Source organism: Dama dama, chromosome 26 (genome assembly GCF_033118175.1).
Source record: "Dama dama isolate Ldn47 chromosome 26, ASM3311817v1, whole genome shotgun sequence".
Classification (NCBI taxonomy): domain Eukaryota; kingdom Metazoa; phylum Chordata; class Mammalia; order Artiodactyla; family Cervidae; genus Dama; species Dama dama.
The window spans coordinates 20782793-20926971 of record NC_083706.1 but is presented as its reverse complement, the minus strand read 5'-3'; the positions used below and the strand labels follow the sequence as shown (position 1 = coordinate 20926971).

Below are 144179 nucleotides of genomic sequence, written 5' to 3'. Positions count from 1 at the left end.
GTAATGCCTGTTATGCTTTTCCAATGTGTATGTCTAATAACATCAAGAAGAATATCTAGTACATAGTGTGTATTTGATAAATATTTCTGTTTTAATTATCCTTTCTCTAGTATTTAACATCACATATTTTAGAACTATCTTTTGTTTGACTGATAGTTTATGAATATAGGTTGTAACAGTTTAGAAAACCTTCAGTTACACATCATAGAAGAGTACATTAATGGAATTCTAAACTGTAAGGATATTTACTGTCTTCTTCCAAAATTTCATCAACAACCCATAAACATCTTTCTGCACTTTGGTTTCACCATTCTCAGCCTGTTGGATTTTCATCTATGTACTTTTTACCTCACCATCACAAAACTGGGGCTTCCTAGGTGGTGTAGTAATAAAGGACCCACCTGCCAATGCAGGAGACGTAAGAGACACAAGTTCAGTTCTTGGATCAGGAAGATCCCCTGGAGGAGGGCATTGCAACCCACTCCAGTATTCTTGCCTGGAGACTCCCATGGACAGAAGAGCCTGACGGGCTACAGTCTATAGGGTCGCAAAGAGTCAGACACGACTGAAGCCACTTTGCAGGAGCATGCACAAGCCCATCTGCCTGGCATGCTGCAGTCCATGAGGTCACAAAGTCAGACACAACTGGGCGACTGAATTGAATTGATATGGATTCCTGCAAAAGGTCAGAAACCAAACTACAAATTTTGAAAATTTTGTTGTTGTTGTTGTTACTTTCTGTTTGGTATAAACATTATGTGCCTAGCCAAGCTGGGAGTCCTTTAATTATTTTTTCAGGAAGACTTGTTGACAGTGTAGATCCTAAAGCAACCACCCGGAGCAGTCTCCTGTTAGCCCATGCTCTAGAACGCGAGTCCACTCGAAATAACAATTCCCTCCTGAACACATTATTGTATTTACCTGAATGCAAGGTAATTAACATCTCCAGCAAGTCAAATTTCTGATTGCATCATATGGTCTCAGCAACTCTCAGGCCACTCACCCATCTGGTTGCAGCACTGTAGCCATTTGCCAGCATGTGGGTTTGTGTGTGCAGGAGCCAGGACCGTTGGGTGTTTGGAGTAACACGTTACCACATGTGCATAGACAGGATTGTAACGTGTCCCCAGTCACTGCATGCCTCTGCTTAAGTCAGAAAGGGACAGCTGCTCCTGGTCACACCACTCTTGAATTTAAATCCTGAAACATTCCCTGCTCACTGTCTCTGGAGAATATCACAGCATGGAAAAGATAAAGGTTTTACAGTTAACTGGATGAGAAGCTATAGCCTTAGCTGTGAAAGGAAAAGCCTACAAGTCAAGAAAATAGCAGCAGTTCTAGATAAAAGCCACACTGAATTTTTGAGCCATTGAAGAGAATGATATAGAATGAAAAGAAAAGTGATTGCTAAGTCAATTTAGTCTACTTATGTCTTCTTAAATTATGCATATGCAGATTAATTTGAAGGCACTATACAAAGGCACTGGAGTGGAGAATGAAAAATTCCAAATATTACCAAATGAATTGGTTGTATGACATTCCACACACAGTTGTTTTGGATCCGAAGTCTTACTTTTCTTTCACCTGTCTTGAAAGCACATAAATGCAATAAACAAATCTATGCAGGTGTAAGGACAACTGGCCCAATGTATACAATAGTTAGTAGCAATACTAAGAAATATTCAACCCAGGTGTTTGGATTGTCTGAAGTTTCTGGTCTTTGGCTATCGTGAGAAGTCATTGAATAAACATAGCTGGCATAGCTTATGTGTTACTGAAGCTCATGAATGGCTACTTGGTAGATGTACTGAAACGAAATAAAAGAAATAAAATGGGCTGTGGATATTCCATACAAGCTAAACATAGCACTTGCAACAAATATCACCTGTGGCCAGATGGTGTTGCAAGTTTCATCCACATTATTTCAAGACATATTTCTGTTTAGTTTTGTTTTCTACAGAGACAGAAGGCCAGCCCACCTGAAATGAGCACTTGATATGCTCCCCTCATAGCGGCTACAGTGATCTTGCCTTGATGTTAACAGTTACTGCTCCCACGCTCAGGTGGGAGATATGGGTGATTGTCAAGAGCAGAAATGACCAAAGTGGCCTCTATCCCACAGTGTCTGTGATTGCTTCTTGGTACTGCTGGCTCTGACTCACACTCTAACATCAATTCAGCCCATGCTGATGTTCCCATGAACAGAGGCAGAGCGCATTAGAATTGTCCGTGTAGTGGGTAGGGTGGAGGTTCTAGATGGAACCTCGACTCTGTGAGGTTTTAATTTGGGCAAACTGCTCAACTTTTCTAAATCTGTGTCCTTTGTGTGTGTGTGTAGATTGAAGATAATGAATTTAATTATTTCATAGGATTATGGGCAGATTGAATCAAATAATCACATGTGTTGTTTAGCCCATGATAAGCTCTAAAAATGTTAACTCATTATTATTACTTTAGTTACATTGGTGATAAAAGGGAAGAGTGTAGGAGACTTCCCTGGTAGTCAGTGACTAAGACTGTGCTTCCAGTGCTGGCGGCCCAGGTTTGATATCTGATAACTAGATTCCACATGCCATGTGGCAAGGACAAAAAAACATTTAGAAAAAAGAGAAAGGGGCCTTTTAAAACCTATTTGAGACATCGTTCATTCACTCATTACTTCATTCTAAAGAAACCTCTTGATTTTCATACTGGGTACCCGCTATAATGGGGTAGACATAATGGCATTGGACACAAAATCTCAACTAAGTGAAATTTGTTTCTCAAATTCCTTTCGTCTCAGCTGCCTGCTCCACAGTTGTCTCCTCCCACTGCCCTGGTTGTTCAAAACTGCACCCTGAAGACCACCTTAGCAGGGCGAACTGTCCCCTCACTCATTCCCCACCAAGGTCCCAGGTCCCCAGGTGTTTTCTTTGGTGACTGACTTAATTCACTAAGATGTTACATTTAATGCAGTTATTAACTATTACATTTAATATAATTATTAACTATCTCCTAGATAATAAGCCTGCAGTTCGACAGTAGAGTCATAGTGCCTTACACATGAGAGTCCTGCTCGTGTGGGATTTCAGAGCTCAGAGCAGGTCCATGGGGTGAAGACCTTGGAACAAGTAAGACGTTCAGCATCTCTCAGATCAGTTCACACAGAAAGTTCTGTGTAGGTACAAGGTTGGCTTGGTGAAGGATAACAAAGTCTTATCCTGATCTGATAGAGCGTGCAGTTCAGTTGGCAATAAGGAGATAAGAAGTGTATCAATTAGAAAGCAATAGAATGAAGTCCAATGCATAATATTGTTAGATAATAACCATTAGATAATTCTGTTCTGAGGATACATAAAACGCCTAAAGTTATCTAGTAATAATAACTAATGTTTATGGAATGCTTACTATGCAAAAACAAATTTTAATGTGGTAAAATACATGTAGTATAAAATGTATCATTAGTAACATTTTAATATTCACAATGTTGTACAACCATCCCCCCATTTAGTCCCAGAACATTTTCATCACCCCAAAAGGAAACCCCATATCCATTATACTTCTCAGCCTCCCCTCCTACCAGTCCCTGGCACCTACTAATGTGTCTCTATGGATTTGCTTATTCTGAGTGCTTCATATAAATTGATTCATTTAATAAGCAGTTTTTTAGATCTAACTTCTTTTCCTGAGTGTATTATTTTTAAGATTTCATCCGTGTTGCAGCATGCGTAAGCACTTTGTTCCTTTTCCTGGGTAAGTAATATTCCACTGTTTGGATGTACCACTTTTGTTTATCCATTCATCAAGTGATGGACGTTTGGGTTGTTTCTATGTTTTGTCTATTGGAAATAGTGGTGCTCTGAATATTCATGTTCAAATTTTTGTTTGGGCACTTTTTTTTCAGTTCTTTTGAGTATGTATTCTAGTGTGGAATTACTGGGTCATATAGTCATTCTATGCTTAACTTATTGAGAAACTTCCAGACTATTTTTCAGAGTTTCCAGTTTTCATTACCACCGGCCATATACAAGGGTTCTAGTTTCTCCACATCATCACCAACATTTACTGCTTTTCCTTTTTTTTAATTCTAGCTTTCCTAGAAGGTGTGAAGTGATGTCTTGCTATAGCTTTTGGTTTGCATCTCCCTTATAATTAATGACATAGAGCATCTTTTCATGTGCTTTTTGGCCATCTGTATGTCTTTGTGATAGCATTTTAAACACATGTTTCAGTTGACATACCCTAAACCTGAGGAGTATTTTACAGATAGGTAAACTGAGGCTTTGTAAGTGATTTCAATAAATTGTCCAAAGTCATGGCAAAATCAGGTTCAAATTGATTTTGATGTTCTGGATCTAGGGGACACAAACCTGGCAAATGATGGTCTTGGGTAATTGAAGAGTGTCTGGACCTCCCAAGTTAGGACAAACTTCCAAGGATAGTGCAGTTAATGATCAAGTCACAGTGAAGCGGCTCTCCTATGAAGCAGGTCAGTTCTGGAGGAAAACCACACATATGGGTCCCTGGGCCACTGGCTCATGTGTGGCTTGAGGCATTCAGTTTTCACAAGGGGAGTTTGGGGAAGCCTCTGTAGGCCACTGGAAACTTTCGTTTCCATTATGTTTCTCATTATTAAAAAGAAAAAGAAGCTGCCTGTCATAATTGCACCAAGATCTAATTTCTTTCACAAATGCTCTTTTATTTAATTAACTAGAACACTGAAGTCAGAAGGTACAAGATGAAGAAGTTAGACTTACATAACCCAATAGGAACAGAATCTAGACTGTATTCCAAAGAGCTTCTGATAACTCAGGATATTCAAAGGGTTTTGGAACAGGCCAGGTGAGTAAGGAAACATGTGCTCCTTTAACCCTCAGACTGACTCGACCACTCCAGAGAAGAGTGTCTGCATTGACATGCTGCACGGAGCATGTGTGTGGATGTGCCACAGGCTTCCAGGGGCCACCAGCAGCTGGTTAGACTTTATATGCTTCTTGGTTACCTACCCCACCTCCTCTTTAGATTATTCTGGAATTGATTAAGTAATTTGGAAGTTAAATAATGCACATATAGAATGAGAGTTCTTACAGAGTGCCTTTGATATAGTAGTTTCTAGTAAGAAATTTCCTTTTGGACATGTGGGTTGTTTCTATATTTTGCCTGTTGGAAATAGTGGTGCTCTGAATATTCATGTTCAAATTTTTGTTTGGGCACTTTTTTCGGTTCTTTTGAGTATATATTCTGGTGTGGAATTACTGGGTCATATGGCCTTGAGTTTCTCTTACTGGTCCTAATGTCCATTTGACTCTCTCTGCTTCTGTTCTACAATGTCATGCCATACTTTAACACCCTCTCACAGAACGTGAAAGATTATTCAGTATTTAGGATAAAATAGACTATAACTTAAAATTCTGTATTTGAAAGAGCTTTATTTCACATTGTTTTCTGGAGCGGCTGAGTCAGTCCAAGAGTTAAAACAGCACACATTCCTTATTCACCTGGCCTATTCTAAAGTCCTTTGAATATCATGAGTGATCAGAAGCCCTTTGAAATACAGTCTGGATTCTGTTCCTATTGGGTTATGTAAGTCTAACTTCTTCATCTTGTACCTTCTGACTTCAGTGTTCTGGTTAATCAAATAAAAGTGCATATGATCAATAAATACCTAAAATACATGGAAATTAAGCCAAATGAAGGAGAATTTTAAGTTACAGTCTGTTTTATCCTAAATACTGAATAATTTTTCACTCTCTGTGAGAGGGTATTAAAGTATGGCATGACATTGTAAGACAGAAGTAGAGAGAGTCAAATAGACACTAGGACTAGTTAGAGAAACTCAAGTTTGAACACTGGTGCCTTTAAAGTATCAACAAACGACATGAACGGGACAAAGCCTGCTTCCTACACTATGTGGAACACGGTCTTTTCCCAGGTACTTGTGTGAGTAACACTTGCCAGTCACACGCCACGTGGGCCATGTGGAGTGTTTTCATTAACACAGAGACTGGTCTCCAGCCAAACCAGTACTTTCTGTTTTCTTTAAAGGAAGTGCAAAGTATAGATGTTTACCAAATCTGGACTAGACTGCTTAGTCTCCAAAGAGTTTGGTTGTGGTTTCTGTGATGTCTTAAATGTGTTTCAATATGGAAGAGAGCAATTTTGGACAGAAAAGAGTGAGATTCACTGAATACTTTTTCTCCTGTGATCTGGACCTTCCAAGGAAAGATGAGGAAATTAGCAGGAATATTCTTATCAAGGATGGAGACTATATAATGTCACCCGTATAACGTATATAGATCATGTTTTTAAGAAATACCTTTAAAGGTTAGTCATTAAAACAAATTTTTCCCCAAGAATTTTCTATGCTTGTATTAAAAAAAGAAAGTGTGTGTGTTAGTCTTTCAGTCAGCCCCAACTCTTTGCGACCCCACGGACTGTAGCCTGCCAGGCTCCTCTGTCCATGGAATTCTCCAGGGAAGAACACTGAAGTGGGTTGTCATACCCTCTTCTAAGGGATCTTCCCATCTCAGGGATTGAACTCGACTCTCCTGCATTACAGGCAGCCAGTTTAGCCTGAGCCACTAGGAAAGCTCCCCCCAAAAAAGAAAACCTCTCAGCAAAGGTTTACCTAAAGATGAGGCATTGGTGAGGCAACTGGGGAGGGAGCATTTGCTGCTGCTGGGCTGATATCTGGAGCATTTGTTTCCTGGAGAGTGTGATAAGATAAAGTGGGCTCTTTAATCCTCTGCATCCAAAATATAGATGCCTTAAATCCTGTTGCAATGCAGAGCTTAATCAGAGTTGGAGTTTGACTGTGAAACTACAGATCCTTTGTAACAAGGTCTTTATGTGTTTGGCTGTACAGAGTGAGTACAACCCAGCCAAACTGATTTGAGTTCCCTGAATGTTGTAAAAATACTTAAGGACCTTTCAAAGCAGTTATATGTTTATTTGAACCATACAATTCCAAATTCATAAAACCAATATATTTGACATTAAAAACTTATGGAGGATAATTGCTTTACAAGATTGTGTTGGTTTCTGCCATATATCAACATGAATCAGCCTTAGGTTATGTGTAAAAAATAAAAAACAACACATATAAGGCATGGCTATGTCCCTTCACTGTTCACCTGAAGCTGTTACAACATTGTTTGTTAATCAGTTATGCCCCAGTACAAAGAAAGTTTATGCTTTCAGAAAATTGTGGTGCTGGAGAAGACTCTTGAGAATCCCTGGGACAGCAAGGAGTTAAAACAGTCTATCTTAAAAGAAATCAACCCTGAATATTCACTGGAAGGACTGATGCTGAAGCTGAAGGTCCAATATTTTGGCCACATGATGCAAAGAGTCGACTCATTGGAAAAGACCCTGATGCTGGCAAAGATTGATGACAGGAGGAGAAGGGGGTAACAGAGGACGAGATGGTTGGATGGCATCACCAACTCAATGGACATGAATCTGAGCAAATCCTAGGAGACAGTGAAGGACAGGGAAGCCTGGCGTGCTATAGTCTGGGTGTGCATGCTTAGTCACTTCAGTCATGTCTGACTCTTTGCAACCCTATGGATTGTAGCCTGCCAGCCTTCTCTGTCCATGGGATCTTCCAGGCAAGAATACTGGAGTGGCTTGCCATGCCCTCTGCCAGGGGATCTCCCTGACCCAGGGATCAAACCTGCATCTCCTGCATTGCAGGAGGCTTCTTTACTTCTGAGCCACTGGGAAAGCCTGTGCTGTAGTCCATGGGGTCACAAAGAGTTGGACATGACTTGGCAACTAAACAAAGTGCAAAATAATCAGTCACTACTCTTGAAAAAAATGCCAAGGTCATAAAAGACAAAAAGACTAAGGGACTGTTACAGGTTAAAGGGGACTAAGGAAGCATACAATCTAAAATCAGTATATAATCCTGGATTGGATCCTTGATAGGGAAAAAGAAAAACAGGAATAAAAGGCATTATTAGGGTAATTGGTTATATTTGAATATTTACTGGGGATTAGATAATAGTCACAGTATCAAGGTAGAATACCCTGGTTTTGTTAATTGTGCTGGTTATTAAAGAAACTGTCCTTGATTAGAAGATATGCACACTAAAGTGTTTAGGAGTAAAGAGGTGTAATGGCTGCAACTTGAGAAAAATGACTGTGTGTGTGTGTGTATATACATACAGAGAGAGAGAGAGAGAGAAAGACTCAAAGAGCAAAATGGTTAACAACTGGTGAACTTGGGTAAACAGCATCCAGAGGCCCTGGCAACCTTTCCATAAGTTCAAGATGATACAATATTAAAAACTATAAAAGATATACTCTGGTTAAAAGATTCCCTTCAAGATATAATCTTGTTTCAGGTGTCATTCGATGATTAAGGGTAATCCCAGTAGGCCAATTTATCCTGTCTCGTCTGTCCAAACTTAGAGAAATTTGCTTTCTAATCATACCTAATGCTATGATCAAAGGCATGATAGCTCCAGACTCCCAGAGCCCACTGAATCTATAAGTATGAAGTAGTGTGCATGCGTACTAAGTCACTTCAGTTGTATCCGACTCTGTGTGACCCCATGGACTGTTGCCCACCAGGCTCCTCTTGCCCACAGGATTCTCCAGGCAAGAATACTGGCATGGGTTGTCACGCCCTTCTCCAGCAGATCTTCCCAACCCAGGGACTGAACCCTCATCTCTTACATCTCGTGCATTGACAAGTGGATTCTTTACCACCAGCATCACCTGGGAAGTCCCAAGTATGAAGTAGAGAATCAACTAATTTATGGATTATTCTTCTGATAAAATTTCTTGCAGGTAGTTTTACATAATAACTGCTATAGAACAGTGTGGCAGAGGCTGCTAGTTGCTATCTCAATATTCATTATTCCTTGGTAAAAATATCCCTGATTTTTAGGAAGGGAAAGGGCTGCTCCCAATAAAGACTTTATTTCCCAATTCTCCTTACAGCTAGGTGTGGCTATTTGGCTAAATTCTGACCAAAGAAAATAAAAAGGAAAGTTATATGGTAACTTCCAAAACACCTTCTTAAAAGAATCAGTCATAAGTCCTTTTACCCTTCTTCTTTGTCTCTTCTCCCATAATACCTGGAGTGTAGATGTGAGGCCTGGATCTCTAGCAGCTATCTTGGGCAACAAAGGCAAGGTCCATACCGTTGGAGCGGTAGGACAGACAGAAGGAAACTCTGTGGGTCCCTGATTAAAAATAGCTGTCATACCAACCTTAGAATGTCTACTCATTAAACTATATTTACTTTACAGGAGAAATAGGAACTTTAATTTTGTTTGTCATTGCTAATTTGAGATTCTATTATGTATCATAAAAAAAAATGGTACTTTTTAAAAAATATAAGGGGCTAAAGTCTGACTTAGACTCATAGTTTCTATAAAGTTTTCAGGTGATAATTCACTCCTTGAGGGTGGATCCCATTGATATATCTTCCTAGAGTCTAGCAGAGTCTTCACATAGTTTTAATAGATGAATATTTTTAGAATGAATGAAAACTATTTTAATAAAAACAACTCGAAAATGCTGCCTACATAATTAGAAATTCACCCCAATTTGGCATTGCTTTTTGATCACTATGATTTGTTAAATCTATTTCTTTCCCTATAAACCTTTGGTCAAAAGCAAAATAACCCTTATCTAGACTTCTAGCTTGTTAAAATTATAGGGAGAATTTTATGATTATAGTGTTTGCTTCTATGGCATTCTTTATTAACAGATCAAAAGGTAAAATGAATCAGGAGGCACAGACTGGGTCATATCAGGAACAAACAACTCCAAAATCTCACTAGTTTAAAACCACAAAGTTTGCTTCTGGTTGGTGGGAGTTCCTCCATATCTTCCTTATTCTGACTGCTGCAATCTCCTCCATCCAGACTAGGAGGAAAGGAACATGACAACTGCCCATTGGTTCTTAAGGCTTCCACTCAGAAATGAGACATATCACTTCCACCATATATCACAAGGCCACACCTGACTTCAAGTGACAGGCAGGAAGTGCACCCTGCCATGTACCTAAGATGAGCATCCCAGAATTCCTGGATGACGACCAGATATTCCTAGTGACGACCAGATAAAGCATTTCACAACAGATTCTGAGCTCACGGCTTCTCATCTTAGTCTTCTCCTGAATTTTCTTTCAATAATTTTTAAAGATAAGGCAGATTTGGCTGGTTAACAGATGAGTCATTTATCATGATTATAGAGTGAAATTTTCCTGAAGGCAGAGAACTGGCTCTAATTCTTCTAATTTTTGCCAGTATTTGCTTGTGACTACCTGATGATGGAAAATGAAATAATATGGACCCTTCAAGTCTTGTCGGTGTGGTCTGACCATGTTAGATTAGTGGGTCATGAAGTATGCAGGACTTCTATGGAATCTCTAGAATGCATGCAAGTGTTAAAAAAAAATGCTTTCTTTTCCAAACATACTTGTTTGAGACCAGATTTCCTTCATGTACTTCGACCAGGATGACATACTGCAATAGATTGAATGCAGAGCAGACAAGAGATCCAATCATTTTCTATAAAGTTAAATATTAAAGAGATTTGCAAAAGAAATTAGCTTAGAAAAAAGTTATGTTTATAAAATACATATTTTATATTAATATGCAACAGGATATTGTTATTCTAAAGGAATAAATATACATAGCTTGAAATGTTCTCACTTTTAATTTTTGATACAGTAACTATTGACAGGTATAATCCACATTAAGTAAAGGTCCTTGGGGCTCTTAACTTTTCATTTTGAAATCAGTTCAGTTCAGTCACTCAGTCATGTCCAACTCTTTGCGACCCCATGGACTGCAACACGCCAGGCTTTCCTGTCCATCACCCACTCCCGGAGCTTACTCAAACTCATGACCATCACGTCAGTGATGCCATCCAACCATCTCATCCTCTGTCATCCCCTTCTCCCCCTGCCTTCAATCTTTCCCAGCATCAGGGTCTTTTCCAAAGAGTCGGTTCTTCGCATCAGGTGGCCAAAGTACTGGAGTTTCAGTTTCAGCATTCAGTCCTTCTGAATATTCAGAACTGATTTCCTTTAGGATTGACCGGTTGGATCTCCTTGCAGTCCAAGGGACTCTCAAGAGTCTTCTCCAACACCACAGTTCAAATAATTATTCTCAATAATTTTCAGGAGTTTAAAAGGGTCCTGAGACTAAAAGTATTAAGAACCACCTTAGATAATATCTTGCTTGGTAAATTTCAATTTAATCTTTCAAAAGAGAGAACTACTAAAAAACATTTTCTCTACCAAAAAGATTTTAAGGATCAGTGAGATAAGGATGACAATTTGAATATACCTATATGGGCTTCCCTGGTGGCCCAGATGGTAAAGCGTCTGCCTGCAATGCAGGAGACCAGGGTTTGATCCCTGGGTCGGGAAGACCCCCTGGAGAAGAAAATGGCAACCTACTCCAGTACTCTTGCCTGGACAATCCCATGGACAGAGGAGCCTGGTAGGCTACAGTCCATGCGGTCGCAAAGAGTCGGACATGACTGAGCGACTTTACTTACTTATATAAGGAGCAGGCTTCCCCAGTGTCTCATTAGTAAAGAATCCACCTGCAATGCAGGAGCCACAGGAGACGTGGGTTCAATCCCTGAACCATGAAGAGCCCCTGGAGGAGGAAATGGCAACAGTATTCTTGCCTGGGAAAGTTCCAAGGACAGAGGAGCCTAGTGGGCTACAGTCCATGGGGTCACAAACAGTTGGACACAACTGAGCACACACACATACATACAGCATTGCCTGGTGAACACCCATCCCATTGCTGAGAAGAGTAGTTTGACCTTATCTATATGAAATATGAAGTCAATTGTATATCTAGATTATAAAAGAATATATTCAGTTAATCTGCTAAATACTACCTGAGACTAGAACTAGTCCCTGAATGAAGATACACACTGCTGCAGATAACTAAAACTCATCTAAAAGAGGCTAAAATTGAAATAATAAAATTACCATTTTCATATAAGGAATCCATATGTTGGGTATTTCCACTGAAGATTATTTGATAACCTCAGTTGCATTAAAATGTTCCCAGGATCCTTATATCCTTCTAACTTGTTAGTTTCTGGATCCTGTCTCATATGCATTCTTACCAGCCCCAAATATTGACACCAAAAGTAAATATAAGATCAAGAGATAGAACATAGATGAGTGGCATATTTTTTCCCATGTGTTTCTTTTAGACAGCAAGAAGGATTTTTCCTGAAATCACCCTGCCACCATAACACTGACTTGTTTTCAAGTATCTTGTGTCAGAAGTGGATCACCAATCCCCAGCCAGTGGAGAAGCTCAAACCAGTCCTGGGACAGTGGAATGGAGGTTACCATGATTGACTGAGATCAATCATGATTCTCTTTGTGGTTGAAGAAGGACATAGCTATTCCAAAAACATCTGACTTCTTGATATTGGCACAAAATTGTGGTTCTTTCAGTAAAAATGAGGGTGGGAATGGGGAATAGCTATGGACTAGGGAACCAGTAGGTTCCTGCATAATCATGACAACTGAAATGTCTCATTGTAGTATCCAAGACTGTTGTGGAATAATATTGGGTTTGCCAAAAAGTCCATTTGGGTTTTCTGTACTGCCCCCAAATGAACTTTTTGGCCAGCACAAAAGATAAAATTCGGAGACATTTTAGGCTTCCTGGGTAGCCCAATGGTTAAGAATCTGCACTTCCACTTCAGGGGGCAAGGGTTTCATCCTTAGTTGGGGAACTAACATCCTAGATGACACATGGCTCAGTCAAAAAAAAAAATTCAGAGATGTTTTATAAACATCATATTTGTCTATTTTCCTTCTTTTAATTAGTCAGTTGTCATAGAGTGCCTAATGAATGCTTAGGTGCATTAAAGATACACAAAGTCTCATTTAAATTTTTATTGATAGCTCATTCTTAGCTTGTAATATGTAATTTATTCAATAATAACAAAAAGCTAATTCTACTTAATCTGCTACTACTACATTTTTGTTTCCTTAAATTATTCTGCACGTGTCACTGCTGATACATTATAGCATCATACCTTTTACACTTAATGCTTTCAGTTAAAATTTGACTCCCCATTAAACTGGAAACATTTATGTATTTGAAGAATATAAATTTCATTTTATAATCCAAGTAATTCTCTAAGTAATTAATGAAAGTCCAAAACAAATACAGAAAAATACTATTCAGGCGTCTGCTTCCCGCCAGCACCAGCGCCTCTGCAGGGCCAGGACCCAGGGCGCTGCAAACAAAAGGGCGAACAGCTCTGTTTCTGAATCAGCAAAGGTCACTCAGCGTCACACACACACAAAAAAATAAAAATACCATTCAGTATGTTCTTCCTTTTCTAGAACAACCCACACAACAGCTGTCTGGTCTCTCACTAACACTATGAGCCACAAGAGCAGGTACATATTTTCTGCTATGATCCTGTATGGTCTGGTTATAGCAGGAATGATTTATAGATCATTCAAGAAATAATCCTTTGCCATTTTTCCTTCAAGGCTCAGCTCATATGTCATCTCTTCAGAGGCCTTTCCTGACCACCCTGTTTAAAAGAGGCTTTCTCCGATTACTTTATATTAAATAACTCTTCTAATTCCATCTATAGCACTCTTGCAAATCTGTAACTTCTTGTGCATGCATTTGTTTATTTCCTGTTTCCCAACTAGAATATAAGCACTATGAGAGCTGGAAAACATGTTGGCCTTATTTCAAACTGTGTACTCAAAGTTTAATACAGTGTCTGACACATAGTGGCTGATCAACAGATTTAGTTGAGAAAGAAAACTATTTCATGTTATATTCTGAAAGTAAAATTTAAGCTTGAATCTTGGTGTTTATCATATTTTGGTCATTGACATGTAATAATATAGGACATTGTAACTATACAATTAATGGATATTTCACATAAGGTGTCAGATGTGGTAAAACACTGTAAAACACAGATAAATCTATCTCTTTTTACGTCAAATGGATACTTTTTTTACATATTGTATTTTCATTTCAGATAATTTATTAGGTATGAGAAATTAACCTAACTATTTAATCTGGGGCTTACACTGTTTAGAAGTGTCAAGAAACAAGCCTGGCAAAAACTTACAATATTTTATTTGTCCAAATCTAAACTTCACCAGATATTTTGTATCTTCAATATACTTTGAATGAGAACCATCTCTCATGAACTCTCATGGTGATTATAATAATATACATCCAAATGTAATTATAAAACAAAGCATGGAATATTTTAGGCCATTAAACATTTTTTAAAGGGTTTTTTTTTTTTTTTTTAATGTGGACCATTTTTAAAGTCTTAATTAAGTTTGTTAAAATATTGCTTCTGTTTTAGGTTTTGGGTTTTTGGCCTCGAGGCATGTGGGATCTTAGCTCCCCAACCAAGGATGACCCCACAGCCCCTGCACTGGAAGCTGAAGTCTTAACCATTGGATGGCCAGGGAGGTCCCTAGGCCATTAAATATTATACTTTATTGTTATTAACAAAGTAAGCAAGTTACTGAAAGGGTGACTTGGAGTCTGTCTGTTTTCAGTGGAGATATTCCCATGTACGGGTGTGATTAGCACAGAGTTGCTAAATCTCTCTCTGAGCCATCTGTGAGCACCTTCTTGGTTTAAAACAACACAGATTCGATCTGCTCAGTTTTTAGTTTTTTTGCCACAACTGTTATCTTTATCTTAAGCCTGGGAAGTTTCTCAAATGCCTCAAGTTTGGAAATGCCACCTTTCACAAAGAATCTGATCCTCAGATTGAAAAAAAGACCTCTATTAAGTCAACTACCTCAAACAAAATTTTATTGTCATAAAATGTTGATCACAGAAGTGCCAATTCAACTGTAAGGGAAAAAAGAGAATTTTAGCTTCCTATTGAGTTTAGAACACATTCATGTGTTTGACTTTCTAATAATGCAAAATAAAATTCCTAGCTACTTGAGCACACTGGCTTGGTCTTTGGATCTATCTCAAGTAAGGGTGATTCAAAAGCTCCTTTTATAATGGCCTCAGTGTGAGGTCTTAGGTTCTGGCAAATCAGCAGTAGTGGAGACCTTGCTGACAAAGACCTCTCAGATACTTTGTTATTGCACTTGATGCTTTGGAGGCCGATGGCCTTACTGAAGACCCAGCACAATCTTCTCTAAATAACTTGCTCTGATTGCCAAGGATGATCCATTCATGTGGAACCTCAAGGAGACCACTGCAATAAAAATACCTAGAACTGTCCAGAGACTGGTATAAATAAAATGTCTGCTTTAAAATAAATTCTAGAGTGATCACAGCCATCCTAACAATCACTTTTTCTACCAAAGATGCATGTTTTTAAAAGCCAGCCTATCAGAAACATCTAAATAGGCTTGAGGACTTCACTGGTGAGGACTTCACCATCACTGGTGGTCCAGTGATCAGGGTTCTGTGCTTCTACTGCAGGGGGCACAGGTTTGAATCCTGGTCAGGGAAGTTCCACCTGCCATGTGGTGCAGCCAAAAAAAATAGATTAAGAAAAAGGCTTGATTCTGACTGCAGTGTTTAGTTCCTCAAGTCTAGACTAAGTATGATTAGGAAGCCATTCTTTAGTGCACTTCCATCATAAAGTATACTGCTTCATACCATAATGTATATTGCTTCATATCCATAATGCATATTGCTTCATACCCATCCCAACAGTAAGGGATAAATCTTTTTTGTGTTACTAAGATTATGAATACAAAATTTAACTTTAGAAAATATATACTACTATTAACAGTTTTGGGGCTTCCACAGTGGCTCAGTGGTAAAGAATCCACCTGCAATGCAGGAGATTTGGGTTTGATCTCCGGGTGGGGAAGATCCCCTGGAGAAGGAACCCACTCCAGTATTCTTACCTATGAAATCCTATGTACAGAAGAGCCTGGCAGGCTACAGTCCATGGGATCAGAAAAGAGTCAGATACGACTAACTGACTAAACAACAACAACGTTAACTGTTTATTATCATATATAATTCAGAGTGGGATGAAACAATTTTCTACAAAGAATAACCTTTCTTTTAGATCTTTAAAGCTATTGATACCATCATATTTCATAAACCATAAATAAAGTAAATGAATTGAAAAAATTAACATTTCTTCAGAAAGATCTCTCATTCATATTATGTTAAGGTTTTTTTAAATTAATTTATTTTTTATTGAAGGATCATTGCTTTACAGAATTTCACTGTTTTCTGTCAAACCTCAACACGAATCCACCATAGGTATACATATATCCCCTCCCTTTCGAAATTCCCTCCCCTCTCCCTCCTGTTCAGGGTTTTATACTGCCTTTTTCACAGATTTTATGTATGAAAACATAATTATATCACTGAAGTAAAAATACCAAAAATGTTAACAAATTTGATTCTGTTGGCATTCACACACAAATGAATCCTTTTCCCAGAAAGGAGCATTTTGTATGTACAACCTTTTACAAAAGAGTCTAGCTAAGCAGAGAGATAATATAATTTTAAAAAGTAATATTCATAAGATCATGGGTAAGAGGGGATGTGTAGGCACTGCTATATTTAAAATGGATAATCAGCAAGGACTTACTGTATAGCACAGGGAACACTGCTCAATGTTATATGGCAGCCTGGATGGGTGGGGAATTCAGGGGTGAATGGATACATGTGTACGTGTATGGCTGAGTTCCTCTGCCGTCCACCTGAAACTATCACATTGTTAACCGTCTACACTCTGATATAAAATAAGAAGTTAAAAAAATTTTAAAAGAGAGGATATATAAGAACTGAGACTGGCCCTGCTTTTGAACAAGCAAACAGGTCTCACTCAGGAGGCACGTGGTGGCACCAGCGGCTGTGAGCCCCTATCTTCCCTGGATCCCTGCTTCTCATGGAGCATCTCATGGCAGCTTCTCACCCCAGTCTCTAAGTGGAGAGTAAGTCTTGCCCACGTTGAGGTCATCCTGTCCATCAAAAAGAGCAGGGAAACATCAGGTCACATTCAAAATGGGAAATTACCTCAAGGTCTAATTTTTATTTTTGTTGGTTATTATTTTCTGGATAAGACAGAAGCCCTTGTCCGTTTTTTTTAATGTGGTCTCGATTTTTTCCATACTTCTTACTCAGGGACTCTCACCTAGCATCCTTTCTCCAGGACATGCCTGCTTTCTTTCATCCTGTAGTCATTCGTAAATCCAAAGATTTTTTTTAAAAAGCATATTGGGTCCACACGTATCATGTGTAAGGTGAATTTATAGTATGTTTTTAAGGTAAAATATAAAAGCTGGTGGCTTAGATGTCTGTTAGAGTATAAGCTCCTTGAAGGCAGGGAATTTTGTCTGTTTTGTCCACTGACATCTCCCAAGCTGCCAGAACAGTGTCTGGCACACAGTGGGTGTTCAATAAATATTTGTTGAAGGAATTAACGTTTCTATATTTTTAATCCTAACTTTAATTCTCATTGATGTGTTATGGAAAGCATATCTAGACTTCATGTTCATGTCCACCCACATTCCGGATTCAGGTAGTTCTTTAGATTCTGTTTCCAAGTATCCCTCAAATATTTTCTTTTATTTCCATCCTTAGTATATATCTTCTCATTATCTGTTGCCTGAACTATTTCAGTGAGTTTGTAAATGATTTCCTTGTCTCTAGTATCAGGCTTCCCTAAATCCACATGGCTGTCAGAGTAACTTTATAACACAAACTTGGATTATTCCATTCTCCTGTTAAAATCACTCACCAGTGCTTACACAGTAAAGCTGAAATGCTTTGTCACGGTATATTAGACTCAATATTCCAAGCCTTTTCGCTCTCCTCAACCACATCTCTGCTCCAGCAACACCTAATCCCTTGAACCATTGGTCCTTCCACTCTTGCATCACACACACACACACACACACAGAGTGTGTGTGGTCCTTCCACTCTTGCATCACACACACACACACATACACACAAAGTGTGTGTCCTCAACGGATCCTTCTAGAAATCCCAATTTTGGTTTCTGTTACTTTAAGAAGGTTTTTCTGGTTTTGACACACATCACTTCTCTCCCTGGACTACTTCTTTGCTTAAAATGTGCTTTTGCTATTGAGTGTGGCAATTTTTAAAAACCTTTGCTCATATAGCCACTGTGATGGCCATAGATGGCCATGGTTGTGATCCTCTTGAGAATAGGGAGATATCTTACTGCAATTATATATGGAAAGCACAGAACTTAGCACATTACAGACACCCTAAAAGATGTTTACAAAATGGAAATGATAAGCCATTTCCTCAGATAGCTTAGCATCTGCTAAGGGTTACATTTTTTATATAACTTAAAATTTATTGAGAGCTTACTGTGTGTCAGGCACTATATCAGCTATTCTGTAAGTTTTATTTTATTTAGCCTAACAGTAATTCTAGGGCACTGAAACATGTATTAGATACCTATCCTTACTGATTTCATTATCTGAAGCAAAGCCTATTTCATCTTTCTGACAGGTAGGTCATTATAGGTTCTTGGGTATTAATTGGATGGATTTCTTTCCTACACAGTAATTGAATGAATAGCAGAAACATCACAGCTTACATCTGGGGGTTTTCTCTATACTTTCAAGAGGAAGTTCAGCCATTTTGTTTATCTATTTTTATTTATTGGTTTGGCTGCATTGGGTCTTAGGTGCAGCATGTGCAGGACAGCTCAGTAGCTCCAAGGCCTGTGGGATCTTACTTCCCCGCCCAGGGATCAAATTTGCAACCCCTGAATTGCAAGGCAGATTCTTAACCACTGGACCACCAGGGAAGTCCCAGTTCAGCTATTTGGAACAAAAATTATGACCTTGCTATATCATCTTTTCTTTGGAGCATAACATTTGTTACCAAGTTTCATGGACCTCTATGATAAGAAGTAACTTAAATAAGAGATACAGGCACAGAGGGGTTGATTAACTGGTTCTACATCGTAACTTTTCAAGATTTCATTATTATTCTACACACAGCCATCACCCACAAAAGAATTTGCTAATTATCCCTGAGTGGCAAAATTCCAAGAGTGACAGAATTGTATAGATGACACTCAAGACTTAAGAGGACACTGATAAGACGTTGGAGAGCTCTAGGCCCGAATCCCATGACTCCTCTCTCTGGTCCTCCAGGCTGGAACGTTGCCTTTTATAATTCAGCTCTTGCAAATCTTTCATCTTCAAATAATAATAGGCAGATGTAGGAACCTAGTCTGTCTATATATTGAGAAACAAACAAGGGACTTCCCTGTTACTCCAATGGCTGCAAAGCCAGGCTCCCAATACAAGGGGACCCTGCTCCATCCCTGATCTGGAGACTAGATCCCACACGCCGGAACTACCACCTGGTGCAGCCAAACAAATGATTTTAAAATATATTTTTTAAAAAAGAAACAAGAAACAAACAAACAAAAAAAAAAAAACAATATTCCTTTCCTAAGGAGTCCAGAACCAGTGGCCTTTGCCGAAGGCCAAAAGCCGTGGGACAGTGCAGCGATGACCTGCCACTTGGCCTTTTTTGCAGAAATACCCAGAACGTGTAGAATAGCTTAGGTTTAACCCCTCCTAGCCTCATCACTTGGAAACCGGATGCTCTGAGGAATGTTGTACCCCACCCCACCCCCGCAGCCCAGGGTGGAAGAGTGATTAACACTCGCCTGACAAAACAGCGTCCCCGGCCATTTGGGAGTTGCACGCGTTCGTCCCCGGGGTTCGGGCCGCTGGGCCTTCACGCGCAGCCTTTTTGTTTACTCGGCCAGCAGGGGAGAGAGGGAGCGAGCGCGTAAAGATGCTGCGGGCCCCGGGGGCTATATAAAGCTTTGGGTTCGGGCCAGGTGGGTGCCAGGGGCCAGCCTGTCCATGGAGATCGGTGAACGTACCGAGAGCCGGAGCGGCCAGCGCGCGCACCTCGGTCGCCCGCCGCCAGCTCCCGACCTGGCGGTGCGGCACAGGGGCGCGGGCTCGGGGTCCAGCGCCTTGGCCCCGCCTCGCGCTTACCCGGCTCCAGCCCTCCCGCCTGCGCCTCCCCGGCTCCTCCCCTCGGCCCTCCCAGCCCCACACCCTCCCCGCCCCGGCTCCGCGGCGGTCTGGTCTCCTGGGTCTAGGTTCGCATCTTCTCTGCGCGCCTTGTGCTCCCCACCTCGCCGATCCGCAGGCTTCTGGAGACCGTGGACTGAAGACGGAGGAGAGAAGGAGCAGGAGGCGCCGCGCCACGCCGTGGAGGCGGTGAGTGAGCCGCGCGTGGCGGGCCGCGCCTCCCGGGGGCGCCGCCGATCGACCCGCGCAGGGTACGCCGGCCACCGGGGAGACAAGCGCCTGGCCTGCCCCCGGCGTAACATCGCTCCCGCAGGTGGCCCTGCCGGTGGCCTCGTCTGTGCCGTGCGCTGAGTGCGTCCGCCGCTCCCGGGACGCGAGCATCCAGCCGGGAGCGAGACTTCTGAGCCCCCGGGGTCACGTTCCCTGCAGACGGGAGGAACGCCAGGTCGCCCGGGTTTGCAGTTTTTTTTAGAAAAGGGAGAGTGATAACTGCGATCCGTTTCCTTACACCCCCTCAGATGCCAGATGGCCCCGGAATAACGGACGCCTCAGGAAAGCTTTCCCAATACAGACACCCAGTCAGGTGAGTGACAGGCCTCATCGAAGGGCGCCGGCAGCTCCTGGGAAGGGCCTCGCGCAGCCCTGCTCAGCAGCTGATCCCGAAGTTTTTCTCTCTTGGAAAAATCTACCTTCAAGGTTTATCTTCCTCGTCCCAGAGGTCCTTTGCTCATGGAGTTGAAAAATGTAGGAGTTGACGCTCTCACCTGAAAGAACGGTTAATCAGTGCCCACTCAGTAAGCGCTTTAAAATACCTATTATGAAGAGGGAACGCGGGTAGCATTAGTAAAAGTAGAAGGATGACGTCTTGTGCCTGCGAAACAATTTCTTTTTAATGCCAAAGGGTTTGCGTGAAACTGGCTTCACACCAGGCTGAGTGGAAATATTCTTACTCTCTTGCAAACCAGAATCAAGAAAGGTGTTCGCAGTTGCGGTTTACAGCAAACCGAACAAATCAACAAATGGAACTTGAGACGGAAGAGAAAATGGAAACGTAATGAAAATCCCGAAGATTACTAAGGACCGTAAAAGGGATCGAAAGTCATTTGATCTAACAATTAAGAGCTAGTTTGCTGTTCCTAGTCACAGGAAGTCAGTCTTACTGCAAGATGGTTAGTAGCTTTTAATCAAGGGAAAGCTTAAGTCTTCATTGCCTGTTTTAGAGAGCTGTTAAATGGAGAGCTGTATGAAGTTTGCAGAATGTGCGTGTGTTGATAATAGCACGTAGTCGTCAATAAGTGTTAGTCACTCAGTTGTGTCCGACTGTTTGCAATCCCATAGACTGTAGCCTGCCAGACTCCTCTGTCTGTGGAATTCTCCAGGCAAGAATACTGGAGTGGGTAGCCATTCCCTTTTCCAGGGGATCTTCCTGACCCAGGAATCCAACTGGGTGTCCTGCTTTGCAGGCAGATTCTTTCCCATCTGAGCCACCGGGTAAGACCATAGTAGTCAATTAGTGTTGATTAATTTCCTACCCTTTGCTAGCACTAGTGAAGAACACAGGAAAAAATAATCACAGCCCTTTGGAAGTATTACAATGGTTTACTTTGGTCAGTTTTATGACTAACTCTGTCAGAAGCGGGGAGGTGGGAAAGGGTCAGAGAAGTGTGTATCATAGATGTGATTACCTGGCTGAGCCTTGAGGTTAACCCAGTGGAGAACCTGAGGGGTGGGGCAGAAGACATTGAGAGGAAAGAGAATAGCACAGTCCCTTCTGGGAGCATCAGGGAAGTGGCATTTGAGTGTGTGGAGCTGTGGTCACTCCATCAGGGAAGCCAGAGCCAGATCTTGTACACCTTGGTGCAAGACTTTTGTCCTGATCCTGTGTATGGCAATGGGAACTTATGGACTTTATTCCGTAGGTGGTATTGGGGGTTACTCAAAAGATTTTAATTAAAATATTAATGTGATCAGATTTATGCTTCAGAAAAATCAGTAAGGAAATCGTATATAGCCTTAGTTAGAACATCAAAAGTGAACCTGGAAGTTACTGCAATTAAGGCATTGATGGAACTGGGTGAATTTGGGGAATGCTTAGTTGTCAGAGTAGAATAGGCTTAGGCTTATGATGTATTGGATATGGTAGGTAAATAGAAGTACAAAGACAGAATGGTTCCCAGGTTGGTGCCTGATGACCAGCTGAATGCTATACTAATGAAATGGAAATTAAGACTTAAAAGATAACTTGGGAACAAGATTAGCGTGTCAGATTTCCCATTTGTCATGCTTCATGTGCATATGGGGCCTCCGAATAGATCTGTCCAGTAAAGAGCTGCATATACAGGTCAGTGGTCCAGAGTCCAGTTCTTAAGTGGAAATACAGACTTGGAAGGCTTTGGTAAATAAACAGTTAGGGGAATCATGGCAGTGGGTCAGGTCATCTGGAGTGAAAGAGGAGAGATGATCATTCCTGATAAAATGTTGGGGGAAGGCCAGCATCTAACCTGTCTACAGAAAAAGAGAGGTGCACAAACATGACTGAGAACAATCACTCAGAACAGGGAAGAAGTCAGCAAAGTGTCAAGTCCCTGTAAGAAAATGGCCAGTGAGAGATTCTGGGGAGACAGAGTGTGATAGTAATTAAACAACATTCTTTGGGTTTGACAGTTTTACACATTAGAAAATCAATTGCATTTTTTAGGAGCAATTTCCTTTCTGAACTACTGTAGCAGTTTCTTTGTATTTCTCTTTAAATTCTGTCTTGTATAGTATTATGTGTTTCTGATTCTTTTTACTCAATTATCAACTTCTTGAAGATAGGGATCATGATTTATCTATCTTTGAATTATGAGTTATGTTTGGCATAAGAGATTACTAAAATATTTATAGAATGACGGGATTACTGATGTTGCTTATTTAGGCACCCAATTTATAAACTTAACTGTTTGACTAGAAACATTTATCAACTACGTTGTCTATGTTTTTGCTTTTTAAAAGGGAACATACTGAACATAATGAGACTTTCTCTTTGTTAGAATCAATCTGATTTGGGCACATGAGGCTATTTATTGTACACTAAAATACCATGCACTCTAGTTGGTGGTGCAACCTTGTCCTTTTATTTCCCTTGAATGAAAAATAATAGAAGATCGGATGGTAAGGTTAATATTTGTTGTAAATTTGAAATTCTAAGGTAATCACATTTACATGCTAATTATTTGTACAAAATCAGTATTATTTTCAATATCTCAATATAGTGTTCCCAAATTTAGTTGGGTGGGGAAAAGGGAGAGAGATGGGATCAAGGTTGGGGTCAGAGATAGCCTTTTGAAAAAGTTGCTTTTTGTGTGTTTCTAAACTTGCTTCGGTTCCATCTGTTTCTAAGAACTAAGTCTGAGTGTCAAACAAGATGCTGGGTAATTTCTGCCTTTGTATAAGGTGCATAATATGTCATCTTTATAAAGTTGTTGTCCCAATATTTAATATCATGGTAGGATTCATTTTTTCCCCAAAGGAATTTGGAAACTGGAAGATAAACTTTCTTCTGTATTTTGTAAGAATAAGTATATCCATAATGCCTGAAGTAAGCTATCTAAATATTGGCCTTAAGCTCATGGAGGGTTTAATGTGAATTTGATCCAACTTATAACTTGGATAAAGATTTAAAACAATGAATCAATTATTGATACTTTATCAAATAGACTCCATGAAAGCTGTAATAGCAGCATTTTAAACTCTATTTAAATGCATAAATCAGTTGATAAATATATGGAGCTCTTGAAATTTGAGCATTTCATGAGAACAAAGATTCTGAATGTGAAAAAAACATAAAGCATATTATGTTGTCTGCTTCTTTCAGACTATTTTGGCCAAAATCAAAGTGTTATGATTACTTATATCAAGAAGCAGAAGCTCTTCTGAAAAATTTTCCAATTCAAGCCACAATTTCATTTTATGAAGATTCTGATAGTGAAGATGAAACTGAGGAGCTGATCTGTGAAAATTAACCTGATTACTTTTGATGACATTCAAAGCTTGTAGGTACAAATTAGTGTACAAATGTATCATAATCCTTTTTAAATTATTTGTATATAAATTACTAATAAAATGAAATACTTAGTAATTACTATGGTAGTTTGGCCTTTTTAATCCCTACACTATAATTCAGTGTTGGAATTTAAAAACAGGTTCTGTTTACAAGTGTCTTGATTGTATTGTAAACATTTGGAGCTTACAAAAGATAATTTCAATCGCTTCATCAAATTACAAATTTATCTGTTTATAATTTTGAAAACATTTATGTATGACTTTTCAAAGAATAACAATATTTAATTTTCAAGACTAAATTTGTAACATCTGGTATTTCCTACTGATCCCCATTAGATGTTGTAGTTACAGATGAGTATTATTAGGTAATGAGGAAAATCACCTTATGTTATCAGTCACATGTTACTATTATGTGTTAGCTAGCAGATGGTGAAAAAGATAGTAAATCATTGTCTATAATTAAGATTGGGAATCAATGTTAGGACTATTAAACTTTAGCAATTTTAATGAATGGTGAGTCAAGTTATTCTCACTTTAATACTCTTCTGCTGCCCTTAAATTCAGCAGTAAAATAGCATGGGCGTTTAGTACTTACAGCACCACACTGAGGGATCTCCATAGTTCAAACAAAACTTCTAACTTAAATGGAGTCTAAAAAGGGGGAGACAAAATGCCAGAATTTGATAATCATTTTTTCGTTTCAGTCCACAAGGGAGCTAAGAAACTTGGCAGATAGGAAACATTCTCCAATAATATCACCTTCCATTGCTCTGGTTCCCAGGTCCTATATTCTCATTTAAAAAATTTTCTCCTGGGAAATGAAATAAGAAATTCTTAGTGATTAGCTTTAAAAAAAAAGATTTATAGAAGAATACATCCTTTTTTAATGAAAGAGAAAACAGGATCACTTTGCATGTTAGAGGTAACATAGTAATTATGATCATGAAAGTCTTTTAGCTCAAATACAATCTTTTCAATTACAAGTAGCTGAAATACTAGCATTTCCATTGCTTAGCTAAGAAATGCCCCTTACTTGAATGGCTACATGCATTCACACACTTCCTCTTCTAATTGGAAAGAGACTACAGACATTGATTTACGGGCACTTTAAGAACAAAGCAATTGAAATAGAACAAGTTCAAACCGTGTTTCATAGTCAGGAAAAATTAGTTACAGAAAGAGGGTAGAGAGAGTTACTTAGAACTATATTTCTTCTCTTGAAAACTTTCCTTTCACTGGATTCTACTCTCAGGATATACGTGTTCCTCAAGAGACATGCAAAACCCCACCAGATCATACATCCAACATAGACCTTGAGCATTAGAGACTGGTGTTTGCCTGCACAGTATTTGTGCTGCTGTTATTAATATGTTGGAATAGTATTAAGAGCCACAGTCACATTTATTGAGTGCCTACCATTAGCCAGACATCTCACTTAATCCTTACTAAGACCTAAACTCATTAGGTAAATGGAAAATGAGGCATTGAGATATTGCTCATTTATTAACCCCAGGGATGGCATCCAAACTAAACCTATCTGATTCTTAAACTTGGCTAACTGTGCAACACAACATTCGGGGGTGAGCTGCATTAGTCACATTTCGCCGTATCTTTCAAGAAAGAGAGGAAGTTAAATGAGGAGGAAGACCTAGTGAGTGGGTGAATGGAGCAGAGTGAGAATTTACTAACCTCTTCAACTCGTTCACTAGTCATTAGCGAGAGTTCTTAAAGGTTAAGTGTTCTCTGCACCTCACAGGAGTGCCTGTTTGCATTTGACATCTCAGCTCTTAAAAGTTCTCTTTTCTGTACAGATTGGTGCCTTAAAAGAGAGTTTCTGGCAAATCAAAATGCCTTAATAGTGTTATTTTATTCCATATTTCAAGCAGTGTGATGGCAGTGCTTTAACAATGGACAGACAGTTGTGTTCTGGGCTCACAGGCATCTCTAAAAATTTATTCTCAGATTCGGTCAGCACCAAGGCTTAGCAACAGTTTCACTCTTTAATCTTTCCACGGAATAGCTGTCACCTCCTTGCAGTGCTGAAATTCTGGGTGCAGGACGAATGGGGCATGCGTAGTTTGCACTGGTTCCGCCCCTGCCCGCTCTCCGTTCGCCTCGTGGGCTCCGCCCCACGGCCTCGACGTGCTGCGTCATGGCGCGCCTCACCCCGGGCGACCCCGGAAGTGGGTAGGGGGCTTGGCCTCTGCCCGGCCTCGGAGCCGGAGCGGGAGGTGTTACTCCACAGGCGTTGAGCTGAGCTGTCGAGTCGGGCGGCGGACCCCGGGCAAGGCCCGGGCCAGGGGTCCAGGATGCTGAACGTCCCTTCCCAGTCTTTCCCGGGCCCCAGCTCGCAGCAGCGCGTCGCCTCCGGGGGGCGTAGCAAGGTAAGCGCGCTGCAGTCCTCTCTTCTCGCCGGCATCTCAGCCTCCGGCACAGTCCGTTCTCTCCTTAGGTACGCTTTCCCACCTCCTGTCCCCACCTCCGGTTTTCATTCCCTCCCACCCTTGCTGGCGATCTCTTTCAGATCCCTTGGTTCTCCAGTCCTGGAACTCTTAACCTTCATCTCTTACCAACTGGCCCCTTTTCTTATCCATCCCTTTATCCCGTTCTGTCAGTTCCCTTCTTCCAACTCTTTTTCCCATTAATCAAATTCAGATATAAGGTAATGCCAGGCTCTGTGCTTCCCATATTGTAGGTACTCTGTATCGGCTTCCTTCCTTCAACATAACCTGCTCTCCGTTCCTTTGTTCACTTTCCGAAGGAGTTGTGAGCGATCTGGGTTCCCTAGAAGAGGGGAAAGGCTGGGCAACAGCAAGAGTGACCAGTATTTATCCTGCCAAGGGTGGGGACTCCAGGACCTAGGGAAGATTGGAGAAGAGAGAACAAATTTCTATATACAAACCTCCGGTTAGGTTTAGGGACACTTCTTCAAGTCACACTGCCTTTGCCTCTTCCTCTGATTCTTGATTGTTTTATCACTGTCTTTTCTACTGATATCTCTTGCTAATTTTGAAGCTAATAATCTCTTTAAGACTTTGTTGAACATACTGTTACCAACAGGTGGGATGCAAATGTGTTTTATATTTGCAGAATTTAATGAAATTGTCTCCCATGTTCATTGCAATATGAATGTTGCTTGCTCCTGTTGTTTGTTAGTTCCTCATTCAATAACCACATCTTCATGTTTTGTTTTCAAGACTACCATCTGATCGGGCCATTCCTTTCTTCATTTCTGGACTCTTGAGTCTTTAGCATTAACATCATTTGGGAACTTCATCAACTTTACTTTCTCCACATGGACCTGGAGTTTGACCCTAGGTCAGAATTATGGGTTCAGAGATCTGTAGCTTTCATTAGCTTTTTCAGAAGTCTGTAATCCCAACTATAATAATGTAACTGAGATTGATTAAATGCTCACTGACAGCGTGAGTGCGTTACATGTATTAGCTTGTGTAGTCTTTCCAGTGACCCTGTGAAATGGTTGCTTTTGTTATCGCCATTTCACAGCAAAGGAAACTGAGGTTAAGAAATGCTGCCTTGAAAGAGGCTTCATATGGTGTGACTCTGATGGTGACTTTTCTTTTATTGCTCCATATATCGGCCAACCATCCAATCACTTGTCCTCTCCTTGGGGTTTGACCTGTTTCTCTCCTTAAATGCTTGGCTAAATAGTAGAAACTTTGCAAAGAAAGAACCTCTGAATTAGAATATGAGAGTAGCTGCCCTTCTTCTTTAAAGCTATCAGCCATGTTCTCAGTATCGTTTAAAGGAAATGGTAGTGATGTCACAGGTGAGTGTTTGGGCCCAGAAAGTGAATAAAATAAGATTAGTGTGCAATTCACACTCAGACTGATTTTTTTTTCCCCCCTTTGTGAAATTGTTGCTGAACTGAACTTGGGTTCACTTGCCTGACATGCAGCAAAGCCAATCCACTGACACTGGGTTGTGATGGAGGAAAGTACAGCTTTTATTTGCAGGGCATCAAGCAGGCAAAGGAGAAGAGAGTGACAGAGGATGAGGTGGTTGGATGGCATCACTGTTGGAATGGATGTGAACTTGGGCAAACTCTGGGAGATGGTGAGCGACAGGGAGGCCTGGTGTGCTGCAGTCCATGGGGTCTCAAAGAGTTAGACACGACTTGGTGACTGAACAAGAAGAAGAAGCAGGGAGAACAGGCAGCTAATGACCAAAAGACCCAAACTCCATGGTGGCTTTCAGGCAAAGATTTTTAAACTCAGCTTTTGAGATGAGAATCTCAAGGTGCATGGTTAGCTTGTGGATCTCTTCTGTTTGGTTGCTGGTGATATTTTAGAAATCTCAATCCTCTGTCTTGTTCCAGCCAGTGTAGGGTCTGTATGCTTGTGATTAGCAGTTTCTCTCCCTTGAGGTTCTGGTTTCTGTAAAACAATTTAACTGTATCCTTCAGGAGGGACTAGGAATTCTGTGACTATGTTATTTTCTTGCTTGACCAATGTTCCTGGGTTTCTGCGTTTTCTCACATCTGTAGTCATTAGCTGTTTGAGTCTGCTCTTTGGAATTAGGGGAAGGCCTTGGAGGCGAAAGCTTCTTCTAGAAACAAGAAGCAGGGACACCCACCCGGGAGGGTTCCTCAGGGCCCTGCTCAATTTCAAAACTGGCTAATCTGGAACATGTGAGAACCTGTGTCAGGAGTGTATGAAATAGGTTGTGGGTGAGAAGACAGAACTTAGCTGGGGAGGTTTGTGTATCATAATTGTTAGAAGCATGGGCTTTTGAGTGAGAAAGATTCATTCTTTTTCCATCTCTACCTTTTAGCCTCTTTGAGTCTCTTTCCTCAGTTGTAAATGGGAATGATATGAATCATATCCATTTTATAGGTTTGTTCATAGGATTAAATGAGCTAAAGTTTCTCTCAGCATAGTCCTGGGTTATGGTAAGCACTTACTAGATGTTACTGGCCTGTAGACTTTTATGCATACCTCATTGATTGTTGAGGGATTGCTGTGTGAAAAAGCCCGTAGCACAGTGCCTGGTGCAGAGTATGCACTCAGTGTGGTGGCTAATGTTATTTCTAATGCTAATGCTAATAAGCAACTAGTAAGTATTTATTGAGAACCTATCATATGCTCGAGATGTGGTCTTTGTTGGGGAGGGAGAAATTTCCACTTTTATCCATCCCTCTTGAGTTCTTGTGGCTAGACTGATAAAGTTGACACAAGACAGATTAGCAGTAGAGAAGATTTAAATTTTATTCATGCTTTTAAGCTTTCAGACAATAAATTTGATGCTGAAGGCTCAGCTTCTGTGTACCCTGGTGCTGAATCAGACCTTGGAGACAGAGTTTAGTGAAGTGGGAAAAGGACAGCTTCACTGCTTTGCCAGGCAGAGGGAGACAGGGCAGGCTCCTGTCCCCAAACCGCGCGTCCCGACTTGGGCAAGAGAGTGGCAAGTCCTGAGGTAAAGGAGGTGTGATCAGCTCAAGGCCAGTTCTTCCGATGGGTTGGTGGTGAGGTAAATAGGAGTCACTGGAAAAGACCCTGATGCTGACAGAGATTGAGGGCAGGAGGAGAAGGTGGCAACCAAGGATGAGGTGGTTGGATGGCATCATCAACTCAATGGACATGAGTATGAGCAAACTCCAGGAGATAGTGAAGGACAAGGAAGCCTCGTGTGCTGTTGTCCACGGGGTTGCAAAGAGTCAGACAGACAACTGAGCAACTGAACAACAACAAATAGGAGTCAACATCGACAGCCTTCAGGTCCAGCTGCTCTGGGGGACTGTGTGTTTATGGGCAGCATACCATAACTTCCCCCACCTCGAAGGGGTTTCACTATCTGCAAAAACAGCTCAAAGATACTGTTGGGCTTCCTAGGTGGCTCAGTGGGTGAAAAATCCTCCTGCAATGCAGGAGACACAGGAGATGCAGGTTTGATCGCTGGGTCGGGTAGATCTCCTGGAGAAGGAAGCGGCAGCCCACTCCAGTCTTCTTGTCTGGGAAATCCCATGGACAGAGGAGCCCGGCAGACTGCAGTCCGTGGGCTCGCAAAGAGTCGACGCAACTGAAGGACCTGAGCACGCAGACTTGATGGGGAAACAGGAACTTGCCCCAAGACTGCTCTTGACTGCTTCTCCCTGGTCTCACCACCCCTCCCTTCCCTAATTAGCAGCTGCTTGAAGCTGCCCATCGGAACTCAGGGAAGGTTACAGAGGCTTAATGAAGGCTGTTTCCAGTAATCAAAGAAATGAGGGACACAGAAAAGCTCTGTGCCCAGGAGCCCAACAGGGCCCTGCACGATACCAAATTTGAGAGGAATTGATGGCACAAAGAAACTTAGGTCTGGGTACTTAATTAGTAAGAAATTTAAACAAAGTTTGGGCTTGGGTAGTAGATGAGTAAAGAAGTAACACAGCTTGCTTATAGTCTTCTGGGCCCTGAATTTACTATTGCTGAGAGAAGGGGTCTTTCTATCTTCCAGTACAGGAAGGGCACCTTCCACAGGGGAGATTTGTTTCCTCCTTTCAAGGAGACCAAGAGGGTAGTTCAAGGATTCATCTTACATGGCCTGTGCTGGGCCCCAACAGCTCTGTTTTCGAAGAGTTTAAACCAGTGGGCTTCACAGTTATAAATGCCTAAGGACTATAACAGTCTATTATGACCACGAAGAAGTTGATGCCAGAGAAAGCTTCTGGAGGAAGTAATGTCTGTGGCGGGGAGGGGCGAATCATTTTCCATTTGCCTAAAATATGGAACTCTACTATTTGTGCCTGGAGAATCCCCATGGACAGAGGAGCCTGGCGGGCTATAGTCGGTGGGGTCACAAAGAGTCGGGCATGACTGAACGACTAAGCACAGCATAGCAAAGTATAGAATGACTATGCAGGTGGCTTAGTGGCAAGGAGTCAGTCTGCAGACGCAGGAGACGCAGGTTGGATCCCTGGGTGGGGAAAATCCCCTGATGGAGGTAATGGCAACCCGCTGCAGTATTCTTGCCTGGGAAATCCCATGGACGGAGAACCTCGGTGGGCTGCAGTCTGTGGGGTTGCAAAGAGTGGGATGAGACTGACTGAACATGCACATTTGCAAAGCATAGAATGGGAAGGGACTAAAGTGCAGACATGGAGCTAGTGAAGTCAACTCCGACCAGATTATGAAGGGCGTGGTCAACCTCTCTAGGGAATTTAGAAACATTATAAGAAATGCAAGGAGCCACTGAAGGAGGCAGGGCCCTGAATTAGATCTGCATTTCCAAAAGATAACTTTTAACTACCCTGCAGGTATGGAATGGTGAAAGAATCTTTCCTGTCTTTGGGATAGGACAGATCATAGGTTCTCACACTTCATTTATGAAGACCAAGAGACCTAGAGAGTTGTAGTTAGTGATGCTAAGAATAGGATGATGAGGATTAGTAAGAAGAAATGTGAAATTGGCAAGGCACCACAGAACTAGTAACCTGACTATTTGGGGACAATTGAATGTCTACAATAGATATGCTTTAGGGAATTGACACATGTAAGCATTTTAGTCCCTTGGGCTTCTCTAACAGAATACCATAGGCGCCTCATAGACAACAGAAACTTACTTCTCACACTTCTAATTGATCTCAGGTCACCTCGACCTGCAGCCCCTTGAAGCAGGGCTTGGGTTCCTGGCCAAAGCTTGAGTTGTAGCGTTGAGAACACCGAATCCTAGCCAACAGGCTAGCAGTCAGTGACAAGGCCCTGGCCCTTCGGCTTTGCAGAAGAAGAATTCCCACAAAGACAGAAAGTGGTGAAACAAGTAAAGTATTTATTAGGAGGCAAAAGAGTACAGTACATGTGGATAGACACACAGGCAGACTAAGAGAGAGTTGCTGAGTCGTATCCTCATGGCAGTTTGAATTACTTACATGGGGCATATCTTCTGGGTTTCCTTTGGCTGGTCTTTTTTTTTTTTCCATTTATTTTTATTAGTTGGAGGCTAATTACTTTACAACATTGTAGTGGTTTTTGCCATACATTGACGTGAATCAGCCATGGAGTTACATGTATTCCCCATCCTGAACCCGCCTCCCACCTCCCTCCCCATCCCATCCCTCTGGGTTGTCCCAGTGCACCAGCCCTGAGCACTTGTCTCATGCATCCAACCTGGACTGGCGATCTGTTTCACCATAGATAATATACATGTTTCAATGCGTTCTCTCAGATCATCCCACCCTCGCCTTCTCCCATAGAGTCCCAAAGTCTGTTCTGTACATCTGTGTCTCTTTTTCTGTCCTGCATATAGGGTTATCATTATCATCTTTTTAAATTCCATATATATGTGTTAGTATACTGTATTGGTCTTTATCTTTCTGGCTTACTTCACTCTGTAAAATGGGCTCCAGTTTCATTCATCTCATTAGAACTGATTCAAATGAATTCTTTTTAATGGCTGAGTAATATTCCATGGTGTATATGTACCACAGCTTTCTTATCCATTCGTCTGCTGATGGGCATCTAGGTTGCTTCCATGTCTTGGCTATTATGAACAGTGCTGTGATGAACATTGGGGTACACGTGTCTCTTTCAGTTCTGGTTTCCTTGTTGTGTATGCCCAGGAGTGGGATTGCTAGGTCATATGGCAGTTCTACTTCCAGTTTTTTAAAGAATCTCCACACTGTTCTCCATAGTGGCTGTACTAGTTTGCATTCCCACCAACAGTGTAAGAGAGTTCCCTTTTCCCCACACCCTCTCCAGCATTTATTGCTTGTAGACTTTTGGATAGCAGCCATTCTGACTGGCGTGTAATGGTACCTCATTGAGGTTTTGATTTGCATTTCTCTGATAATGAGTGATGTTGAGCATCTTTTCATGCGTTTGTTAGCCATCTGTGTGTCTTCTTTGGAGAAATCTCTGTTTAGTTCTTTGGCCCACTTTTTGATTGGGTCACTTATTTTTCTGGAATTGAGCTGCAGGAGTTGCTTGTATATTTTTGAGATTAATCCTTTGTCTGTTTCTTCGTTTGCTATTATTTTCTCCCATTCTGAAGGCTGTCTTTTCACCTTGCTTATAGTTTCCTTTGGTGTGCAGAAGCTTTTAATTTTAATTAGGTCCCATTTGTTTATTTTTGCTTTGATTTCCAATATTCTGGGAGGTGGGTCATAGAGGGTCTTGCTGTGATTTATGTCGGAGAGTGTATTGCCTATGTTCTTCTCTAGGAGTTTTATAGTTTCTGGTCTTATATTTAGATCTTTAATCCATTTTGAGTTTATTTTTGTGTATGGTGTTAGAAAGTGTTCTAGTTTCATTCTTTTACAAGTGGTTGACCAGTTTTCCCAGCACCACTTGTTAAAGAGGTTGTCTTTTTTCCATTGTATATCCTTGCCTCCTTTGTCAAAGATAAGGTGTCCATAGGTTCGTGGATTTATCTCTGGGCTTTCTATTCTGTTCCATTGATCTATATTTCTGTCTTTGTGCCAGTACCATACTGTCTTGATGACTGTGGCTTTGTAGTAGAGCCTGAAGTGGCCAGTCATTTTGATTTGCCTGGTTCAGAGTCTGTGTTTGGTATATCTCAGAATCCTCCGATGTGTGTGCACACGTCTCTTAGCCAAGATGGACAATGAGCCTATGGATAAAGAGCATCAGTTGGCATCTGTCCCATTTTGGCTTCCAAGGATCCTTTCTGCACAGATGTAGTCGGGGAGATCGCCTCTCTCAGTTGTCCAGCTGTTCTAGTCTTGGAGTTTTGGTCAACCAGGAATGAATCTCCAGTGACTTTACGCTAGAGTGGCCCATCTACCTCCTGCCTCACTCATCATGACTGGGAAATCCAAGATCAGTGCAAAACTGGCCAGTTTTGTGTCTGGTGAGAGCCTGATTCCTGGTTTGTAGCCATCTTTTCAGTGTCCTTACTGGGTGGAAGAGGTGAGGGAGCTCTCTATATGGCCTCTTTTATAAGGGCCTTAATCCCAACAACCTCGTCACCCACTAGAGGCCCCACTTCCTAATACCAGCACATCGAGGATTAGCATTTCAACCTAATTTGGTGGGGGGATACAAACATTCAGTCTATAGCAAGAAGCTTCCTTGAATAATGTGACTGCTTTTACATTAAACAATTATCTGCTACTGTATTACATGCTAGTTATACAGGTTAGATGTCTGGAAAAATTTCCACTGGGATGTCTTAACTGGTTAAAATACTAATGACATAATAATACCCCTTTTCTAAAAGCCTTGAAAATGTATTTTGTATTAAACACAAAGCCCTGCAAAATCCCAAACATCTTGTTATTAGACCCTCTGAACAGGTGCAGGCAGAGTTTTGTGGAAACGGCCAGATAATAAATATTTTAGTCTTTGAGGATGTCATAAGGACTCAGTCTCTTCACCACCACCACGTGTAGAAATTATTCTTGGCTCAAGGGCTGCACAGAAACAGGCACAGACCCGTTTGCCAGCCACTTCCCTGGAGTGAGGCGGTTTTATTGTTTTCTATTACTTGATAACCATTGTTTCTTGGTGGATGGATTCTTAGAAAACATCTTTCTATTTCATGTAGTCCTAATATTCTGGGGATGTTGAAAGTCTGGAAAGTCAACTTTAGCCAATTGTTTCTATTTTCTTCTATCAAATCTCATTTGATTTTTTTAAGGCAAAAAAATGTTGGTCCAGGTTAGTAAGCAGCTACAACATATTAGTGATAGAGCCAGGACCAAAACTTGTCTTCTAACTCTGGGTTCAGTACTGCCTTTGTACTATGATTTCATTAGATCTTCATTTGTGTCCAGAATTTCTAAACCCCATCTCATGGCCCAGGTGTTTTATATAATGTTCCATTTGTAATTCTAATACACCCTCCTAAAGATGGAAGAAGATTTTTAGAATTTTTAGATTTGTTTTCTTATCCTTTTGAGTGGGAATCAGAGTAATGAAGTGTCCTAAGACAAGCAGCAGGAGGGGGAAGGAAATTGAGCTGACCTGAAGAAGCCGCATTGAATTCTTCGCTTTTCCTTTTTGAGGTCCCTCTGAAACAGGGCAGAAGTCTCATGGATTGGATTCGACTGACCAAAAGTGGAAAGGATCTAACGGGATTAAAAGGCAGGTTAATTGAAGTAACTGAAGAAGAACTTAAAAAACACAACAAAAAAGATGACTGTTGGATATGCATAAGAGGTAGGTGGAATTTACTGTGTACTGCAGAATGTTTTGGCAGGCTTTCCACAGTTGTAATGCTATACACCTCTTAGCCCTGTTACTTGGTAATATGATTCACAGTTAGTAACAACCATGTTAGTTAGTAACTATAAACATAATTTTCAGTTAGTAACAAACATTTGCACTTAGTAAAAAGCATGTCTTACACAGGACAATAAATTCTTTAATTCTGAATTTGGACAGTGTTTCTCTCTAAATCACTGTTCATACAGTATCCCTGTACTGTATTCCCTTTGAAAGAAAACAAGGGTTTGACAGGTAATATAATACAAACCAATGAAATTATTCAAAAACATGTAGTTTAAATGCAACAATGTTCCACCTTTGTCTTACAACAGAATTCCATAGGAAAAAATTGTCTCTGAGACAAGCAGGATCTTTTGTTCTCATTTGCAACAATTTTTATTACTTAGTCCATGTTTGTTAGCAATATTAGTTACCTGATTTTCGTAGCTCACAACAAATTAGAAGCACCAAGCTGGAAATACTGAGTTGGCCAAAAAGTTTATTCGCATTTTTCCGTAAGATATTATAGAAAAACCTGAATGAAATTTTTGACCAACTCAATAGATAGATTGGAGACAGTGAGCAGAGAAGTAGAACAGTAGCTGATGGAAGTAGACTTCGTGGTGTCTGCCAGCCTGGCATGGGGAGGGAAGCAAAAACAATGAAGGGCTTACAGCTATACGCCGGGTCTCCACGGAGAGTCCATGAGTCATCCAGGAAGAGTTCAGTATATTTGCTATCCTCAGTCTAAAGAGGAAAGGAAATGCATCACTCATTGCTGTTATCGCTGCTGTAATTTTATCATTGTGTAATTTTGATTTGTTGTGTGTGTGTGTGTTAGTCACTCAGTCGTGTCTGACTCTTAGCGACCCAATGGTCTGTAGCCTACCAGGCTCCTCTGTCCATGGAATTCTCCAGGCAAGAATGCTAGAATCAGTTGCCATTCTCTTCTCCAGGGTGTTTTCCCAACCCAGGGGTTGCACCTGGGTCTCCTGTATTGTGGGTAGATTCTTTACCATCTGAGCCAGCAGGGAAACCGCTTCTTGTTAGTTTTCCTGATAACACTGTCACCCGTATGAGGGCAGAGACCACGTCAGTCACCTGCCCTGCCTTCAGTGCGTGCCACATTCAGGTCATCCCTTTGTGTTTGTTGAACTAGTGCAACACTTACCATTTTCAAGAAATTTGGTTACTTGAAGAGGCGTGTGGCTGTCACAGTCAATCAGAGATAGGATAAATGGAAAGACACCAGCAGCTCTGTCAGTTTGCTAAGTAGGCCCAAACAAAATATAACAAACTGAGTGACTTGAACCACAGAAATTTATTATCTCCCAGTTCTGAAGGCTAAACTTTGAGATCAGGCTCATCTTTGGGCTTGAAGAAGAATCTGTTCCATGCCTCTCGCCTCTCTTCTGGTGGTTTGCTGGCAGTCTTTGGAGTTGCTTGGCTTGTTGGAAAATCACCCTGATCTCTGACTTCATCTTTATATAACTTTCCTCCTGTGTGCTTGTCAGTGTCCGGATTTGCTGTTTTTATAAGGACAGCAGTCATACTGGGGGAGGAGTCTGCCTGATTCTCTTATGACCTCACCTCTGCATTGACCCCGTATCCACATAAGGTCATGTTCTGAAGTACTGTAAGACTTTAACATCTGAGTTTGAGGGATACACAGGTCAACTCATTACAGATGGAATTAGTGTGCAGAATGTTTTCCAGCAGCAGAGGGTATGGAATCTTCCAGCAGGGGCTGGGATAGCTTGTCCCAAGACAGATGCTGTTTGGGAAGTTTTTCAGGGAAATAAACTGTTTCTAACACCCTCTTGCCTTCTGTGTGTGCTGCAGACCCGCTTACCAGGTGCAGGTCACTGGCAGCGGGTGCCGCCCCCATTCTGCCTGAGTGTCTTCTGCTGGCCTCTGTGAAGTGGAGGTCAGCTTTCCCATGAGCATCTCTCAGCTGGTCCAGGCTGCTGGCATGTCTGACCTGTTTCTGCAGTAGGAAGCCACTTTTCCAGAAAAGTCTCTCATGTGAACCCTTCACATCCTAATGCTGTTAAATAAATGAGCCACTGTCATAGGACAGTCATACTTTATTATTCATTTGATATATTGGTGGAGACCAGGGACTAGTTTGCTTTGTTTGAAACATAACACATGTTGTTCCCAGTTGCATATCTCCTGCAGTGATTTGAATGGCTGACACTCTTCCAGTGAGGTCATTGATTTAAGGTTAAATTCTTTTGGAGTTTCTATTGAACAGTATATTCTACCCTATTAATAAGACTTCTCCCCCGAATGCCAAGTAAGATGTCTTTTTTTTTTTTTCTTCCTGTTGACAGAGTTTGGTTTTTAATTTTAATCAAGCAGCAGTTGATTGAGGCACTGCCCTGGGATCCTCCTGCTAGCAGGAGAAAGTAAATGACTGTTGGACAAGACCTGGAGAAGTGCCCTATGAGGGCTATAAGGAAAGTGAGATCAGGCTTCAGGGAGGGAGATGTGGGTTAGGAAAGTCAGAGACGCTTTTATGATAGAGATGAGCCTTGAAACTGTCTTCAGGATTTCAGTGGGAAGTGAGGCAGAAGCACACCCAAGTGGAGGGAAATGCATAACTCAGGGTGTCAACACAGAAAAGTTGGACGTGTGTTCTGGAGCTTAGTCTACCTGTTAAGAGAATTATAAGAATGGAGACTATAAAGGCATGTTAGGGAAGATTGCGGAGGACCTTGAAAACCAGACTGAGAAATGTATTCTTAATTTTGATAGCATTGTGAACTGTTGGAGATGTTTGAATGTGGGAACAGTATGATCAGAGATGGCCTTGGAAAGATCAGTCTGGTGATGGGTATAGTGAATTGACATGAGACCTAGCAAAGTTTTTAGCTCATACAAAAGTTCAGGAGGTAATAGATAACCCAGGATGTTGTCAAAGGCAACAAAGTAGGATGAATGTGAGACAGACAGATTACTGGTAATTTCTGACACAGTCGTCTAGGAAAGTAGAAGAAAGCACAGGACTAAATGTAATTGTCTTTTTCTTCTTAATTGTTCTAATTTAAAATGTTAATGATACCTTCCTAAAGGAAATGTACGCCAGATCTAGCTTCATAGGTCAGAGATAGTGTTTGGACACAAGTTTTAATCAAAGCTGTACCACAGAGAAGCACAGATCATGGCATAAGTTTTTTTCCTCATTTTTAAAATATTCTTCATTTTCTAACAATTACACCATTTTTATGTCAGTTCAGATTTCAGCTTGATGGGCCCAAGAGAGACATAAAGTGTCTCTATAGGAAATATAGACTTTAGTATGTAATATTTAATATCTGCAGTAGTGTAGTGTTAGTCACTCAGTCATGTCTGATTCTTTGCAACCCCGTGGACTATAGCCCACCAGGCTCCTCTCTGTCCATGGAATTCTCCAGGCAAGAATACTGGAGTGAGTAGCCATTCCCTTCTCCAGGATGTTGAATAACACACTCAGTCCTATCTGACTGTTACGGACACCATGGACGGTAGCACATAAGGCTCCTCTGTCCATGGAATTTCTCAGGCGAGATTATTAGAGGAGGTTGCCATTTCCTCTTCCAGGGGATCTTCCTGACCCAGGGATCAAACGCACACCTCTTGTGTCTCGTGTATTGCAGGCGGATTCTTTACCCATTGAGCCATCAGGGAAGATTTCTACCCCCTTTATCTAGTAACTAACGGAAGATTCTTGGGATTGGCTCTGATTGGCACAGTTTTGATCATGTTCTGATTGCTAGAATAGTGGTTCTATTTAGGGGGAAGCGGTATAAGTTAATCACTTAAACCTAGGTTACAAGTTCATCCTGTAGCTTAGAGAGGGGCCAGACTGAAGTGTCAGGGAGGATATGACTCCTTGAACAAAACGTGATGTTGTTGCTGGAAGTGGAGTGGGTCCTGGAGTTAATGCCACTACAGAAAGTAGAGTACCTTGCCAAAGTCATAGCTGATGAAAATGGAGCCACTATTTTAACCTAGGCAACTTGATTCTGAGCTGTTATGCTTAAGCTGCATTGCACTGCTTTCTGTTTTATCATATTCAACTCTAGATTGGATCCTGGCTCAGCCTTTGTGCCATAACCCACTTATGAGTGCCATTTGTGAACTAATTCATTATGAAGTTACAGTGAAGTGCCTATTACTTGCAGCTCTTCTCTTGTGCTAAATAACATTACTAATTAAAAGTCATACAGGTTTTTCCATAAGATATTACCGAAAAACCTGAACAAAGATTAAGACGATTTTTTTTTATTTTGGAAATTTAGGGAAGTATAGCTTTTACTTTTTTGTGTGACTGTGTGTGTAGTTGTCACTCATAGAAAATAGAGGCTGTAAGTTTTACCTTCTCTTTCTGTGTGTTGGTTCACCGTTTAAGCAGTAGTTCCTGGGATCTGCTGAGAGTCCCGCACTGTACCAGGCCCTGGGCTGTGACCTGGAAATTCAGAACAGAGGTGCCTCCTGCTGTTACGGAATTTATAATCTAGTGCAGAACACGAAGTGTTAACCAAGACTGAGGAGTATTGTGAAAGCGAGGTCTGCTTCGCTAAGAGTGAAGACTGGAAGACTGAGCAGAGATCAAAGATAAGTGGGTGTGAACCAGACAAAGAGGAAAGGGAACAATACTGTAGGTTCTGGAAAAAGCGTGTGCACAGGCTGGATGGTGTGACTGTGAGGGGGAAAAGGTGCCTATGTCCACATGTAACTGACTCAGCATGCGGTACAGTAGGAACTAAAGCACCATTGCAAAGCAGCGATTCGCCAATAAAAATTAATTAAAATTTTTTTAAAAGCCCAAGTGCAACCCATAGGTATTCATTGTGAATACGAGGAACTTCAAGTTAGTGATACCTGTATTCTTTCTTCTCTCCCTTGTGCTAAAAAGTCAAACACTTTCTTTCTAAGGCTCAGTCTTTTCTAAGGCTTGACCGTTTTTGTGCTCTTCAGCCTCCTCTGTGATCTCGGGCGGTTGTTTAACCATTGTTTAAACACAGTTCGTTCTCCTAACAGTTTCTTCCTTTCAGTCTTCTCCTCTTAGCCTGGTTCTCTTGGACTTGCTTCTTCCCCTGGGCTTTCTTCCTCAGCATTTGATATAGGACCTCTGTTAGAACATGTTAGGTTGGTGCAAATGTAATTATGGTTTCACACCATGAATTTTGGACTTCCCTGGTGGCTCAGATGGTAAAGAATCTACCTGCAATGTGGGAGACCTGGGTTCGATCCCTGGGTTGTTAAGATCTCCTGGAGAAAGGAATATCTACCCACTCCAGTATTCTGGCCTGGAGACTTCCATAGACAGAGGAGCCTGGCAGGCTACAGTCCATGGGGTTGCAGAGTCAGACACGATTGAGTGAGTTTCACTTCACCATGAATTTTCAGTCATTATAACTAAGCTCAACCACTTCTTTGTAATCAGAATAGGAATCATTACAGTTAACACATTTTTGCCAACACATTTGCCAATAAGTTTGTTTTTCCTGTAGCATAAAAATTTGTGCTTCAGGATTCCACGGACTTTTAGAAAGCATTTTCTGCATCCTGCTGGTCATGGAAGCATCTTGCCTGCAAAAAGTCATGACATTTGAAGAAATGGTAGTCTGTTGGCGAGAGGTCAGGTGCATATGGCAGATGAGGCAAAACTTCATAGCCCAATTTGTGCAACTTTTAAAGCATCGGTAGTGTGACATGCGGTTGGGCATTGTCATTGAGAAGAATTGTGCCCTTTCTGTTGACCAATGCTGGCTGCAGGCTTTGCAGTTTTCGGTGCATCTTATCGATTTGCTGAACATACTTCTCAGGTGTAATGATTTTGCCAGGATTCAGAAAGCTGTAGTGGATCAACTCAGCAGCAGACTGCCAAACAGTGACTATGACCTCTTCTTGGCTCAAGTTTGGCTTTGGAAAGTGCTTTGAAGTTTCTCAGTCCAGCTACTGAGCCAGTCGTTACCTGTTGGTCCTTTAATGGACCGGAACCTGGTGGTCCGGAGTCGATGATGAGAAAGTGAAAGAAGGAAAGGCTAATATTCCCTGGGTTATACACAGCCAGCCTTCCCGCTGCAGGGAATCAGCCAGAAATAGAGAGAGAGAGAGAGTGAGAGAGAGAAAGAAAGAAAGACACGGGGACCCAAGCTCTGATGGAGCAAAGGTGTTTTAATCAACTTGGTGTGGGCATATATACTGTCTTACAAGGTAGTTATTCTCAGCAAAGATAAAGATTAAAATTCCAGACTATCCATATTAGAGAGACTATCCATATTAGAGAGAGTTGTAAACAATCACTTTTACCGTATGGTTCATAAGAAGGAAGAGGGTACTTATCACCGTATTGAAAAACTAACGAAGGAGATGCCTGTATTTCTCAGCCCCCGGAGAGGCAGAAAGGCGTGCCTCTCCTCTTAATTCCTGAGGAATTAATAAGGAACAGAGGATTCATGACAGATCCAAAACAGCACACAGGAAACCTCCTGTTAAATGCTTCCTGACAGTTACCTTTTTGTTGCACATCACAATCTGATTGATAAATTATTGTTGCATTGAATAAGAGAAGACGGCACTTCCAAATGATGATTTTCTTGATTTGTGGTCAGCTCATGAAGCACCCACTTATCGAGCTTTTTTCCTTTACAGTTTGTTTCAAATGCCAAACGACCATAGAATGGTCATTAGCAGTTCCTGGGCCGTATGCGTTGATGTTGCAAGTTGTCTTCACTGCTTTATGACCCATTTTGAACTCCAATAAGAAAATCACTCAAATTTGCTTTTTGTCTAACATCATTTCTGTAGTCTAAAATAAATATAAATAGCAAGGAATGTCATTAGCAGAAAAACATAAAAGCAAGAAATGTGCATTAAAGTTATATATAACATAACTGTATTTATTTAGAATGTATTCCAATATCAAATGGCAAATTTCAACAATGCAAAAATTTCAGTTACTTTTGCACCCACCTAATATATTATCTTTTGAGACACTTCATCTATTTCTGTCTTTTAATTTAAATTGAGTTTCAGGGTATTAATATACTGTTTCTCTCCCTGCCCATTGCATCTAGTACAGGGCATGGCTCATGGTTAGTGCTCAGTAAGTATCCTTTGAATCATGTGTAGAACTTTTAAACCACCTTTGGTAGGGATATTTTAATGATTTCACAAAATAGTAACCAGTTGAGAGACTTGTATTTTTGCTATTTCCAGATGATTGGCTCTTGGAGTTAGGAAATATATCAGTTCCTTAATCAAAATATTTGTTATTTCTAGACAGTTTTTGATATATACTCATGGTCAGTTATTCATTTTGGGGTCTCATAGAGTGTAAGCTGCAGCCTGATGGAGCTCATATGTTATCTTTCCTTATACAGCTTCATATTTTCTTTTGCAGGCTTTGCACTCAGGAGGGGTTAAGTAAATATTGGAGGTTTCTTCAGGGTCAGTTTTTGTCATTAATGTTTTCAGTTAAACCTTTTATTTTGAAAAAGTTTCAAACTTACAAAAAAAAAAACCAGTTGTAAAGGTGATGCAGTGATCTCTAGAAATCCTTCACCTATCCTGACTCAGCCATTGTTGACATGCTATAGTTGTTGTTGTTGTTATTGAGTAACTAAGTTGTGTTTGACTTTTTGTGACCCCATGGACTGTACCACGCCAGGCTTCCCTATCCCTCACTGTCTCCTGGAGTTTGCCCAAGTTCGTGTCCATTGAATCAGTGGTGCCATGCGACCATCTCATCCTCTGCTGCCCTCTTCTCCTTCTGCCTTCAGTCTTTCCCAGCATCAGAGGCTTTTCCAGTGAGTCAGCTCTTTGCATCAGGTGGGCAAAGTATTGGAGCTTCAGCTTCAGCAAAACTCCTTCCAGTGAGTATTCAAGGTTGATTTCCTTTAGGACTGACTAGTTGGATCTGCTTGCAGCCCAGGGAACTCTCAAGAGTCCTCTCCAGCACCATAGTTCAAAAGCATCAATTCTTGGGTGCTCTACCTTCCTTACTGTCCAACTCTCACATCCATACATGACTGCTGGGAAGACCTTAGCTTTGACTGTATGGACCTTTGTTGGCAAAGTGCTATCTTTGCTTTTTAATACACTGTCTAGGCTTGTCATTGCTTTCCTTCCAAGAAGCAAGTGTCTTCTAATTTCATGGCTGCAGTCACCATCCATAGTGACTTTACAGCCCAAGAAAAGAAAATCTGTCACTGCTTCCACTTTTTCCTCTTCTATTTGAAGTGATGGGACCTTGAAGTGAAGGGATCCAATGCTGTGATCTTAGTGTTTTTAATATTGGGTTTTAAGCCAGCTTTTTAATTTCACTCTCCTCTTTTACCCTCTTCAAGAGGCTCTTTACTTCCTCTTTGCTTTCTGCCATTAGAGTGGTATCATCTGTTGTTGACATGAAAGTGAAAGTGAAGTTGCTCAGTCGTGTCTGACTCTTTGCGACCCCGTGTACAGCCTACCAGGCTTCTCTGTCCATGGGATTTTCCAGGCAAGAATACTGGATTGGGTTGCCATTTCCTTCTCCAGGAGATCTTCCCAACCTAGGGATTGAACCCGGGTCTCCTGCATTGTTGACATAGTCATCATTATATTTTAATGAATCCATTTTCTCTTCATGGTTAACTTATTCCTTATACCTTTTTGTCATCTTTGTTTTGGTCATTGCACTAAGGGTTTATGATACTCATTTTTAATGGATCACAGTCTACCTTCAAACAGTATTAAACCATTTTACATGTGGTATAAGAGTGTACAGGCTATACTTCCATTTCTTTCTCTTGTGTCTTGTCTAATCCTTGTTATTTATTCTTCATACTCTATACATCCTGCAATACATTACTGTTTTTGCTTAGACCGTCACTTATCTTTTAATGAGATTAAGAAAATGAAAAAAGTTAGCCATATTTTTACCATTTTCAGTGCTTTTTATTTCTTTGTATTGATCCAGACTTCCCTTAAAGACCTGACTTTCACATTTCTTGTAGTACAGGTTTTCTGGCAACAAATTCTCAGCTTTTCTTCATCTGTCAGTGCCATTGTTTTGCCTTCATTTTAGGGATGTGTTATCATTGGGTGTAAAATTCTAGGTTTAGGCATTTATCTTCCTCAGCCCTTTAAAAATACCACACCATCTTCTCGTTTGCATAGATGAGAACTCTGTTGTTATTCTTAACTATTTTCCTGTAGGATGTAAGGTTTCTTCTCTGACTGCCTTTAAAATTTTACTTTGTTTTTCAGCAGTTTGACTATTAATATGATGTAATTTTCCTTTTATATTTTCTATTTCAGTCAATCAATCAGTGAAGTCACTCAGTCATGTCAGATTCTTTGCAACCCAATGGACTGTAGCCCACCAGGCTCCTCCATCCTTGGGATTTTTCCAGGCAAGAGTACTGGAGTGGGTTGCCATTTCCTTCTCCAGGGGATCTTCCCGACCCAGGGATTGAACCCTGGTCTCCCGCATTGCAGGCAGACATTTTACCATCTGAGCCACCAGGGAGCTACTTGGAGTTCTCTAAATTAATTTTGGGAAGTTTGGGGCCATTATCTCTTCAAGTACTTCTTCTACTCATTACTTCTTTCGGGATGCCAGTTGCAAATATGTTAATCTGTATTGTCCCACAGCTCTAAAAGGCACCATTCTATTTTTTCACTCATTTTTTCTTTGTGTTTCCATTTAATCATTACTGTTGACTTTTCTTCCAGTTTACTTATTCTTTCTTCTACTGTATCCAGTCTGCTGATTCACCCTTCAGAGGAATTCATCTTTCATCTCTGTGCTGAACATTTATTAAGTGTAAACCTTATTTTCTACTAGATCTTCTAATATATTAAAATTTATTTCAGTGTCTCTATCTGATAAGTTCCAATATGTGCACCACCTTCTAAGTGTGAGTCTGTTGCTATTTTTCACTCTTGACAGTGGTTTTTATCATTTTGAAAAATGTTTCTTGTGATTTTTTGATTGAGTGTTACACGTTGATTATAGATGAAGCATAGAACCTTAGATATTTACACTCAGAACTCATACCCCTTTCCTGGTAATTAGGATGAGTCAGTCTAGTTTGCTGAGCTAAGTCTGGGGTGGTGGTTATCGTTACACTGGTGTACCACTGACCTCAAGTTCCTCTCGCAGCGGGTCAGTGCCGCTTGTTTTTGCCGTGAAGCCGTCAGCGTTGGAGGGTTTTGTGGTTGCTCCTGTCTGTGCCACCCTTCGCTGGCAGCTTGCCCTGTGTGCTTGTGTAGGGTCTCTCACCATATTCCTGCCCCCTCCCAGGGGCAGACTGCCCGCTCTTGTTGTTTGAGGTAAGGTTTAGGTGCTGGAAGGAGTTTTGCAGTTTTCCTGTTTGAACCTCAGTCTTAGGCCAGTTCTGTTACCTGAGCCCCAAGGGCAGAGCTTTCTCAGTGATTCTGTCACTTCCCCTCTGCCTCAGTGCAGGGTTTAGAATGCAGGCAGATTCTTGTCTGTGGCAGCTGAGCTTCGCGTTGTACCAGTAGGGAAGGAGAAGGAGAGCAGGGCGGAGGGTGTGGGGGTGAGCAGTTTCCCCGCCTGTCTTCCAGTGCTAGGAGACATCTGGTTCATACCAGCGTAGAATCGGGCCTGAGTGGGCTCTCTCTGCCCCTTCTCCAGTGTTTGGCTTGCCTCTGCCTCACTCTGGTAAAGGAGGACGTGTGTTTCCTGCTCTTCCCAGCAGCAGCTAACCTGTGCCAGCTGTCCCTGCAGGGCCTGCATATGGGAGGCTTTCCTGTCCCTTCCCAGCAGCAGACTGCTTTTGCTACCTGTCAGGGTTGATCTGTGACAAGGATGGATTTCTTGCTCCTTCCCCAGGAGTTATCATCATCTAGTGCTCCTGCAGGCCTGAAATGTGGGTGAACTTGTCTTGGTTCCCCTGCTCTAGCCTCAAGTCTTGGAGCAGGTACTGCGCACCTGGGCCACCTATGGGCCTTTCTCAAATCTGCCCTGTTCACACTGTTTTTCGTGATCATCTCAGGAGGTACAGGACCATGAAAGAAGAATTGAGTGGGTGCAGAATCCCCTTGTGCCTGGGCCTCTTGGAGTTCTAACTTGGCATATTTGACCCTAAAAGAGTTTGTTAAAATTTCAGTGTTTACAGCAACATTTCTTTCTTTCTTTTTTCTATTTTGATCATGCTGCACAGCATGTGGGACCTTAGTTTCCCAACCAGGGATCGAACCAACACCCGCTGCAGTGGAAACGCAGTGTCTTAACTACTGGACCACCAGGGAAGTCCCAGCAACATCTCTCTTTGCTGTGCTCTGTCAAAGGTGATGAGAAGTGGTTCGTGTGTCCCATTTCCTCACGGGGGCTTGTCATCCTGTGAAATTTAGAGTCCTAACCACTGCACCACCAGAGAAGTCCACATCATGACATCTTAATTAATCTTTGCAGCTTGCTTGTTTTGGAAAATAGGAAATAACTCAAGCATAAGGACATAGTTGGCCATTTTTTTTTCAATAGCGGGACAGTTCAGTGCTGGGGTAACTGTCGTTGGTAGCCCTAAGGCACAGACAGAGGGAGATTATCACATGGAATAGGAAAGAGGGGATTGGAAAACTGATCCTTTAGAGATAGGATGCCTTGCTTAATACTGTTGTATGTTGTAAATCCCGTTTAAGAGTAGTAAAGGTAACTGTTGTTAATAAGGTTTGGTCATTATTCTTTCTAGAAAAAGTTTGTGGATTTTTTCCCCAAAATACTCAAGAGTATAACTGACTGCTCAGACTGATGGTTAATTTTTAATGCTTACAGGTCAGTTTCCTTTTACTTAAATGTCAGGACTATTTTTCCTAGTACTAATAATGTCACATAAGATGACCTTTGATAATTAGGCCAGTAGACCTTCTGAAGTGCTAGAGACCTTTATTACATTCCATTTCAGTTTTCCTGGGCAAACTAAGGCATCCAGACCAGATTGTTTTAGCCCTTTTGTTAATGGGGCTGGCCATCATTGAAGTTGTTCGGTGCAGTTTGAATTTCTAAGTTATATTCAGGACAGTTGCTGCCTGGTTCTCATTTCTCTGAGGTAGTGCTGGTATCATTTCTAGTCTCTGCCCCCCCCCCCCCCGCCCCTTAAAAATTGTGCAGCAGAGCTTGACAGTGAGTACTTGACACTAATTTTTTTTACAGAATGTGAGTTTATTTATGTGTTTTGGCTCTGCTGGGTTTTTGCCGTGGCACGTAGGCTTCTATAGTTGAAGTGCACAGGCTTAATTGCCCTGCGGTACTTGGGATCTTAGTTCCCCAACCAGGGATTGAACCCAAAATCTCCTGCATTGAAAGGTGGGTTCTTAACCACTGGACCATCAGGGAAGTCCCAAGATACTAATTTTAATTTTAGAGGCTTTGGTCAAATGATCTGCCCCTTTGTGGTGACACTGATGGCCCAGAAAGCTGAATGGAAGTTCCATGAGTACAGGCAGAACATTTTTTTATGAATTGACTGGGGGCAGTGGCAGGAAGGGCTTCCCTGGTGGCTTAGATGGTAAAGAATCCACCCGCAATGTGGGAGACCTGGGTTTGAAAGATCCCCTGGAGGAGAGCATGGCAACCCACTCCAGTATTCTTGCCTGAAGAATCCCCTTGGACAGAGGAGCCTGGGGGGCTACAGTCCACGGGGTTTGCAAAGAGTCAGACACGACTGAGCGGCTAAGCACAGTGGCGGGGATCCCCAGCCTCCTTTGAGTCTTTTCTTTTAGGCTACAATCCTCCAATCATCTGCAAATGTTCTGCTGTGATGGGTGGTAGGAGGTGGATCTTGATAACATTTGACACATGAACTTTTACTTCTTGTTTGTAGTTCAGGCCTCTCCTCCACTAACTGTGCTGTTTCCCTGAGGGTGCTGTCTCTCATTGCCTTAGGGAGTAAGCTTACACTTCTTGTGGATTTAGGTAGGGAGGGGCTTGTTGGTTGTATGGGATGCAAAGAGGATTTAAGCATCATACTGCTTGTTATATTGAAATTTAGACAGTCCTGCACTCTCACTTTCAGAACTGGGGTTTCTGATTACTGTGCCTTTTGGGGGTTCTGTTGCACATACTGGCTCCCCTCCAATTCACACATAGGCTTTATCTCACCTTTCTTCACTCTGCTAAATATATTGTTGCTTATCATTTGCTTGTCAGTCTTCCAAAACTTTATTGTTGTCTTCTCCTCTTCAAATTTCTGTGCCTCTGTGGTTTTATTACTTATTTATTCTTTGTAATCATTAGAAAGATTTGAAGATTGTGAGAGGCAAACGAGTGCTTTTAATCCGAAGTCCTAAAATACTCTATTATCCAAAACCTTGCAAGCCTATATTCTATTTATTGTTCTTAAATACCAAGGCCCCAAAATGATTTACTTTTAATCATTATAAAATCCATTTATCTTTCATTACTTTCTTTTCCATTTGTCTCAATTGAAAGTAGCAAGTTAATTGCCTAGTTTTCTAAAATAATGTGCAGAGTTCTCCTTTTGGTTACAGCTGATTAGCTGCTTTTGGGCTAACAGTCCTGCAAATACCAGCGATAAACTCAGGACAACATATTTTAAGAAAAAGCTCTCGAAAAACACTGGTGAGCAACCAAAAGCAGGCAGAAACCAGTACTTGTAAGAAGGAATTATCACTGGATGAATTGCCATTTCTTATGGCATTTAACTTGAGGTCATGCCCAGTTTGGTACTGTGAAGGGTAACTAAAATTTAGATGTAGACCCCCAGTCTTGGCTTGAAGAGTTTGGAGTTTGACTCCAGTCAAGTTAAATGCCTGCTGAAATAGTCAATAACCTTTGGAGGAACGTGACAGAATCCAGAATTTGGCTGGCTTAAAGAACTAGATGACACAATTTGGAGCATTTGTACTAACTGAAAAATGAGGAAGAAAATCCAGAAAAAGTGATCCAGAGAGAAGTATGAGCTGTCTAAATCTTGCATATGGACAAACTCTGGGCAGGATTGAACAGAGGTTTTAGTTTTCATTCCCCAACAGGGGAAACAAGAGTTTGGAGTTTGACTGCAGTCAAGTTAAATGCCTACTAAAATAGGCACTAATCTTTGTAGGAATGCGGTAGAATCCAGATTTTCTACAACCTATTATTTACAATGACCAGAATATAATCCAGAGTTTCTAGACATGCTCAAGGGAAAAGACCACTCTTTGAGATTGACCCAAGGTGACCCGTATGTTGAATTTAGTTCACAAGGATTTTAAAGCACCTATCATGGCAATACTCAAGGAAGTAGAGAAACATAGATTATATAATGAATGAACAAATATGAAATCTCAGAAAGTCTCATCATTTTTCATAATGAACAAATAGACTATAAAAAATGGGAATGTAGACCTGAGAAGTGCTATATACGAAATAAAACATTTTACCAAATAGGCTTAATAGCAGATTGGAGCTAACAAAAGGAAGCTTAGTGAACTTGCAGATAGATTAATAGGTATTATCCAGTCTGTAGAACAGAGAGGAAAATGACCCAAAGTAAAATGAATGGAGGCTCGGGGACCTCTGAGATAAAATAAAAATGTCTAATATATGTTTATTGGCAGTTCCAGAAGGAGAGGAATGGGAGAATGGTACAGAAAAGTATTTGGAGAAATATTGGCCAAAATTGGTGAAAGGCCTAAAATTATCAATTCAAAGTGAAAGAAAGTGAAAATTGCTTAGTCGTGCCCAACTCATTTTGACCCCATAGACTGTACAGTCCATGGAATTCTCCACGTCAGAATACTGGAGTGAGTTGCCTTTCCCTTCTCCAGGGGAATCTTCCCAACCCAGGAGTTGAACCCAGATCTGCCACATTGCACGTGGATTTTTGACCAGCTGAGCCACCAGGGAAGAGAAGCTTAGCAAATCCACACATGATCAATACAAAAAAAAAATCAAATACGGGCACATTATATTCAGACTGCTGAAAGCCAAAGATAAAGAGAAAATCTTGAAAATAACCAGAAGTAAATCAGCTGGGCCCTATAAAAACGACTGCTGAAGATAAAAAAAAATAACACTATCAACTCTAAATTCTGTATCATTAAAGCTACTTTAAAGATATAGATGAAATAAAGATGAGCTTTTTTGGATAAACAAAAACTAAGAATTTAGTATCAGCAGACCTATGCTACAGGAGCTCTAAAGGAAATTCATCAGGTTAAAGGGTAATGATACCAGATGGAAACTCAGATCTTTAGGAGATAGTAACTGTGTGAGGATACAAGGATTAGTCTTTTTTCCCCTTATCTTTTAAAATACACGTGACTTTTTCAAGCAAAAACTATAACACTGTGTTGTAGAGCTCCTTAAAGTGGCAGGAATGGAGTGTGGTAAATGGTTCTTATATTACATGTGAAGGGGTTACAACATTAACTCAAGTAAACTAGTTAAGGATATATATTTTAAGTAATGCCTACAACAGTCTCTTAAAATATAGTGCAAAGAGGTATATTAAAAACCCATAGATAAAATAAAATGAAATTCTAAAAAAAGTTTTGGTTAGCCCAAAAGAAGTCACTGAAAGAGGAATAGAGACACAATTAGAAAACTTGGAGGGAAAAAAAAAAAAAAAAGAAAACTTGGGTCTGGAGAGGGCGGCTAATAAGATGGTAGCTCTAAATTCAGTCACATCAGTAATTAAGTGTAAATGTAAATTCTTATTGAAAGATATAGATTTTCTGTGTGATTATGTGTATTAAGACCCAACTACATAATGAGAGAGATGCTTCGAATATAAAAGACAAGAGTTGAAAGTAAATGTGTAGGAGAAACTCTACTATGTAAAAAGTAAATATATGGAATTCCATGAAGGTTCAGTGGTTAGGACTTGGTGCTCTCATCCCCTGGGCCCGGGTTTGACCCCTAGTCATGGAATTCTGATCCTTAAAGCCATGTGGTATGGCCAAAAAAAGGCCAGTAACTATAATAAGATGGGCTATATTGATATCAGATGAAAACTGTTACCAAAGAATATTACTAGAGATAAAAGTATTTTGTAGTGTTGAAAGGATCATTAGGAACTCTGTTTATAACCAATAACAGATTCAAAATATATGTCGCAAACATTAATAGAATCAAAAGAAAAATTCAAATTCACAGTCATTATTATGTATATTAAACATCTTCTCTCAACAATTGTTAGAACTAAATAAACATCATATATGGTTTCATTTCATTTCATAGATAAGCATATCAAAATAGTTCCATTATTTTATCTCTAAAATAAAATAATAAAAGTAATGTGCAGTTTCTAAACACTAGATGGCAGAGTAGTCACAATACTTGCAAAAATGGATCTGTGCATTGAATACAGTGAAATATGCCATATTTTACTATGTGAACACACCTTTTTTTCCTTCATTGATTTTAGAGCCAACAAAATGAACGGTGGTGATTAGTGTAATACATAGGCATACCGCAGTATAGTATCATAATACTTTGTACATGTTTGATAAACATTAAATAAATTTTTGTTGGATGAATGTAACGTGGGGCTTTGGAGTTCCATTTGTTTTTCAATTTTAAAACAAACATTATTTTTAAATCCATGGCTGATTCATATCAATGTATGACAAAACCCACTGGAAAAAAATAATAATAATAAAAATAAATAAATAAATAAATAAATTTCCTGCACAAAAAAAAAAATAAATAAAATCTAATTATAAAAATACCACTTTTCCTCAGTAGCAGTAGTTCTCAGACTTCTTGGTTTTAAGATCCCTTTACTCCTTTAAAAATTATTGAGGACCCCAAAGAACTTTTGTTTTTGATGTTCATATCTATTGATGTTTACCCTCCAGAAATTAAAATTGAGAAATTGAAAGAATTTTTTAAATTAATAAAAATATAAATTTACTGTATATTATCATAAATAATAATATTTTCATGAAAAATATGTTTTCTAAAACAAAACATAGTGAATAAGTGGCATTGTTTCACACGTTGGCAGATATCTTTAATGTATGGCTTTGCAGATGACAGCTATATTCTGATGTCCCCTTCTGTTTTTAATCTTACACACTTGTGAAAGAATGAGATTTTTAGAAAGGCAGGCAGCATCTTAATATCACTGTGAAAAAGTTTTGATCTTGGACCACTGAAAGAGTCTTGAGCTATGGGGGAGCCCCTCAATCATACTTTGAAACTCCCTGACTTATAAAATAGAACAAAGAAAAAATGAAACTTTATTAGTTACAGTGTGTGGCTTGAGCCATGGAGATACAGTTCCCTCCTTATTGGTGGGCTGTTTCAGTTCAGTCGCTCAGTCGTGTCCGACTCTTTGCGACCCTGTGAATCGCAGCACTCCAGGCCTCCCTGTCCATCACAAACTCCCAGAGTCTACTCAAACTCATGCCCATTGAGTCAGTGATGCCATCCAGCCATCTCATCCTCTGTCTTCCCCTTCTCCTCCTGCCCCCAATCCCTCCCAGCATCAAGGTCTTTCCCAGTGAATCAACTCTTTGCATGAGGTGGCCAAAGTATTGGAGTTTCAACAGTCCATGGGATTTTTCAGGCAAGAATACAGAAGTGGGTTGCCATTTACTCCTCCAGGGGATTTTCCTGACCCGGGAATTGAACCCAAGTCTCTTGCACTGCCTGCAGTGGCAGGCAGATCCTTTACTGCTGAGCCACTTGGGAAGTCCATGGTGCAAATATAATACAGTAAAGCATGAAGGAAAAGCATAAAGCTAGGTTCTTTGTGGCTGTTTTCTTCTGCCACAGTCAGGGGTCCAAGTTTTAGTTGGTAGGAAATGCTTTTGAGAAAAAAAAAAAAGGAAAGTGATAAGAGGGAAGAAGAAAAAGAGGGAAGAGAGAGTCTCTGAACCAGAGGAGATGCACCTGTCGCATTTTGGGACAGGTTTCAAAGTCTCATAATTAGCAAATCACTAACACTGCCAAATGTGGTCGGATCTAATATTTCTTGGGCTTTAATTCCACACAGTGAGGGATTTTATAAGCATTCCTAGTTTTGTCCATTTGAAGGGGATGAGAAGTTCTTCAGGTCTCGAGTCCATCAAAAAGGAGGGTAGGTTATGAGAGGATGAGGGTCGATCTGAAGCACTGGGAGGCAGTTGAGGACACATGTGGGAGGACGCAGGGCCCCCTGTGCGGATCGGGGCAGCTGTTAAACTGCCTGGTCATCTCTCTGCTGTCGCTGAAACACGTGGAGTTCCATCAGACGGTTAGATGACCGTGTGTTATAGATTTCATGTTCCTGAGAAACACTAGAACTCTGAATGTTTGGAATGCATTCTCTGTCTTTAAAAACCTATTGGGAATAACTCTTATTCTAATCATTACTTCAGACATTTGTGGTCCGTGGGACTTTGGAGCATTAAGCAGTAGCAAAAATTCCTTCTGAATTGGCTGGGAAAGGTTTATGAGGAAGGAGAGAGGAGGGTGCTCCACCAGTTTTTTTCCCCCCCGTTTTCCTGACTTATTTGGAGGACTGCTGAAAGAGAGATTTTGTGAATTTACCTATTTTTGTTGCCTAAATTGCCTTTAAGTAATTTTATAAAGCAATTCGGACTGGCTGGTTATTTTCCAAAATTAAACTGGTGGGGAAACTGCAGGTACCTATCTTGGGTTTGAAATTTAACTACATTCCTTCCAAGGTGATTATATAGGATGAACATCTTAAATTATCTGAGTTTATTTAAATTCATGGAAGTCATTACATAAAGAAGGATTAGCCCTGGAAATAAGAAAACCAGTTGTTCTCCTTGCACTCTTGAGGTGTCTTGAAAGGCTAGATTTGTCTACTATCTAGTTTCCAAATAAAGGATTAAAAGAAGTTCACTTCCTTGGGAAGACTATTCAGTGAGCTCGTCTCCTCTATTTGTTGCTTCCTATTCTTCCTTCTTCTTAAAAGATAAAAATGTAACCAGAAGGTGCACCCCTTTCAGGGTCCAAGAGTGGACTCTTGTCTAACACTTGGGAATGAATTGTCCAAGGAGACACATGTACTGACAAAGCAAAAGACGCTACTAGAAAGGGGAGCCTGGGTGGGAGAGCAGCAGGGTGAGAGGACCCAGGAGAACCACTCTGCCGTGTGGCTCGCAGGCTCAGGGTTTATGATAATAAGGTTAGTTTTCCAGGTTGTCTCTGGCCAATCATCTCACTTGTGCCTGTGATCGCATCTCCCAGTCAAGATGGTTTCCAGTGCAAGGGTTTCTGGAAGGTTGGCAGGACATATTATGGGTGGGTGTCTCCTTACCCCTTATGCCCTCTCCTGAATTCTTCCAGCTGGCAGTAACTTGCCAGTTCTGGGTTCCATGTGAGATAACACTCAAGCGGTTATTATCCTGCCTGGCCATGGCTGGAATGTTTCTGTCAGTGGTTCCCTAACAAAAATATAGTTAAATATATGAACAGATGAAATAAATATTTGGGGAAGATGAAAGAATTCTTAAGATCTAAACAGTAATCTTGGTTCCTTAAACAAGTGCTTTCACAGAGTGCCTCAGGGGCCCAGTCCCCATCTCTCGTCCTTGACTGAGATGATCGATTTATGGATGGCAGCTCCATTCTTTTCCATCAGATTCTGCTGCCAGGGCAGCAGAGGATGCTGGGATAATATGAGAGAGAGGTGGGGGGAGAGGGATGGGAGGAGAGAGAACTTCTAAAGCATTAAATTCAGTGTTTCATGATTTTTTTGTATGTTGGGAGGCAGTTCTCTTATAGGTCTTTTGCACATCTGCACATCTTGCAAGCCGAGGCATGGACTCTGTCTTGTTCTAGCTACCTTTTCAGAAATGTTTGCGTGGTGGTCATCCTTCAGTGGTACAGCTAGTGTCTCCTTCTAGAGCAAAGGAGAGATTTGTTTACTGTTCAGTAGAAACAGAGATCATGTCTCCCTCCAGAACAAAGGGCAGGTGTATTTACTGCCCCTTATAAGAGGTTCGGGGCTTCCTGTGCTCAAGGTTCCTCTTCCATCATGCAACACATGAGTGTACAGCTGCTAGCTGGCCGTCTTCACATAGCTCTGTGGGAACTGGGGCTCGGGAAACTTAGGTAGACGCTGAATTTTCTAGTTGCCGCTGCTGGTGTAAGTACTCGGCTCTCCTTTGTCTCTAACCTGGGGTCTTGTTTATTCTGTCAGGACCCGTCAAACCAGCAGCCTGACTTGTTAGCTTGCAAGTGTGGTGAAGTCTCAGACCATTTTTATCCTTAGTACTTCTACGTGGGATGTATTTGGGAAATTTATTGAAACATCTACTTTGTACAGTTTGTAAGAAGTTCATTTAGGGTATTATTTCTCCTTATCTGATGTAGGCTTTGTTTATAATGTCAGCCCGTACATGGAGTATCATCCTGGTGGAGAAGATGAACTTATGAGAGCAGCAGGATCAGATGGTACTGACCTTTTTGATCAGGTAAGGTGCTGAAAGTAATCTTTCTATCCCAGTGGGACCACACTCAGGTTCAGTAGTGTGGCAGTGGTAGGGAGAAAGAAAACAGTGGCATAAATTTCAGATGTGTCGGCTTGAATTTTAAGTGTGGAAAGATGCTCATAAATAGCAGCTGCTCATTTAATTTGCCTTTGAATTATTTTACTAACATCTAGAGTTTCTGTCAGATCTGTATCTGAGAGTCTACATGTAAGTGTTTGCTGCCTTCTCTGTTGGCAACTGTTGACTCAGTTTTTATCAGTTTTGATCATTGATTGACTAATGGGGGCAGTAACTGTTAGAGGAGACAATCACTTAGCTTCTTGGCTCTTAGTCTTTTCTTGTTTGGAGATTGTTACATGATCAGCCTGTTTTGCTCTGCTCAATCTGTATGTTATGTAGAAAGATCATTAATGAATAGGAAACATATTTTTCCTATAGCGATAGCAGAAGTTCTGTATATATCAAAAGATATTTAAATGAGTCACTTTTCCCCTTATGTTTATTTAAAAGAGTGATTATTTCTTATACCATTTAAAAATTATGTAGTATGCGTTAACTACTATCAATTGGCTGAATTGTTATTTTGAAACAACTATCTTGATAGGAATAGAAATTTGCCTTCATCTTAACAAATGCTTTATTTTGTATTTTAGTGATGATTAATAACCACATTGTTAGTAAATAAATAAAGTTCACGTAGTACTGACCTTTACCAGTTGAGATACCTGAACCAGTCAAGTTATTTTTAGAGTTGCCTTCTGAACAAATTAAATTTAATTTCTGTTCCTCTTATCTTCTTATCCATTTGGAGATTTATTTTTTCACCAGGCTACCAGAAATACAGTTTGTTTTGTATTTTAATGTACTTAAACGCACCTGCTTAAATAGCTGAATATCATTTGCTATTAATGTTTTGACTGGTTTGGAGAAAAGTCATTTTTGCTCATCGGTGATATTAGGATATTGGAAGGCTCTTATTGCTAATTTAAGGTAAATTCCCATTGTAATTTGGTATTGGTTGTCTGCTAGCAATGCAAGTGAAATAGAAAAGTTTGGGAACATTTGCCAGAAAGATTTATCTACCAGATTTTCATCTCTCCTGTGTGTCAACTGGAAAAAAAAAAAAAAAGAACAATGTGAGAATTGTGATTAAATTTTATTGGTGGCGAAATGAAAACTGTAGCCTGGGGGACAGCATTTCAGAGAGCTCTGAGAAACCACTCCAGTGGGGTTAGGGGAGAGGTCATATGATTTAGTGAAGTGGGGTACATGCAGTCAGGCTCATATTTTGGCAGAGGCTTGCTGCTAGTCACAAAGAGCGGATGTCACTCTTAGTGATTTCAGTGCTTTTCTAAGTGTGAGAAGATGTAAGAATCTGGGCTCATAAAATCTTCTCTTGAAAATGTCTAACTCTCTGAAGGCCTTTTTTGCCAGTTTTTACCAGAACACAGAGTGTCTCATTCTTGATCTGTGCCCTGAATTCGTTTCAGGGTATGTTGAAGGTCAGTGGCTGCAGGGGCTAGTGACCTCATCTTTGTAGAGGCAGATGGCAAGACACAATTTTTAGTTGGCTCCTGTAACCTCTTGATGCTGAATGTACTCTTCCATAGGTGAATTTCCAGTAACATCTAGTCCTGTTTATATTCTTAGTGTCATGTGATTGTAAGGACCTTATTTAAGCTTGTTTGGGGGGAAGTCATAAGAAATGCTATACTGTTGAATTCTTCAGCAGTTTCTACAATCCTTTTGTTGATGGGAAAAAAAAAAAGCACAACCTGAAAGTTGAGAATTTTGTTTTATTCCGGGCATTACTGAGAACTATAGTCCAGAAGCAGCCTGGCAGATAACTTTGAGAAGCTGTTCCAAAAGAGGTAAGGGAGAAACCAGGATTTATAGGAATTTTTGCTGGAAAAATAAACATCAATAGAATATCAAAAGATTGTTACTAATCACAAAAAGAAAACCTCTCAAGTTAATGATTTTAGTGTTTTTCTATTTATAGGAAGATCAATTACTCCCTTGATGTCCCCTTAACTCTCTAGAGCCAGTATCCTCTTTTTCTCCGTCCTGAATTCCCCTGGGTGGGTGGTGATGGTTTAGTGACTAAGTCATGTCTGACTCTTTTGCTGCTCCTATGGACTGTAGCCCACCAGGCTTCTCTGTGCATGGGATTCCCAAGGCAATACTGGACTGGGCTGCTGTCTCCTTCTCCAGGGGATCTTCCCAACCCAGGTCTCCTGTATTTCACATGGATTCTTTACCAGCCGAGCCACCAGAGGAGCCTGAATTCCGCTTAGGGCACCCCATAGCAGGCAGCTGCCGTGGTTGATCGCTTTATGGCTACAAGATCCTTGTTTATTAAAATGGCAGGCTGCATTCTTTGTCCACACCAGTGGCCAGATTGCTGCGTTCCCCTTGGCTTTAATAAGACCATTGATGTTTGTTTATGACTTCTCCTCACCACAAAAAGAAACTTTATATTCTACAAACGGTAGTGGAACTTCTTGTATCTTTAATATCTAGTATTTGAGTTGTACAAAGAATGTTAAGTGATCTCTTTGCTGTCAAACTTCTGTCTAGTTTTTTTCTCACTTCTGATTGCTTGTTTAGTATCTCCAGTTGTCGGATGGACAGTGTGATAACCTGCTGACATTGGAGCTCAGTGCACCCTCAGATAACATCAGCTCATAGTCTTCTTCCCTTTTTTCCCTCCTCTGTTTCCTGTTTCTTGAAATGAGAACTTGAAACCACTTGGGTAATCTTTGCCTTCTCTCATTGTGTTACCGAATCGGTCGCCTAGACTTGTGCCCAAGTCTTAGCCTAGGCCGAGACCCCTTGTCTCAACCAGGGGGTTTCTTTTTTTTGATCGGATTCGGACAACCAATGACAAAACCAGTGTTGAGACTGGAACAGCACAAGCTTTATTCAGTGGTCAAAGGTTGGAGAAGCAAGAACTAGTTCGCAGATCAATTTCTCAACTCTGCTCAGACTGAGACACCATATATATAGAAGATTGAGGTAAAATGGAGGGAATTCGGTAAAGAGCGGGAGAAATATTAATGACTTTTCTGAAACAGGGGTGTGGTTTGGACCCAGAACTGAGGCAGCACTCCTTTTCTGTCCTTTTTGGGGTTCTTCTGGTTGTTGTTATGACAACTGTCAACTGTTGTGGCGCTCGGGGATGTGGTCCCTTAGCATGCTAATGTGTTACGGTGGACGTATAAAGAGGGCTCAGTCCACTGGAATTCAGCAGGTCTTCTGCCATCTGGGCCTAGTTGGTTCTAACTGATTCTTTAGAAAGTCCTTTAGGAGCAGCTTTGTTCTTTTCTAATTGGGCCAGAAACTGAGATAAGGGTAGTTAGTTTCCACATGAGGGAGGGGCAGGGTTATGATTCTGGGGCAACACTCTTGGTAACAAATGTGCCCCAGTATCCAATTGCTGGTGAAATTCTGTGGTTCTGTCTTTAAATATTGCACCTTTTCTCTCTCCCCACTGCCGCTAGTCAGGTCATCACCACCCTCTCTCACCCTAGTATTTTACTACTGCCCTGATACCTTTGCCTTTCAGCACCGTTTACAGAACAAGACATCTGAAATAGTATTCTGAGAGACAGTCGTCTTAGAACCTTGCTCTGCAGCTCTCAAAGGCTCACCGTTGACAGTTGTCAACTAAAAAATAGTCACAACCTGAAAACTGAGAGTTCTTAGGACTTCAGTCCCAGAGGCAACATCTCAAGTAGCTCTCAGAAACTGCTCCAAGGAGGCGGGGAAGGAATCAGATTTTATAAAAGTGTGCAGCAAACGGGGCAGATAGTCTGAACATGAAAGATTATTGTTAATTAAGGAAAGCCAGGTATCTCAAACTAAGGAATTTAGTGCTCTTCAATACATGGGACAGTGACAGACATTATTTTCTTAGACTCTAAAATCACTGCAGATGGTGACTGCAGACACAAAATTAAAAGACACTTGTTCCTTGGAAGACAAGCGATGATGAACCTAGATAGCATATTAAAAAGCAGAGACATTACTTTGCCAACAAAGGTCCATATAGTCAAAGCTATGGTTTTTCCAGTGGTCATGTATGGATGTGAGAGTTGGACCATAAAGAAGGCTGAATGCCAAAGAGTTGATGCTTTTGAACTGTGGTGTTGGAGAAGACTCTTGAGAGTCCCTTGGACTGCAAGGAGATCAAACCAATCAATCCTGAATATTCATTGGAAGGACCGATGCTGAGGCTGAAGCTTCAATACTTTGGCCACCTGATGCAAAGAACTGACTGATTAGAAAGGACCCTGATACTGGGAAAGATTGAAGGCAGGAGGAGATGGGAATGACAGAGGATGAGATGATTGGATGGCATCACCAACTCAATGGACTTGAGTTTGAGCAAGCTATGGAAGATAGTGAAAAACAGAGAGACCTGGAGTGCTGCGGTCTATGGGGTCGCAAAGAGTAGGACACGACTGAGCAAAATGGAAGATACTAGCCTCGTGGCTTACTGAAATCATGTCTTTCACTTGTTTCTTAGCTATCTAGGGCCAACATCCTGCGCCCATCTGTTTTTACACCCCCTACCCCTCATCTGTAGAGAGTGGCTGTAGCCTGATAAACAAGTATTCTCCTTTTTGAATGGGCTCACTGGCTTACTTTGGAGGGATGTAATGGCTGATGACTGTGACAGCCTTAAGTTCCTTGGCTAACAGCTGCTTCATAGCAGGCATTTTTCTTCCTCTTGGGGGCTCTCTTGGCTCAGAAATTCACATTTGGAGGCCTGAAATCTCTGATGGCTGTTTCATCCTTCTTTATTGATGTGGCAGGAGATATTCCATTTCACACAGTATAATATATTTAAGGTCATTAGTCTGGCTTTTGAGGGCCTAAAAATATCAAGGTAAATATTCTCAACATGCAACTTGCTTTGGGCAAACTGAATTGCTTTGAGCGAATCACTAGTTTTAACAAACCCTGTACCTTTACCTCTTTGAATATCTTTCTCCTTCATCTATCTGTTAAAATTCTACGTAGCCCCAGAGATGGGTGGTACTTTATACATAACTGGATACTCCATAAATATTTGGTAAATAACATTTCAATTTATATTAGTGACTGCCCATTTATAATTATATATATATTTTTACATATTTTCTATTTTAGTGTAAATTTATATACTCAGGAAACATACATAAAGATTCTGGTGTCAGTATTATTCGACCTGATTATTTTAATGATTATAGCATTTATTGAATAATATATTATGACTTTCCATTATGTTTTACAGTTGGTCTTTTGGATTGTTCCCAATATTTTGCTAATATAAATAGTGCTATGATGAGTATCCTGGTGCCTGGATCTTTCTGTATATGTAAATATTTTCGGTAAATTCCTGAATTACTGAATAGAACAGTTGCATATTTTAAGGTTAGTGTATATTGAGAAGCTGTCCTCCAGAAAGGTTGTTTAAAGTTAATTCCCATTTGTAATTCCCATTTGTAAGTCTGGCAACAAACTGTTTTCCTTGAGGTGACAATCTCACTTTGTTAATTTTGAAGAAAATGTCTCTCAGATACCCAAGTCCAAGTAACTAGTTTATAGGTCATTCATTTTCTTTTACTTATGAACAGCTTTTCAAGAAAAAACACAGTTTGATGTGCAAATCAAACAATTGCCTAGGTTTTTCCTCAGGGCAGCCATCTTATGTAGTAGCATAAATGTTTTTGAGAACTTCCCATTTGTTACACAGCATATTAAAAAAGTCCTGAAACCAAGGGTTCAGGTTTAAGAAAGTTGTTTTTTCTACTTCAGGAAGGATGGTCTCAAATGAAACCAGTTCCCCCCACCCCCGTGAGTCTGTGGTAAAGAATACCATGATTGAGACCACTGCCTTGATATGTGCTAAGATGCGGTTTTACCCATATTGCTTTTTCAAAAACCGTTGCAAATGTCAACACAGTGAAAAAGGTAAATAACATCTTAGTGTTACTGAATTGGCGAAAAAGTTCATTCAGGTTTTCCCATAAGACATTATGGAAAAACCCAAATGAACATTTTAATCAACCCAATATTGATGCTAGTCAAGACCCCATGGGTGTCTGGGCATCGGGATTCTCCAGAGGTCTATAGACAACACTTGGAGAACATTTTTCTAAACCATCCCTGCATATGCTCTCATTCTGTCCCTCCTTTGTTGGCTAATTGAACCTGCTTTTTAGTTTTTCAAAGCAGTGTAAGAATGTCTAGTTTTGATCAGAAAAAAATGGTAGCATCTCATGGAGTTGAAGTCACGTTGCTTTCATGTTACTTTTCTCCCACGCCAGGTTCATCGCTGGGTCAACTATGAATCCATGCTGAAAGAATGCCTGGTGGGCAGGATGGCCATGAAACCTGCTCTTCCTAAAGGTACGTGGATCCAGGGCTAAACTGACCTTGGTGTTTGACACAGGTGGACTATGTTTTAGAGGGTTTTCAGCAAATATATTTAAATAAATCATTAAATTGTTCTCATTTCACTGGCCTCCTAGTCCAGCCACTATAAAGGTTTTTCTTTAGTTCTTTAGAATGAAACAGTGACTTTACCTGAAAAATTTGACTGTTTTGAGAGAACTTTCATAGTGTGGGGAATAAACAAAATGGAAGTGAGAGGACTTTGTTTACTCGGGTTTTGTTAGCTTTTGTTACAAGGCTCTGTGTAACCAGTCTCATTACATACAGTAGCTTGAACAGTTGATTAGAGTTGACTTTTAGACTAGTTTCCTAGAGTGTAATTGTTTGAATATGTAATTGTATTCCTGTGACTCAAAAATCAGAAAATATAAAAAGTTATACAGTGAAATTTTCCTTCCCATCTTTATCTCCCATTCCTTGACTATTTATCATAGACAGCCATATTCTGATTTTAAAGTACGTTTTTAAAAAACCCATTTCTTGCCCTTACCTTGACAACTGCCACTCTGCAATCTGCACAGTGTCGGAGAGCATCTCTTTACTCCTAAGCTTCTTTTAGAATAGTGCCCTTTGCAAAGTTTCAACATGAAGCAGGAGTGGCAGAAGTCCTTTACTGTGAATGGGATGGAGTCATTTCTTTTGAACAATTCTTTATTTTAACATCCAAAATAGGAGTAAATTGGCTTGTTTGACCTGACTCTGCTACTATTTATGTAGTTAAGTGAGTTTTGTATTTCCAGGCTTTATTGATGGAGGCCTCCATTGGCTGTGTAAAAATAGCATCAACTTACCTAGATTTGAACCCTTGTTCCATGGTCTGTTGACGGTGACATAATGATGGCCCTTTCTATCACTGAACCTCAAGTTTTTTTTTTAATGTGTGCAAAGGTTGATAGGGTAATAATTCATATGAGTAAAATTAGCATGATAGCAGTGTAGCAGATACTCAAAAAGGCTTTTTTCTTTCCACTAATAACTACTACAAAACAAATAAGCGATACACGTGTATAGGCAAACTTCAGAAGTATTGCAAGTTCAGTTTCACACCTCCACAATAAAGCCGATACCACGGTAAAGGAAGTCACATGAATTTTTTTGTTTCCCAATACATATAAAAGTTATATTTACCCTCTACTATATTAAATGTGCAATAGCAGTATGTCTGCAAAAACAATGTGCATACCTTCATTGAGAAACACTTTTGTATTGCTCATCCTGTTTGTGATGCCAGTTGTCTTGCTGTTCATACTGTTTGCTGAACCCAGGGTAGGCAAGGCAGAAGCTCCGAGGCTGGAAGGAGATTGGAGGAGCTATAAGAGATGCAGACACATTTATTCTCTCCTGGCTGGAGCAGCAGCCGTCACACGGCCTGTCTCCTGGCTAATGCAGCATCCATAGCAGCAGCCACAACACAGCCGTAACACAGCCCTAACAGACCCATAATATAACCTTGTACAGCACAGTCATGATGTCATTCCAGTAGCCTCAGTGCTGCTTCAGCCAGGGCTTTCAGGGTGAAACTCATACAGGCGTACCACACATGGTGGCCCGTGACCAAGGGAGCATGTCATGATGCTCATGTGCAGTGCTGAAAGTGATCTCAGCTATTCATGATCGTTATTTACAAAACATAGGGCAAGAGTGAGAGGCTGTGGGGTGAGAGAGCCTGACCATGCCATCTTGGCTAATTTGCTCTTTCCTACAACTTTGTTACTGGAATGAAAAAGCTAACCATCATCTGAACCTTCAGCAAGTCGTAATCTTTTTGCTGGTGGAGTGTCTTGCCTCGATGTTGATAGCTGCTGACTTATTAGGGTGGTGGTTGGTTCCTGGAGTTGGGGGCAGCTGTGGAGTTTCTTAAGTTAAGACCACAATGGAATTTGCCACATTGATTGATTCTTCCTTTCATGAATGTTTTTTCTGTATTATATAGACCTGTTTGATAGCATTTTACCCACAGTAGAACTTCTTTCAAAATCAGTCAGTCCTCTCAAACACTGCTGCTGCTACTTATCAACTGAGTTTATATAATATTCTAAATCCTTTGTTGTCATTTCAATAACCTTCATCTACATTAGGAGTAGGTTCCATCTCAGGAAACCACTTTTTGTGCTCATCCATAAGAATCAACTCCTCATCTATCAAGTTCCGTGATGAAATTGTAGCAGCTCAGTCACATTTTCAGGCTTCACTTCTAATTCTAGTTCTCCGGTTGTGTCCACCACATCTGCAGTTACTTACTCCACCGTAGTCTTGAACCCCTCAGAGTGTCTGTGAGGGTTAGAGTCAACTTCATCCAAACTTCTCTCTAAGTTTGTATTTTGACTCTTCCCATGAATCATGAATGTTCTTGGTGGCATCTAGAATAGTTACTCCTTCCCAGAAGGTTTTCAGTTGACTTTGCCAAGACCCATCAAGAGACTCACTTATCTATGGCACCTGTATAGCCTTATAAAATATCTTTCTTAAATAATAAGACTTGCAAGTCAAAGTGACTCTTTGATCCACAGGCCACAGAATGGATGCTGTGCTGTTGTTGTTCAGTCACTCACTCGTGTCTGACTCTGCGACCCCAGGGACTGTAGCCCACCAGGCTCTGCCCATGGAATTCTCCAGGCAAGAACCCTGGAGGGGGTTGCCATTTCTTCCTCGGGATCTTCCTGTCCCAGGGATCAAACCTGAGTCTTTTGCTTGGCAGGCACTTTCTTTACCACTGAGCCGCAAGAGAATCCTAGATGTTGTGTTAGCAGACCTGAAAACAGCATGAATCTTGTACATCTCCATACTGTTTGATATAGAAAACTTAGCTTTCAGCCTGTCTTGTCTTTCGTCATGCCTTCCTCACTAAGCCTAATCATTTCTAGCTTTTGATTTAAAGTGAGAGTCGTGGAACTCATCCTTTCACTTGAACACTTCAAGGTCATTGTAGGGTTATGTTCATGGGCCTAATATCAAATTGTTGTGTCTCAGGGAATAGAGACGCCCAAGGAGAGGATGAGAGGGAAATGACCAGTCCATGGAACAGTCAAATCATAAACACATTTATAGATTAAATTTGCAGTCTTACGTGGGTGTGCAGTTCATGGTGCCCCCAAATAATTACAGTGGTAACATCACATCGCTGATCACAGATCACCATAACAAATATAATAATGATGAAAAAAATTCTGAAATATTGCCAGAATTACGAAAAATGTGACCCAGAAACCTGAAGTGAGCAAATGCTGTTGGAAAAATGGCCCCAGTAGACCTGTTCTATGCAGGGTTGCCACAAGCCTTCAGTTTTTTAGGAATGCTGTGTCTGCAAAGTGGATAAAGCAACGCACAGTAAACGAGGTCTGCCGGTACACCAAAAGCAAATTAGTTTGAACTTTAGTGTCTGACAGTTCTCCCAAACCAGCTTACTTTTGTGAACAAATCCCTTTCTTTTCTTAATTGCTCTAGAGCTCACCAGGTCACTGCCGGCAGGGAACATGTTCTTAACTAAGATTTCTAAGTGACTAACTTTATGTCACCCTAAATTTTACATGTCTTGTTTACACAGTCTGGTACTAAAGGTCACATGCTTCTCCGTAATACCATTCAGGGTGGTCAGAAAGTGTCCCAGCTCCTTAGGCTTCTGTGTCGTAGGCATGAAACAAATGAAAGGACTCAGGATTTCCTTCCTTCCTGCCTGGAAATGAAAGATAGAGAACCTTCCAAATGTTTCACCAAATACAGCAGACGCTGTTTAAAATGAGCAGATTCCATAGGGAAGTTGGCAGGTTAAGGGGGAAAAAAGTAGTTAGAAGGAGCAATCCAAAGTGATAAGCTAGCTCTCATAACTTCACTTTCAGAAAACACTTATCATATACTTGGAACTTAGAGCCCACAGGAATTTTAATGGTCACATAGGAAAAGAAAGATCAGATCTTGGGTCTGTAAAGGAAGGAATTAGAACTGAGATCCCTGCCTGTGGCTTGGCTTCTGAAGTCTGTATAATCAGTGAAATGAGAAGGCTTAACAGAAAAATCTGTCCAACAACAAAGGGAGATGTCAGGATAGTCTGCCTTGACCTTGTTTATGAGGTGACAGGGGAGAGGAAAGAGAAGTTTCCTTTGAGAATTTGTAGCCACAGTCTTGCCCATATATGAGTTGGGAATTCAAATATATACCACCTATGTAGTCTTAGAAACCTCAAACCAGGAAGTAAAATGGTCTCCCATTACTGGTTTCCCAGGCTGCTTGGCAGATTTATGTGTACCTTTTTAGTGGTGGAAAAATTTTCAATCTAAAACCCTCAGAATCCCCACAGGTATAGAGCAGCAGTTATTAGCGTACAGTGAAAAATTAAACAGCGTTTGAGGGAACAAGTCGGCAGAAATAAAGGCAGAATTTCACCCCTTGGACTTTGTTATTTGTATACAGAATAAATAATTTTGTTTGATGTGATTAGGAAAATAAGAATAAATTAATAACATAGTAAAGAAGGAGACTAGTAATTGTGTAGAATTGAAAACAATAGAACCTCTGGAAATGAAAAATCAAGCTGGTGAAATAAAAAAGTGCATAACATGGATAGTGAGAGATTAGACATAAAAGAGTCCAGTGAAGTATAAGATTGAGCAGCAGAAATTGGACAGGATGTGGTACAGAGAAACAAAATATAGAAAAACATTCAAGAGCCACAGGGAATACAGTAATGAGATCTAACACTTATAATCAGATTTCCAGAAGGAAATAGTAGTGAGAATGAGGAAGAGGCATCTGAATGGCTGAGAACTTTCCAGAATTGATAAATCACAAATCTCAGAGATAGCAAACTCACTAAATCCTGATCAAGATAAATAAAAAGAAATATGCACATAGCTCTTTGTAGTCAAATTGAAGAACACCAGGACAATGAGAAGATATGTAAAACATCCAGAGAGAGTGAGTCACTGAGAAACCGGTAAATTGACAGCTAATTTACTCGTGTAATTTACTAGCTGTTACAGCTAATTTACTAGAATATCAGTAGAAGACAGAAGCCAATAGAACATTACCTTGAAAATATCTGAGAGAAAATATGACAACCTAAATTTATTTAGTAACAAGGTTGAAATAAAGTTAGTTGGATGGGGAGGGAGGTAGATGGTGGGTTCAAGATGGGGAAGACATAGACACCCATGGCTGATTAATGTCAATGTATGGCAAAAACCACTACAATATTGTAAAATAATTAGCTTCTAATTAAAATAAATTAATTTTTTAAAAAAAGACTAATGAAAGCAAATATATGAAACCAAAATCGGCAGGGTTGAGGAAACTGAGGATTTGACTGAATCTTAATGGTAAAGAACTAAACCATCATGAGTTTTCCTTCTCCTTCTCACCATCTGGTTCAGCAAAGTGCAAACGTATTTCTTACCTGGAATGAGACGTGGACTCTGAAATGCTTTGCATTCATAAATTAAAAGTTCCCTTTTCCACACTGTCTGTAGCTCTGTGTTTGATTCCTGAGGCTGCATGATCTGTAGAAAGAGCACAGGTTTCATACAGACAAACACGGCTTCAGATCTCATCTCTGCCTCAGATTACACTCATACGCTTTTGTGATCTTCAGCATCAGTTAGCAGACCTGAGTTTTGTTTCGTTTTGTTTTTCTTCAGCAGTATAATGGGGTTTAAGAATGAAACATCCCAGAGTCATTGTGAAGATTAAATAATGTTTGCTAACCACTCAATGTCTTAGAAGCAACACTTGGTAGGGACAGTAGAAGTGGGTGTTGCTATTAGTGGCTGTGTTTGCCCCTCTGTTCCTGTGATGCTAAGGCTGCTTATGCTTTCTGTTCCCTTTTTGTGTCCTTGTAATTATCAGCATGTACTGATGTGTCTTACCGTGGCTCTGTTTCTGGGAAAAATCAAGTATTATCATCATTATTGACAGGGCATGTGAGAGCATGGTTGTGAATGTCTGTTTCACTATAAAACCTTCCGGGATTATAAATGTTTTGCTGGGGTGTGGCCGGTAACAGGTAGTGATATAAGGCAACTTGCAAGGTGTTAGGGAGCAAAGACAAGAATTCTGCAGGAACGTGTTGATTGCAAGTAAATGGATCAGGTTTGTTTGTGTGTGTGTTTGTTTGTTTTTTTAAACAGTAGAGACTTTAAGAGCTAACAAGTTATAGTTTGAATTGCAGGCTAACAAGAGGAGTAGATCATGTAAAAGGGACAGAGTAACTGAAGAGAAGGGTTTAATGTGTCAGAGATAAAGAATATTCTTTATTTTAAAGAATTATTTATTAATTAAAGTGAAATATTTTTTAAGAGTATTTCATATGCCTTTTATCTATGGGCAGGGTTGATCATTGCAGTCTACTGGCCTGAGACTTAGGGATAGAACTATTAGATGAGGTAGCAGTGTCATTGTCCAAACTGGGATGGATTTGAGAAAGGATGGGGCTTCTATTAGTAGTTACACTAGTTCAAGAGAGGGCAGGCAGTAAACGGTGACTCTCTGTGGCAAACTCAAGCATGTATTCACATGCTCTAATCTACAATTAGAACTTCGAGATGAAATGGGAATAGAGGATAAAAACAGAGACAGTAGGTAGTAGATGGGGAGACTTGCTAACATGAGGATTTACAAGGGGTTGGGAGGGACAGTGGATATACTGAAGAGAAATTTTGTACATGGATTTCTTTCCATACAAGATCCCCAATACCATATTTTAGGTGCAGGGAGACCAGACCCCAGTGCAGGGAGGGTCCAGAAGTAGCATTTCATAGGCATCCTCACAGCTGAGCAGATTTGAGAGGACAGTTTTCCATTTATCACCTGGCTTCTGATGGGGGAGAGATGTCTGAAAAGGACACAGAAGAGCTAACTGTCAGAATATAAAACAGGTAATACTAGTGAGCCTTATCAAGCCAAAAATCAGTCTGCTTTTTATAATCCTTTGTTTAAAAAGGACTGTAGTTTGTTTCATGCTTTAGAAAGATATCAATAATGAATAAAAGGAGAAACTTTGATTGAAAAGGTGAGCTTCAATCACTGCTGATTTATTTATGTGGAATACTTCATTCTCTGGCAAAGATGAGAAATATTCTTGCTTTTTGCCTTTTTTTTAATCCTTTGCTGTCTATTATAGTCACTGGCCACATGTGGCTGCCTAGTGAACGTGGGAATTCTCTCCATATGTGCTGGAAGCCTAAGTGCTACATTTTAAGAATTAGGATGAAAAATTGTAAAATATCTCATAACTTTACGTTGATTACATTGTCATGTGTAAATGATAATATTCTGAATATGTTGTATTAAGTAAAAATATATTATTAAAGTTAATTTGACCTGTTCTTTTTGTACTTTGTTAATGTGGGTATGTGGTATGGATGTGAGAGTTGGACTATAAAGAAAGCTGAGCGCTGAAGAATTGATGCTTTTGAACTGTGGTGTTGATAAAGACTCTTGAGAGTCCCTTGGACTGAAAGGAGATCCAACCAGTCCATCCTAAAGGAGATCAGTCCTGGGTGTTCATTGGAAGGACTGATGTTGAAGCTGAAACTCCAGTACTTTGGCCACCTCATGTGAAGAGTTGACTCACTGGAAAAGACCCTGATGCTGGGAAAGATTGAAGGAGGGAGGAGAAGGGGACGACAGAGGATGAGGTGGTTGGATGGCATCACCGACTCAATGAACATGAGTTTGAGTAGGCTCCAGGAGTTGGTGATGGACACGGATGCCTGGCGTGCTGCAGTCCACAGGGTCGTAAAGAGGCGGACGCAACTGAGTAACCAAACTGAACTGAACTGAATGTGATTTTTAGAAAATTTTAAATTATACTGTGACTTGTATTATACTTCTTCTGGACAGCACTATTCCAGACCTAAATGTACTTTTAAAATTTTAATTTCGTGGGAGGGGCCTCACTGCCTGGTTTATGGGATCTTACTTCCCAGCCCAGGTGGTGAGAGCACCAAGTCCTGCCCACTGGACAACCAGGGAGTTCCCTTCATTTCTGATTTTCAGTAATTATTTATTGAAAAAAAATGACTAAACTCCAGCTGAAATCATTTTTTTAAATAGTCACATTTTCTTTATATATATATATATATATATGTAAATGTACATTCAGTTAAAGAATATATATTCTTTAATTGCAATATAGTTGATTTACAGTGTGTTCATTTCTGCTGCACAGAAAAGTGAATCACATACACACACACACACACACACATGCACACACACACACAATCTGTTTTTGAAATTCTTTTCTGTTATGATTTATCATAGGATATTGAATATGGTTCTCTGTGCCGTACAGTGGGACCTTGTTTATCCATCCTATATGTAATAGCTTACATCTGCTAACCTCAAACTTCCACTCCATCCCTTCCCTACCTCCCCTTCCTCTTGGCAAACATAAGTCTGTTTTTTATGTCTGTGAGTTTGTTTCTGTTTTGTAGATAGGTTCATTTGTGTCAAATTTTAGACTCCACATATAAGTGATATCATGTAGTATTTGTCTTTCTCTTTCTAGCTTACTTCACTTAGTATGATAAGTGCTCCCATGTTGCTACAGATGACATTGTTTTTTCTTTTTCCTGGCTGAATAGTGTTCCATTGCATATAGGTACCACATCTGTTGATGGACATTTAGATTGTTTCTATGTCTTGGCTAATGTGACTCTTGTTGTTAGGTGTGCCTGTATCTTTTTAATTAGAGTTTTTTCTGGATATACGCCCAGGAATGGGGTTGCTGGTTACTGTTCATTCACTCAGCCATGTCCCACTCTTTGCGACCCCAACATGGACTGCAGCATGCTAGGCTTGTCCTTCACTCTGTCCTGGAGTTTGCTCAGGCTTACGTCCATTGAGTCAATACCATCCAACCATCTCATTCTGTGTCACCACCTTCTCCTCCTGCCTTCAGTCTTTGCCACAGCATCAGGGTCTTTTTTAATGAGTCAGCTTTTCGCATCAGGTGGCCAAAGTGTTGGAGCTTTGGCTTCAGCATCAGTCCTTTCAATGAATATTCAGGGTTGATTTCCTTTAAATTGACTGGTTTGATCTCCTTGCTGTCCAAGGGACTCTCAAGTCTCCATCATATGGTACCTATGCTATGGTACCATAGCACCATCATATGGTAATACTGTTTTTAGATTTTTGAGGAACCCCTATACTGTTTTCCATACTAGTGACTGTACCAAACAGTCACCAACAGTGAATGTAAACACCAACTGTTTGTATTCCCACCAACAGTGTAGGAGGTTCCCTTTTCTCCACATCCTTTCCAGCATTTATTTGTAATGATGATCATTCCGTAAAATATTTTCTAATGGCATAGCTCATGTCAGAAGTGTGCATATGTGTGTGTGCATGCACACACTTGTGCTTGCTCAGTCCTGTCTGACTCTTTGTGACCCATAAACTGTATCCCACCAGGCTCCTCTGTCCTTGAAATTGTTCAAGCAAGAATACTAGAGTGGGTTGCATTTCCTTCTCCAGGGAATCTTCCCAACCCAGGGATCTAACCCAGATCTCTTGTATCTCCTGTTTTGGCAGGCAGATTCTTTACCACCTGGGTGTTTCTGGTTAATTTCTCATAGGTTTATCATGATTTCTAATATTAATGCTTTATGTTTTGAGTTTTCATGCCTGTTTTCTCAAGCAGCTGCTGACTATAAAGCTCTTAGAGCCATAGATCAGGAAAATACATTTGAGGTGGAAGAGTGATTCTGTTCTAACAACCTCAGTTTAAAAGTTCAGATACTGAAGCTTGTAGGTATATATACCTTCCTTAACTAATAATAGTTATTTAATTGGAAAAGTTCACCCTTGAAAGAAATCCTGGGTCCTTCTTTTTTGTAAGGTAGAGATCACCTCACTAAAGTTATCCTCTTTTGAATAATTTCTTTTCCTTTGGTATACACCAGTGGTTCTTGGGTTGATTTTTCTCCCTACCAGACATTTGACAGTGTCTAGAGACACTAGAGGCTTCCCAGGTGACCCAATGGTAAAGAATCTGCCCGCGAATCCCAGAGCCGCAAGAGATGTCGGTTCGCTCTTTGGATTGGGAAGAGCCCTTGGAGGAGGAAATGGCAACCCATTCCAGTGTTCTTGCCTGGAGAATTCCGTGGTCAGAGGAGCCTAGCGGGCTACAGTCCACGGGTTCTCAAAGAATTGGACATGACTGAGTGACTTTCATTTTCCAGAAAGCAGAGGCTCTTATCAGAGTAATGCACTCTGACCAATGTTATCAGTTCAGTTCAGTTCAGTCGTGTCCTACTCTTTGTGACCCCATGAATCGCAGCACGCCAGGCCTCCCTGTCCATCACCAACTCCCGGAGTTTATTCAAACTCAAGTCCATTGAGTCGGTGATGCCATCCAGCCATCTCATCCTCTGTCGTCCCCTTCTCCTCCTGCCCTCAATCCCTCCCAGCATCAGGGTCTTTTCCAGTGAGTCAACTCTTCACATGAGGTGGCCAAAGTACTGGAGTTTGAGCTTCAGCATCAGTCCCTCCAATGAACACCCAGGACTGATCTCCTTTAGGATGGATTGGTTGGATCTCCTTTCAGTCCAAGGGACTCTCAAGAGTCTTTATCAACACCACAGTTCAGAAGCATCAATTCTTCGGCACTCAGCATTCTTCACAGTCCAACTCACATCCATACGTGACCACTGTTATAAGAAGATGCAAATTTTCTTGGCCATGGAGCCAACCAAATAGTAGAATTAGTCAACAAGACAGAATGTTAAGTTTTTTGTTAAAGAGGATAGTATCTCATGCCTAAAATGACTCAGTTGTGAATATGCTTCATAGTAAAGAATAGTCTCTCTTATTTCTCTGACTCAGTTTTCCAAAAGAATTGCAAAGATAAGACTTGTAGAGTTTTAAAGGTTTTTTAGATCATTTAAGTAGGTGTTCTCTTCTTGCTGGTACCTTTTATATTAAAGAAAAAAAAAGCTCAGAAAAAAGCAGTTAATTTAGCAGGATCTGACAGGTTCAAATCTATTCACATCAGATGGGAAGTAATCATAGGAGATGATTTTTTTTTCCCCCCTAGAAACAAATTACTTGGGAGAAGTGTTTAAAATCTGTGAGCCTCTTAGATAAAAGCAAATTATTTTACATGATCGATGAGATTCATTGAACTGCCAAATATGTTGGGCACTGAAAATAGACTTAATTTACTTTGTTATGGTGAGTTTGTATTTGTTCTAAGATAAAACCAATGATCACAGGTACAGTAGCAAAGACAGATGAAATTGGATGGAGGTCAGTTGCCAAGCCAGACTGTCAGTGATCCCTTGTAAACTAATGACTAGATTTTTATCTAGAAGTTGAGAAACAAAACTCATTTTGAGACAAAATTTAAAAGGTCTTTAGGTCTTGTGTCTTTTGAGAAAGTATTAACTCTCTCAATGGCATGTTAAGAAAAATGGTGTTAAGTTCAGGGGATATAAAGTTTAACCTCAGCTTTACTGCTGAAGAGCCATGGGTTTCATTCAAGTCCTGACCTCTATTTTCAACCTTCAGTGAGGAGAATGGATGATAATTTGGTCTGTGTTATTAAGATCCCTTTCAGCTCTGAACTTATTTCAGTAAAATGGGAAAAATAAATTAAAAGAATGGTTATCTGACCTCCTTAATCATAGTTATTTTATGACGTGTAGTAATTTTGTGAGATCTCTAGTTGATTGAAAATTAGAATATAAAAAAATTTGAAAGCTTTGATGTACATATTTTGGTTTCTTTTTCTACAAAACAAGGTGATGTCGCGTTAACAAGTAATGTCTATCAATTCAGTTTACTTCTTGAATATTTTTTGTTAGCTTGGCATTCTTTATTTTTTTTTAATAGAACTCTGGCAACTTGCTGAGGGTTTTATTTTGACATATGGTTATAAAACTTGTGGTGATCAAGGTATAATATAGATTTGTGAGCTGGTTGCCATCTTGAAAGAAAACACCCATTAAACTGTTTCTGGCTTATAACCCTGATGGTTGATCGTACTAATATACAAGTGAAAATCTTAACATATTTCAGCACTTGGCCATTTAAATTTGAATAATGATTTTAAGTGCTCACCTGGTTAAGACAGAAAGGTAGTAAGGTGTCTTTCTTTGGGTTAATATGTATGTTTCTGATATAAAGTGAAATCTAATAAATTTTGGATAGTTTTGACTAATTTAGATAACGATAATCTGGAGAAAACTCTGCTCTTTGTGTGCTTTCTAAAGAAATTCACCAAGATATTGGGGGGAAAAAAATCCAGAAAAGGAGGGGAAAGCCCAGTGAATTCTGAGACAAACATCTGCAGAAATGACTTGGCAGTCCTCAGAGATGAAATGACTTACTTAAAAGATAGGCCATCTGTTTATCAGCCTTATTTCTCTCCTCAGGGCTTTTCTTAAAGAAAGCCCTTCTAGAAGAGGGCTGTTATCCTTATGTCAATAATGTAAACTGATATTCTCTGATGTTACACTTTTCTTACCTAACTTTTTTATTTTCCTAAACTGCTGTACAGACTATCATGAGGAAAAGAAAGTCTTAAATGGTAAGTCGTATACATTTATAGTAAAAAACTGAATCATATTCACATGATTGTATACCAAGTTGCCTTACATAATTATTTAGGGTATTTAGATATTTTTATGCAAAAGATATGCTTACTTGCCTAAGCTTAGAGGATTTGACAGGACTCTGTAGATCCCTTATTGAAGCCATGACTCCGTCTATAGTCCTTTCTATGGCATCTCTGAGCTTGTGTTCTCTGTCCTCAGCTGGAATACAGTAAGTCCCCTGTATACGAACAGGTTCTGTTCCGAGAGTGCCTTCATAAGTCCAGTTTGTTCGTAAGTCCAACAAAGTTAGCCTAGGTACCCACCTAGTACAATAGGCTATATAGTAGTGTCCTGTAACAGATTTATAATACTTTCCACACAAATAATACATAAAGAAGACAAAAAATAAAGAAAACATTTTTAGGCTTATAGTACTTTGAAAAGTACCGGTACCAGTTGCATCACTGCTGCTTTTGCACTTGCTTCCCAGTATCCTGGGCTTGAAGTAAAGATACTCCGTGCCCAACTTCCCAGCTGGTACTAGTGGCAAAGAACCCAGCTGCCAGCGCAGAAGGCGTAAGAGACACAGGTTCAATCCCTTGGTGGAGATCGCCTGGAGGAGGGCGTGGCGACCCACTCCAGTATCCTTGCCTGGAGCACCTCATGGGCAGAGGAGGCTGGAAAGCTGCAGTCCAGGGACCCGCAGAGTCGGACACGACTGGAGCGGCTCAGCAGACGTGCCGTCCTTACAGAACCGCGCAGCCCCGGACACAGAGGCGCAGCGCTTGTGGAGGACACACGCGGGCGGCAGCGTGCCCCGCACACCGGGGCTGAGTGACGTGCCTGGGCCGTGCACGCGCGTTCGCAGCTTTGAGAGCTCCAGGCTTGAAGGGTCTTGTGTAGGGGACGTCACTACACTCGCGCTGACTGGGAGCTGCCCCTCCGACGCCAGGCTGAGGACACCTCTCCCTCGGGCACAGGGCTCTCCTCCAGGGTCTCTGCAGATACTGAGTCGCCCATGAATCACCGCTTCTCTGGGCTTGGCAGCTCTCCTCAGCCATTCACTGTGATTAGGAACCATGACTGACACTACCCCTAACCGCTCAGAAATTTTGGTGTCAGGCTTTCAAAACTGCCTGGGGCTACTCTGACTGAACTGTAATACTAATGTATGTTGTTAAAGGCATTTTTTTTTTCCTTTCTGTTTTGGACAAGAAAGTTACAGAAATTCAGCTAACAAGCTGGATTGCCAGATGAATGACCTCTTCTTTTTCAAGTAGAGGAAACAGTCTTCTTGTAGGCTGATGTATGCAGCGTGCGATGTGCCGCCTGAAGCTGTTTGTCTGACGGGGTCACCGCAGTGAAGGAGGGACTCTTCCTGGATTTCGGCTCATGCTTTGCTCTTCCATAATGCTAGGCAAACAGCCTTTCCTTATTAAAGGCTAATTACTGATTGTCTGGGTATTTTCTTTCCCACCACATTGCTTTCCTTTGGATGCATAGCATTTAACATCTCAGTTAACAGTGGCCTTAAAAATGTGATATTACATTGTCCAGTGGTCTGGCCAGCATAGTTACCTCTTTTGTATGACTGTGTGTGCCTCAGGTATTTGGCTTATATGAGTGTCTGTGGTTAAGTCTGCACGTTCACAGACGCCATCTGCCTGCCTTCCGTGTCATCATTTAAACTTCATTTAAAACACTGAAGCCACCATTCCTCCAGAGACCTAATTTCTTCAAATTGACATAAGTCCATCAATTCGCTCGTGTTTTAACAGAAGATTCTCTGGATAAGAAGAATCTTGAAAACCTCTAAACTACCATGTCTCCTAGGTGCCTCCCAACACTGACTTTGTATAATTACCATGACTTCTAATTGAGAATTCTAAGACTCGCCAAAGCCTAAATTTTTTTTTTTCCTGCACAAAGAGTACACTCCTATTATGGAAGAAAAATAGTTAATGTTTACAGAATCTCTGAAGCTCTTCCCTGTTCTCAGAGTTCTCAAAAACAAGTCAAAAACCAGAGCCTTGGTGACCATTTAAAATGTGATGAGACATACCCACAAGAAAGTCTAAAATGAAAAAGACAGAACCACATGTCAGCAAGGTAGTGAAGCAGCCAGGCATCCAAACCCTTATGGTAAAAATTATAAGTTAGTGTGACTTTTTTGGAAAACTGTTTAGCAGTATTTACTAAAGCTAAACATACTCATGTCCTGTATACCTACCAGATATGTAGATGGACATTCTTTAAGAATGAGTGTGTACATGTACCAAGAATATTAATAATGGCACTATACATAATAGCCAAAAACTGCCCAAATATCCATCAACAGTAGAATGAATAGATTCTAGTATATGGTGGTATACAGTATATTCAGAGAGTGTAATAATACTCAGTAGTAAAACAGAACAAACTACTAATGCATTCAGCAGCATGGATAACATCTCAGAAAACTCCAGACCTGACTCATTGCTTACTGTTAATCATGCTAATTTGACATTAACTGTAACATCTATGGAACTGTCCCAAAAACCCAGACCAAAAGAGAGCATGTTTTATGATTCCACTTTTTTATAAAGGCCAAATATAGGCAAAAACTAATTATGATGTTAAAAGTCAGGATAGTGATTATCTTGGGGGAGGGGTGGTGAATGGGAGGGCACAGGGAGGGTGATGTTTACAAGGGTATATTTTACAGATGAAAATTCATTGAGTAGTATATTTATGACTTGTCTCCTTTTATGATATTTCAATAAGAAGTTTACTGGAGAGATGGGGTGATAAAAAGAAAAATGCTACGTAGATGAACTGTAGTTATTTTGTTTATTTTTCTTTGTGAAGGCATGCTTCCTCAGAGCCAAGTGACAGATACACTTGCCAAAGAAGGTCCTAGTTCTCCAAGGTATGCTTTTTAATTTTACTTTCTGTAAAGCTTAATCAGTTCTACACCAAAATGTGCACATTAAAAAAAAGGCTCTAAGTTTGATTTATTGCTTGTTATATTAGTCATGCTTTTTTGACACAAGAACTGCACTGCCTCATTTATCAGGCATTGTTGAAAAATGAGCTGTTCCTTAAATACGAATTTTTAGCATAACTGAAGTTTAACCCATTTTAAATACCACAACTTAAAAAAACAACTATTTAAAACTATTTTTTTCTGATTATCACGTATATATTCATGGTAGCAAACTTGGGAACATGGGGAAATACAAAAGAAAGTGATAAAAGTTGGTCCCATCAACCCTAGATATATACTCTTAATATTTGGTTTATTCTATCCACTTTGATTCATGTAGTACCTATTTCCATATTATTCTGACAGTATCAGTATTACAGTATATTCTGTGATCAATTTTGTATGTCATGAAATATTCTGCAAAGGCATTTTTTGGTCTGTATTCCATCATATGATGGAAATTGATCAAGTATCCATAATTTATTCAACTGCAATATGCTTCCCTAGTGACTCAGTGGTCAGGAATCCTTCTGCTAATGCAGGAGATGCAGGTTGAACCCCTGGGTCAGGAAGATCCTCTAGAGAAGGAAATGGCAACTCACTCCAATATTCTTGCCTGGGAAATCCCATGGACAGAGGAGGAGCCATGCAGGCTACAGTCCATGGGGTTGCAAGAGTCAGACACAACTTAGCAACTAAACAAGAGCATTGTTTTGTATGTCTAGTTTGTTTTATCAGTTTCTTAATGAAAATTCTTAGAAATGTATTGCACTATCTTAGTAAATTAAGCAATCCATGTATAATTTTGTTAATGATATTTCACATGCCCTAGGGTTATGTGTGTAATTTGTCGTTTTTCTCTTACCGCCTTTCCCCACAAGGTGAGTCTGTAACAGTAGCATTCTGCTATACTTGTTATATCTGTTAAGTTATTTCACATACAATTTTAAGTTAAGGGCCTCGGGGTATCTCTTGTAAGATTCACACTCGGGGCCTGTGTACAGATAATAAGAACAAAAACTGAATCAATTTGTTCAGAAGTTTTACAAAATATGATGTAGCTTTTCCTTAAATTTTTGCTATTGACTGTTAAACACCCATGGTGAGTTAATTTCGTCAGTTATATATTTGTGACAGGGAAGGGTCAAGGTAATAAGCATGTAGATTTTGTCATTTTCCTTCAGATAACATGTTGTGTTATTGCTCTGATACAAGGCATTTTAGATGTGTAACCTTTATAAAAAGTGTCTTGTCAAGGAGGTGGTTTGTTTTTATCCAAGTTGGTATACCTGTAGTGTATGTCCATGTATTTGCTGGTATACATGAAGTATTGTTGTTCAGTTACTAAGTTGTGTCTGACTTCTTGCAGCCCCACGGAGTACAGCAAGCCAGGCTTCCCTGTCCTTCACCATCTCCCAGAGTTTGCTCAAACTCATGATCATTGAGTCGATGATGCCATCCATTCATCTTATCCTCTGTCGCCCCTTCTCCTCATGCCCTCAGTCTTTCCCAGCATCAGGGTCTTTTCCGACAAGTCGACTCTTCCCATCAGGTGGCCAAAGTATTAGAGCTTCAGCATCAGTCCTTCTATTGAATACTCAGAGTTGATTTCCTTTAGAATTGACTTGTTTGATCTCCTTGCAGTCAAACAGATTCTCAAGAGTCTTCTCCAGCACCACAGTTCAAAAGCATCAATTCTTTAGCATTCAGCCATTTTTATTGTCCAGCTCTCAGATCTGTACATGACTGTTGGAAAAACCACAGCTTTGACTATACAGACCTTTGTCAGCAGAGTGATGTCTCTGCTTTGTAATATGCTGTCTAGGTTTATCATAGCTTTCCTTCCAAGGAACAAATGTGTTTTAATTTCATGGTTGCAGTCACCATCTGTAGTGATTTTGGAGACCAAGAAAATAAAATCTTCCACTTTTTCCCCTTCTGTTTGCCATGAAGTGATGGCACCAGATGCCACAATCTTCATTTTGTTAACATTGAATTTTAAACCAGCTTTTTTCACTCTCCTTTTTCACCCTCATCAAGAGGCTCTTTAGTTCCTCTTTGATTTCTATGATTAGAGTAGTATCATCTGCATGTCTGAGGTTATTGATATTACTGCCAGCAATCTTGATTCCAGTTTGTGATTCATCCAACTTGGCATTTTGCATGGTATTCTGCATATAAGTTAAATAAGCAGGGTGACAGTATACAGACTTGACATACTCCTTTCCCAATTTTTGAACCAGTCTATTTGCCATGTCCAGTTCTAACTGTTGCTTCTTGACCTGTATACAGATTTCTCAGGAGACAGGTAAGTTAGTCTAGTATTCCCATCTCTTTAAGAATTTTCCACAGTTTGTTGTGATCCACACAGTCAAAGGCTTTAACATAGTCAATGACGAGAAGTAGATGCTTTTCTGGAATTCCCTTGCTTTCTCTAATGGATGTTGGCAGTTTTGATCTCTGATTCTTCTGCCTGTTGTAAATTCAGTTTCTACATCAGGAAGTTCTTGGTTCACATACTGCTGAAGCCTAGCTTGAAGGATCTTGAGCATTACCTTGCTAGCATGTGAAATGAGTGCACTTTTATGGTTGTTTGAACGTTCTTTGGCATTGCCTTTCTTTGGTATTGGAATGAAAACTGACCTTTTCCAGTCCTGTGGCCACTGCTGAGTATTCCAGATTTGCTGATGAATTGAGCTGACTTTAACAGCATCATCTTTTAGGATTTGAAATAGCTCAGCTCGAATTCCATCACCTCCACTAGCTTTGTTGGTGTATAATGCTTCCTAAGGCCCTCTTGACTTCACACTCCAGGATGTGTGGAGTCTCTAGGTGAGAGATCACACCATCATCGTTATTTGGATCGCTGTGATATTTTTTGTACAGTTCTTCTGTGTTTTATTACCACCTCTTCTTAATCTCTTCTGTTTCTCTTAAGTCCTTGCCATTTCTGTCATTTCATCGTGTCCATTGTTGAATGAAATGTTCCCTTGATATCTCCAGTTTTCGTGGAGAGATTTCTGTTCTTTTCTGTTCTATTGTTTACCTCTTTTCTTTGCATTCTTCACTTAAGAAGGCTTTCTTTTCTTTCCTTATGCAGAGTTTGGAATGCAGAGTTTTGGAACTCTGCATTCAGGTGGGTATATCTTTCCTTTTTCCTTTGCCTTTGACTTCTCTTCTTTCGTCAGCTCTTTGTAAAGCCTGTTTAGACAACCAGTTTGCCTTCTTGCATTTCTTTTTCTTTGGAGTGGTTTTGATCAACACCTGCTGTACAATGTTACAAACCTCTGTCCATAGTTTTTCAGGCACTCTGTGTACCAGATCTAATCCCTTAAATCTCTTTGTCACTTCCACTGTAAAATCATAAGAGTTTTGATTTAGGTCATATCTGAATGGCCTTGTGTTTTTCCCTACTTTCTTCAATTGAAACCTGAACTTTGCAGTGAAGAGCTCATGATCTGAGCCACAATCAGGTCCCAGTCTTATTTCTGCTGACTATATAGAGCTTCTCCATCTTTGGCTGCAAAGAATATAATCAATCTGATTTTGGCACTGACCATCTGGTGATGTCCATGGGTAGAGTCATCTCTTTTGTTGTTGGAAGAGGGTGTTTGCTATGACCAGTGCGTTCTCTTGACAAAACTCTGTTAGCCTTTGCTCTGCTTCATTCTATACTCTAAGGCCAATCTTGCCTGTTACTCCAGGTATCTCTTGACTTCCTACTTTTGCATTCCAGTCCCCTATGATGAAAAGGACATCTGTTTTTGGTGTTAATTCTAGAAGGTCTTGTAGGTCTTCATAGAATTGGTTAACTTCAGCTTCTTTGGCATTAGCGGTTGGGGCATAAACATGGAAGTATAGGCATTTTAAATTGAGAAATAATTGTGAGTTATTTCATCTCACGCTACTGATTATTTAATGAAAAAGTTTCCTGCAAAAAATATATTTCTTACTGTAGGTTTTAAAATACATGTTTTAAATCATGTATCTATTGTGTCATATTGTATGTTTTTTTGATTGTATATATTTTTAAATTATATCTTTAATGGTTAATTTATGTTAATGCATATAACTATTCATTCTTTTTTGAATATTTTACAGCTATGACTGGTTCCAAACAGACTCTTTAGTCACCATCGTCATATATACTAAACAGAAGGTAAACATGTTTTTTTAACATCAGAAAAAAATAATAAGCTACTTGCAGGCACATTTCTGAGCACTCATCTTGTGTTAACTTACAGCAGTTCTATGAGATAGACCCTTTCATTACCCCTGTTTTATGGGTGCGGAAACAGAGAGTAGATAATTTAACAGAGTCACACAGTAAACGGCAGCTCCAACATTGTGATCCCAGGCAGGCTGGCTCCATAGTATATGCTCCTAACAAACAAGCCTTAGCATCTCAGGAAAAAAACAGGAAGTAGTGGGTTGGCCAAGAAGTTCGATCCTATTTTTCCATAACATCGTACAAAAACCTGAAGAAACCCTTCAGCCAATCCATTATTTTATATGCTCTTCTGTGATTTTGTTTGTTTTTGTGCATGGATAACAGCAGTGAGTTACCCTTGGACTGCAAGGAGATCAAACCAGTCAATTCTAAAGGACATCAGTCCTGAATATTCATGGAAAGGACTGATGTTGAAGCTGAAACTCCAGTGCTTTGACCATCTGATGCGAAGAACTGACTCATTGGAAAAGACCCTGATGCTGGGAAAGATTGACGGCAGGAGGAGAAGGGGACGACAGAGCAAGAGATGATTGGGTGGCATCACTGGCTCGATGGACATGAGTTTGAGCAAGCTCCGGGAGTTGATGATGGGACAGGGAAGCCTGTTGTGCTGCAGTCCATGGGGTCACAAAGAGTCGGACACGAGTGAACAAATGAACTGAACTGAACAGCAGTGAGAGTCCCAGTTTAACTTCACCTTATGGACTGATTTTCTGCACATGTATTGGAATTCAAGAGACAGGAGAGAGTATTACTGTATCTTAGTATGCTTAAGCTACTAACTAGCTTTAGATGTCCTCTGGAAACTAAAATTAGGGAATTAACTCATTCATTAAGTATTTATTGAACACTGCTTCATTATGGACACTGCTGTAGAATTCAGAAATCTACAGGTGGGCCAGATTCATAGAGACTGAGATCTCACCAGGCTTATAGTCCAACCTGGGAAATCAGATGAATAAGCGGGCAACGTACACCATCTCCAGGCACATCCTCCAGCAGCCTGCAGGGTCTCCACACTTGAGGAACCATAGAGATTTAGAGACAAGTTCTGGCAGCAAGGGATTCCCAAGAATTCATGCTACTTGTGTCGTGGCAGAACTGCATCTGAGTGAGTGGGTTCCTCCTCCTGAAGTAGGATTTGATGATCCTGCCGGAGTGGCCAGCCTCTGCCTGAAAGAGCCAGGATGTCCAGAGGCACTGCTTGTCCCGCCCCCTGCTCCCTCCTCACCACGCAGTCTAGAACCAACGGGGCAGGGCCTAGGGAGCCTGGGGTCCGTCTCTCCCCTTTGGCGATACCAGTGAGGCACAGAGGGTGAGGGGCGCTTACTGTGTGGGAAGATGTGTTCCTTGTGTAAATGACAGGCACAAGAATAACTTGCCTCAAAGCTATGTAGAAACTAGAGACATCTGAAAAGTTGTTAGTGAATTTGTTTTTGGGGTTTTTTTTGATAAGCTGAGCTTAAGAAGTTGTGTTAAGACAGTCCCTTTTGCTTAGAGTTTACAGATGAATGGGTAAGGTAGACATTAAGCATAGACAAATATGTAGTTAAAATTATGATGTATGCTTTGAAGGAGAAGAACGAGGTTGTATGAGAGAGCAAAAAACAGGAGTAAAGTGGATTTAGCTTGTGGGCTCTGTAAATAATTACCATGTGAACTTCCACTGATCGGCTTAAACGTATAGTGATAGAGTTTAGAAAGAAGTTTACTTTCTCTTTTTGATTTCTGTTTAAGGATATCAATTTAGATTCAGTAATAGTTGATCATCGGGATGATTCCTTTAGAGCCGAGACAGTCATCAAGGATTATTCATACCTTGTACATGTTGGTAAGTAACTTATTCTATATTCATAGAAACAACTTTTGTTTACTTACAGTCGTAGCTGGTTGTAGAGTCTTGATAACTATAATATTTTATCTGCTACTGTCATTTTGGTTTGTCATTTTACAGATTTATTTACTTACTTAATTTTAGCTATGCTGGTCTTTGTTCCTATGTGGACTTTCTCCCTAGTTGCGGCGAGTGGGGTCTACTCTCTAGTTGCCGTAAATGGGCTTCTTCTTGTGGTGTCTTCTCTTGTTGTGGAGCACAGATTCCAGGGCATGCAGGCGTTACTAGTTGTGGCACATGGGCTCCGTAGTTACAGCTCCCAGGCTCTGGGACACAGGCTCAGTAGTTGTGGCACCCGGGCCCAGCTGCTCCATGGCCTGTGGGACCTTCCCGGACTAGGATCGAACCTGTGTCTCCTGCATTGGCAGGTCTTCATCACCAAGCCACCAGGGAAGCCTGTTTTGTCATTTTTTGATCAGTTTTGGTCTTGTTTTCCTTTTTTCCATTGTTTCTTTATACTAGTGAAAGGGCTAGCAAATGGCAGTATGACCTCACTTTTTCCAAATTTAAACGGTTAGATTAGATGTGATCGAAATCAGTCATAGGAAACACTTGCTGGCCCGGCTTTGTAAGACTGTATTACTTAATACCTGCAAGCACATCTGCAGAGGCCTGCCTGTCACGTGCTTCTGCTGAGCGGGCGTCACCAGGCGCTGTTCCACGGGCCTCGCTTGCCAGCTGCCATGGGAAGTCGGCTACGTCGCAGTAGCCTGGGCCGCAAGGCTGTACTCTACCCTCGCTGCCTGTCCCACCACAGCCAGAGGCCAACCATCTAATTCACTCCTGTCTGTTCTGAGAGGTTGCAGATATATCAGCAGAAAGAACTCAGGACTGAAATCTGGAATCAGAGGTATTAATAGCAGATTCCTAATCCATTTCTCACCTGGAATGACTCTAGGATTTTATCCTTTTCTCCTTTAAAGAAGGTAATATTATTCCAGTTAGAAAGTAAAAATGAAACAAACCAAACAACAAGAGGAAAACTGTATCTTAAGCATGCATTCTTATGTAAAGAATGTTCTGTTTACTTTTGTAAAACAAACTGAAAATCTCCAGACTCAGCTGACTTGGGATTCTGCTCATGGCTTTCTTAACGAAGGACCTTTAGTCCTAAATGTGATTGAAGTTGATAAATGTTTTTTGTTTCTTATTTTCCCCCTTTCATTAGATTAATCAACCTCAAATCTTAAACCTTTCTTCTGGAAATACATCTTATCTTATTTTTTACCAGCATAAGATCTAATATATATTTCCTCTTAGGGAGAGTATTACCAACAACAAAAAAACTCAGATGTCTAAAAAAGTATATATTATTCATTAGATCTGTCATGATTTTTTTTTAACGAAGACTTCTGTGTCAGCATTTATCATGTTTCACATATTTTATGGCTAGTTTTGTTCACACCATAGCTAACTGTAGCTAGCACATGCATGAAAAAACAAAAACTCTGCAGTCAAAAATGTGAAACTCCTGGTTGCTAATATTAAATCAGAATCAAAATTGTAAGTTTCACAGAACCATATTAACATAGAGAACTTTAGAACAGATGTTTGTAAAAATACTTACATCTCCCCCTTCTGGGATATAAGTTCTGGAAGGGCACAGATTTTTCCCTTTCATCAACTGTGGTACCCACAGCATCTGCAAAGTGTGTGACACAGTTCAGTTCAGTTCAGTCACTCAGTTGTGTCCAACTCTTTGCAACCCCATGAACCACAGTACGTCAGGCCTCCCTGTCCATCACCAACTCCCGACGTTTATCCAAACTCATGTCCATTGAGTTGGCGATGCCATCTAACCATCTCTTCCTCTGTCGTCCCCTTCTCACCCTGCCCTCAATCTTTCCCAACATCAGGGTCTTTTCAAATGAGTCAGCTCTCTGCGTCAGGTGGCCAAAGTATTAAGAGTTTCACCTTCAACATCAGTCCTTCCAATGAACACCCAGGACTGATCTCTTTTAGGATGGACTGGTTGGATCTCCTCACAGTCCAAGGGACTCTCAAGAGTCTTCTCCAACACCACAGTTGAAAAGTATCAATTCTTTGGTACTCAGCTTTCTTTATAGTCCAACTCTCACATCCATACATGACTACTGGAAAAACCATAGCCTTGACTAGTAGACGGACCTTTGTTGGCAAAGTAACATCTCTGCTTTTTAATATGCTGTCTAGGTTGGTCATAACTTTCCTTCCAAGGAGTAAGCGTCTTTTAATTTCATGGCTACAGTCACCATCTGCAGCGATTTTGGAGCCCCAAAAAATAAAGTCAGCCACTGTTTCCCCATCTATTTGCCATGAAGTGATGGGACCGGATGCCATGATCTTAGTTTTCTGAATGTTGAGCTTTAAGCCAATTTTTTCACTCTCCTCTTCCATTTTCATCAAGAGGCTCTTTAGTTCTTCTTCATTTTCTGCCATAAGAGGGTGGTGTCATCTGCATATCTGAGGTTATTGATATTTCTCCCGGCAATCTTGATTCCAGCTTGTGCTTCCTCAGCCCAACATTTCTCATGATGTACTCTGCATATAAGTTAAATAAGCAGGGTAACAGTATACAGCCTGACGTACTCCTTTTCCTATTTGGAAGCAGTCTGTTGTTCCATGTCCAGTTCTAACTGTTGCTTCCTGACCTGCATACAGGTTTCTCAAGAGACAGGTCAGGTAGTCTGGTATTCCCATCTCTTTAAGAATTTTCCACAGTTTATTGTGATCCACACAGTCAAAGGCTTTGGCATAGTCAATAAAGCAGAAGTAGGTGTTTTTCTGGAACTCTTGCTTTTTCGATGATCCAGCGGATGTTGGCAATTTGATCTCTGGTTCCTCTGCCTTTTCTAAAATGAGCTTGAACATCTAGAAGTTCACAGTTCATGTATTGCTGAAGCCTGGCTTGGAGAATTTTGAGCATTACTTTACTAGCGTGTGAGATGAGTGCAATTGTGTGGTAGTTTGAGCATTCTTTGGCATTGCCTTTCTTTGGGATTGGAATGAAAACTGACCTTTTCCAGTCCTGTGGCCACTGTTGAGTTTTCCAAATTTGCTGGCGTTTTGAGTGTAGCACTTTCACAGCATCATCTTTTAGGATTTGAAATTGCTCAGCTGGAATTCCATCACCTCCACTAGCTTTGTTCATAGTGATGCTTCCTAAGGGCCAGTTGACTTCACATTCCAGGATGTCTGGCTCTAGGTGAGTGATCACACCATTGTGATTATCTGGGTCATGAAGATCTTTCTTATACAGTTCTTCTTAATGACTATCCAACTTAGAGAACAGTAAGAAAAGAAAAATTTATCCAGACCCAGGCCTGGCCTGTCCTCACACACACGTACGCACACCCTGGAGCTTGTGTGTTTCACATGCTGCCTCTCTCCCTGCCCTGCTCCTTTCTTGGTTTGCAGGATTTGTCAGGCTGGGACCATCCTTAAACCAGTGTGGGTTACCCATTTGTGGGCAATTGAGTATTTACTCTTTAATTAATAAGGAGAGAAATGGAACAACTAAAGGAATATATTTAAATAATTTTTCTCAAAGTATTAGATACATTTTGGTTGTATTCAGTTTTTTCTTATGGTTTCTTAGGATATGTTTGAGAGATTTGAAATAGTGCATGAAAGAACCATTTGAATGATCTTATACAGTGTTTGTAGACTGTAGGAATTGAAGTTAGATCTTAACTGAATTTTTTTTCTTTTTCTCCAGCCCTAAGTCATGAGATTCAGGAAGATTTTTCTGGTAAGCTACCAACACAATGTATGTATGTACGTGTACTCACACACACAAACATACACACCTATAGGGGGACAGCTACCAATGTAATGTATATATGTACATATACAGACATATACATATATATATGTACATATACTGACATATACATACGCATGTATGAGGGGACAGCAGTTTGTCTTATTGTTCGTATGTATATTTTCATGTTGCAGAACAGGGATATGATGTTTTCTATATAAACATACATGTTAATTTTTACATATACCTTTTCCCTGTGGTTTCAGTTCCTCCCACCCCTTGCTCCTTTTCCCTATTCATTTCATCTTTGCCCTTTTCATTTCCTCTCATTAGAAAAAAAATTCCTGTCTCCGTTCTTCCCTCCTGCCCTACTCCTGACATGTAGCTTGTAGAAATATACTTGACCAGACAAGTTTTTCTAAGTATATATATAAATATTTAATGTTAACAAGGGCTTCCCTGGTAGCTCAGATGGTAAACCGTCTGTCTGAAATGCAGGAGACCCAAAGCATATTAAATTATGTATATCATTACATATAAATGCACAATGGATTTTACACAGCTGTTTAACGGTAGAAGACGCATCAGAGAATGGTAGTTTTTATTTCTTTAGCTTTATTGAGATATGATTGACAAAATTGTGATCTATTTAAAGATTTAAAGTATACAGCATGTTGATTCAATAAAGGTATACATTGTGAAGATTCACACAGTCCATCATCTCATAGGTTTACCTTTGTGTGTAATTTCAGTAATACAAGACAGTGTCATCAACTGCAGGCACCATGTTATACATGAGACCTGCAGACCTCACTCGCCTTACTGAAAGCTCATACTGTTTTGTCCACCTCTTCCTGCATCCCCCTCACTCCCGACGCCTGGCGCTGTTCTGCTACTGTTTCTATGAGTTTGAATTTTTTTTTTTAATTTGCACATATAAGTGATACCATGCAGTATTTGTCTTCTCTATCTTATTTATTTTATTTATTTCATTTAGTATAATGCACTCTCGGTTTATCACAGATTGTTGCAACTATCAGGATCCCCTTTTTTAAGGCTGAATAATATTCCATTCTATATTCGTATATATGTGGTTTCTTGTTTCAAAGCACTGTGAGATTACATTACACTGGTTCTGTACCTCCCTTTTTCTGTATACACCATAGTAGGTTCTATAAATCATATTAATTAAGCTCTTTGAAGTCAAGGACTTTTTATGTTTATTAAGCTTCAAATCAGTGCCCATGGAATTGAATTCATCCGACTGGTCTGTCTTTAAAAGTTATTAAATTGCTGCTGATTTTTATGTTTATAGTGAGGAAGAATAATACTGTTTCTAAAGGCAAAAAGAAATATACTTTAAATCTTTAAAAACACATTTAATTCACAAAATATAATCACCTTTTAAAGCTTATTATTTATATTCATACATCCTAAACTATTTCAAATATTTAAAAATAAAAAGATAATATAAAAGATTTTTAATTATCAAAGATTGATAATTATAAGGATAATTTATAGGGATTCATTCTCCTGGAGCCTCTTCTGTTTTTAAGCTCAGTGTTGGTTTACTGAATTCACTCATAAGACTCTCTCAGATCCCAAGAAATGTTAATAGAGTATAAATTAAATTTGCTTTTGTGGATTCATTCAGTGGCTAGTTTGTATATTTAAGGTTTTTTATTTAAAGCTGTGTGTTAGTTGCCATGGCTCTATTTGAGCTTGTATGAAAACCAGCATTATGTATTAGTTTGGCCCCTGATATATTAATTTGAAAGAAGTTAATCTGAATTTAAGATAAACTGGATTTAACATCATATAAGGCATAAACAATTTTGAGCAATATGTACCAAAAATTGTATTTATTTCAGTAATGATCAATGTCATTCATATCAGATCAGGACATTTGGGTTGTTTGAGAAAGACTGGTTTAAAAATAAACTCTCATATTTAATATCAATGAATACAAATGGAGTTTATCTTCTTTTCAGTGCTAGTTGTTGAAAATGTGGGAAAAATAGAGATCGTCCTGAAGAAAAAAGAGAATACTTCTTGGAAACGCCTTGGTCATCCCCTGGAGAATCATAATGCATTTATTCCGAAGAAAGATACAGGTAGACTATGCTGTTATTTTGAGTCCTGGGTTCATGAAAATGTATGTCAGTGGCTCAGTTGTACCAGAATTTGGAGGGCTACCTTCAGTGAGCCAAAGGGTCCTTGCATCTCTTTCTAAGGAATTGAAATGGGGCATTGGGGTTGTTATCCTCCTTTTTAAGTTTTTTAAATAGAGATTACATTTCTGACTCTGCCGTCTAATGTTTAGGCATAATGGGGTCATTAAGTAATGATAGCTAAATGGAGAATACCCACTTAGACCTTTCATTCCTTCACTCCTTCACTCCTCCAAGTTCCCTTTTACAAAAGGTGCAAAAACAAGTAAAGTTTATGCCCTGTAGGCACATCTAATTTTTTTCTGTTAGAGAAGGCACGTTTATTGCCTCTATGCTTACCTAAACCAGTTTCTGAGTTTACTTCCTAAAGATAATACCGTTCATTTTCTTCCTTTATTTTTCAGAGCTTTTAATTTAAGTGTAACATCAAAGGTGTGTGATATAAGTGTTCTGCTTGATGAATTTTCACAAAGTGAATACACTCCATATTTTCTTTGGCAATTGGTAGGATTTGCCTCTTGTTTTGAAATTTCATGGTTTGATAGACCTTAATGGAGGTCTGTTTTCAACTTTTGTGCCAAATGGTCATCCTTTGTGCTAATCTTTCCATTATGGAAACTTAAGACCCATGTGTCTGGAAAGTACTGATCTGTTTTCCCTCCATGGTCTGCTTTTACTTTTTAGAAGTGTTCTTTTTTTTTTTAAGACTTTTTAAAAAATATGTATTATTTTTTATGTGTTTATTTTTGGCTGCACCGGGTCCTTTGATGTGGCACACCTGCTCTTCATCGATGTGCTCGGGCTTTGGCTAGTGTGGTGCTCAGCTTCACGTTGCAGTGGCTTCTCTTGTTGAGGAGCTTCGCTCTAGAGCATGCAGGCTCAATAGCTGTGGCTTATCACCCCATGGCATGTGGGATCTTAGTTCCCAGACCAGGGATGGAACCCATGTACCCTGCTTTAGTAGGTGGGATTTTAACCACTGGACCACCAACCAGGGAAGTCCCTAGAAGTGTTCTTATTCTAAGCCTTTTTAACCAATTCTCTATTTATCTTGTCTTTTCTCTCTCATTTTCACTTTTGTCCTTTTGTTCTACTTCTTGGGAGTTGTTCTCAGCTGTGTCTTCTAACTCTGCTGTTGAGTAACATTTCTACTTTCATATTTTTAGCTTCAGAGAATTCTTTTGATTTTTGTTTATTTGTTTTAGCATCCTATTTACTCTGTTCTCTTAGCTTTTTAAGAATTACTAATAGTGTTTTAGAGTTTTTGTTTCCCTGTGTAGCCTAGCCTCACTTTAGTCTGTCTTTCATATTAGATGCTTCCTTTGAATGTCTGCTGATCCTTGACTGCGTGTATTTCTGAGTTGAACTCAAAAAGCTGGTTGGAAACTGTGTGTGTGGGCGTTCCTTGCTAACAGTAACGTTCGCTCTGTGGCTGGTTCCTTTCTTTGGATCAGAAAAGAAACATTCGCTGTGTGGTTGGATCAGAAAAGTCTGATGCCAGTGTTTTGCTGGAGTCTCTAAACAGTTTTCTACCTTGCACCCAACATTTCAAAAGTTACATGGGAAAAGAAGGCAGGGGTATGTGTAAACTTTAACTTCCTTTTTAAAATTTGTTTTGTCAACTGCCCTGAATTAGTCTACTAAAGTTGCCATAAAAAAGTACCACAGACTTAGTGGGATAATAACAGAAGTTTTATTTTCTCCCAATCTGAAGGCTAAAGTCTAACACTGAGATTCTGGTAGGGCTGGCTTCTCCCGACGTGTCTCCTTGGCTTGCAGATGGCTGTTTTCACATGATCTTCCCTCTGTGTCTGTCCCTGTTGCCTCTTCTTACAAGGACATCAGGCTCATTGGACTAGGGACCATCCAAATGACCTCATTTTAACTTACTTTTTAAAATACCCCATTTCCTAATATAGTGTTGGTCCTTTAATGGACTGGAACGTGGTGGTCTGGAGTCGATGATAAGAAAGTAAGAGAGAGAAAGAGGCTGCTATCCCCTGGTTTACGCGGGAAGCCAGTAGAGCCCTGTTCTTAGGGTGCGCGCTGCTGCACGTAGGCACCGGGCGCCCTCTCGAATGGGTGAAGGCACAGTGCGCCTTCTCGAGAGGGTCTTAGAAGCCCAGGCAAGAAAGTGAGCTCAGCGGGCCTCTGCGCTCCAAGGAATTAGCCAGAAATAGAGAGAAAGACAGAAAGAATAGGAAGAAAGAAAGACATGGGGTCCAAAGCTCTGATGGAGCAAAGGTGTTTTAATCAACATGGCGTGGGCATATATACTGTCTTACAAGGTGGTTATTCTCAGCAAAGATAAAGATTAAAATTCCAGACTTACAAAACATAAGACGATCCCTATCAAAGAGAGAGTTGCAAACAATCACCTTTTGCAGTATGGCTCATAAAAAGAAAGAGGGTACTTATCACCATAATGAGAAATGCCTAGATTCCTCAGCCCTGGGAAAGGCATGCCTCTCCTCTTAATTCCTGAATATTCAGGAATCAATAAGGGCCAGAGGGTTCCTGACAGATCCAAAACAGCACACAGGAAGCGTTTTGTTAAATGCTTCCTGATAATATAGTTGCATTCTCTAGTACTGGAGACGTGACTTTAATGTTGAATATTGAGATGCACACAGTTCAGCCTATAAGTCATATGCAACCCAGAGACCCTTTGTTTTGCCCTCTACAAGAGAGCAAAATTCTGATATTTTGCCAGAATAATAGAGAATCAGCCTGTGGCTGTGTGAAATAGGGAAAGACTTCAGAAAGGTGGGGCTGGGAAGACAGATAGGCTTCTTAAATGAACTTCAATCCGGAAAGCAGTTTCAGCTCTGCTTTCCCTGTGATTCCAGAGATAATTGGTCCTGCTGATTTCTGAGCCTTAATGAGATCTTGTATTACAGATGGATTGATTCTGGGCTTTTTGTATGTCTAGTTTGGGATTTAACTTTCCAGTTAACTGAGTCAGTTCTTTCTATCCTTACAGGCTATGCCTTAAAAAACAACCAAACACTCTCACTGTCACACACACACACACACACACACACACACACACACACACACACACACACACACACACACCCCAACAGGCTATGCCTTAAAAAACAACCAAACACTCTCACTGTCACACACACACACACACACACACACACACACACACACACACACACACACACACACACACACCCCAACACCATCTTTGCCTTTATTTTAGGGAAGAAACTAATTGCATATATTCAGTTTACCATCTTTAAATATTTAAAACTATAAAAATACATTTGTAGATAATATTTCAATTTTCAGAAGAGTATCAGGTAGCTGCATTTTGAATACTTATTGTGTGTGGAATGCTATTTTAGGTATGTGGTATGTAACAAATAAATGGCATCAGGATTATTTTCCTAGGTGGAAGAAAGAACATACATAAACATGGGGTTAAAGAATACTTATATTAAGACATAGGCCAATAAGAGGAAGTTACTTAGTGCAAACTTGAATATATTTTAAGGTAACCTTAAGTGAACAGATGCAGATCAATCTGACCTTGAATGACTCTCCATGAATGAAGGTGAATTTCATGCAATGTTTTTGAAAGTGACTTAAAAAAGAAAATCATGAAGGACTTTCCAGATATCATTACTGAGTACTTATTGTGCCAGACCTTTTGCAGGTGGCAGAGAAAGAAAATGTAAGCCATATGTGGGAAAGGTCAAATAGATTCATTTTCCAAGAGCAGGAGGTCTCAGTTGCGTGGTATAAGGTAGGCAGAAGAGAGAGGAATAATACCAGATGCAACAGATCAGAAGAGAACACGTAAAAGGCCATGAAAATGAAAAAAGATATTATTAAGGTAAAATCTGTTGCCCTGCAACTATCTGACTCTCTAGTGATTGAAAAATCATAGCAAACCAGATAAAAGCTAAGTCCTAGAAATAAATGATACTGAGAACCAAGGTTCATCCCTGCCATAAATTTCGGCTTGAGTCGTGAGTCACCATAGTTTGCTTTGGCTTTCTTGTGTGAAATTGGAGCCCTGCTTGTATTTTTCAGTGAATTGGATTTTCTACTTTGGAAAATGATGCAGAGTTTAGGGGATTTTTTTCTGTTTATTTGCCTGAATTAGCACAGATTCATTTCTTCTTTGTCCTTTCTCTTCCCTAACTCATGACAAAAACTATAGGTTATTTTCTGCACTAGCAAAGCTGAATACTTAAATCATCAAAATATTATGATTTAACCTGCTGTCAGTAAGTTCAAATGTTTACTCTATCATGTGATTCCTAGATTTTCAATGTGTATTACCAGAATTATCAATTTTTATGATATTAGCATGCTGACTTCTTCCTTTTTTCTTAGTTAAAAAATTTAAGTTTGAAACTAAGCATGTAACTTGAAGATTTTTAAAGCAATACCTTCTTGTGTCAAATCTAGAGTTTACTTACACAAAAGATTTAAATATAGCAAAGAACATAATCAGAGCAGAGAAACTACTTCATTTTTTACCTTTAATCCAGGTTTAACAGTTGATAAATTAAATTGTATGAATAGAACCAGATTACCATTTGTAACTTAGGCACTTCCAATTATCTTTTTCTTCTCAAAGATGAAGATTATGAGTGAGTATTTGTGTGGTGTGATGTGTGTGTGATATGACCAAGAAACTTGTCTGCTAAGAGTCAGAAACTAATAGAATATTGGGTTGCTATTTCTGTACCCAGCCTAAAAATTTATTTTAATTGTGATTGCCTTTAATATGGGGACTCAGATCATCACACAATTGTTTTGTAAATTTGACAGCTAACAGCTCGGTAAATGAATATTGAGATAGTAAAGGATAAACAAGATTTTGAAGAGTTGTGTCATAATTTTGATATGTCAACAGCCATTTATAAACCTTTAGATTAAATATATATAGAATCTATAATGGTGGTTTTTTAAATCATGCTGAACTGTATGAAACCACTGCTGTTTATTTTTTACCTAGAAAAATGGCAGTTTTGCATGATTTGACCTATACTTTTATCAGGGCTTTTTAGTTGCTAACGCCACATGCCTCCACATCCAGAAGTGCTGTGTGTACTTGTAAACGTGCTTGTTGACGCTTTGTGAGCAGTCACTTAGTTGCGGCTTGCCACGGGGCCTGGGATTCTGCAGGCAAGCTGTTCGCTGCCGTAAGGGACAACAGCTCTTGTCAGTGTGTAAAGAGCCACCCTCACCCCTTCCCAGCCCTTTCTTGCCTGTGCAGCCAGGTTTCTTTGCTGCCTGAAACAGTCATTCAGAATTACTGGAAAAGAAGAGAGTCTTACGGCTAGCAAATAAAGCTTCACAGTACTTCATGCTTTTAAATTGCCTGCCCGGCCCAGCAGATTTGTAAAGTTGTCGCTTGCACGGTAACTATAAGATGTGTTATCATGTTGCTGTCTTATTCTCATTTCTAGCAGAACAGCCTGAATATGAAGAAACACAGAATAGATGAGGCAGGCTGTAAATAAGTAAGAAATTATTTACTCTGTTAAAAGACAGAATAGAAGAAGTTTAAAAACTTAGAATTCAAGCACTTTAATGTATAATGTTGACTGAATTATTAGTTATGGAGCTGAGGAAAGGTGATAAGCACAGAGATGTTCAAATCTAGTGACAACCTTACTAAACAATATGGGCCTCATTGTCTAAGGGCCCCATTGAACCTAGTCTTGGAAGAAAAGCTGCCTTTTTCTTAGCTTAACACTGATGTTTAACTCTGCAAAATCCTCACTTTGAAAGAGAGATTCAGCTCATATCAGTCTAGGTAAGATAGTAAAAGAACTGAATACATTTCAAATTTATTTTTAATAGCAATATTAATAGTTAAAACAGAAAGGAATGTATGCTCTATTGTCAATTTACTAATACTGCTTCATTAGTTTTTACCCCAGTATGTGGAAAAAGCATGTACCCATACACATTTATCATCCTGGGTGTTTGAAGACGTGTTATGAATATTTTCTTACTCATATATGCAAGAGTGGTTTGAGTGAAGATAATAAAGCCATATTACAAGAGGTCAGATGAGATGGTTGGATAGCATCACTGAGTTTGAGCAAACTCCAGGAGATGGTGAAGGACAGGGAAGCCTGGCGTGCTGCAGTCCTTGGGGTTGCAGAGAGTCAGACATGACTTAGCGACTGAACAGCAACCACCAGAGGTTAAGTGAATGCCTTATCAAAATTAGTACAAAGGCTGAATAATTTTTAAATACAGCAGCAAAATTGCAGTCTATATAATACTTTTAAAAGCACATAATAACTAAAACTTTGTTGTTTCTTCTGAGTAAGTTCATTTCCAGCCCCTCTTTCCTCTCCAGAGGGTGGGCTATGGAGCAGGAAATCCCAAACTTTTGACCATAGCTCAGTCTTTCTGGTGACCAGCCCCCATCCAGGAATCCACCCAGAGTCACCACATGAGAACAAATATGTTCCTAGTTTTCCCTTATTACTTAGGAATTTAGCAGAGTATTAGGAATCCCATGTTCGAGATCAGAGTTAAAGACAAATACAGTGCCCCCACCCCCCACCCACCTTATTTGCAGCTTTGCTTTTTGAGGTTTCACTTACATTTGGTCAGTCATGGTCCAAAAATATTAAATGAAAAATTCCAGAAATAACTCATAAGTTTTCAATTGCAAACTGTTCTGAATAACATGATGAAATCCCAAGGTGTCCTGCTGGGGGTGTTGAAGAAGAGAGGTACCTGAGATAGATGGTGACTTGCTGAACTGGTTCTTGAATTTGGACATTAAATAGTTACTAGGGAGTACATCATGAGAAACGCTGGGCTGGAAGAATCACAAGCTGGAATTAAGATTGCCGGGAGAAATATCAATAACCTCAGATATGCGGATGACACCACCCTTATGGCAGAAAGTGAAGAGGAACTAAAAAACCTCTTGATGAAAGTGAAAGAGGAGAGTGAAAAAGTTGGCTTAAAGCTCAACATTCAGAAAACTAAGATCATGGCATCTGGTCCCATCACTTCATGGGAAATAGATGGGAAGACAGTGGAAATAGTGTCAGATTTTATTTTTGGGGGCTCCAAAATCACTGCAGATGGTGATTGCAGCCATGAAATTAAAAGACACTCCTTGGAAGGAAAGTTATGACCAACCTAGATAGCATATTAAAAAGCAGAGACATTACTTTGCCAACAAAGGTCTGTCTAATTAAGGCTATGGTTTTTCCAGTAGTCATGTACAGATGTGAGAGTTGGACTATGAAGAGAGCTGAGCGGCAGAGAATTGATGCTTTTTTTTTTTTATTTTTTTTTTTTATTATTATTTTTTTTTTCCAGTGGGTTTTGTCATACATTGATATGAATCAGCCATGGATTTACATGTATTCCCAATCCCGATCCCCCCTCCCACCTCCCTCTCCACCCGATTCCTCTGGGTCTTCCCAGTGCACCAGGCCGGAGCACTTGTCTCATGCATCCCACCTGGGCTGGTGATCTGTTTCACCATAGATAGTATACATGCTGTTCTTTCGAAACATCCCACCCTCACCTTCTCCCACAGAGTCCAAAAGTCTGTTCTGTATTTCTGTGTCTCTTTTTCTGTTTTGCATATAGGGTTATCGTTATCACCTTTCTAAATTCCATATATATGTGTTAGTATGCTGTAATGTTCTTTATCTTTCTGGCTTACCTCACTCTGTATAATGGGCCCCAGCTTCATCCATCTCATTAGGACTGGTTCAAATGAATTCTTTTTAATGGCTGAGTAATATTCCATGGTGTATATGTACCACAGCTTCCTTATCCATTCGTCTGCTGATGGGCATCTAGGTTGCTTCCATGTCCTGGCTATTATAAACAGTGCTGCGATGAACATTGGGGTGCACGTGTCTCTTTCAGATCTGGTTTCCTCAGTGGGTATGCCCAGAAGTGGGTTTGCTGGGTCATATGGCAGTTCTATTTCCAGTTTTTTAAGAAATCTCCACACTGTTTTCCATAGCGGCTGTACTAGTTTGCATTCCCACCAACAGTGTAAGAGGGTTCCCTTTTCTCCACACCCTCTCCAGCATTTATTGCTTGTAGACTTTTGGATAGCAGCCATCCTGACTGGCGTGTAATGGTACCTCATTGTGGTTTTGATTTGCATTTCTCTGCTAATGAGTGATGTGGAGCATCTTTTCATGTGTTTGTTAGCCATCTGTATGTCTTCTTTGGAGAAATGTCTGTTTAGTTCTTTGGCCCATTTTGTGATTGGGTCATTTATTTTTCTGGAATTGAGCTTCAGGAGTTGCTTGTATATTTTTGAGATGAATCCTTTGTCTGTTTCTTCATTTGCTATTATTTTCTCCCAATCTGAGGGCTGTCTTTTCACCTTACTTATAGTTTCCTTTGTAGTGCAAAAGCTTTTAAGTTTCATTAGGTCCCATTTGTTTATTTTTGCTTTTATTTCCAATATTCTGGGAGGTGGGTCCTAGAGGATCTTGCTGTGATTTATGTCGGAGAGTGTTTTGCCTATGTTCTCCTCTAGGAGTTTTATAGTTTCTGGTCTTACATTTAGATCTTTAATCCATTTTGAGTTTATTTTTATGTATGGTGTTAGAAAGTGTTCTAGTTTCATTCTTTTACAAATGGTTGACCAGTTTTCCCAGCACCACTTGTTAAAGAGGTTGTCTTTTTTCCATTGTATATCCTTGCCTCCTTTGTCAAAGATAAGGTGTCCATAGGTTCGTGGATTTATCTCTGGGCTTTCTATTCTGTTCCATTGATCTATATTTCTGTCTTTGTGCCAGTACCATACTGTCTTGATGACTGTGGCTTTGTAGTAGAGCCTGAAGTCAGGCAGGTTGATTCCTCCAGTTCCATTCTTCTTTCTCAAGATTACTTTGGCTATTCGAGGTTTTTTGTATTTCCATACAAATTGTGAAATTCTTTGGTCTAGTTCTGTGAAAAATACCGTTGGTAGCTTGATAGGGATTGCATTGAATCTATAGACTGCTTTGGGTAGAATAGCCATTTTGACAATATTAATTCTTCCAATCCATGAACACGGTATGTTTCTCCATCTGTTTGTGTCCTCTTTGATCTCTTTCATCAGTGTTTTATAGTTTTCTATGGATAGGTCCTTTGTTTCTTTAGGTAGATATACTCCTAAGTATTTTATTCTTTTTGTTGCAATGGTGAATGGTATTGTTTCCTTAATTTCTCTTTCTGTTTTTTCATTGTTAGTATATAGGAATGCAAGGGATTTCTGTGTGTTAATTTTATATCCTGCAACTTTACTATATTCATTGATTAGCTCTAGTAATTTTCTGGTAGAGTCTTTAGGGTTTTCTATGTAGAGGATCATGTCATCTGCAAACAGTGAGAGTTTCAGGTCTTCTTTTCCTATCTGGATTCCTTTTACTTCTTTTTCTGCTCTGATTGCTGTGGCCAGAACTTCCAACACTATGTTGAATAGTAGTGGTGAGAGTGGGCACCCTTGTCTTGTTCCTGATTTCAGGGGAAATGCCTTCAATTTTTTACCATTGAGGGTGATGCTTGCTGTGGGTTTGTCATATATAGCTTTTATTATGTTGAGGTATGTTCCTTCTATTCCTGCTTTTTGGAGAGTTTTAATCATAAATGAGTGTTGAATTTTGTCAAAGGCTTTCTCTGCATCTATTGAGAGAATCATATGGTTTTTATCTTTCAATTTGTTAATGTGGTGTATTACATTGATTGAATTGCGGATATTAAAGAATCCTTGCATTCCTGGGATAAAGCCCACTTGGTCATGGTGTATGATTTTTTTAATATGTTGTTGGAATGAAAATGAAAATGGAGAGATCACAACAGACAACACTGAAATACAAAGGATCATAAGAGACTACTACCAGCAGCTATATGCCAATCAAATGGACAACTTGGATGAAATGGACAAATTCTTAGAAAAGTATAACTTTCCAAAACTGAACCAGGAAGAAATAGAAGATCTTAACAGACCCATCACAAGCAAGGAAATCGAAACTGTAATCAAAAATCTTCCAGCAAACAAAAGCCCAGGACCAGATGGCTTCACAGCTGAATTCTACCAAAAATTTAGAGAAGAGCTAACACCTATCTTACTCAAACTCTTCCAGAAAATTGCAGATGAAGGTAAGCTTCCAAACTCATTCTATGAGGCCACCATCACCCTAATTCCAAAACCAGACAAAGATGCCACAAAAAAAGAAAACTACAGGCCAATATCACTGATGAACATAGATGCAAAAATCCTTAACAAAATTCTAGAATTGATGCTTTTGAACTGTGGTGTTGGAGAAGACTCTTGAGAGTCCCTTGGACTGCAAGGAGATCCACCCAGTCCGTCCTGAAGGAGATCAGTCCTGGGTGTTCATTGGAAGGACTGATGCTGAAGCTGAAACTCCAATACTTTGGCCACTTCATGCGAAGAGCTGACTCATTGGAAAAGACCCTGATGCTGGGAGGGATTGGGGGCAGGATGAGAAGGGGATGACAGAGGATCAGATGGCTGGACGGCATCACCAACTTGATGAACATGAGTTTGGGTAAACTCCAGGAGTTTGTGATGGACAGGGAGGCCTGGCGTGCTGCAATTCATGGGGTCGCGAAGAGTCGGACACGACTGAGCGACTGAACTGAACTGAACTGAACTGAGGGAGTTGTAAAGGGTGAGGGAGTAGTCTAACTTGTGTTTGAACCGACATGGTTAAAATAATGAGGAAGGTGCTAAAGGACAATGTACTGGTCTTGAACAGTAGTTCTCAAACTTTTTGACCAAGGCTTGTGAGTTGGGGCAAGAAACTCTCATAACTTCTTCCCCCATCCCACATCTTCTCTAGTGACCCTGTGATTTTGGGCAAACTATTTAACTTCTGTAAGCCCCTGTTTCCAGCAGGGAAAATGAGAGTGAATAGGTGCTTTGAAAGAACACTAGGGGAATTCCAGTGGTTAGGACTCCACACTTCCCCCTGCAGGGGCGCCTGGGTTTAATCCCTGCTCTAGGAACTGAGGTCCTGCGTGCTACATGGCATGGCCAAAAAAACAAAAGTGCTTAGAACAGGAAGGTGTGGACTCCCAATCCAGAGCTTTTTCACAGCTCTCTCCCACTGAACTTTATCTTAATTTTTGCCTTGTGAAATTCTACTCTCTAGAAGGAAAGCTGTAGTTTCTTTTCAATGAGAAGAATAAAGAATGCCCAAATTACCATATTATCCTCATTGTTTCAGTGTTACCCTGAGTATCTACATATTATTTGTATGTTTAAAAAGGATTTATTCTGGGATTAACAGATACACACTACTATACATAAAATAGGTAACAATTACCTACTATATGGCATGGGAAACTATATTCAATAACTTGTAATAATCCATAATGAAAAAAAACCTGAAAAAGACTGTGTGTGTGTGCATGTATACATGTATATAACTGAATCACTTTGCTGTATTCCAATTTAAAAATCAAGACTTTTTTTAAAAAGAAGTTAGGTTTCTGAGCAAACATTTTTCTGTCTTGTGTTTTTGTTTTACCATCTCACATTTATTTTCAGTTTCTCATTTTCTTGTATAGTTATGCTTATAAAACCAAAAACCTGACACCTTAATATCAGCATTATTCTGACTCAGGTCAACAAATCTGCTTTATCTTCCTTTATCTCCATGTTTTAGGTCTGTGCCTGTGTGACTTCTCTCTTCTCTTCAGTGTAAGTGAAAGAGTGAAAGACGAAAGCATTCTTAAATCTTTCTTAAGTCTTTTAGAACCCATCGTTAGCATGTCCCATTGAAATTATGGCAGTTTTACTATTTTATTGGTAAGATGTTGAATGCAGGTGACCAGGGTTCGATCCCTGGGTCAGTAAGTTCCCCTGGAGAAGGAAATGCCAACCCACTCCAGTGTTCTTGCCTGGGAAATCCCATGGACAGAGGAGACTGGCAGGCTACAGTCCATAGGGTTGTGAAGACTCAAACACAACTCAGCAACTAACACAAAGATGTTGACAGTATCTCACAGTGTTAAATAGCAGGAATGCTGTGTTAATTCTCTGTCTGGAAAGCCAGTGCATCATTGTAGCCCAAAGTTTCCTTGTGTTTTAAGTATAATCAAAGAGATGCAGACTTACTGGAACAAATCCTTTCTGACAAAAGCTAGAGGTGAAATTGTCAGGTCTGAAAATGAGTCTTTTCATCAGAGAGTGTGCGCTAGATTTGACTAGAGGAAAGCACTGTGGCCCCTAGACCTTTTCACAGGGGACACCTACCCTGGATTCCGTGCTTGGAGAACAGCACAAGGGCTCTCCACCAGCTGCACATCCCTCACAGGGTGAGGAGTGTGCAAGGCGAGGAATTGTCCCCCTGGATTTGAGGCTCTTTCCTTAATCACTGCACTCCGGGTATCTGGAGCCCCAGAATTCCCTGCACAAATGACCCCAAATCCACTTCTACCCATGAAATTGTTGTTTAGTCACTAAGTTGTTTCTGACTCTTTGGGACCCCATTGACATAGCCCATCAGGCACCCCCGTCCATGGGATTTCCCAAGCAAAAATACTGGAGTGAGTAGCCATTCCCTTTTCTGGGGGATCTTCCCGATCCAGATATCAAACCCACGTCTCCTGCATTGGCAGGCAGTTCTTGACCACTGAGCCACCTGGGAAGCGTATCCAAGGAGTGGCCAAGGCTAGTTATGGGGACAGCAAGTAGACAAGCTTGAACGTATGGGCTAGTGTCCCCACATCCACGCAAGGTCAGACAGCGGGGCTGAGAAGAGCAGGATTCAGGCCACTGACAGTCTGGGGGTGCAGCTCTCGTCCCCCTGCCTTCTTCTCTCATGGAACTCTGAGGAGTTCACGAATCCTAAACTTGAACCTAGCCTTCCAAAGGGGCATTATGAAGGTACATTTCAGGGTACAGCATAGAGCTTATTTTATTTAACAGCTGTTTGTCTGTTTTATAACTTTCATGTGTTTAGACCTGGAGATGTCATCGCATATTGTGATTTAGTCGCTAAGTTGTGTAGGTCGTGTCTGACTCTTGTGACTCCGTGAACTGTAGCCTGCCGGGCTTCTCTGTCCATGGGATTCTCCAGGCAAGAATACTGGAGTGGGTTGCCATTTCCTCTCCAGGGGATCTTCTTGACCCAGGGACCAAACCTGGGTCTCCTGAATTGCAGGTAGATTCTTTACCCACTGAGTTACAAGGGAAGCCCTCATCACATATTGGTTGGCCAAAAATCTGTTCCAGTTTTTCTATAACACCTTATGGAAAATCCTGAACGAATTCTGTGGCCAACCCAATATTAACCACTCTGGGTCACAGGAAGGGTCTAGAGGACGGGATAAGGAGATCATCTGAACCTTCATTTCTTCTTGTGGGTGAGCCTAGCTCCTTTGATCCTTCATCAGTCTAGCATTGGATTAGGCCTTCTGGTATAACTCTGGGATGGTACCCTTGGCCATAATCTTGTCTAAGTTTTGCCGTGGCCACGATACACTCTTAAGTTTATGTGCATGCATGCTGAGCTACCATGGTAGCAGGTAGAAAAATGTAGTGACCAGCGCCTTTGGGGGACCAAGTAAAAAGGGAAGAAGAGAATTGGATGAAACTGTGGCCAAAATGGTTTCTTAGGATTCTATGTGAATTTTAGTTTTCTACTAACCATCGATTATTCGATGTAGGGCCTTCACATGCTAAGGTCTGAAGTAAATCTTTACCTACTTAAATATTTTTAGGTTAAAAAAGGCATAATTAGAATAATAAGATGCTTTGTTATTGTCTTTGTTCAGTCGCTAAGTCGTGTCCAACTCTTTGAGATCCCACAGACTGCAACATACCGGCCTCCCCTGACCTCCAGTACCATCCAGAGTTTGCTCAGATTCATGTCCATTGAATCGGTGATGCTATCTATCTCATCTTCTGCCACCCCCTTCTCCTTTTGCTTTCCGTCTTTCCCAGCATGAGGGTCTTTTCTAATGAGTCGACTCTTCACATGGCCAAATATGCTTTATTAAGATTAATTCCTAATACATCTCAGTGAATGCTGTTTCATAAAAAAGAGGAAATTATGAAACAAATCAGTGTCATCAGCTCTGGTATGCTGTTTACATTCAAAGGAGAATTTGCCAGTGAAAATATTCATGCTTTCAGAACTTCTATAATAAGATCTTCCAATCCAATGGTATTATTTTGCTCTGTAGCATATTAATTTCAGATATTTCCAGTATTTATAGAAATACTTGATTCCTTTTATTTGTATTTTAGTTCCACAAACCTGGCATCTTCAGTAATTCATTTAAATTTTTCCAGATAGTCAGAGCTTATACCCTTATTAACCTTTTTATTTTTGCTTTAATCATATTTTGACTGTTGAAATGTCCTATAATTTATATACATATAAATTTTGTTTGTGTATATATAACACACATACAGAGACACAAGAATGTATATTTTCCTGCCTTTATCAAAGAAATGTTTAGAAGTTATTAAATAGTGCTGGTATTGTTAAACTTTAAATGCTTGAGTTTCAGGACTTTGCCATTCTATAAGAAAAGAATTTAAAATGAGCTTTGATGCTTATTAACTATTTTTCACATCTACAATTTAATTGTATAGCTATTGATAAAGACATAAAGGATGAAATTCTTTTAAAAAGTAAATTTAGGAAGAAAAAACTAGGCTTTCATTTCCTAGACTGTAATGGTTTTAATATGCTATAATAACAGACATGAGCAAATAACACTCATTTTATAGAGCTGTTTTTTCAAATTATGAAAGTATTTACAGGTTTTAGGAAATGGATATGTCAGGAAGTAAAATGGAAAAAACAAAGACTATAAGATTTTCAAAATAGCGATGAACTTCTTTTAATGTCATAGGCCTGTTAGTGAAATTCCAGCTCACTAAAGAGCAGAAGCTGAGTCTGTGCTTTCGAGTAGTGGGTCTGGGAGTACTTCTTATCTGATTTATTCGTCACTAAGAGAAAATGAACTTCTTTCTAGGTTTGTTCTACAGAAAGTGCCAGTTAGTTTCCAAGGAAGACGTGACTCATGATACGAAGCTCTTCTGCTTAATGCTGCCTCCGAGCACACATCTTCAGGTGCCAGCTGGGCAACACGTTTACCTCAAGCTACCCATCACAGGTGAGGCTTTGCAGAAACAGTTTCTTCCGCAAGGAGTTTGTCATCAGTACTAATGGAAGCACCCATGCAGGTTATCAGTGAAACGTTTCTGGGCAGCTGGTCTGTGATAGCCCGATTCTGGGTTTGTGGAGGCAGGGTGCCTGCAAGTGGGAACTCTAGCTATGCGGCATCACTGTGCGGAGCAAAGAAATTGTCACTCGTCACAGGGACAGCGCCACCAGCATTGTAATTTATTACTTTTGTTGTTCAGTTGCTAAGTTGTCTCCAACTCTGCAACCTACCAGGTTCCTCTGTCCTTGGGATTTCCCAAGCAAGAATACTAGAGTGGGTTGCCATTACCTCCCGCAGGGAATCTTCCCAGCCCAGGGATAAAACCTGTTTTTCCTGCATTGGCAGGCGGATTCTTTACCACTGAGCCACCAGGGAATCTGTTATTAACAAAGCCTTAAAAGAAAGAAGTTACAGAGCACACAGTCTTCTGTGAAGACAGCTACCAGAAACATATACTAGCAACTCTTATTAGCCACTTTTAAGTTCAAGGTCATTTATGAAGTTGAATTCATAAAGCTGAAAATGAGTGGATGATTATAGATGATTTCTTTGCATGTTCCATCAGTATAAGAAGCTCTTGTAAATGTATTCCTTACTGTATAAATTCTCTTTCCCTTATTTTCACCCCCAAATTACCTCATTTACTTGTTTTAAATACCCTTCCAGCTATTATCTAATATCTTCTTAACCTGTTGAAGCTGCAAAAGGTAACATTCCCTTGTCAGTCCTAGTGTTTCCAGCAAGTAGCTTCACAGACTACCAGCCGGGATTTGATAAATATAGTGCATGATACATACTCTTCAGTTTTTCTCTTCATCATCACTAATGCCAAGTTATTCAATAACTGATATCTTCCCCAGTGTATTTATTGTCAAAGTATTGTATATAATTTACACATAGTTAATTTCATATATGTGAAGGAGCCATGTATAAAATTTTGGTCTTTCAAGTGTGTTGACTCCTCTCTGGATTTTGGCTAGCTAAAATATAACATGGCTTCTTATTAATTTTACTGTTTTTTACTATTATATTCTTAGTAGTAGTTGGATTAGTGTTCTTTTCAATTACCAAAGTAATACATAAAATGATAAATTGTTAAAATAATTCAAAAATACAAAATAAAAAGTGAAATTCATGCCTTCCTGGAACCCAAATGATCCCATTGGTCATCGGTATTCATTGTTAAAAATTTGGTATATAATTAAAATTATTGTGTAAGTATCTCCTTGTATCTCTGTGTAAACTTCTAATGCCATTTTTGTTGTGGCCCATTACAAAGCTATATGCTGATGGCATAGATGGTTATTTTAAGTTTATTAACATAAAATCCTATCATTTTATGCCACACTTAGTAAAAACAGATTATTTACATTATGGTGAATTACTGATTTGTTAAAATTATTTCAACACACATTGGCTTGGAGTATATAGACATGTGCTGTATACATATAGAATATAGTTAGAACTGTATTCACATTAAGGGTACAGTTTTAAATTTATAGTGATAGCATCATAACATTTTTATGTTTCATCTTCATTTGTTTAGATTTTTAGAATTGAATTTCTTTGTTTTGACTTTCTCAAGGTACTGAAATTGTGAAGCCATATACACCTGTATCTGATTCCTTATTCTCAGAGTTCAAGGAACCAGTTCTTCCCAACAATATATACATCTACTTTTTGATCAAAATCTACCCTGCTGGATTCTTCACACCAGAGCTTGATCAGCTTCAGATTGGTTAGTATTTTTTTTTTAATTTAGATTTTGTTCTAGATTGGATCACATATGACACTCTCCTTTGGTTATTTCCTTGTGGAATCTTTCAAATATCATAAACTCACCATGTCTGCAGCCAAAGTTGTGTTCTCTTAGTCTCCCCATATTCTTTCCATATCCCTCATCTGTTCTTTGCTTCTTTGCAGAATATTATCTGTTCATCCTCCACCCCATCTGGAGACTTGAGTCTTCCCTGAATCTTCCCATTCAGTTCAGTTCAGTTCCGTCACTCAGTTGTGTCCAACTGTTTGCGACCCTGTGGACTGCAGCATGCCCAGGCTTCCGTGTCCCATCACCAACTCCTGGAGCCTACTCATACTCAGGTCCATCATGTCAGTGATGCCATCCAACCATCTCATCCTCTCTTGTCCCCTTCTCCACCTGCCCTCAATCTTTCCCAGCATCAGGGTCTTTTCCAATGAGTCAGTTCTTTGTATCAGGTAGCCAAAATATTGGAGCTTCAGCTTCAGCATCCGTCCTTCCAATGAATATTCAGGACTGATTTCCTTTAGGATTCACTGGTTTGATCTTGCAGTCCAAGGGACTCTCAAGAGTCTCCTCCAGCACCACAGTTCAAAAGCATCAATTCTTCAGTGCTCAGCTTTCTTTATGGTCCAACTTTCACATCCATACATGACTGCTGGAAAAACCACAGCTTTGACTAGACGGACCTTTGTCGGTGAAGTAATATCTCTGCTTTTTAACATGCTGTCTGGGTTTGTCATAGCTATTCCTCAAAGGAACAAGCATCTTTTAATTTCATGTTTATTTCAATTTAATTTCAATTTAAAGTCATCATCTGCAGTGATTTTGGAACCCAAGAAAATAAAGTCTGTCACTGTTTCCATTGTTTCCTCATCTATATGCCATGAAGTGATGGTACCAGATGCCATGATCTTAGTTTTCTGAATGTTGAGTTTTATGCCAACATTTTCACTCTCCCGTTTCACTTTCATCAAGAGGCTCTTTAGTTCCTCTCTGCTTTCTGCCGTAAGGGTGGTATCATCTGCATATCTGACGTTATTGATGTTTCTCCCTGTAGTCTTGATCCTAGCTTGTGCTTCATCGAATCAAAGATTCACGTGATATACCCTGCATATAAGTTAAATAAGCAGGGTGACAATATACAGCCTTGACGTACTTAGTACTTTTCCAAATTTGGAACCAGTCTGTTGTTTCATGTCCAGTTCTAACTGTTGCTTCTTGAACTGCATACAGATTTCTCAGGAGGTAGTTAAGGTTGTCTGGTATTCTCTTGAAAAATTTTCCACATAGTCAAAGGCTTTAGCATAGTCAATGAAGCAAAAGTAGATGTTTTTCTGGAATTCTCTTGCTTTTTCTATGATCCAATGGATATTGGCAATTTGATGTCTGCTTCTTCTGCCTTTTCTTCATCCAGCCTGAACATCTCAAAGCTCTCAGTTCACATTCTGTTGAAGCCTGGCTTGGAGAATTTTGAGCATTACTTTGCTAGCTAGCTTGTGAAATGAGTGCAATTGTGCGGAGGTTTGAGCATCCTTTGGGATTGCCTTTCTTTGGTATTACAATGAAAACTGACCTTTTCCAGTCCTGTGGCCACTGCTGAGTTTTCCAAATTTGCTGGCATATTGAGTACAGCACTTTCATAACATCATCGTTTAGGATTTGAAAAAGCTCAGCTGGAATTCCATCACCTCCACTAGTTTTGTTCGTAGCGATTAGTTCATAGTTCCTAAGGCCCACTTGACTTTACACTCCAGGATGTCTGGCTCTAGGTGAGTGATCACACCATTGTGGTTTATCTGGGTCATTAAGATCTTTTTTGTGTAGTTCTTCTGTGTATTCACTTCTTCTTGATACCTTCTGTTAGGTTCATACTGTTTCTCTGTTTTATTGTGCCCATCTTTACTTGAAATGTTCTTTTGGTGCCTCTAATTTTCTTGAAAAGATCTCTAGTCTTTCCCATTCTATTGTTTTCTATTTCTTTGCATTGATCACTTAGGAAGGCTTTCTTATCTCTCCTTGCTAATTCTTTGGAACTCGGCATTCAGATGGATATATCATTCCTTTTCTCCTTTGCCTTCACTTCTCTTTTTCTCTCAGCTATTTATAAGGCCTCCCCAGACAACGATTGCCTTCCTCCCAGTCCAGTCAGTGGCTAAGTTCTGATGAGTCTACCTCCCAGTGGCTTTTTAATCTGTCTTTTCCATCCTTTCTGCCACCTCTTAGATCAATCCTTCATCACCTCTCTCTTGATCTGTAACTGGTCTCTCTCAGTTGCCTCTAACTGGTATCTTACTGTTAATCTGCATTTTCCAGTTCCTTATCCATATCTGCCCTGATAATCAATTTAATCATGCTGCTCTGCAGCTTTGATACCTTGGATGGGTCTCCATTACCTAACTGATTACACCCTTTTCATGGCCTATGAAGACTTTGATGAACTCTGAGCTTCACCTCTCACTATACAAAATACTTGTGCTACTCAGGCTCCGCGAGTTTGCCATCCTCATTCATGGGTACATGAGCTTTGTAGGAGCCCACTGACCATCTTTCTACCACCTGTCAAGTACCTTTGTTTTAGTATTTTTTAAAAATATCACTTCCTTTATGAAACCTCCCTCCTCTTCTGAAGCTCTCAGTAACTGAGTAACCCCTCAGTAACTGTGAACTTTGTTCATAGCTCTAGGATAAGAATACATAATATTTCTTATTTACAGGACTTTGAGTTTAAACGTATAGATTGTCTTTGTATTTCCCATACCAGGCAGAGCAGTTGGCACATAATGGGCTCTCAATAAAAGTACTCTGAAAGAATTAATAAAGGGACTATAATGAAATCTACTAATATTTAGATAATCCCTCCCTTACTGTTTTACTCCTTTTTCTGTGTCTTCAACTTTTCACTGCCTTTTGCCTAATAATAAATGTGCCCTTCCCCCTTTAAGACCACATTAATAGTTATATCGAGTGAAATAGATTGCTGAAATTTGGAAATAGAAAAAATTTATTGCTATCTGAAAGTTAAGCTCAACAGTCAACACATAACAGATGTGATGAGGCATCTTTGGTTACATAAATCAGAATATTGAACATAAATGTGAACCCATAGAATTTTGGAATACCTGCAGATCTGATGAAGGTGATACCACCTCATGAAGGAGTAATATAGAAGGTGGAAACTTAACCAGTGTTATTATAGCCTGTCTGTAGACATTGTGTATCAGAGAACAGGGTGGAGAGGCAGCCTACAGCATGCAGAAGGAAGCTGAAATAGTAAGGTCAGTGTTTTTTCAACTTCATCTAGGGGCGCTCTCATGGCACAGACACTGGTGCCCCTTAGAGGGTTGTACACTGGCGTGACCATGATAACTCAGGAGACTCCGTTATGACCTACAGGAGCTACCTTATCAAACTATCCACTTTGTTTCAATTCTGTGTTCATCAAGCAATTTTATATGATTATTTTGGCCTTCCAAATGGTCCAGTTTTTTATCTTCCTGCACTGGGAATGAGAAGCCCTGGATGGAGCTCAGATCACTAGATGCGGGTAGTCTGGCTGAAGATCCGTTGCCATTCTGGCAGGTGTGCTTTAATCTCTTGTGAATTAGAGTAGCATTAGGTCCTTGCCTGCGGAGAAGGCAATGGCACCCCACTCCAGTACTCTTGCCTGGAAAATCCCGTGGATGGAGGAGCCTGGTGGGCTGCAGTTCATGGGGTCGCTAAGAGTCGGACACGACTGAGCGACTTCACTTTCACTTTTCACTTTCACTCATTGGAGAAGGAAATGGCAACCCACTCCAGTGTTCTTGCCTGGAGAATCCCAGGGACGGGGGAGCCTGGTGGGCTGCCGTCTGTGGGGTCACACAGAGTCGGACACGACTGAAGTGACGTGGCAGCAGCAGCAGCAGGTCCTTGCCTGAGTCTAATCAGTTTTGTGACATTGGAAAGACTGGACTGTGGACAGAAGTTATGAAGATGATATCATTCTGTGAGGCTTCTTCAGTAAACAGACAGCTGACTTTTTCTTGAGGATATTCTGATCTAGTTCCTTTCAAATTATAACTAAGGGAGCTTCTGTTACTATCTGATGTTTAACTCACCAATTAATACCCGATTCTTACTATCCTGCCATGGACAAGAAAGGGAAAAGAGATGAGCAGCCAAGTATTTAAAAATAAACCAGAGCATTTGAAATTGTTTTTTAAAGTATGGACAGCTTTATTTTTTTATTTTTAATATTACATTGAAAATTTCTTACATGTCCTGAAGACAGTTCTCTTATCTGAGTGGTGCACAGAGATTATATCAGTTGCATACCAGAAAAGGGTTTATTCAACTATTTTGATTATAGATTCAGTACTAGTGTGCCCCAAGTATGGTCTCTGATCATGCTTTGTTTTTATAGGAATTCAGAACGGCTCTTGTTTTATTTTGGTTTTTTTCAGTTGTGTTTAAAGACGTTTTTATTGAAGCATCGTTGGTTTACATGTTGTGTCAGTCTCTGCTGCGCAGCAAACTGACCCAGTTACACACACAGAGACATTCTGTTTTTAATGTTATTGTCCATTAGGGTTTATCACGGGATATTGAATGTAGTTTCCTGTGCTATACGGTAGGACCTTGCTGTTTATTCATCCTATATGTAATAGTTCACATCTGTTAATCCTGAGCTCCCAGTCCTTCCCTCTCCCACCTCTGCCCCCTTGGCAACCACAGGTCTGTTCTCTATGTCTGTGAGTCTGTTTCTGTTTTGTAGATACGTTCATTTGTGCCATTAGATTCCAGGTATAAGTGACATCTTATGGTATTTGTCTTTCTCTTTCTGACTTACGGCAGTTAGTATGATAATCTCTAGTTGCATCCATGTTGCTGCAAATGGCATTACGTCATTCTTTTTTATGGCTGAGTAATACTCAATTGTACATATGTACATTTATCCATTCATCTGTTGCTAGACATTTAGATTGTTTCTGTGTCTTGGCTACTGTGAACATAGATGTGCATGTCTCTTTTTGAATTATTGATTTGCCCAGGTAAATGCCCAGGCATAGGATTGCTGGATCATATGGTAATTCTATTTCCAGTTTTCTGAGGAACCTCCACACTGTTTTCCATAGTAGCTGTACCAATTTACATTCCCACCAAATGAATAGGAGGGTTCCCTTTTCGCTACACACTTTCCAGCATTTGTTGTTTGTATATTTTTTAATGATGGTCATTCTAACTGGTGTGACGTGGTACCTCATTGTAGTTTTGATTTTCATTTCTCTAATAATTAGTGATGTTGAACTAATGTGCCTATTGGCCATCTGTATGTTCTTTGAAGAAATGTCTACTAAGATCTTTCACCTATTTTTCCATTGGGTTGTTTGTTTTTTGTTGTTGTTGAGTTGTATGAGCTGTTTGTATATTTTGGAGATTAAGTCCTTGTCTGTCACATCATTGGCAAATATTTTCTCCCATTCTGTACGTTGTCTTTTTTTTTTTTCTTTTTATAGTCTCTTTTGTGTGTGAAAGTCTATACGTTTGATTAGGTCCATCCCATTTGTTTATTTTGTTTTTATTTCTATTGTCTAGGGAGACTGAGCTAAGAAAACATTAGTACATAAGATAATAATATTTAAAAAATGCATTTTGCTATGCAAAACCACCTAGGCTCGAAAGGCTACAAATTGTACAATTTTACCATTTATATGACATTCTGGGAAAAAGCAAAATTGTAGGAATGGAACAGATAAATAGTTGTGAGGGGTAGGGTGAGGGGTTGAATACAAAGGGGAATTTTTAGGGTGATAGAAGCATTCTGTATGCTATTGAGATGGTGGACACATGACTATGCATTTGTCAAAGACCATGCAGAGTGAATTTTACTATGTGAAAAAAATATAAAACTTTCAGAAGAAAATGCATGTTCTGCAACTTGTGTTTGGTGATGTCAGGGAATCCCAGATGGAATTCAGAGTGTGACTAATGAATCTGTTTTACAAATGTATGAAGTAACCTCAGTGAAGGGAGTGGGGAATAAAATAAACTGAACTAAAAAAATTAAAATAAAATGGGCTAAAGAATTCTCTCAAATTATTAACAGTATCTGGGAGTGATTTTTATTGCTATATATTTGTGTATTTTTGAATGTTCTTTGGTAAGGAAATGTAACTTTTGTAATTAAAAAATTAACAGTAAAAAGATAATAACATATTAGAAAGTATTTCTATTTCAATTTTTTTCTCCTACTAGGTTTATTACTATGATTAAGAATCAGTATGTAAGTAGTGAATATATATTCTCCACTCTGTACTATGCAAGACAGGTATACACAGACTCTGCTTTTGAAATACTTAGTTTTATCAATAATTTAGCAATCAAGACTTTATTGATAATTTGTGGCAGTAGTTTATAAATTAGAGACTCCAGATGGTTTAGGAAAATAATGTTGGGAAATAAGTATAATCAAACCTTATTATTAATTTGATTATAATGAAAGTTTGAGTATAATGACATACTTGGGGGCCTAATGAATATTCTTGAAACTGCTTACATTCCTTGAAAACTGAGATGTAGTCTGATAATTATGCAACCTGCTTCTCCTAGTGTTCTGTTTGAGTTTTCCTGATTTTTTTTTTTCTGATTTCATGTATATTTCATTGTGTAGGAGATTATGTTTCTGTAAGCAATCCTGAGGGCAATTTTATAATATCCCAGCTCCAAGAATTGGAAGATCTCTTTTTATTGGCAGCAGGAACAGGCTTCACACCAATGGTTAAAGTACTGAATTATGCTTTGACTAATATACCCAGTCTCAGGTATGTCATTTTACATTTAATTACTATCCCTTTTGAGGCTGTTAGATTAGTAGAAGGTATTCTAAATCGATTAAAAACTCAGTGGACTTCAACAGACATGTTCTCATCATCAGTCATCATTTCTTACTCCTTCTCTACTCTAAGCTGTTTTATTCATTTGATTCCTTTAGTTTTGATACCTTTGATTACCTAATTGGCACTGAAAAACATTCATGCTAATTCACGGTTAGAATTTCCATTCGTGCATATTTTAAATATAATTGAAATAGTACTTTTGAATTGTTGTTTTTTCTTTTAAGGAAAGTGAAGCTGATGTTCTTCAATAAAACAGAGGATGACATAATTTGGAGAAGCCAGTTGGAGAAATTAGCATTTAAAGATAAAAGGTATTAAAGTAGTACTAGCTCTGTGTTTAGATATTTTCATACGTGTTCAGTCAGTTGAGACCTTAACCTCTTTCAGTTCAAGTTTTTAGTTGACCAGAAAACTCCTTCTAACAAAAAGTAAACAAATCAGTAATTCTCTTTAAAAAAATTTAAATGCAAGTAATGTTAATACACCTTTCCCAAAGAAATACCATTTGATAAGGTCAATGTGACATCAAATATGTATTGATAAAATATATAATGGACTTTATAATGGACTTGATTGTTTAAATTAAGAAAAAAAATTTTGTCGGCACCACATTGTTCATGGGATCATGTTCCCCAACTAGGGATCAAACCCACACCCCCGACACTGAGAGCTCAGAGTCCTAACCGCTGGGCCGCCAGGGAAGTTCTGGGCTTTCTCTTTATATCGTTATTTATAGTGAGTTGGGTTTCTTTGAAAATGATCCAGTGTAGTCAGTTTGGTAATTCAGGATTTTCTAATTACAATGGGGACAAATCAAATCAGTTTGGTGAGATGAGTTAAACAAAAATAAACATGTTTTGGGACTTCCCAGGTGGTCCAGTGTTTAAGATGCCATGCCTCTAGTGCAGGTAGCCTGGGTTCGATCCCTGGTCAGGGAGCTAGGTCCTGCATGGTGCAGCTCAGGATCCCACATTAAATAAAGCCAGATTAAGTAAATAAGCAGACATGATTCTCTGCTACAGGGTTCCTGAGAGTCTTCACCAGCCACGCCAGTGCCTGTTGTGACTCTCCAGGAAGGGGGTTAGTTATACATCGTTTAACAAGATTCTCTTCATTTTTGTCTGTTTACATAAACACATTAAATATCACAAATGATCCTCAGTAGACACTTTGGGAAATGCCAGTGTAGTTCATGGAAGAGAATTTGAGGCAGGCTGAATTCAGTGGTAGAATAAGGCAGCAAGGACAGCAGGGTCACAATTTGTTTCATTGAGAAAGGAGCCCAAGCATAGTGAAGAAGGTGAGATGGGTTAACAGGCATATGCTCCATCTCCCCTAAAGAGAGGTGCAGCATGACATTCAAAACACATCTTTTAGAAGAAGAGCGAATTGAACAATCTGTCATACATCCTGAAGCATTTTTGTAATCGTTAAAAACTATTTCTAGAATTGCGGAACTTCCTAAGTCATACAAAACAGCTGACATAAATGTTTATGTTTTTGATGATATAGTATAGATAAAGTTCTCTGCGTTTTCAAACCTAAAGACTTCAGGAACTCAGCTGTCCCAGGGCCTCCAGGTACTCCTGAGTATTTTCCAAACATCTTTCGTAAGGTGATGCCATGGTTCCTCCTCGTCTTTCCTCCCTGTAGTCTCCCATCCTCCCCCTCATTCTCTTTTAGTAAGTAATTTGCACAAATTAAGAGTGATCTGAACTTAATGATCTTTGAAGTGTTTTCTCTTCTTAATATACTTAAAACATAATCCTAAGAATATTTATTATGTCTAAGTAGTTGCATGGCAATTTAGAGCCTAATTTAAAGAAATACAGATTCCTGGGTTTTTCAAGTGTCTTTTTCACTCAAAGTGGAAAATTGGAAGCAGCGTTTATGAAAAAACCTGAAGACCTAAATTCTGGCTTTCTGTCTACCCTTTACTAGCTTGAAGCTGTATTCAAAATTACTTGACTCTGTGGGCCTCTTTATCTTCGAAATAGAATAATGACGTTTGTCGTGCTTCCTTCCTAAGGCTATTGTGAGGACTAGAGAAGGCAGTGTAAATGCTTTGGAAACTGTGAAGCCCTGCCTCAGATATTTGGATTGCGGTTAGGGAGGACCCCTGTGGACATGCATTTCATTTCTGTATTGACTACTTGAGATTCTTTTTCCTAAACAATCATTTAAAAGACTTTAGACAGACGGAGCTATACTTTTGTAGCTAGTTTTTTGTTTTTTCTTTTGTAAGTACTTCTGGCAGTTTGGGGACATGGTATTTTGTAAGATCTTTTCCTTGTACAAGGAAAATTCCTTTACTAGTATTTCAGCGAACAGTATTTCTTTGATGTAAGAACTAATTGGTGAAGGGACTGTGTTGACAGCGTCTGAACACAAAGTATGCTTTAACATCCCCTGTGTGTTTTTTCTTGCATGGCCCACGTAATTGGGTTGGTGGCATTGTGTGGGCTTGAGGATAAGGAAAGGCCCCCCTTTCCCCACTTCTGGATGAGTGGCTCTACAGCACTCATCAGGTGAGTGAGATGCTCCAATTTGCTGGGAGAAGTGAGAATGTTTTGACTGCCAGCCCACCTTTATCCTCTCTCTTCTGCTCCCGCGCCTGTGTGTTCTCTGCCCCCTGCCTTCTCTTCCGCCTTCTGGAGACACACTCGCCTTGCTGGAGGCCTGCTGCTGGCACTGACTTCCAGCCCTGGCTGACCTGTGTCCTCCGGAGACTCATGGTCAGACCCTCACTGGGAAACACGTGGCTTCGTATGGGTACGTGGCTTTGGAACAGTTATCAGGAACCTTCCATATTCTGAGACTGATGCAGATGGAGGAGAAACCTGGCCTTAAAGGCTTACCGATGGGTTTTGGTAGTAGTGTTCATTCAAGATATATAATTGTTGAGTCCCATACATAGAAGGAAAGTAAAAGCTTAAATTTACTGTAAGGTAGTTTTAATTGGTCACATCTATCATTTAGTTGGGCTTCCAGGGTGGCTCAGTGGGAAAGAATCTGCCTGCCAGTGGAGAAGGAAATGGCAACCCACTCAGTACTCTTGCCTGGGAAATCCCATGGACAGAGGAGCCTGGTGGGCTACAGTCATAAACATCCTTTAGTTAACATTTAAGGCTTTTTTTTCTGTTAAGTCACCCTTTCCTACATCTTGACTCTCCTGTGTCACTTCTCATTTTACCAATACATTTCTGATGACAAAATGTGACACTTGAACACATCGACTTGGTTAGATTATTACTGGATTGTGGCAATAAAAACATGTGTAGTTAAATGAAATACCCTGTTCTCTGTAGGATTAGGACAGTTTTCTAATCAGTCCTTTGTGGAAAAAGGAGGAATAGGAAAAATGGATGCTGAGACTAGTGTGTAATCTAGTATTTTCATTTTCAACAAGCATGTTTATCCAAACAATGTGGTTGGCAAGGGAAATTCTTTGAAACATAATTGTATAATGGAAACTTATTAACCTTGTGACCTTGGGCAAGTTACTTGATCTGATGGAGCTTCATTTTTTCCATCTGTGAAAAGGGACATCAATATCTGCATCATAGGATTGTTTGCATATGGGGGCAGTGGAATGGCAGAGTAGGTGCTGGGCCCAGAATTAGTATATTTGTAACGTTCATTCATTCGTGAAATACTTGTGAGCGTCTGCCATGTGCCTGTTCCCCAGGGTTATGATAGGAAACGGGGATGTTGTGTTGCCTTATTTTCTCATGCAATCCATTTTCCCACGTTGCTAAGTTTACTAGAACCACAGAAAATAGGAAGACCGTCAGTGTTCTTTTAGGATGTTTCTGTTTCGGTTCAGTTTTCATGTCATTAAGCCTTAAATGTGAGTGGGGAAAGAAAGCTTGCCTGAATTTTATCCGAATATACTATTACACTTGACCATTAACTCCAGTAATTGGAATTTGGTTCACAGCATTCCAAGTCTAGGGAAGTCTCCCACATATACGCTCCTAAAGAAAAATGAGAGAGAAACAGAACATAAATATGTACAGCAGCAGCTGTAGCTAATTATTATGTAAACTGCGATCCAAATTAAGTTTCTCCTATTTTTGTCTTTTACTGAGCAGTGTTATGAGGCCTGCTTGGCTCAGTATTATGCATTGGTACTTCCCTCGCTCCTCAGTAGAATTCACCTACTCTGAGTTCTCGGCTTTTGCAGAATTAGTTTTCAGGGGAAGGACAGTTTTACAATGAGATTGACTTCTGGGTGGCATTGATGATTTGTTGATTTCTCTGTTTATAGAATTAATATGAATTTATGTAGAAAAATATATATGGGGAAAAAATCATCTGTAGTCTTACCATCCAAGCAACAATAATGGTCTGTATCTTTCCATTTTCTTTCTCTTTCTCCCCTTTTCTCCCCGCCCACACATACTGACATACATGTATTATTTGTTTTCTTTTGTATTTTTTAAATAATGTAGTCCTGCTGACTATACTTTTTATAACCCCATTTTCTCTTTAGTGTATTGTGTGTGTTCTATGTATAGAATACTTTAAACATGACTCTTGACCTGGAGTGAGTCTACACCCTAGGGGGCATTTATGTTTGGAAACATTTTTGATTAACAACTAATGACGTGGGTTCCCCTGGCACCTAGTGGGTAGAGGCCAAAAATGCTGTTAAGAGCCTACCGTGCACAGAACAACACAAGATGACAGAAAATTATTCTGCCCAAAATGCCAGTAGTGCTAGTTGGGAAAGCCTGCACTATACCATGGTTTTTAATAGCTGCATTGTATTTGGTCATTGAGTTCATTGTTTTTCAGTCACTTGATGGTGTCTGATTCTTTGCTACCCCATGGACTGCAGCACGCCAGGCTTCCCTGTCCACCACAAACTCTCAGAGCTTACTCAAACTCATGTCCATTAAGTTGGTAATGCCATCCAACCATTTCATCCTCTGTCGTTCCCTTCACTTACCTTCAATCTTTCCCAGATTCAGGGACTTTTCCAATGAGTCAGTTCTTTGCATCAGGTGGCCAAGGTATTGGAGCTTCAGCATCAGTCTTTCCAATGAATATTCAGGATTGATTTCCTTTAGGGATGACTGGTTTGATCTCCTTGCAGTCCAAGGGACTCTCAAGAGTCTTCTCCAACACCACAGTTCAAAAGCATCAGTTCTTCACTGCTCATCCTTAGGGTCTAAGGGTCTAATTCTCACATCGGTACATGATTACTGGAAAAACCATAGCTTTGATTATATGGACCTTTGTTGACAAAGTGATATCTCTGCTTATTAATATGCTAAGTTTTTCATAGCTTTTCTTCCAAGGAACAAGCATCTTTTAATTTCATGGCTGCAGTCACCATCTGCAGTGATTTCGGAGCCCAAGAACATAAAGTCTGTCACTGTTTCCATTGTTTCTCCATCTGTTTGCCATGAAGTGATGGGACCGGAAGCCATGATCATAGTTTTCATAATGTTGAGTTTTAAGCCAACTCTTTCACTCTCCTCTTTCACTTTCATCAGGAGGCTCTTTAGTTCCTCCTTGCTTTCTGCCATAAGGGTGGTGTCATCTGCATATCTGAGGTTATTGATATTTCTCCTTGCAGTCTTGATTCTAGTTTGTGCTTCATCCAGCCCAGCGTTTCTCATGATGTACTCTGCATATAAGTTAAATAAGCAGGGTAACAATATACAGCCTTGATGTACTTCTTTTCCAATTTTGAACCAGTCTGTTGTTCCATATCCAGTTCTAACTATTGCTTCTTGACCTGCATACAGGTTTCTCAGGAGGCGGGTAAGGTGGTCTGGTATTCCCATCTCTTTAAGGATTTTCCACAGTTTGTTCTGATCCACACAGTCAAAGGCTTTAGTGTAGTCAGTGAAGCAGAAGTAGATGTTTTTCTGGAATTCTCTTGCTTTTTCTGTGATCCAGTGGATGTTGACAATTTGATCTCTGGTTCTTCTGCCTTTTCTAAATCCAGCTTGTACATCTGGAAGTTCTCAGTTCACGTACTATTGAAGCCAAGCTAGGAGGATTTTGAGCATTACCTTGCTGGCATATGAAATGAGTGCAATTTTACGGTAATTTAAACATTCCTTGGCACTGCCTTTCTTTGTTATTGGAATGAAAACTGACCTTTTCCAGTCCTGTGGCTGTTGCCAAGTTTTCCAAATTTGCTGACAGCTCAAGTACAGCACTTTAACAGCATCATCTTTTAGGAGTTGACGTAGCTCAGCTGGAATTCCATCACCTCCACTAACTTGGTTCGTAGTGATGCTTCCTGAGGCCCTCTTAACTTCACACTCCAGGATGTCTGGCCCTTGGTAAGGGATTACATCATCGTGGTTATCTGGATCATTAAGACCTTTTTTGTACAGTTCTGTGTACTGCACGGTAAAAATTCACCAGAAGAATCACTAAGTCAAAGTATACCAAGGCTATTGATCCATGTTGACAAATAGCCTCTCAAAAGGTAAAAGTTTTTCTGTACTCTGGGGACTAGCAATGTGTTAGTTCCTTTAAGATAGCAAAATCCAGTGATTCCAGAAGCATAAGGAAACTGAACAAAATGCTTGAATCCCTTCCTTTTCCTGAGTTGCCTATGAAGCAACTCAGATATGTGGGTCCCTAATCTGGACCCTAAACCACTTTCTCTCTCCCTGCTAGATGTTCCTCCAGGGGTGTGTTTCTTGGAATGTGTTCATGTATTCCCACCCTAAAGGGCTCTGTGATTAAATAGGTTTGAGAAATAATGTATGCTTTGTTAGCTTCTTGAAGCTTAATATGAACTTACCATATTCAAGGCTTTGAAAAATTCTAAAGAAATATCTTTTCATTTTCCCCCAAACTTACTTGATTAGGTTAGCTTTTTTTTTTTTCATGAGACTACCACTAACATTGGGAAGAACACAAGTGTTTCATCAGATTCCATTTTGAGAAATGTTTCTATAAGATGTACATTTTATCTCTTGTTAACGTCAGCTGTTTATTTTATGAGCTGTTTTTCCCATGAGCAAACAGCATTCACCACAGTTTCTAGTATTTTTCTTTAGAGAAACTAGGGAAAGCTGGGGCCCCAAATACTCTTAAAATACTATTTTGTGGGTAGTAACAAGTCACTGAAGCTTTTTAAGCAAAGTAATTGTGAGATTGGATCTGGGTTTTTAGGAGAACTAGTGTAACAAGGATGTGCCAGGTAGATGAGGATAAGGCTAAATAGAGCAGCATCTTAGACAAGAGATAGAAGGGCTGGAACTGAAGCTGTGGCAGTAAAAACAGGAGGGCAGGGCTGCGCATGTGTAAGAAATAAGAATCAGTGGGTCCGGGAGGTTGATTGCCTGGGGGAGGAGGGAATATGTTGTGAAATGACTTCAGGCTCTGCATGTGGTGTAGACTGAATGAATACATTTGTATCTCAAGATTTTTTATCTCAAGTCGTTATCAGTCTACTTGAAAATAATTTCTTTTTGACAAGCTTGTTTACTTCCATTGACATTTAGACCTCATAGAATCAGGTCTCTCTTTCTCTCTCATATATATTGCCTTGCACTTTATGGATCCTCGAAATGTATTTTCTGATAACTTTTTCAAGAGTCCAAGTCCTTTCTGGCACTTTTGAAATCATACAGTAGAAAGGAATTTCAGGACATTCACCAGTGCACCCCTGCATGCCTCAGAGCTGCAAATGGTCCAGACAGTAAGTTGCCTTGTAGAAAAATTCAGAAGTAACCATCCATAATAACCATCTCTATCTTGATGTGGTGTAAAAAATCCTTCATTCAGGTATTTTTGAGTTAACTTGGGATTGCTCCCACTCCAGTTTAAGCTCTTTTGCAGTCCCGGGAAGGAGAAGATCATTCAGTCGTGTCCACCTCTTTGTGACCCCATGGACTGTAGCCCACCAGGCTCCTCTGTCCATGGGATTCTCCAGGCAGGAACACTGGAGTGGGCGCCGTGTCCTCCTCCAGGGCAGCCTCCTTCCATGCTCTAAAACTGCATCCATGCCACCTGGTCTTCTTCCGTTGAGAGCCCCAAAGGTCTGCCCAGGGGACCATTGTGTAACTAAATACAAAACACACAAGGCATTTATACCATTTACGTAAGGATCACAGTTATTTCTCACCCTTTGGTAGATGCCTACAGAAAGTATGCCACTGATGAGGCTTTTTTTTTCTTTTTAAAGCAGCTCTTTCAAGGAAAAGCAGGATTTTTTTTGGATGACAAAGGACACCAATATTGATTTACATATCTTAGCAGTTTTATTCCAGTTGAGAGGTTTATTGGAAGATAGAGGCAGAGGAGACTATCTTTCATTTGTAATTTCACAAGGCAGCTGCTGCATTCCATTGCACTATGTATGATTAGAAATGTCTTAAGATTCTGCAGCTGCTCTTGGGTTCCCTTTGATAATCTGATGAAAGTTTATGGACCTTCCCAGAAAAATGCTCTTACAAATTCATATACATTTTTATATGTCATTTCATAGATACCAGCATATGGCTTTGCTTTTCCAAGTATAGTGTTCATTTTTAACCAATATAGCTTGTTCAAAAAATTCCTTTATTTATTCCTCAAGTATTTTTTGCACATTTGTCTCAAACCAAGCCTGAATACAGTGTAGGAGATAAACAAGGACTCTGCCCTCATGAAGCAGTAAACAAACATCACATTCCAGAATTATCTAACACTTTCTTAATTATAAGTGCAGGAAAGGAAAAAATGTTAGTGAAAGAATGTTTTTGGGGGGTGCTATTTTGTACAGGGTGGATTTGAATCACCGCTAAAACAAAATGGGAATCTTGAAGGCAAGAAATAAAACATGTCTCTATAGGGTTTTTAAATATAAAATCAGATTATTAGACTTGTAAGAGCATGTAGTTTTTCCCACCTAGAGTCTGGCTCTGCTGAGAGCTGGGACAGCTTTTCATCCCCAGCTGGCCCTGAGCTGATTTGTGTACTTGTCCCACCCTCACCCTCCCCGCCCCGGCTCCCATCAGCTTTGGCACGTGAACCTGCTGCAGTGTGCAGTGGCGAGGACCGCTGCTCCAGCTGCCTCTTGTTTCTGCTCTGATATTTGGCTACCCAGGCCACCTCACAAGAGAAGTAATTCACTTCAGCGTTTTCTTGAGATTGACATATAATTAATTTCTGCCCCTCTTGAGAAAATATCTAAATTACTCAAGCAGAAAATGCAGCAAGGCATTTGATCTATGCTGCTGAAAAATGGTAAGAATTAATGGTGTTTGTGAAAACAGAGCAAAGGAACCGGGTACAGCTTAGAATTTTCAATTTGCTGTGGCTCTTCACCAGCAGTTCACATAACATATTACAGAGCTGTGGGAAGAACTGGTCTGGAGCTCCTGTGAGGCTTGGTTTGATGTACTTCTTTCTTATTGTAATTCTGTGCCCTTGTCTAAGGCCTTACTCCCCAGTGTCTGGGCGCTTCCCGTGTGCTGGCCACTAGGGGTGCAGCGGTAACCAGTCCCTGCCCTCATGGAGTTTCTAGTCTTATGGGGAAAGTAGACATTACTAAAATGATCATCTCGGTGGCCACCTATTTACAGCCTGATTTAAGAGTGATAAAAGAAGAGGAAAAGGGAAGCGTCTCTACAACACGTGTAAGGAGAGACTTGGTGGAACGAACAGCAGTGCTTCCCTGGAAGTGATGCTTGAGCTAAGAGCTGAGCGGTGGGGTGTGTGGTAGAAACTTTACAAAAAGAGAGCAGGCAGGGTGTGGCAGTGCAGGCTGAGAGGCAGGGCACAGAGCGGGGAGCTAGGCCTGGGGGGATTTGGGTGTGAAAGGTGAGGCAGGTCAATCTCCGGTTTCTGGCTTGTGGCCCCGCATGCCTGTGGTGCCCTTCACAGCAGTGAAGCCAGGTGTGGCCTGCGTGGTGAGGTGCAGACAGTAGTGGGAGAGTCAGATAGGCAGCTGGCTATCGGAGTCAAGGACTCATTGGACGGGTTTGAGTCAGATTAAAATGCACGTGTTCTTTACTGAGCAGATTAATAGAAGCCTGGAGCTAAGGTAACTTTGAGCTTTCTTTTTTTTTAATTCAAAATATTTTAATTTCAAATGATTTGGTTTGTAGGGTCCCTAAAATCCACATTCTCTATCTTGGGTATAGTCATCCTTGGTTTAATTCAACAACTGTTTGAGTGGAGTACATTTATATGTAGGTAGAATGTAATTACACACAGATCATGAACCCAGGCTAAGCTCTCTCTGAGTTCAGTAAAAAATGTCACATTATTCTCTTTCCTGTAACAAAAGTTTATGTTAAATTACTATGGATTTACTTGAATTTTTTGTGAAATCTTTGTTTACAATCCCTTCCAGTGCTCTTCTAGCAAGTGTATCAACCTTCCTATATTCAGTTGTTCTCCAGAGGAGAAAAAGATGTTTTAGTGAACTTGAAACATGTTCATGATGTGTTTAACATAATAAACTTTTTTAAAAAATGTTTCTTTTCTCCAGATTTGAGGTTGAATTTGTCCTCTCAGCACCTACTTCTGAATGGAATGGCAAACAGGGATACATTTCACCAGCTCTGCTCTCTGAATTTTTGAAAAGAAGTTCAGACACATCCAAAGTCCTCATCTGCCTTTGTGGACCAACGCCATTTACAGAACAAGGAATGAAGTGAGTAGCAATGTGGTAGGTGAAAGAACTGCAGCACTGGTGAAATGACCACCTTCTATAAAAAGCAGCTGATGTGGCTCTCAGTTCTTCCTGTTCATATGAGCCCACACTTTAGTAGTCTGTCACAGTGTAAGAAAATCATGACGAAGTGTTTAATCTGTATGCAGTGAAGGGTTGGAGGCCCCAGTTACGCACAGAGTTAAACCTGAACACAAAAGTAAGACATACCCAAGCTCTTGATAGCCTCTCATAGGGGCAGGCAGCATGAACACATTCACAGAATGGGTGCCCGGTCTTTCCTGGGACACTAGATTCAACCTCTCCTTCCACCAAAGCTTCATAATATATAATAATCTTTTAAAAATATAAGCTGTGTTCATCTCATTTTAGCTTTTGATCCTCCTTCACTCTCTGCAGCTGGGTGAGCATTAGTCAAAGAGTTGAACTCTGCACAATGAAAAATCAGTGGTATGACTATCTTATTTAAAAATCACCTTGATCTGATTTAACTCTAAAATGACACATTAGCGTGTTTTGGTTAGATACAGCGATAGCCACTGTTATTGGGTTTCTAGATTATTTTAAAATATAGCTGCCTTAAATGCTCTGCATTTTCCTTGTTTGGTATATGACTGAACCTAACACTTTCTAGATAGCTTTCTCTCTTGCTGTTTTATTTTTAATTATGAAAAAGACAGGAGGTGTGGCTGGAAAGGTAGGGTGGGATTAGATGGTGAGAGGCTTGCCCGTTGTGCCACATTGGTCCTTTTGACTCCTGTGCCATCCTGGCCCTTGGTGTGAATATGCGTGTCTGCTCTGGAAGCTGCCAATTTGGGTTGGAGTCCCAGCTCCACTGCTTACAGGCACCCTGCAGCCACTAGCTATGAGCCAAAGCTTCTAAACTTCAGTGCGCTCACCTGCATGCACATGTGTGTGCTCAGTGGCTCAGTCATGGCCCACTCTTTGGGACCCTACGGACTGTAGCCTGCCAGGCTCCTCTGTCCACGGAATTCTCCAGGCAAGAATATTGGAGTGGGTTGCCTTTTCCTCCTCCAGGGGATCTTCCCGACCCAGGGATCAACCCCGCATCTCCTGCATCTCTTGCATTGACCGGCAGATTCTTTACCACTGCCACCTGGGAAGCCCCATTTATACAAGGGAGTAAATGATAACGTTTATGCACGTGAAGTGCTTAGCACAGTAACTACATAGAGGGAGTTCTAAATAAATGCTTATCTTTTACAGCAGCATTTTAAACAGCTACTTTTAGGATTTCAGTCTCCTTTGATAGTGTTTTCCAAGTAAAATTATACTTAAGCCGTATTTCTCCTTTTCCTGTTCAGTGAGGGAAAATTAAGATAGAATGCTATGGTATCAACTCCTTACTTTGAAAACTGATAAATAAAGGAGAAAAAATTAAGGATTTATTCTGCCTTTTCTGTATGAGCTATACTACTGGGTAACCACATAACAAGTGAGAAGAAGTTATTCTTTAGAGAATTCCTCGGCTGATAAGCAAATAAAGAATGATAGACGTAGGATGTCATCAACTTCAGTCCCTAATGAGCTAATTGCTCTGCACCTAGATCATCAATGGTGGTTTGCATCCCAAAAGAGAGCCAACCAGGTATTACATGCCTCGTGATGAAAGAGCACTATCTATGACATAGCCCGGTCAAAAAGAATTGAACCTGTATCTGATCAAACTCTAGATCTGATTAATTTAGGGAGATAAAAGGAAAAGGGAACATATTATTAGAGTAAAGCCAAGGGGATACAGCAAAATCAGAACCAGGGGGAGTCAATGTGTGAAAATCTCATTTTGTCAACAAAAAAATTACAGGACAGAGAGAGATGGAGGGGATCTTACAGCTCAAGAGATACCTAAAACACATATAAGCCAGTCACAGTGAATAGACTTCAGTTGGATCTTGATTCAAACATACTTTTAAAAATGATCACACTTATGAGACAGCTGCAGATGTGAACACTTACTAGATATTTGATGACACTAAGGAATTATTGTTAATTTTTTAGAAGTGAAAATTATGGGATTTTTTAGACAGCACATACTAACTGGGAAATATGAAAAAATACTATGGGTTCAATGGTAAACTTTGACCTTATTTTATTTTCAAGCATCTTCCATGAGAAACACGTGCTTTGTATTTGTTTTTCAGGATGCTGCATGATCTGAACTTTTCCAAAGATGAGATCCATAGTTTTACAGCATAATGAAGAGCTGTCATTCAACTGTTTAATCTAAATTCGTGATTACTTAGGGTTTTTTTTAAGAGAACATTTTTGTATATACTAAAAGGTTAACTAGAATCCAAGTTTCAGTTTCTTAAACAAAAACAAATGTTTCTTCACTATAGATACCTTGTGGACTTTATTTTGTACTTTAACTTATTTTACTACTGATATTTGTCCTGAAAAGTCAATCATGACAACAAGTACATATAGGATTCTTTGTTATGAATCACAATGTTCCTTACCTTGTAAACTGTACCACTGTTCTACAATAAGCTCTCGTGTTTTATGACATGATAAAGCAAATGATCATTTTGATCACATTTCTATGCTATACAATGTCTGATTAGCAATACAAATTAAATTTTACATTGCACTGTTAACTCAGGAAATGATTATTTATGTCCTTGTTCTTATTATGAAAACATGGAATGTTATAACTTATTAAGCGATCCAAACATTTTGTGTCTATGGCCTTGATACAGAGTAGAATAAAAATATCCTTAAGTACTTTTTAATCTTTGTCATAGAAATGTGTTTGAATGCATATTTGGGGTGGTATCTAAAGAGAATTTTAAGAGGCAATGATAAAAGATTCTGGAGACACTTCACACAGGTCCTTTTGAATTAGATGTATTTAGAAACTTAGATAACTTTGACAACTATTCTTAGCCGAAACTAGAGGCATTGGGAAAGATAATGGAAGTGTAGCCTCTGGTCCCATGGCCTATAACAATCATTTGCTGCTTTGGAATGGATTAAATTTAAATTCTTTTTGAGTCTGCCTTTAGACCAGCTAGGAAAATGAGGAACACGCCATCCTGAATGATACCTTCCCTGGCTGGCTGCTCGCCCCACAAACGCCAGTTCAGCGGGGAGCCCTCCTAAACTGCTGTGTGGTCATCTTTCTCTCCCTGCCGCTGTGCGCAACCAGCAAAAGCTCTCACAAACGGGGATTCTTCAAAGGGTATCAGGAAGAGCCGTTGTGAGCTTTTCATGAGGAAACCGTGTTGGATGCATAGGTGGTTCTGCATAAGCTGACCTCGATTTTTCAGTGTTATTCAGGATAGCAGCATTGCTTTTTTACAGAAATGCCGGGGAGGGGGGGCCCGGGGAGGGGTGTCTCCAAGTTCCCTGTAAATTATTTTGTACACAGCTAAGCTTCACCGAATGAATGGTATACTCAAGAGAAAACACAATATTAACATTCCTCAAATTACACACCCCCAGCCTCGGAAGCTCCCCAAGTGCAAGTGGCTGAGTCAGCACTGTCCCTCCCTGTGTCCCTCGTCTGTCTGTCCTCACTCATCCAGGCGGGACGTGGCTTTCCTGAGCTTCAGTGCTCCCTGGCGGCTAACAAACATTTTCTACCTCCTGCCTTCCTACCCCCTGCTTTTTCTCCCCTAAGACTATGAACTTTCTAGGCATACCTTTTTTGTTGTTAATTAGTAATATAGAAATTAATTCTACCTTAGCCAGCTTTCTTATTTTTTCTATCCTTTTTCTTCTCTCCTCCAACCCTTTTTTGACTGCCTCCAGTAAACAAAGTCTCTGTTACCCTCTGTTATCTCCTCCTCTATCCTCTTCATACTGCATTTTAAAGCAAAATAAAACCCATAAGCATCCTCTCAACCTGTATATTAATAATCCTCAGATTAGTGTCTTAAATTGAGAATCAACTGAGCTTCAGTTTCACCTCCCAGATACCACCTGGATGTTCCACAACCCCCTAAAATTCAATAGATCCCAAACTAAACTTTTGCCATGACCACCATGTAACCCAACCAGGTTTGTTTGGCTGATGGTTAGCAAGCCAAAACACTTTGACACCAAGGTTTGCAGCAAAGTGAGGGTTTTTCCAGTGGTCATGTGTGGATGTGAGAGTTGGACTATAAAGAAAGCTGTAAGTAAGTAAAGTAGCTCAGTCGTGTCTGACTCTTTGCGACCCCATGGACTGTAGCCTACCAGGCTCCCCGTCCATGGGATTTTCCAGGCAAGAGTACTGGAGTGGGTTGCCATTTCCTTCTCCAGGCGATCTTCCCAACCCAGCGATCGAACCCGTGTCTCCAGCATAAAGAAAGCTCAGCACCGAAGAACTGATGCTTTTGAACTGTGGTTTTGGAGAAGACTCTTGAGAGTCCCTTGGACTGCAAGGAGATCCAACCAGTCCATCCTAAAGGAAATCAGCCCTGAATATTCATTGGAAGGACTGATGCTGAAGCTGAAACTCTAATACTTTGGCCACCTGATGCGAAGAACTGACTCATTGGAAAGATCCTGATTCTGGGAAAGATTGAAGCGGGAGAAGGGGATGACAGAGGAAGAGAGAGTTGGATGGCATCACCTACGTGATGGATGAGAGTTTGAGTAGACTCCCGGAGTTGGTGATGGACAGGGAGGCCTGGTGTGCTGCAGTCCATGGGGTTGCAAAGAATTGGACACGACTGAGCGACTGAATTGAACTGAGGGTTTTTTAAAAAAATCTGCCAAGTCAGGAGGCCAGAGAACAAGTCTCAGATCTGGAAGGGGCTGGGGTAGTTATGGGATAAAGAATAAAGAAGCAGGATTTTCTGAGGCATGGGGAGAGGTGATTGGGAAAAGGTAGGGCAATTGTCATTCTGCGCGTGCGTGACTAAGCTCCAGGCCCTTGCATGTTCCAAAGTGGAGGCACTCTGCAGGACCCAAGTGTGGAGTTTTTAGCCCTCTGATATCAAAAGGTCACTGTGTGGCCGCCATCTGTGCCATTTGGAGCGTCAGTGATCCTATCTAGTCTTAACCAGCTCAGCTCCAGCTAGACACAGCTGACTCCAAGTTCCCAGGAAAGTAACTTGGGCAGACATCTTATTGCTTTGGCTACATGCCCCTTGGAAGACAGGCAAGTCTTAAAACTGCCTTAATTAGTGAAGTCAGCTGAAGTGGATTTGAATTGACCCACAGTTTAAATCTCTCCCAAGTCTGTTCCTCCTCTTGAATTCTTGGGTTCACCGGTGCTACCTTCCATCTCGCCAGTCCTTCTAGAACTATTCAGGCTCAGTGTCACCCTCTCCAGTCTGATTTCATTCCGACCAGCCCTTCCCTGTTGGCCCTAAACCACACCAGTGAAAGCCTTAGAATTGGTCTTCCTATTGTAGTCTTTAATTACTATTCCTATGGTAGCTCAGATGATAGAGAATCTGCCTGCAGTGTAGGAGAACAGGGTTCGATCCCTGGGTCTGAAGATCCCCTGGAGAAGGAAATGGCTACCCACTCCAGTGTTCTTGCCTGGAGAATTCCATGGACAGAGAGCCTGGCGGGCTGTGTAGTCCATGGGTCCGTAAAGAGTCATCACAACTGGACAACTAACAACAACAACAAAAGATTGCAGCCTTGATCTCACTGGAATCCATTCTTCACCCCAGTGTGTTCTAGAACGCCTGGGGAACTCCTCTAACTCGAGCCCCAGTCTCCCATTTAACGCAGCCATATGCTGAGAAGCACACGTGGCCGTAACTATTGTTCTTGAGCAAAGAGCTCCAAGACTCCTATTTCCTGTGTTTGCAATAAGAAAAGGGAATTATATTCAAAGTCACCTTTCCTTGAGAATTCTGCTTGCTTACTTCCTTTTAAAAATGTGTTTATGTGTCAGTTTTCTATTTCTGCCAGAACAAAGTACCCCAAATTTAGTGGCTTAAAACAACAGCCCATTTGTTCCATGGCTTAGATGTCTGGGCCCAGCGAGGCTCATCTGGGTCTTCTTGCAAGGCTGTAATCAGGCTTGTCAGCTGGGCTCGACTCTTCCCTGGAGAAGATTTCGCTTTGGAGACCATTTGAAGAACGTCTTTGGAAGACCATTCTGCCTACTGCAGTCCGTGAAGGGAATAGAGAGAAACTTGTCCAAGGTAAGATAATTATATTTTGTCTAGCCACATAAACTTGTCCTAAACTAGTTTGGGGCTGTGTTTGTTAATAACTACAGACCTCCATCTTTGAGCAGATGACAGTCTCTGCTTGGTCTCTGATATTTAGAATGGTGGTTGCTAGCTTTAAAAAAATGAATCCTCCACCAGACTCCTTCTCTTGGTGTCTTTCTGCTTTGGTTTTCCAATGAATCATCTTCACGCAGAGTTGCCAGTTTGGCAGGCCTCAGAACGCTATCTACAATGCAAAAACGTGTGTTCTACCCTGGTTCCAGTCCTCCTCTGCTGCCCGGTCCCCACTCATGGAATGGAGGCTCCTCCTTGGGGGCAACGTGCTGAGCTTGGGGCCCCTATAATGAGGCACTGATTCCTCACCAGGAAAGCAAGGCCTGAGGACTTCAGGCCGCTGCCCCCAGCCCCCTAGTCCTCCATCACGTGCTCAGCTCTCTTCACCTCGAGAGAAGCTTCTGTTATCCCAAGAATATTCATATCCAAATCCTTCCATAGATGTATTTTTTTATTCCTCTTGGATGAATACCTACTACTGAAATTGCTGAGTCATATGGTAACTGTATATTTAACTCTATTTTATTCTGCATATATTTTTAGATCTAATGTTGAGACATGCTAGTTAGATAATCATGCTTTTGAATGTACTGTTTCAGATTTTTAAGAAAATGCCAGGTTTAGTGGGTTTTTAGTTTGTTTTTCCCAAACTGGTTGTACCATTTTACATTCCTGCCAGCTCTGTATCAGAATTTCACTTCTTCCACATCCTCAACAACCTTGAATTATTAATCTTTTAAGCTTGTAGGGGTATCTTATTGTGGTTTTTTTTAATTTATTTATTTTTAATTGAAGGTTAATTGCTTTACAATATTATAGTTTTAACGCATTGTCTGGTTTCTACTCATGTCGAACTTGTTATCATGTGCCTATTGGCCACTGGTGTATTGTCTTTCATATGGTGTCTGTTTTAATCTTTTGCTCCACTTTTAATTGGATTGTTTTTATTATTAAATTGTAAGCATTCTTTATATATCTAGATAAGTCCTTTTTCAGATTTGTTTCATGAATATTTTCTTCCATTATTTGACAGCAAATCCTATGGAGTGCTTAGTACAAGACTAAGTTTAGAGATATAAATCAATTTAAATTTGACTAAACCAAGAGAGTAAAATAAATAATAGTGCAGAGGGCCACTCTGAAGTTGATATGTGAATGATTAAAATTATAGGACGAGAACTCTGGCAATGGAGTTGGAAGGGAAGGATCAGAGAGGCAGACAGCTAATGACAAGCAGGATCATAATGAAACAGCTTCAATTCTGGTTCAATGACAAACACATTAAATAATGAAAATCATCACTGTCAGCAAATACAAACCACACGAGCTTTGTGGAAGCTTTGCTTTGGGGGAGAAACAACCACTGACTTATTACAGTACATTTTGTCCATTGCTCTGTTAGCAACTGGGCACTTGGAGGTAAATCTGAAAAAGCTGCTGGCAACCCTCTTCCTTAAATTCAAAGAGCTTATGTTCTGACTCAGGATTCTCTAATTAGCCATCGCAGCCCATGATGATTAGAACAGCGAGGGGGATGTATTTTTTCATAATGTTTGCTGAGGCAGCCTGCATGGACTTCATTACAATTCTATTTCCTCTCACTTAGAACATGCTGAAAAACAGTTATTTGTGTTCGGTACAAATAACTCTTACTTGTAAACACGTCTAAGGGAAAAGCTGCTGAAATTCTTAGTGAAATACATTCAGGTATTTGTTATGCTGGGGATCTTTCACTTTCTGAGCAAGTTAATATTTTACTTATATATAAGAATTGTCACAAGGCAGGTCTCGGATAGCCATGTGCTCACACAGTTTAGAAAAAAAAAAAATCACGTCATTATGCATCTAGATTTTCCTCATTGCCTTTCACATATTATGTGGTGTATTTTAATATATACTATGGTGGCTCAGTGGTAAAGAATCCACCTGCCAATGCAGGAGATGCAGGTTTGATCCCTGGGTCAGGAAGATTCCCTGGAGAAGGAAATGGTAACCCACTCCAGTATTCTTACCTGGGAAATCCCATGAACAGAGGAGCCTGACAGGCTACAGTCCATGGGGTTCACTAAGAGTCAGACATGACTTAACAACTGTGTATACACTCATAAAGTATATAGTATTTTAAAATCTTGAATTAATTGTTCTAATTCTTTGGTGAGGTGAGAATTCTGTGCAATATACCATTAGAAGAAGGGCCATTCTTCCTCACTCAGTGGCTGCTGCTGCTGCTAAGTCACTTCAGTCGTGTCCAACCCTGTGACCCCACAGACGGCAGCCCACCAGGCTCCCCCATCCCTGGGATTCTCCAGGCAAGAATAGTGGAGTGGGTTTCCATTTCCTTCTCCAATGCGTGAAAGTGAAGTCGCTCAATCGTGTCCAACTCTTAGCGACCCCATGGACCGCAGCCTACCAGGCTCCTCCATCCATGGGATTCTCCAGGCAAGAGTACTGGAGTGGGGTGCCACTGCCTTCTCCACCTCACCCAGTTAGGAAGTGGCAAAAGCACTCAAATACAGGGCTCCTGGTAATTACTAGGGTTTAGGAAAAGCGCAATCTAGATGGGTGGGATGGAGGAGATGGGAGGGAGGCTCAGGAGGGAGGGAATATATGTATGCATACAGCTGATTCACTTCATTGTATAGCAGAAACTAACACAGTATGGTAAAGCTGCTGCTGCTGCTGCTAAGTCACTTTAGTCGTGCCCGACTCTGTGTGACCCCATAGACGGCAGCCCACCAGGCTTTTCTGTCCATGGGATTCTCCAGGCAAGAATACTGGAGTGGGTTGCCATTTCCTTCTCCAATATGGTAAAGCAATTATACTCTAATTTAAAAAAATACACAAAAGTAACATGTGAAGATACCATCTGCTCACTCAGTAATGAAGCTGTGGAACTCATCCCCTTGATGCTGGACCAACTCTAGAAAAACTCCTGGTTCCTTGGTGCCCCCCCATCCTAGCTCGGGCACAAAGGAAGGCCTTACCTGTGTGTGCTGCCAGGTGTCCCGTGGGATGGACAATCAGCTCTTTCGGGAAGCGTTTTCATTCCTAAACGTGCCCTGTTTTGTTCTCTTGGTCTTGAAATCTTAATTATGGTGAATATTTATGTAGTGCTTTTTCCATTGACAAAGCCAGTTCTAACAACCCTGCAAGGGTAGCTGGGTAAATGTTTAACAACCAGCTTTTCAGTTCAGTTCAGTTGCTCAGTTGTGTCTGACTCTTTGCGACCCCATGGACTGCAGGACACCAGGCCTCCCTGTCCATTGCCAGCTCCCGGAGTTTACTCCAACTGATGTCCATCGAGTCAGTGATGCTACCCAACCATTTCATCCTCTGTCGTCCCGTTCTCCCGCCTTCAATCTTTCCCAGCATCAGGGTCTTTTCCAATGAGTCAGTTCTTCGCATCAGGTGGCCAAAGTATTTGAGTTTCAGCTTCAGCATCAGTCCTTCCAATGAATATTCAGGGCTGATTTCCTTTAGGATGGACTGGTTGGATCTCCTTGCAGTCCAAGGGACTCTCAAGAGTCTTCTCCAACACCACAGTTCAAAAGCATCAATTCTTCACTGCTCAGCTTTCTTGATAGTCCAACTCTCACATCCATACATGACTACTGGAAAAACCATAGCTTTGACTAGACGGACTTTTGTTGGAAAAGTAATGTTTCTGCTTTTTAATATGCAGTCTAGGTTGGTCATTACTTTTCTTCCAAGGAGCAAGTGTCTTTTAATTTCATGGCCGCAATCACCATCTGCAGTGATTTTGGAGCCCCAAGAAATGAAGTTAACCACTGTTTTCCCATCTATTTGCCATGAAGTGATGGGACCAGATGCCATGATCATAGTTTTCTGAATGTTGAATTTTAAGTCAACGTTTTCCACTCTCCTCTTTCACTTTCATCAAGAGGCTCTTTAGTTCTTCTTCGCTTTCTGCCATAAGGGTGGTGTTATCTGCATATCTGAGGTTACTTATATTTCTCCCTGCAATCTTGATTCCAGCTTGTGCTTCCTCCAGCCCAGCGTTTCTCATGATGTACTCTGCATATAAGTTAAATAATCAGGGTAACAATATACAGCCTTGACGTGCTCCTTTTCCTATTTGGAATCAATCTGTTGTTCCATGTGTTCGTTTCCAAGGCAAACCATTCAACAGTAATCCAAGTCTATGCCCTGACCAGTAATGCTGAAGAAGCTAAAGTGGAACAGTTCTATGAAGACCTACAAGACCTTCTATAACTAACACCCGAAAAAGATGTCCTTTTCATTATAAGGGACTGGAATGCAAAAGTAGGGAGTCAAGAAATACCTGGAGTAACAGGCAAATTTGGCCTTGGTGTACAGAATGAAGCAGGGCAAAGGCTAATAGAGTTTTGCCAAGAGAACGCCCTGGTCATAGCAAATACCCATAGCAAAAATTTCAACCACACAAGAAAAGACTCTACACATGGACATCACCAGATGGTCAATAATGAAATCAGATTGATTATATTCTCTGCACCCAAAGATGGAGAAGCTATATACAGTCAGCAAAAACAAGACCAGGAGCTAACTGTGGCTCAGATCATGAACTCCTTATTGCAAAATTCAGACTTAAATTGAAGAAAGTAGGGAAAACCACTAGACCATTCAGGTATGACCTAAATCAAATCCCTTATGACTATGCAGTGGGAGTGAGAAATATATTTAAGGGACTAGATCTGATAGACAGAGTGCCTGAAGAACTAGGGATGGAGTTTCATAACACTGTACAGGAGACAGGGATCAAGAACATCCTCATGGAAAAGAAATGCAAAAAGGCAAAAGGGCTGTCTGAGGAGGCCTTACAAATAGCTATGAAAAGAAGAGAAGTGAAAGGCAAAGGAGAAAAGGAAAGATATTCCCATCTGAATACAGAGTTCCAAAGAATAGCCAGGAGAGATAAGAAAGCCTTCCTCAGTGATCAATGCAAAGAAATAGAGGAAAACAACAGAATGGGAAAGTCTAGAGATCTCTTCAAGAAAATTAGAGATACCAAAAGAATGTTTCATGCAGAGATGGGCACAATAAAGGACAGAAATGGTATAGACCTAAAAGAAACAGAAGATATACAAAAAAGATCTTCATGACCCAGATAATCACAACAGTGTGATCACCAACCTAGAGCCAGACATCCTGGAATGTGAAGTCAAGTGGGCCTTAGGAAGCATCACTTTGAACAAAGCAAGTGGAGGTGATGGAATTCCAGTTGAGCTATTTCATATCCTAAAAGATGATGCTGTGAAAGTGCTGCACTCAAAACACCAGCAAATTTGGAAAACTCAGCAGTGGCCACAGGACTGGAAAAGTTCAGTTTTCATTCCAATCCCAAAGAAAGGCAATGCCAAAGAATGCTCAAACTACCACACAATTGCACTCATCTCACATGCTGGTAAAGTAATGCTCAAAATTCTCTAAGCCAGGCTTCAACCATACATGAACTGTGAACTTGCAGATGTTCAAGCTCATTTTAGAAAAGGCAGAGGAACCAGAGATCAAATTGCCAACATCGGCTGGATCATCAAAAAAGTAAGAGAGTTCCAGAAAAATATCTACTTCTGCCTTATTGACTATGTAAAAGACTTTGACTGTGTGGATCACAACAAACTCGGAAAATTCTGAAAGAGATAGAAATATTATAAATACATATGCACCCAACAAAGGAGCACCACAATATGTAAACAAACACTAACAAGTATGAAAGAGGAAATTAATAGTAACACAATAATAGTGAGAGACTTTAATACCCCACTCACAACTATGGATAGATCAACTAAACAGAAAATTAACAAGGAAACACAAACTTTAAATGACACAATGAACCAGCTAGACCTAATTGATATCTATAGGACATTTCACCCCAAAACAATCAACTTCACCTTTTTCTCAAGTGCACACGGAACCTTCTCCAGAATACATCACATCCTGGGCCATAAATCTAGCCTTGGTAAATTCAAAAAAATTGAAATCATTCCAGTCATCTTTTCTGACCACAGTGCAGTAAGATTAGATCTCAATTACAGGAAAAAAACTATTAAAAATTCAAAAATATGGAGGCTAATAACCAACAAATCATAGAAGAAATAAAAAAAGAAATAAAAATATGCATAGAAATGAATGAAAATGAAAACACAACAACCCAAAACCTATGGGACACTGTAAAAGCAGTGCTAAGGGGAAGGTTCATACCACTACAGGCTTACCTCAAGAAACAAGAGCTCTTTTCCTCCCTGGCTGCTTGAAGATCAGCCACCATCATGAATGACACAGTAACTATCCGGACTAGGAAGTTCATGACCAACCGACTGCTTCAGCGGAAACAAATGGTCATTGATGTTCTTCACCCTGGAAAGGCAACAGTACCTAAAACAGAAATTTGGGAAAAACTGGCCAAAATGTACAAGACCACACCAGATGTCATCTTTGTATTTGGATTCAGAACTGATTTTGGTGGTGGCAAGACAACTGGCTTCGGCATGATTTACGATTCCTTGGATTACGCAAAGAAGAATGAGCCCAAACATAGGCTTGCAAGACATGGCCTGTATGAGAAGAAAAAGACTTCAAGAAAACAGCGAAAGGAACACAAGAACAGAATGAAGAAAGTCAGGGGGACTGCAAAGGCCAATGTTGGTGCTGGCAAAAAGAGATGAAGTGTCTAGCAGTGAGCTGGAGATTGGACAAAAGAAGGAGTAAAGATTCTGCAGTGACTGTATCTGTGGTGCTTGTGGAGATTTTTCATGAAAGAATAAACTAAGACCTTTTCAAAAAAAAAGAAAGAAACAAGAAAGAAGTCAAATAAATAACCTAACTCTACACCTAAAGCAACTAGAGAAGGAAGAAATGAAGAACCCCAGGGTTAGTAGAAGGAAAGAAATCTTAAAAATTAGGGCAGAAATAAATGCAAAAGAAACTAAAGAGACCATAGCAAAAATCAACAAAGCTAAAAGCTGTTTTTTTGGAAAAATAAACAAAATTGACAAACCGTTAGCAAGACTCATTAAGAAACAAAGGGAGAAGAACCAAATTGACAAAATTAGAAATGAAAATGGAGAGATCACGACAGACATCACTGAAATACAAAGGATCATAAGAGACTACTACCAGCAGCTCTATGCCAATAAAATGGACAACTTGGAAGAAATGGACAAATTCTTAGAAAAATATAACTTTCCAAAACTGAACCAGGAAGAAATAGAAGATCTTAACAGAGCCATCACAAGCAAGGAAATCGAAACTGTAATCAGAAATCTTCCAGCAAATGAAAGCCCCAGGACCAGATGGCTTCACAGCTGAATTCTACCAAAAATTTAGAGAAGAGCTAACACCTATCTTACTCAAACTCTTCCAGAAAATTGCAGAAGAAGGTAAACTTCCAAACTCATTCTATGAAACCACCATCACCTTAATTTGAAAACCAGATAAGGATGCCACAAAAAAAGAAAACTACAGGCCAATATCACTGATGAACATAGACGCAAAAATCCTTAAGAAAATTCTAGCAAACAGAATCCAACAACATATTAAAAAAAAATCATACACCATGACCAAGTGGGCTTTATCCCAGGAATGCAAGGATTCTTTAATATCTGCAAATCATTCAATGTAATACACCACATTAACAAATTGAAAGATAAAAACAATATGATTATCTCAATAGATGCAGAGAAAGCCTTTGACAAAATTCAACATCCATTTATGATTAAAACTCTCCAGAAAGCAGGAATAGAAGGAACATACCTCAACATAATAAAAGCTATATATGACAAACCCACAGCAAGCATCACCCTCAATGGTGAAAAATTGAAAGCATTTCCCCTGGAATCAGGAACAAGACAAGGGTGCCCACTCTCACCACTACTATTCAACATAGTTTTGGAAGTTTTGGCCACAGCAATCAGAGCAGAAAAAGAAGTAAAAGGAATCCAGATAGGAAAAGAAGAAGTGAAACTCTTGCTGTTTGCAGATGACATGATCCTCTACATAGAAAACCCTAAAGACTCTACCAGAAAATTACTAGAGCTAATCAATGAATATAGCAAAGTTGCAGGATATAAAATTAACACACAGAAATCCCTTGCATTCCTATACACTAACAATGAGAAAACAGAAAGAGAAATTAAGGAAACAATACCATTCACCATTGCAACAAAAAGAATAAAATACTTAGGAGCATATCTACCTAAAGAAACAAAAGACCTATACATAGAAAACTATAAAACACTGATGAAAGAGATCAAAGAGGACACAGACAGATGGAGAAACATACCGTGTTCATGGATTGGAAGAATCAAGATTGTCAAATTGGCTATACTACCCAAAGCAATCTATAGATTCAATGCAATCCCTATCAAGCTACCAACAGTATTTTTCACAGATCTAGAACAAATAATTTCACAATTTGAATGGAAATACAAAAAACCTCGAATAGCCAAAGTAATCTTGAGAAAGAAGAATGGAACTGGAGGAATCAACCTGCCTGACTTCAGGCTCTACTACAAAGCCACAGTCATCAAGACAGTATGGTACTGGCACAAAGACAGAAATATAGATCAATGGAGCAGAATAGAAAGCCCAGAGATAAATCCACGAACCTATGGACACCTTATCTTTGACAAAGGAGGCAAGGATATACAATGGAAAAAAGACAACCTCTTTAACAAGTGGTGCTGGGAAAACTGGCCAACCACTTGTAAAAGAATGAAACTAGAACACTTTCTAACACCATACACAAAAATAAACTCAAAATGGATTAAAGATCTAAATGTAAGACCAGAAACTATAAAACTCCTAGAGGAGAACATAGGCAAAACACTCTCTGACATAAATCACAACAGGATCCTCTATGACCCACCTCCCAGAATATTGGAAATAAAAGCAAAAATAAACAAATGGGACCTAATGAAACTTAAAAGTTTTTGCACAACAAAGGAAACTATAAGCAAGATGAAAAGACAGCCCTCAGATTGGGAGAAAATAATAGCAAATGAAGAAACAGACAAAGGATTAATCTCAAAAATATACAAGCAACTCCTGAAGCTCAATTCCAGAAAAATAAATGACCCAATCAAAAAATGGGCCAAAGAACTAAACAGACATTTCTCCAAAGAAGACATACAGATGGCTAACAAACACATGAAAAGATGCTCAACATCACTTATTATCAGAGAAATGCAAATCAAAACCACAATGAGGTACCATTACACGCCAGTCAGAATGGTTGCTATCCAAAAGTCTACAAGCAATAAATGCTGGAGAGGGTGTGGAGAAAAGGGAACCCTCTTACACTGTTGGTGGGAATGCAAACTAGTACAGCCGCTATGGAGAACAGTGTGGAGATTTCTTAAAAAACTGGAAATAGAACTGCCATATGACCCAGAAATCCCACTTCTGGGCATACACACTGAGGAAACCAGATATGAAAGAGACACACCCCAATGTTCATTGCAGCACTGTTTATAATAGCCAGGACATGGAAGCAACCTAGATGCCCATCAGCAGATGAATGGATAAGGAAGCTGTGGTACATATACACCATGGAATATTACTCAGCCGTTAAAAAGAATTCATTTGAATCAGTTCTAATGAGATGGATGAAACTGGAGCCCATTATACAAAGTGAAGTAAGACAGAAAGATAGAGAACATTACAGCATACTAACACATATATATGGAATTTGTAAAGATGGTAATGATAACCCTATATGCAAAACAGAAAAAGAGACACAGATGTATAGAACAGACTTTTGGACTCTGTGGGAGAAGGCGAGGGTGGGATGTTTTGAGAGAACAGCATGTATATTATCTATAGTGAAACAGATCACCAGCCCAGGTGGGATGCATGAGACAAGTGCTCGGGCCTGGTGCACTGGGAAGACCCAGAGGAATCGGGTGGAGAGGGGGGTGGGAGGGGGGATCGGGATGGGGAATACATGTAAATCCATGGCTGATTCATGTCAATGTATGACAAAACCCACTGCAATGTTGTGAAGTAATTAGCCTCCAACTAATAAAAATAAATGAAAAAAAAAAAGGGGGGGGGGGGGCCAAAGAACTAAACAGACATTTCTCCAAAGAAGAAATACAGATGGCTAACAAACACATGAAAAGATGCTCAATATCACTCATTATCAGAGAAATGCAAATCAAAACCACAATGAGGTACCATTACACGCTAGGCAGGATGGCTGCTATCCAAAAGTCTACAAGCAATAAATGCTGGAGAGGGTGTGGAGGAAAGGGAACCCTCTTACACTGTTGGTGGGAATGCAAACTAGTACAGCCGCTATGGCGAACAGTGTGGAGATTTCCTTAAAAAACTGGAAATAGAACTGCGATATGACCCAGAAATCCCACTTCTGGGCATACACACTGAGGAAACCAGATCTGAAAGAGACATGTGCACCCCAATGTTCATCGCAGCACTGTAGGACATGGAAGCAACCTAGATGCCCATCTGCAGATGAATGGATAAGGAAGCTATGTTAGATATACACCATGGAATATTACTCAGCCATTAAAAAGAATTCATTTGAATCAGTTCTAATGAGATGGATGAAACTGGAGCCCATTATACAGAGTGAAGTAAGCCAGAAAGATAAAGACCAATACAGTATACTAACTCATATATATGGAATTTAGAAAGATGGTAACAATAACCCTGTATGCAAAACAGAAAAGGAGACACAGATGTACAGAACAGACTTTTGGACTCTGTGGGAGAAGGCGAGGGTGGGATGTTTCGAGAGAACAGCATTGAAACATGTATATTATCTAGGGTGAAACCGATCACCAGCCCAAGCTGGATGCATGAGACAAGTGCTCGGGCCTGGTGCACTGGGAAGATCCAGAGGAATCGGGTGGAGAGGGAGGTGGGAGGGGGGATCGGGATGGGGAATACTTGTAAATCCATGGCTGATTCATGTCAATGTATGACAAAAACCACTACAGTATTGTAAAGTAATTAGCCTCCAAATAATAAAAATAAGTGAAAAAAAAAAAAAAAAAACAAAGAAATACCAGACCACCTGACCTACCTCCTCAGGAATCCATATTCATATCAGGAGGTAACAGTTAGAAGTGGACATGGAACATTGAACTCTTAAGAGAAACAAGAACAAAAAGCACTGGTGTATAAAATTTGCCCATTTGTGTGGTTTAGGTCCTTTTGCTATGGCCAGATTTAATGTGAGGTGACTGAATATGGCCTTGGGAAGAGATGGGTGCCATTGACTTTGCCCCATGGGTAACCATCTCAGGTTATGGAACAGACAGTGGGCAGAGCTGTTGACGTACTTTCACTTAGCACTGTCAGTCACTCAATGAGGTAGGTATTAAATACTCTGTTTTTGTTGTTGTAGTTGTTGTTCTTGTTGTTGTTTGTTTGTTTTTGAGGCTTAAAGAAGCTTAAAGGCTTCTTTAAGGCTTCTCTGATAGCTCTGTGGATAAAGAATCTGCCTGCAATACAGGAAACAGGAGACACAGGTTCGATCCCTGTTCGATCCCTGGTTCGGGAAAATCCCCTGAAGAAGGAAATGGCAACTCACTCCATTATTCTTGCCTGAAAAATCCTATGGACAGAGGAGCCTGGTGGGCTACAGTCCAAAGGGTCATGGATGCGACTGAGCATGCAAGAAGCTGTGACAGGTCAGAAAGTGGTAGAACCAGGACTGGAATGCAGTTGGTCTGATTAACATGGGCAAGGTCACAAGCTGGTAGGAGTTGTCACAGGGCCTTGGAGCCAGGAGTGCTGATAGAGAGAGCTGTCTTTTTTCTTGGGAGCCCTTTGAGTTTTGTTTTCTATTCTGTGAAATTAGAAAACACCACATTATGGTCAGGGCTTCCCTGATAGCTCAGTTGGTAAATAATCTGCCTGCAATGCAGGAGACCCCGGTTTGATTCCTCAGTCAGGAAAATCTGCTGGAGAAGGAATAGGCTGCCCACTCCAGTATTCTTGGGCTTCCCTTGTGGCTCAGCTGGTAAAGAATCTACCTGCAATGTGGGATACATGGGTTCGACCCCGGGATTGGGAAGATCCCTTGGAGAAAGGGAAGGCTACCGACTCCAGTATTCTGGCCTGGAGAATTCCATGGCTCTATAGTCCATGGGGTCACAAAGAGTCAGACACGATTGAGCAACTTTCACTTTCACATTATGATCAGGCCTAGAGATTGTATAGACCTACAGATTTTATGTATCCTGGTTTAAAAATTTCTCTGAGATGAGACAGAAAAACAGGGGCTATTCTGGGCAGGGCAGAAGAGTGAGTGCAGAGAAGGCTCTGTCCCCGTTTAGCTGGGTGGCTTTGGGAAATGGACGTCCTCCCTTGGTGCCCTGTTTTTCTCATTATGTACAGTGGGATGCTGGTGCCTGAAGCAGAGAAAGTACTGAATACACCTTAGCCTCTAATGCAATCTCAAAATGTTCTGACTTTTTATATATTTGATAGAACACAGAGCTGAGCTTTTTGGAGGAAAGGTCACAAGTATTTGTAAGCTCGGGAACATAGGATGAAATTAATGGGAACTTTATGAACCATTGCTATTCTTACACTGCTTTGTGTTATGAATTCTTATAAACACTTTTCAGAGTTTTGGCCAACTTGAGGATTGAGTAACAAAGTAATCTGATGTCAGCACTTCTTATCTTTTTAATAAAAATCTAGGATTTTAGACATCTAAAAAAGATTTAGAGAAACTGTCAGGAACAGGCAAGTATTGTCCACCTAACCTGAGAAACAAAGCACTTAAATACTAGTGAAGACTCCTTGGGACACTCCCGTGATTCCATGTAGTGGTAACCCCCAGAGTTACCATTATTCTGCATTTTGTGTTTATCATTCCCATGCATATTTTTTTATTCTTTAACTTTGTACCTGGGCCTAAACAATATCCCCATGCAAAATAGGGAATTGTCTTTTATGTTTTTAAGTTCATTGTTTTTCAGTCACTCAGTCTTGTCTGACTCTGCAACCCCACAGACTGCAAGCCAGGCTTCCCTGTCATTCACTATCTCCCGAGTTTCCTCAAACTCATGGTCATTGAGTCAATGGTGCCATTCATCCATCTTTCCTCTGTCGCCCCTTCTCCTCATGCCCTCAGTCTTTCCCAGCATCAGGGTCTTTTCTAAGGAGCCGACTCTTCCCATCAGGTGGCCAAAGTATTAGAGCTTCAGCATCAGTCCATCTAATGAATATTCAGGACTAATTTCCATTAGGATTCACTGGTTTGATCTCCTTGCTGTCTGAGGGACTCTCAAGAGTCTTCTCCAACACCACAGTTCAAAAGTATCAGTTCTTTGGCACTCAGCCTTCTTTATGGTCCAGCTCTCACATCCATACATGACTACTGGGAAAACCATAGCTTTGGCTATATGGACCTTTGTTGGCAAAGTGATATCTCTACTTTTTAATACACTGTCTAGGTTTGTCATAGCTTTTCTTTCAAGGAATAAGCGTCTTTTAATTTCATGGTTGCAGTCATCATTTGCAGTGGTTTTGTAGCCCAAGAAAATAAAATCTGTCACTGTTTCCACTTTTTCCCCATCTATTTGCTATAAAGTGATGGAACCAGATGCCATGAACTTAGTTTTTTGAATGCTGACTTTTAGGACAGCTTTTTCACTTTCCTCTCTCACCTTCATCAAGAGGCTCTTTACTTCCTCTTTAATTTCTGCCATTAGGGTGGTGTCATGTGCATACCCAAGGTTATTGATATTTCTCCTGGCAATCTTGATTCCAGCTTGTGTTTCATCCAGTCTGACACTTCACATAATGTACTCTGCATATAAGTTAAATAATTAGGGTGACAGTATACAGGCTTAATGTACTCCTTTCCTGATTTGGAACCACTCTGTTGTCCAGTTCTAACTGTTGCTTCTTGACCTGCATACAGGTTTCTCAGGAAGCAGGTAAGGTGGCCTGGTATTCCCA

The 144179-nt window shown here is 40.2% G+C and overlaps 2 protein-coding genes across 4 annotated transcripts; both read left to right on the top strand.

The window, feature by feature from the left end:
• Positions 1–26214: 26214 nt before the first annotated feature.
• LOC133047324 (cytochrome b5 reductase 4) lies at positions 26215–126794 on the top strand. 3 transcript variants are annotated; one of them, XM_061130542.1, is made up of 16 exons: positions 26215–26439; positions 35019–35172; positions 55499–55599; positions 61935–62016; positions 74555–74584; positions 77439–77499; positions 81658–81715; positions 83525–83618; positions 87379–87411; positions 89415–89537; positions 104574–104714; positions 106351–106503; positions 113177–113327; positions 113627–113713; positions 123859–124023; positions 126204–126794. In XM_061130542.1, the coding sequence occupies exons 1-16, from the start codon at positions 26365–26367 to the stop codon at positions 126256–126258; spliced, it is 1563 nt and encodes a 520-aa protein (XP_060986525.1). In that variant the 5' UTR covers positions 26215–26364; the 3' UTR covers positions 126259–126794. The 3 variants fall into 3 exon arrangements, with proteins under 3 accessions (XP_060986525.1, XP_060986526.1, XP_060986527.1); XM_061130543.1 differs by lacking the exon at positions 74555–74584; XM_061130544.1 differs by lacking the exon at positions 35019–35172 and having other exon boundaries at positions 26255–26439.
• A 9649-nt stretch (positions 126795–136443) lies between these two features.
• On the top strand, positions 136444–137073 carry LOC133046995 (small ribosomal subunit protein eS24-like). Its single transcript, XM_061130034.1, has one exon. The coding sequence runs from the start codon at positions 136508–136510 to the stop codon at positions 136901–136903; it is 396 nt and encodes a 131-aa protein (XP_060986017.1). The 5' UTR covers positions 136444–136507; the 3' UTR covers positions 136904–137073.
• Positions 137074–144179: the final 7106 nt, after the last annotated feature.

Excerpts from the sequence above, each read along its gene's own strand:
- LOC133046995 (XM_061130034.1), top strand. The coding sequence starts at position 136,508 with ATGAATGACACAGTAACTATCCGGACTAGGAAGTTCATGACCAACCGA.
- LOC133047324 (XM_061130542.1), top strand. The coding sequence starts at position 26,365 with ATGCTGAACGTCCCTTCCCAGTCTTTCCCGGGCCCCAGCTCGCAGCAG. Across the intron at positions 62,017-74,554 it reads GAAACCTGCTCTTCCTAAAG|ACTATCATGAGGAAAAGAAA; the intron begins GTACGTGGATCC and ends ACTGCTGTACAG. Across the intron at positions 124,024-126,203 it reads TTTACAGAACAAGGAATGAA|GATGCTGCATGATCTGAACT; the intron begins GTGAGTAGCAAT and ends TTTGTTTTTCAG.